The following is a 144,179-nucleotide window of genomic DNA, read 5'->3' on the forward strand; positions in this document are numbered from 1 at the left end:
CATGATAGATACAATCAACACCCATCTCTATTTCAGAAAAGTAAGAAAAAAAAGAAAAAAAAATCACCAACGACTGGGTGGAGCCGTTCGCCGCCGTGGAGACCCTCGCCGGCTGGGAGTTGCTCGCCTGCCACGGAGCGCCCGCCGACTTGATCGAGGCAGCGCTCCAGGGACCTAGAGACATGGAGGGAGCTTGCCAGCCAGAGCGCGCCGAGCAGGAACGCGGCGAGCACGGCCAGGGAGACGAGCCGGCCGCTTGGAGGCCGCGGTACTTAGGGAGCGCCGCCGGCGCCGTTGCATCCCCAACGATGGTCTCATGCAGCTGGAGGCGGACCTTGGCCGTGTCGAGGGGGATGGTGCATATCTGCGAGCCAGAAGAGTCATATCGAATCAAGTGCTGCCTGATTTCACCTCGCGGAGGAAGCAGATCGATGAGATTTGGGGTCGATCGATGGGCAGTTGGAGTTGAAGTCATGGGGAAGGAAGGGGAGAGATATGAATACGATACGGTACGGTACCTCGGCGAAGCATGCTGCGATGGCGCTGGCGGTGAAGCGGCCGGCGAAGGTGATTTCGCCCTTGGAGGCGTTCGCCAGCATGGCTGGTGCGCGAGGTCGAAGCAGCAAAGCAGAGAGGAGGGGGAGGGGGAGTGGGAGAGAGAGGAGAAAGCGGGGAGACCCCCTGATAAGAGGAGAAGCAAGGGAGATGCGGGCTCGGTCCCCGGGCCGCCGCTGCTCCCACGCCGACGCGCCGGGCCGCCGCTCCTCCCGCGCCTACGCGCCGGGCCGCCACTCCTCTCGTGCCGACATGCGGCCACGCCGGGCCGCCGCTCCTCTCGTGCCGACACGTGGCCACGCCGGGCCGTCGCTCCTCTCGCGCCGACACGCGGCCATGCCGGGCCACCGCTCCTCCAGAGGATGAGAGGAGAAATGAGAGGAGAAAAGAGAAATGAGAGGGGTAGAGATACGCGAGAGAGAGAGGACGGCCAGCACTTGGAAATATCCAGACGCGAGAGGACATCGGTACCTGGTGGTTTTTTCCACCAGTGCTCATTCTCAAACATTTGGTACCGGTTCGTTTTATCACCCTGTGTCATGCTGAGAGAAACAGCTCTGGCACCGGGTCATGGCATGACCCGGTGCTAATGTCTGCTCCATTAGCACCGGGTCGTGCCACTACTCGGTGCCATTGATGCATCGTCCATTTGGTACCGGGTCATGGCTTTAACCGGTGACTTTGTTAGTGCATTGGCACCAGTTTGTGCCATGGCGCGCCTTGCCAGCGCTCGGCGCAGGCCAAGAGTACCGGCTATTGTTGCAGCCGGTGCTGATGCCTCACATTAGTACCGGTTCAAACAACAAGTGGTACTTTTGGCCTGGATCTTTGTCCTATTTTCTAGTAGTGAAAGTAAATAGTATAAATTAAAATATAGGATGATACATCCTACTCAGGGGACCTATCAACCAATGTCTTCTTAACCGCCTCCTGAAGTCTCGACACATTACAGTCAAATTCTGCCAACCCCGACTCTTCACGTCTAGCATTATATCAACATGCAACTTAAAAATTCGCACAACAACACATAGGTTTTCAACCGTCCTTGCGTGGGAACACAGACTGCTCTGACGGATTTCTTGCTGGCGCAGAAGAAGATGACAAACCGTAACACCGCAACAAATCCTCAAGATCAAACGGAGATTCCTCGCCCATTGCCACACATTCTCTATATTCTTTTTCCAAATAACGGAGAGCTGCCCTATGAAAAGCACTAGGTTTCTTGGACCGATGACCTACTGGAGTTGTGCCCTTCTCTCCAGAAGGACAAGGATCACCCCCACCGGCACCACTCCCTCCAGGTGCTGAAGCCATATTTTCATGGAAAACACTTTTATTTTTCACAAAACTATAAATTCTTACAATTACAATGCAAATATTAATTACTATTACAATTACAATGATCAGATTAATTACTCTTACAAATAACAATGAAAACATATAAAAAAGACGAAATGTATCATTAAATGAAAGAAATCTCTAATTAATTGAAAGAAATCTCTATAACTCCTAACTATTTTGACACCCTTCAGTTCCAGGAGAACACTCTTTTCAATATCTAGAAACCATCTAGAAGAAAAACTTTATTTTGGAAAATGTATATGCCGGTAACCTTGACCCTGCGGTGATGACACTGCCTTTCGAGGGGACAGGGTGCGGTACAAGTATATTACCAATAGGCCAGTCGTAACACCAATATTTTCGGTTGATAGGAACACAACACTTGGCACAGGCAGCATGCTCGTTGATATGCTCTCAGTGCAACAACGGCCACGCTGACTGCGCCAAATGTTGTGTTCGCATTAACCGAAAATGCTGGTGTTGCGACCAACCTATTGGCGACGTCGTTATAGCGCATTGTGTATCCCCGAAATGTAGTGCCATCACTGTTGAATGGAGATTAACGACATATACTTGTTTCGAAATAAAGATTTTTTGAGCTTCTAGATGGTTTCAATGTGAGCCTGAATAAATACATCACTAGAGTGTCAAAATAATCTATTCATAATACAAAATATTCTAATATACTCATTTCATTCATTCATTCATTAATACAAAAATCAACTATCCACAATGTGGTCATATATACAAGTAAATCACATGAAGTATCTACACTCATTCTAAAAATTTCTACAATCCACATACTCATCTAAATCTAAAATAAAATCACACCTACATTTGCAATCAAAATGTCCAAGAAATGAGCTACACATTTTTTCTATTTCTAAAGCATGAAATGAGCTACACAATCAATGGAAGAAGAGAAAAACAAGCCCCAAACCTTTAGCGCCGATGGATGGACGGGGAAACAAAGATCTTCAGAAATGTGGTGAAGAAATGAGCAAGAACTCTCCTGTTCCGAGCCAAGAATAGCAAAAACAAGTGAGCTGAATGGCACATGCCGGGGGAGAGGGAAGGGGATATGGGGGGCCAAGGAGTTTTGTCCTGGGTGGAGCCACTAACCAGGACCAAAGGCCCCCCTTTTGTCCCGGTTGGTGGCTCCAACCGGGACAAAAGGCCCCTGTCCCCCTCCGCTGGCCCGGCTAGCCGTTGGACCCGGGACAAAAACCACCTATTATCCCGGGCCCAAAGGCAGCCGGGACAAATGGGCTGGAACAAAGACTTGTTCTGTATTAGTGCGGCGGGCAGCGTCATGGCATCCGAGGATCAGCGGTACACACACTGGAGGGTGCCCAAGGTGGCGTTCATGTTCCTAATGTGCTGCCTTCTCGGTTCGAGCCCACTTCTCGGCTGGAGGAAGAAGAAGATGAGGTGGAAGAAGAAACATGGGTCCAAATGGTCATAGAAATAGAAGGCGAGAGAGCACCGTATATTGAGTTCAAGCAGGGGCACCAGCATCTTTTCGCTTGTTCCCTCCACGCTGGCTAGATGACTTGGCGTGCCACGTCGGCGATTTTGGCAAAAAAAATAGCTTCACGTCCAGGACGGTGTCAAAAAATTAGCTTCATTTGGAATCATGGCAAACGAGCAGATGCAAACCGTAAGGATGGCAAATAGTTAAACACCCTCTCCCCCTCCCCGTTTTACTCCTTCCTTTTTCGATCCTCCCTCTCCCTCCCTTCCTCCCTCACCCAAACCCTAGCACCCGATCTGATCTCCCTGTACCATGCTTGAACCACATCTTCTTCTCCAAGAAGCGGGAGCCGGAGAGGAAGCGGCGGCGCAACAAAGAGATCAACACTTGCGAGGGGCCAAATCTGATCAGCCGCCTCCCGGATGACGTCCTCGGCGCCATAGTCACCCTCCTCATACCGGACGAAGGCGCCCGCACCACCATCCTCTCCCGCCGTTGGCGCTACGTGTGGCGCTTCGCGCCGCTCAATCTAGTCGACAGCCTCAAGTCTGTCGACTTCTCCCATCAACGCATCCAGGTCCTTTCCCAGATCCTTGCAACTCACCCAAGCCCCGCCCGCCGCCTCGCCACCAGATCCCTTGACCTCGGCCGCAACATCAGCCTCTATGACCATTGGTTCCGCCTACCGGCGTTCGACACACTCTAGGACCTGCTCCTCCATTTCCCCTTGACCCCCTGCCCCACCGAGCTGCCTGCCTTTGCGCTCTGTTTTGCCTCCCTCCGCACGCTTGACCTCAAACACTGCTCCTTCCCGGCAAGCAGCTGCTGTGGCTCGCTAGCCTTCCCCTGCTTGATCTACCTCTCAGCTACGTAGCGTCAGCATCACCGAGGAGCTCTTCCACCGCATCATCTCCAATAGCCCCGGCATCGAGGCTGTGGTGCTTGACACGAATTCCTGCCACCGTCGGCTGCGCCTCTCCCTACCGAGGCTCAGTTACCTGGCTGTCGTGGACAACTCCCTTCCATGCAGGAAGGAGCTGGAGGAATTAGTCGTCGAGGATGCTGCGAGCTTGGAGCGGCTGCTGCTGCATGAGCTGGACAATGGTATGTCCGTAAGGACAATCGGCGCAACAAAACTCAAGATGATAGGCTACCTTGCAACTGGTTTCCCCATTTTTGCGCTCAACAACTCAAATTTAAAGGTAAAACACTTCATTCCTGCAAGTTTATTCAAAACAAGGTAGAGACAAGGACCTAGAGCTACATCTTATTGACTCATTTGGGGTTAGTAATAGTATCGCTGCTACAACTAATCGTGAGGAAAAAAGAGTTAGATACAGCTGTTTTTGTTTCCTTGTCTGCCACTAGATGTCGTTTTAGCCGTACCAGTTCTTCATGTAGCCAAAGTACAAGGCTTCCTCTCGATTTGGTAGATCTTAATTTCATTGGAAGGAATTATATTTCCATGTTGTCAATCAATTTATTAGCTTTTCATTGGAATTAATTATATGCATAGAAAGAAATGTGAAAATACTATGCCCAACACATCGGCGCGTAATGGGTTAAGGAAAACATACATTTTTTTCCCCAAGTAAGACTCACCTTTTGGGGATAGCGTCTGCTGTTTGTTTCACTATTTATATGAATGCTTTGGATACAGAGCATGGTTCCTGTCAGCTTGGTGGAGCAGTTCTCCACTGTCGAGATCTTGGCATTACACATGCCTGATTTGCCAAAGTTGAAGGTTGTCATAGCATATTTAAGATGCTTTCCTTGCTTGGAGAAGCTCAAGATCAAGGTGCCTTCCTCTTGCAAGCCATTTTTTACTGTCAGATTTCATTCATGATTAAAATGCACTGGTAGTCCTTGATTGATGGAGGTAGATCTATGTACCTTCCTACCGAGTAGGGTTCCCGAATCCGGGTGACTACCCTGCTCGGTGACTCGGCTGCAACTACCCGGCATGCAGGGACTCGGCTGCATGAAGGGAGGATCTTCTATGGATAAGGATGAAGACTCCAGCTAGACGCCCGGATATCTAGGAATCTTACCCGACCTTTTTCCTTGTAACAACCCGAGCATATTTTACTGTACTTGTACCCCACGACTCCTGGTCTATGTAAAGGGGACGTGGGTAGACCCATAGGTAGTTCAACCCCACGTCATTCAACTCAACTCATCGCTACATCATCCGAAACCCTAATACAACACCGAACACAAGACGTAGGGTGTTACGCTCATTGCGGCCCGAACCTGTCTAAGCCCTTGCGTCTTCGTGTTACTATCGAGCTCTTGGTCCTGAGATCGCCGTCCTAAAACTCTAATGCCGGGTACCCCCTGGTGGACTAGCCTGAATAGCAATCCGACATTGATCTTTTTCAAATGTAGGATCATGAACTTCTATTTTGCAATTTCATCTCCTTAAACTTGCTAAGTGGTTCACTGGAGGTCCAAATTTTCTTAACTCACATAGATTTACCTATATGGTCAATATGCATGCCATTTAGCACGTTTCAAGGGGTGTTTGGACCTCAAGTGAGCCATTTAGCAAGTTTAGGGATATGCATTGATAGATCTGTGGCCTAAGTGACACCTTAGAACAAGTTTGAGGACAACTGATGTGCTTTACTCTTAACTCACCACCCACTGCTGGCTTGTATGATATTGTGTTATTTTAGTTTGTCAGGAACAGATGGACGACACCACGAGAAAACATGTATTTGCCGTGTGTCCGATAGTTTGCCGTGTGCTTTCTATCGGGCACACGGCAAAGAAACACTTGGCTGTTTGCACACACAGCAAAAATATAACACACGACAACATCATGCTTTGCCGTGTGTTTTATTTAGGCGCACGACAAAGTAAAAAAAAATTTATCTTCTCTCCTCGATACTTTTTCTACTCTTCACATACAACATATGGTACTCCATGTTAAAATTTGGTATGTTTTTTTGTTTGTTTGCTATATTTAACTAAATAATTGCATTTCAAGCAATTTTTTGAATTAAATCAAATTTGAACAGCAAGTGATTCAAATAATAGAATAAAATAAGTAAAAAATGATATTCATGTTATTTAACCTAGTTTGTGGCCTTACCTATCAAATGAAAAGAAATTTTGAACATCTTGTCCAGGAAACACATCCATGTGTGTGGTTGGCCGGTGGGGTCCTCCCCGGATTAAATCTTTTTTGTTTCCTATTTTTAAAATCAGTTTTCTGAAAAATTCTTTGCCGAGTGCCCGATAAATGGCACACGGCAAAGAACCTCTTTGCCGACAATTATTTACCATGTGCCGTTTGCTGTGTGCAACACATGGAAAGGCTTTGCCGTGTGCAAAAGAGGCTTTGCCGCGTGCCTCTAGCACACGGCAAACAGGCCGACTCCGATAGTGCAACGAGTCTGAAAGATGCTGCGCTCTGTGCCCCATCTGATCCTGTCGAGTGTCTTGACCACAGCCTTAAGATCATTGTGCAATCTTATTCAGGACTGAAGCCACATGCTGATTTTGCTAAGTTCTTTGTTAAGAGGGCCAGGATCCTCAAGGTCATGAAGTTCTATGTCGCTGCGTGGAGCACCACGCCAGTATGGCTTGAAGACCAGTGCAGGCGGCTTGATATTGAGAACAGGGCCTCAAGTTGTGCTCCGTTTCCTTTTGTGCTCGTGGGCGACTTGCCGATTCGGTTTTGGATGGAAGGTTCCTTCTCTAGAAACGACCCCTTCATAGAATGTTTGGGCTGATGATGGCTTCTCCAATTCCATACTCCACCATAGAAGGAATGAACAGCCAGCTCCACACGACCATGGCATTGTTTTCTTTAATATAAGTTTTGCTACCATGCCCACCGCCTCTGTTAATACTGGGCATTAACAGAGGTGGTTATTTTTCTGTAGCCGGCTCAGAGCTCCTAATAAAAGATCGTTGTTAATCAGTTTTTGTAGTAGTGGTATATACTATTTTTACTACTATGTATGTGGCTACAGCTATAAATTTGTTAAATCTTCTATCTCAGTGTGGGCTTGTGAGTTGCGACTATATGCTGCACTATTATTTGTGTTGCTGTGAACTTGTGAATTATTATCATGGTATACAATTACTAGTGTTATTATCATTTGTCTATTGTTTTTATGTACTCATGTCGGGTTTGTTTGATGACAGGGTATCGTACGCGCCGGGTTAGAGGATGGAAAATTCTCACGCACCGCAACATTAACATCCTGTTTTATTTAACTTTCATTGTGGAACATAAAGAGACAATAATTATAACATCGGTACTTATATATTGCAACATGTGTGATCGTATCCAACGTCCGAGCCGTAGCATTTACCGTACGAAATCACGTAAACCTTGCTAGCTCGGCTAGGAAGGCATCTACGTGCTCCTCCTTGACACACGCTGACAGCACAATATTTGGCGCGTCCTTCTCTTTGCACGGCAGGCACACCACGCAAGTCGGCCAGGTCCTAATCCACGGCCCCGGCAAGCGGCACATCACCCTCTCCAGCGTCCCGCCGCCGAAGTCCACCTTCTCGAAGCCAAGGTTCCGCCACGAGGTCAGGAAGAGCGCGCTGTACCGGAGCTTGTCGAGCTGGCTCTTATCCATGGCTTGCAGCAGGTCGTCGTCGTTTTTGGCGAACAGCTTGTCTTGCACCCCATCCTTGGCACGCTTGATCGTGTCGACCAGGTCCGTGACGTCCGCGTTCGCCACCGTGCCGGCCGTCGCCGTGACTGTCTGCGTGGCGAGGCAGTTGCCGTAGTAGCCGTCCTTGGCGTTAACATGGCTACGCACGTTAGCTGCGAAGGAGAGCAGGGCCAGGGAATCCGGACGGGAGGCGATCGCGCGAGTGCGGCACTGCCATAGCACGGCGGCGACCGCCTCGAACACGGTGCACGTCCGACGGCGGCCATTGTTGGAGCGCTCGTGGAACTCAGCTCTGATGCGGTCGATCGAGCTCGAGGTGACGGTGATGTCGAGGTAGACGAGGCCCATCGGCTCGGGGCTGACTAGTTGGACGTTGGGCGGAGGGAGGCTGAGCGAATCGTCCCATCTGACTGGAGCAAGGGACGGCGACGGCGACCCGCGCGCGAGTTCGCCGACGGCCTCAAAGAACTGGGCCATCCCAATGCCGTCGGCGACGCCATGGTTCCAGGTCACGGCCACGACGAACCCGCCACAGGAGAACTCCGTCACCTGCATGAGCAGCAGCGGGTCGGCGGGCGCGCAGCACTCGGCCGGGTAGTCTACGGCGAGCTCGTCCAGCAGCGGCGGCGGCGTCCTTGTGTCAGGCGATCGGGCGAAGAATTCGGCGTCCTTCAAGGCACAGTTCGCAGAGGCGGCGACGAATGCCACGCCCTCGCCGCTGCACCGGATGTGGACCTCCTCCTCGTCGTCACCGCCGCCGCCAGACCCTGCAACAATACGACCGGAGATAGGGTAGTAGGGGACCAACGCTCGCGAGAGTGCTCTCTTAATGGTCTCGGCGGCCTCGCGGATCGGATGCTCGAACGCGAGGAGCGCCGTGACTGGCAGCTTGGCACTAAGCCTGTCGAAAGGCGTGAGCTTTATTATGGCGCCGCCGCTCGTTGCGGCCGTCAGCTCCGACGGCCTCACCACCACTGACGGTGACCTTCGCACCGCAACCCCTACCATCGTCGTCGTCTATGTGCGTTTGCGACTTGTCTAGCGTTGGTGGCTTGATGCTCTGGTTAATGGTCTCCTTGGAGGTGCTGCATCTGTTTATATATACACACATCCATCAAGCTTTCATCTTGTACAGCCCTTGCTCCCCTTTTTCTAAGCCCACGAGCTGCGTGTGCCACAACCAACCTCCCATCCCCATGTTGCTTGTTGCTGGCATGCACATGCAAGATGCGATACAGTGGCGTTGCCCAGAGCCGCAAGTGTTTGACCTAGCTGTTTCATTAATTCATTTGCTGTCTGGCTCAGGCTTCATTTGGCAGCAAGTGGTTTAAACCAACCGTGGATCTCACCCACGCGTGGATTGGGAGCATCCCTGCCACCCATCCGATGGGAGTGGATGTTATGGGTGGTTTTGCAGGGATTTTATCTATTATGCCAAAATTAAGTTGAAACAATCTAAAAAAATTAGAAAACTAAACCAAATACAACGTGTAGTAACTGTATCTATACTATAAAAGTTGAAATATTTGAAACCAATTCTCACAAAGATAGACGCATCGTACCCCTGCCAGAGATCTCACTTGCTATGTCGAGAGTTTTGACCAGAGGTATGGAGACCTATGGTTTTGATATTTCTAAAATATTTCTGCTAAAGTTCTAATACTTTTGTTACACGCCTCCCCGGCTTACCCTCCCCATGAGTCCCCCATGTTGAGTTTACATTCGCCCGTGACTTTTGCAAGTCACGGTCGATACGATAGTTCCACCCGCTCCTTCTCTTTCTCCACTTCTTCCTTCTCTTTTCCCCTTCCTCAACCTTCTTTCTTTCCCCTTGCTCAGGCGACGGGGGAGAGGCGGCAGGGCAGCTCAGATCCACCGCGCCGTACCTCTGCGGCCTCCCTCCCCATTCGCCGCTGCACTTCCGCGGCCTCCCTCCCCTCCGCCGCCGCACCTCCGGCAGCCCGAGGGCCGGCTCCCCAGCGGCACCGAATTCACGGTGGAGCGGCTCGTCCGGGTGGGGCCGCGGCGACGGAGCGGGGAGCAGCGCGCGGCGGGGAGACGGTGCGGCGGCTCACCGGTAAGTGATTTTTTTTTATTTTTTTGTTGCAAATTTTTCTAGAAAAATGTTTCATCTGAATTTTTTTGGATGCAAAAATTTTGACCCGAGCCTTTTCTTTTTGTTTTAGATGCAAGAAAAAATTTATCTAAGTTTTTTTGTTTTGAATGTAAAAATTTTCTCATACCTTTTTTAAAAGTTTCTTTCTTAAAGTTTTTCTTCCAAATTTTTCTCCCTCAAATTTTTCTCGCCTCTTGATTTTTTTCCTTGAAAACTTTTATCACAAAACGACAAAAGAGTTACTAAAAAGAAAAAAAAAGTCAAAAAATCGACCATACGCACCAAAACTCACGGTCGCCCGTAAACTAGCGAGCCCCACATGGGTGGGCACTTTCTTCCTTTGATAGTCACAATATCATTCCATAACATCCAACACCGAATATGACTCCACATGATTATTGGGACATTCCATATTTTGAACGCACGTTTGGTGATCAAATCTTTTCAAAATGTTCTCATGTTTCTCCTCATCTGATTTGTGATCCAAATTTTCAAAAAAAATGTTGTTACATTTTATTTGCACCGTCCTCTGACATTGCTGCTGACAGCCTCCTCAACGATCGCCGAACGACCATCTCACGTTCCAAAGCTTGGCTCCGAACGTTCTCCTAGCCGGACGCCCACCATGCCGCGCACGATGCCCACTTCCACGCGCTGGACGGCCGCCACACTGCACCCGACGAAGGCTGCGACGGACGGCCACCATCCCTAACCAATCGTCCTCGCTTGGCTCTGGAAGGCCATAAATCTGTGTTGAAATACGTGTATGAATGCATTCAAATCCTCGAACAATCATCCCTGTGTCCCTCCCCTCCCTTCCCTTCTTCTTTCCCGCTGTGGTGGGGATTTTCAACCGATGGTGATGATCCGTGCTGTGCTAGTGCAAGAAGTCAAAATCATGCGGCATGACTTTAGAAGTCAAAACTCATGCGGCATGACTTTGCCATATTAGTACACATGCATGTTGAGCGTGCTTCCTTTAAAAAGCGAATTTTATTTTTTAATTACAACTAACGAATCCTGGTATATGCATGTTTAATTTTTTTTAAAAAACATGCATGAACTAGGCATCTGTGTTTGCACATCGAGGCGTAGTGCATGCGTGTTTCCTTTAAAAACAAATTTTAATTAATTGGTAGTAACATGTAGGGTATGACTTACAATACTATCAGCAACCCAAGATATATTGCTCCTGAGAAAACTACCAATTGATTAATTTAAATTAATTAGGTTCGTGCTCTTACGTTGCTACCGGTAAAATAAAAATATAAAAGTCCAGCATACCATTGAATTACAATTATGTTCGACAAACACACGGAACATTGAGCTTTAACCCTATCTCATGCTGCTGAGCTTTAACCCTTGTTCAACTTTTACGAAAATAAAACACGCATCACAAACAACATCCTTTTCATCATAGGTCATCATCGCAGCCCTCATCCGATGCAGATCTATGACGAAAGTAAAATGCGTGTCACAAAACATCATCTAATAGCGTCGCAAAACGGTGCGCCCTCAAAACCCAACTCGTCATAGAACCGGACTAGCTACCACGTGCAGCGATGTGGACGCGCCAGTCCTCGTGCCATGCTTGTTGGTCAAGTATGTCAACGCTGGTCCACTCGAGAGGTGTGACTCGGGCGTCCACATGTACGATTGTGGGCCCAGGAGGCTAACGTCGCTGGCACTTGTAATTGTAGGTCCCATTTGACTGGTCCAATATGTCTACCTAGCAGCTGACATGTGCTGACTGCGACCCCAAGGTCGACGTGTTTGGGTTGTGGGTCAAATATGTCAATGAGGGGTCCACTGGATAGGTGGAACCCGACCGTCCAAGTGTAGCACTGCGGGCCCATCAGGCCAACATGGCTAACACGCGTAACTTTAGGTCCCAACAGGCCAACATTTTGTGCCACTACAACTCCTTAGCTGTTCGGCTTGAAGTAAACATCCTCTTCAACCTTGGGATTAGTGGGAAATGCCTCAAAACCTTCAGAGGTACACATTTTCCTTCCTTATATTGCCATCTAGATTCTTTGCATTTTGGGTAGACATCCATGTTGGCAAAACTGTTCCAAAACACACACAGTTATTATGGCACACATGAATGGTGTCGTATGCAAGGCCCAGTTTATGGAGATACTTATTTTCTTCTTCGCATATTGAACGTAATTTGGCCTGAGGGAATGCCGCGGACATCAGCTTCAATAGTGCATTGAATGCTGTATTGCTAATTCGATAGCGCGACTTGATACGTAGCAGCCTCACAACATAGAAGAATCTTGAGTGGCCAGATCCTGGGCAAAGAGTACGCTTCAAATCCCGAAGCACTCTAGTAAAACTTGGCACCTGCCCATCCTCCTCTGTGGCGATGTACAATTCTGCTATCATCTCCACATCCGGCATATCTTCTTTACCATTATTGGCTTGCTCATCCACATCAATCCCATCATAATGGTTAGATTCGTCCTCTTGAAATCCAAATCCAGAATCATACTCATGGGCATGCACCTGCTATGAAAACTCAATGTTCCCAGCATTTGCACATTTCCCGTATTGAGTCCACCTTGTATATGCAGCTGACTTTCCAAACAGAAGAAGGTGGTCAAGGACAACAACCTGACCCAATTGACATTGATTAAGACATCGAAAGCATGTGCAAAGTATATGGCTGCGTTTAGGAAATCGTTGCTTGAAAAAATCCATGAATTCCTCTACACCATTGGTGTAGGAAGGTGTGAATTTTCTCCCATTAGTTGTCCAACTTCTGTCCATCGATATTCAATGTTCCTAAACAAATCAGGAATCTGGTAAACACAACATCGATATGTACTAGGTCAAATTTGAAACTAACCAACAATACTGTAGTTATGTTCCCCAAAGATCCAAATGAGGGAATGGCCGGATTGCCTCCGCCTGCACACCTCTGCCAGATCTGTTGCCTACGCCGCCGCCGCTGCCGAGTAAGATAGGGGATTTGGACGACGAACAAGTGAAGTGACTGGATAGAGGGGACGACCAGCTACTGATCGGTTGCTGGGGACGAAGAACGTCCGCAGGAATGGGATCTCAACCGCCGATTGCCAGATTAACGGCTAGTAGGAATCGGGCTTGAATAGAAAAAGGCCCACGGTCGATTTTCCGGCCCATCTAACACTGACATTCAAAATACTTAACGTTACAGGTAATTTAAAAATATGTTCAAATTGAACTACATGTGCCACCTTGGTACAGCAAGAACATAAATCGGAGGCGGCGTAACTGTCGCTAAGATGCAGCCCCTTGTGGTGTTGTAGTCGGGCAGTACAACGTTGATCCTCCTTCAACTCGAGTTATCCCCTGCTCTCATCTAAAGGTCAAGAACAAACCCCAGCGGGTTCCATCATAAGCTATGCACTAATAAAGGTGATATGATGAATAATTGAATTAATCAATTTTTTTGCTCTCGGAATGGATATTTTGGGTTCAAGACATCAAACCTGAAGTTGGGTATTCCCACTAAAGTGGAGAAGTGGATGAATAGAGAAATGCAATAGAATACTTTGTTTGCCAATTATCAATTTGTTAAATGCTTACTTTCCCGTTGTGCAAACAGCTATAGTGATTTTTGTGAGATGCAATATGTATTATTAGCACATATTATTCACTCTGAGTGAAGTCTAATATTAATAAAAGTTTCATTTTTAAGATCTTTAAATTTGATTGTTACGGTTGTGAGCGCAAAACAATTACTCTGTTATGCTTCAATCAACATCATACTACCTCGTTGATTTTTACGGTTATGGCACCAATCCATATGACAATCTTATTTGATTTTTACGGCCACAGGCCCTCGCCGGAGTTATGAATATCAATCCAATCCATTTTTACGCACCAAACAATGGCCCATGCACGTAACGTAAATCCAATCACCTCGAGTACACCAAGAATATCACATGGTGCCGGCAAATTAGCACTAAAATAGATGCGCAATATAGTGCAGGGGTATAATTGCAGCATATTGGCCTCGTTTGGTTCACGCTGCGCTATTCCATTCTACAAGAAAATCTTCTATGCATGAAATAGTAAATGAAGTCAATTTGTAAAACCTTTTTAGGGATGGGTGTAACTTTTCGCGACGAATCTAATGACGGTAATTAATCGATGATTTGCTACAATGATGCTATAATAACCATTCTCTAATCGCGCGGTCAAAGGCCTCATTAGATTCTTCGGGGTCACTAGCGCGGGGGTTCTGAAGTTAGTTTTGTAAACTGGCTTTGTTTGACACCGTAATTAGCGGTCAAAATGTCACTATTCACTAGCACGTTACAAACCAAATGGGGTTAGAAGTGCGATGAGGGCGCTACTGTGCGCGTCGAATTCTTATTCATCTCGCGGCGAGCTGAGTAGACCAGCCTTGTGTGTATGTGTGTGTATATATATATGTGTGTGTGTTCTCCAATAATATACATATATAGATATTAGTTTACGTAATATTTGTTTTAAATATTTTTATATATAGGAATCACTACCGGAATTGGCTATTTCGCCGTGTGCACCAAGCACACGGCGAAGTTTTCGCCGTCGGTGGCCGACGGCAGCGCTAGGCACGTCAAAGGACTAGTTTGCCGTGTGCCATTTATCGGGCACACGGCAAATACATTCGCCGTGTGTATCCAAGGGTACACGGCAAAAAAAAAAGGCATTGACGTCGTGAAAGTGGCCTAACGACGTGACAGAAGACTTCGCCGTGTGCCAAGAAGTAGGCACACGGCGAAATTTCCCACTTCGCCGTGTGCCACCTGGATAACATGAAGTCATTTTTGTTCTCTATTGACTATATAAAAAGTGTATAAACCAAATTCAAATTTGAACGTGTTTGCCCCTACAAACTTAACCGCGTCTTTCTCCGTTACCCAGATCTTCTTCGAGAAAGTTTGAGTTTATAAGCAGCGTACGTGACAAACACGTGCGGAACTCCCTCAATTTTTTACCATAGATTCTATGTATGATAGCATAAGAAATCGACAAATCTCATAATTTTCAGACTTCGTTTGAATTTTTTAAAATTTTACAACTATTTGATTCTACATTTTTTAAAATTTTACAACTATTTGATTCTACATTCAGGAGAACTTTTTGTGAACACCATTTTCGAAATGACAATGTCAATTACGTGAGGTCTTACTGTGCACTCAGAAACACGAATATCATTTTTCCAAAAATTTTCTTCTATTATTTCATGTACTTGCAGGTCAAAATTTGACTCATCCGAAAAATTCGTTTAACAGATACACAATTTTTATATATAGTGAACATTACGACAAAAATACCAAACTTTAATACAGAATACCAAGCAATGTCTCTGCAGTGTAGAAAAAATTTCGAGTTTGAAAATTCAAAATTTTCAAACTGTTTGCCGTGTGCAAAAAAAAAACATACGGCGAAGTGTCTTGTTTGCTGTGTGCCAAGCTGTAGCACACGGCGAAGTGGCCTGTTTGCCGTGTGCCCCATGCGGCACACGGCAAAGTTGAGCGCCGTCAACCTCCGTCGCCCGTCCGTCCACCTCGGTTTGCCACCTCCGCACGTGAGTGGCACGTGCACGAGGTTTGCCGTGTGTTTTGAGGGCGGCACACGGCAAAGATAGTAATATGCTGTGTGTTTGGTTTTTGTCGTGTGTTCCTGGGGCTGGCACACGGCAAAGAGGTAATTTTGCCGTGTGCGTGGTGTTTGCCGTGTGTTTTATTTTGGGCACACGGCAAAGTGGCTGTTTGCCGTGTACCCGTCTTTTAGCACACGACAAACTATTTAGCACACGGCATATTAGCCGTTTCCGGTAGTGAATTCACATATAGATGTGTATACATATATACATGTCTGGCGTGCAAAGAGAAGGACGCGCCCAATAGTTAAATGCACGCGCGTCCCTCATGCAGATCCGCTTAACTAAAGTGTATCTTTTTTTTAGTTGGTCAACGTATCTAGGTGACGTGGCACGCTGACGACCAACCAGAATTCGTTAGGTGTAATTAAAAAGTAAAATTAGCTTTTTAAAGGAAGCATGCTCAACACGCATGGCAAAGTCATGCCGCATGATGTTTGAAAGTCATGCGGCGTGATTTTTGACTTAGCTTCTTGTTGCTTGCTCCCACTATCCACACTATACATTCGGCTGGCATCATGCCGGAACACACACACGCAGGTAAGTCTAGCAGCCAACGCAGCCAGCCAAAGCATATAGCTCGCCTCGATGGAAGGCAAGGTGCTCCTCGTCCTGTCCGTGTCCGTGCTTGTCGTCGTCTTCTCCAAGCTCAAGTCTCTTGTCGTCGCGAAACCAAGGCACAACCTGCCCCCGGGGCCGTGGACTCTGCCGGTGATCGGAAGCCTCCACCACCTCGTCACCAGCCCCAACATCTACCGCGCAGTGCGCATGCTGGCGCAGAAGCACGGCGATCTCATGACCCTCCGGCTCGGCATGGCGCCGGCGATGGTGGTCTCATCGCCGGCGGGCGCGCAGGAGGTCATGAAGACGCACGATGTCACGTTCGCCGACCCGTACGTGACCACCACCACGAGCACGCTCACCTTCGACGGCAACGACATCGCGTTCTCGCCCTACGGCGAGCGGTGGCGCCAGCTCCGCAGGATCTGCGTGCTGGAGCTGTTCAGCCCAGCACGGGTGCGGTCGTTCCGGCGCATCCGGCGAGGAGGAGGCGGCGCGGCTCGCGGAGAGCCTGGCCGCGTGCGCCGCCGGCGGCGCCGCCGTGGACCTGACCGGGATGATCTCCAGGTTCGTCAACGACACCGTCGTGAGGGAGTTGGTCGGCAGCCGGTCCAAGCACCGAGATGAGTTCCTCGACACCCTGGATAAGGCCATGCGGCAGACGGGCCTCGGCGTCGCCGACCTGTTCCCTGTTAGCAATAATCTTGACGGTGTGTGTGAGTTGAGTTAGTTGTTGCATGCATTAGTGGAGTTAGTCTCCAGGAGCTAGTGCGTGCGTTGGTCTGCAGCTTGCCGCGTGCGTCGTGGAGGAGCTGCATGCGCGGGCCGTTGCGATCTGGTGGAGGCAGCCGTGTCGTGCGGCCGTAGTGTGCAGATCATGGCGAGCTGATCGCGCATGGAGTTCGTGGCTCCGAGGTGTGCGTCCCCTGGCTGTTAAATAGCCCGTGTACTCCACCGTTTCCTTTGCTGAGTCCAGTGAAATAAAGTGCAACGTACAGGCCGTGTGGCGGCCGGGGCGTTCCTCGCCATCTTTCTTGTGTGCACTGTTTATCTTCCACCTCCGTCCGTCTGAGAGCGTGAGTGAGCAAGCGATCCTAGGCCGGTTCTATCATTCCCGTCCTTGAGGAAGCTCATGCAGGTTCTTGGCACGTCACGCAAGGTGCTCGCATGCCGGGACAGTTTCCAGCGCATCGTCGTGCAGATCATACAGGAGACGATGGAAGCCATGGACGGCGGCGGCAACGAGGCAGCGGCTGGGACCGGGAGCGAGGGCTTGCTCGGCGTGCTGCTAAGGCTCCAGAAGGAAAGCAGCACGCCGATCCCTCTCGACGACGACACCATCGTTGCCGTGATGCTTGTAAGTAGCTAGCTCTCAAAGCTTATCACTGAGGCTGGTCCGGCAAGTAAGCTGATCGAAAAGGTTACTTCAATTAATTCTTCCAGGAAATGTTTGCTGCGGGCAGCGACACCTCGTCCACCCTTCTCAACTGGTGCATGACGGATCTAGTCCGGACCCCGGAGGCCATGGCGAAGGCGCAGACCGAGGTGCAGGCAGCCTTCAAAGGGAAGACGACGATCAACGAGGACGACCTCAAGGGGCTCAGCTAACTCAAACTGGTGATCAAGGAGGCCCTCAGGCTGCACACACCGGCACCGGTCCTGGTCCCTCGGGTGTGCCGCGAGACGTGCCAGATCATGGGCTACGATGTGCCCAAGGGCACGGTCGTCTTCGTCAACATGTGGGCGATCTGCAGGGACCCCAGGTATTGGGACGATCCGGAGGAGTTCAAGCCAGAACGGTTCGAAAACAGCGACCTCGACTTCAAGGGAACAAACTACGAGTTCCTCCCTTTTGGGGCTGGCCGTCGCATCTGCCCGGGAATTAACCTAGGCGTGTTAAACATTGAGCTTGCACTGGCGAGCCTTCTCTACCACTTTGACTGGAAGCTACCTCATGGAATGGGACCAAAGGATGTCGATGTATGTGAGGCTGCAGGATTACTTGCGAGCAAGAAAACAAGCCTCATCTTGCATCCTGTTACTCGCATTCCTCCTGCTAGTGTGGAAAAATAAGAGTCAGGCTTGGATTAATTATGTCCAGAACGATGTGTCCTTATGGTGTTAAATCTATTAATTTGTGCATTCAATATGTTTCAAGCATGCATGCACATGGATCTCACATCAGAAAAATTATATTTTTTTCATACATATTCGGATGAAGATGGATCTTCTTTCTGTAAAAGAATAGTAGCTCGATCTCCGAAAGACATACAACTTAATTATTAACTTTGTAGTTTTGAGTGTTTTCATTCAAAGACATAAGATATATAGTAGCGTATCAGGTGAAAAACAGACAAGTTGTGCAGCCTTGGAAAACTCTTAATCAAGACCATACCATAGGATCTTCATTCGATGGCTAGAGGCCGAGGTGGGGTACTTTTGCACTTAACCGCCTGAAAATCCCGGCGCTCTTGCTTAGTTTTTTTTTGCAAATCCCCCTTCCCCTAATCCCCCAGTGCACGCCGCCCACGTGTTTTGTTTTCTCGCTGCCTGTCCACTGAAGATCACTGCGGGCGAGGTCGGCCAGCCGCGCCCTTGCCGAACTTGTCCAGCCCCATCAAGAATAACCTACGCCACGCACCATATTATTACGAGTCTAGATTAGCAGCTATGAAAGAAAAAAAGTCACCAGCAGCAGCATGTGCTAGTTACAATTGGAATCATTCTGTGCAAATCTTTACCTCATATGAGATTTTGAATCAACCGCCGGCTCAGTTCTTTGGATTTACGAAAAGGTTGTTTGAATTTACGAAAAGTTTGCTTTGATTTATGAAAAGTTTGTTTGGATTTATGAAAGGGTTGCTTAAATTTATGAAAAGGTTGTTTAGATATATACATGATTTATTCCTTATTTAAAATTTTGAAAAAAAGTCTGCTCCATGTTCTTCCATATCCAGAGATGACATAAAAGATCCAAGCTTTGAATTCAAGAACTACAAGGGTTTCTCTATGAACCTGTGCTCTTCCTCCGTCCACCGGATGCCCTTGCGCCGCTCCTGCTACGCTTTGGAGCAGCTCTTCCCCACGTTGACGCCGCTCTTCCGCTCCTCTCATAGGTGGCCCGCTCCCTGTTGATATTTCTTAACTCTCAAGCACACGGAAATACCATTGTAGCATTTCACCCGGAAGTATTCAGGGTATCGTATTTTCCACGAGGAATGGAGGTGTAACGGTCTTCTAACTAGTTTACTCGGAGGAAGAGAGAAGGGTGGCCTTTGGGTAGTGTGGTTATCTAAGAGAGGAGATACTTAAGAGAGATAAACCATGTCTCGCTTACTTTGGGCACCGGCTTACTCCTAGTCTGCCAAGAGTATCCGGCTATTAGCTCTACACCCAACCCTCACGTGGAGGACTACAAAGGATGGACAGGGCTGTCACCACCTGCCGCCTACCCCAACAGACCGTGGAGAAGGTATGCAAACAACGGTAACCTCTAGCCTAGACACCATGTCTATGCTATGGATTATTACTCTAGCCCCGACTCCGTCCAAGATTCGAGCCATTAGACTAGAGCACCCGTCACAAGGAAGGACAATGATCCCGCAAGCAAAAGATAACAAAGGCTTAACTCTGATAAGAGCTCATCAAATAGATGAAGACTCGGATACTTACTTGAAAGAGGCTCATATCCGCCGAGGTACAAGTAGAGGGAAGCCGACAACTCCGGCCCTCTTCCGAACTTCACCTTGCACACTCCCAAGCCTAATCTTAAAATTGGAGGCCCTCTACATCTCTCCTCTAGTGGTGTGTGGGAGTGGAATGGATGAGAGAATCGTTGGGTGTGGAATGACTTTGGAGGGGTGAGGGGGGCTCCTTTTATAGCCCAAGGAGGTCGGTTCCCACCAGAATTAAATATGGAAACATAGATAACCGCCTTCAGGAGGATAAGAGCAAATCACCCACCGAAATGCACCTGGACGGGTGCACGTACAGGTTCGGCCATGGCAAAGTTGTTGCCTTCTTTTCTCCTATCATTTAATCAGTCTTATGTGGAGCTCACGGCAGGAGTAAAGAGGCATGCTTGCTTTGCTTATATTGCTAAGTCAAAGACTATATATATATATATATATATATATATATCACACATGGGTGCATTCTATGAAGAGAATGGACCCAGGCCAACTGGCACACCTGGTCCGAGCCGGAACTACCCCCACGCGCGCCACCTGGTCTGATTCAGCGCCGTTGCCTTTCAACCGCACCACCCGCGCCCCCAATTAACCACACCCCAATTAACCGTTCCCTTTTTGCTTCCTCCGCTCCGCCGCACCACCGCATCCTCCCTCATTGATTCCGCTGCGCCTCCGCATCGCCGTGCCACCTTGTCCGCCGGCATCGAAGCACTGCCGGGGAGGGGGGGGGGGGGGGGCGCCGCCAAGTGATTTTTCCCGCGCGCTGCTGATTCTCAGGGCGGAGCAAGCAGGAGCAGAGCAAGTATGGGGTGGAGGAAGCGCTGCCGCGAGGGGAGATTCCACGCATTGCCCCTCCACTGCATCCGCCCTTCCACTGCATTTTCTTATAGTGGGGGTGTCCCACTACGGTGATTTTTTAGTGGGGGTTGGTGAAACGCGCCCCAGTGATGTAATCTCTCTGTTCTAGGTAGATTATTTTTAGGGTGGGGGGTTCACCATGGTGATGCAATTAGCTTACATGTGTGGTTGCAAATGGCTTATGCGTGTTTCTACAAATGGTTTATGGTCTGCCTTTTTGGAAAAATGAGCCCCAGTGCTGCAATTGACTTATGTGTGTGGTTGCAAACGTATTATGCGCGTGGTTGCAAATTACTTTATGGTTAGTTTTTTGGGACAAAATGAGACCCAGTGATGCAATTGTCTTATTTGTGTGGTTGCAAATGGCTGATGGTCTGCCTTTTGGAAAAAATGAGACCCAGTTATGCAATTGGCTTATGTGTGTGGTTTGCAAATGGCTTATGCGCTTGGTTGCAAATGGCTTATGTTTTTTCTTTTTTCTGTATATTTTTGCATAATTTTGTCTATGAAATAACACTTTTTAATTATCATGCTATGTTGGACTTATCACCATTTTGGAGGTGTTTATGTGTTGATGTTTTCACTGTGTTAGATGTTTATATATGAGTCATGTCACTACCAAAATCATCATTGGAATTTTATATATTTGTGTGATGGTTTTTACTGTGGAAATAGTTTTTATGTGTTTAATTGTTGTAGTTATATTTATTTTTCAGCCACAATAATTTTGTGCTTTTCATTGTATGAGGCATCGGGAAACAAATCTAATGTTAGGATTAAATTCATCTTCTAGCTATTTTGTGCTTGCAAACATATTTTTTTGCAATTTACTTCCATGCTATGTTTGTAATTACATTGGTCCATAATTTGCAATGTGCTTCATGTTATGTTTGCAATTGGTTTTGATGAGTTGTGTTTTTTCTCTCAATGGCAGTTTTTCTACAAAATGGATAGTGAGGCGAATGCTTCAAGTGCTCAGGGCTGTGACAATACAGGTCCGGCCTGGAGAATTGTCCGTAGTTCGCCCCGTCTTCGTGCTGCTAATATGGAGAAGATGAAGTTTAAGAACAGGAGAAAAGTATTAAGGATCAGCACTTCTGCTGCACCCAACACATACAGCCAGGATAATGATGAAGATGATTCGGATTATGCTCCACCACCCCCTGATCAGGGTGATAATGCAGCAGAGGGTAGGAATAGGAAGAGGTGCTGCAATCAGGCTCGTGGTCATGCACCAAACCCCGCTACAGCCCCACCTGGCGGTGCTGTTGGATCTGGTGAAGAAGAGGAGGCGAGGAAGAGGTCTGTCTCCATCCGCTGCTCGCCTGTGAAATTCAAAGAACTTGTTGCAGCTCTTAATAAGAGTCTAAAAGCTCAAGTCCGTGCAAAGAATTTTGGGGGACTCCTCCTTTTCTAGCCAAATTCACTTAATAGACAATTGCTTAGCGCTTATGCAAAAGCTCAATCCAGAAACAATGAAATTAGAGATTGGTGGTGGCAAAGAAATAGCAATTACTGAGCATAGTGTATGGTGTGTGTTCCAGATTCCAAAAGATGGAGGCGACCCACCTTTCATGAGTGATGATGAAGCTCGTTTCAAGCAGAGGCAGCTCGGAGAGCAAATTTGTGGTAGTGAATATAGGCCCAAGCATGGGATCAGTGTTTCAGATGTTCTAGATGGTTTAGTGACGAAGACACTTACTGGAAATTTGGCACTTAGAGCTTTCTTTATGTGCACTTTCCAGTCGTTGTTATTGTCAAACACCGACTCATATATCAGGCTTGAGGATGTAAAGAATACTGAAGACTTGGAAAACATTAGCAATATTAACTAGTGCAAAGCAGTAGTTGACAACCTCAGAAAAGCTGCTCGTCTGTATAAAAAGGATTTTGTGGAGAAAGGCATCATGGCACCGATCACTGGATGTGGAATATTTCTACTCATTAGTATTTTTGCTTTCTCCTTTTTTTCAGCTGCTCCTTTTTTTTGTGGAACACTGAAGATTTGCGGTTTTTTCTCTTATAGTATTAATATTGCAACTGTGTGTAGTTCTCACATTGTAACTGGTTTAGTTTTGTTGTTGCAATTTGTCTATACAATAATTTGTTTGGAACACATCCTCTATACATGATAGTAGCTTTTTTTTCTGCTGCAACTGTGTTGGCTTTTTATTTTGCAACTAGCTCAATTTCTGTTTTGCAATTGTTCCATGGCTGGACTATATTTATAATATTTCTCTATTATAGTACTAATATTGCAACTGGGTTAGTTCTCACATTGCAATTGTGTGTGGTCTATTGTTGCAACTTGCTCAGGTTTTGTTTTTTTGCAATTTGTTCCCATGTGTGGCCTATGTTTATAATACCATTTGTTTTTAGAAAGTAATTGGCAACTGTAAGTGTTTGTATAACTGATGTAGTGTAACTTTTTTAATACATACAGATGCTATATGTTGATAACCTGAAGCATGGTTTAAATACCAACCCATTCTCTCTACCCCTTTGTGCTTTTTTGGACTCAAATATGATTGATTTGATAACAAGCATGGATCGTAGGCGAGATATCCGTAGTGAGACTGCTGAGTTTGGTAATCTCATGGTAAGCCAACTGTACTTGAAACTATTGTTGTTATCGTGAAGAAGAGGCCAAGGAAGTACATATCACCTTTCAAACTCCCAGGGTGCCGCCCGCAAGTCCCATTGGCAAAGGCACTTGCCCTGAGGAATAAGATTGCCTCCGACGAGAAGCTGGAACAGTAAGTATAAGCACATACCAATTAGTTTTTTTTGTCATACACTTGTGTATACAGCTAGTAACATATTTTCCTCTTTTTTGTACCCCCACCCACAGGACGGTCTTGATTGATTTTAGTATATTCTGCTCATTTGATGGTGGTGATCTGATCACTTCTTTTGCTGATGATAAAGATGGAGATTCTGCTGTTCTTGATTTCACTGTGCACTGTCTTCGTTAGGATGATACTGTCCAAAAGGAAGATTCATTAGGATATAGGGTGTTTCTCACGACCAGGTTCTTTGTGAGTTTCTATGTGACTCCCTCTACACTCCCCCCCCCCTCGCAACTTTACATGCTAGTTTTCCTTTTTTTAATTTATGGTAAGTTGTTGTGTTATAACTGATATATACAGACCCAAACAATGTCTGTTCGTAATGTGTACATGGATGATGGTGAAACTGATACTGAAGAGTTCACTATCCTCAAAAAGTGCTTGGAATGTGAAATTGAGCACTACCATGATATAACAAAGGCAAAGTTGGTTAGTACTTTTTTTCAGGCTATTTGCAACATATAAACCTTTTTTTTATAATACTGCAACTGTTCTGCTAAGTTGTTTGCAATTGGTGTTCATACCCTATTTTTTCATGCAGATATTCATGCCTCCATACTCTGGAAGCATTATTTTGTCAACTACATCAAACTCATCCACAATCGCATTGATATCTTATACTCGATTGACTACATTTGGGGGAACATCGATCCTGAAGTTCGTCACCGGCCCATCGCTGAGAAGATGCCCATCATAAGCGCTGCATTCCAGAAGGTTACCAATAACATGTTTCCTCGTTTTGGTAACTGGGACAGTGCGTTCATTGACTTGCCAAAGCAAGCTGGACCCAATGATTGCATGTTTTTCTTGTGGAAATACAGGGAATTTTGGGATGGTGATCGCCTAAACATCCACATCGATCCGGTGAGTTATTATTTCACCATTTTATTTTTAGTATATGTGCATGTGATTTTTCCAATCCATACTTACCTTTTTTTCCCCATGTACTTTGCTGTTTGTACCTTTTTTATTACAGTTCAAGGGGATGATATACAGGATCGAGCTCATGCACTACTGCATCTTCCATTCTCAGAACCAAGCCGAGCTACCCGGTGAATTGGACATCTACAGGCTTGGTGGGAGGAAGATCGTTTTGGAATGAATGACAATGATCGTTTGTAATGTGATGTTGGAACAGTCTGTAGTAGCTATCATTTGTCACTGATGTAGTGTGTGGTGTTGAACAACTTTATGGTTCATTTTCTGTCATTTTTATTTGTGGTAGCAACCTATGTACTTTGACATTTGCAACTCAGCATACTGGTTTTGTAATAGTGTGATGATAATTCATCCCTTTTATTCTAAGTTGCATTTGGTCTGTCGTTGTACTTGCAACTACCCAACCATTGTGTTTGCAATTTGGTGTTTAATATATTTTTTGGACCAACTTAATTATTCTGAGAGATCAAAATATATTTTTAAGCTATTAACAAACTTATTTTGCAATTGTTATCCTGTATTAGTTGCAACTATCAGCGTGTTATGTTGTAATTAGTTCCAAAACACAATTTTTGATACTTTTCACCATCGTTCTATTATTTTTGCTGCTCCGACGTTTTTTTTATTTTTTTTTGCCATGTCATGTGTACCTACACTTTGCTTCTACGTCAGCACTAGCTATACATACAGATTTTTTTTTGTAAATCGTGTGATGATAACAATACACTCTCGTTCGAGGTTGTAATCTGTATGCTACTTTAGTTACAACTACCCACGCAACGTGTTTGCAATTGGTATATAAAACATATTTTTAAGCTGTTAACAAACCTGTTTTGCAATTATTATCCTGTGTTAGTTGCAACTACCAATGTGTCAAGTTGCAATTAGTTTCCAAGCACAACTCTTGATCCCAGTTTTTTTTAAAGAGATAATTTAGCACAACAGAAATAGTATTCGATTTTTTTCAGCACAGATTTGTATACAGCAAGTTCAAGACACAGATTTGCATATAGCAAGTTCAAGGCACATGTATATAATTTTGTATATAACAAAGACACAGATTAGTCTGCAACTAATTACATATACAACTCAAGTTCAAGACACAGATTTATTTATAGCAGATTTGTTGACACATTTAGCTCTCCAACCTACGTCATTTCTGGTAGTTTACACGTTTAGCTCTTTGGCGACGTTCACTGTTTTCTGCACCCACTCCATTAGTTGTAGCGCTGCCATGTTGTGTCACAGGTCATTCATCTTTATCCAGATCATCTCCCTCACGCAAATCCTTCACGATCCTTGGCCGTCCTCTCTTCCTCGGGGGGCCATCATTTATTTTGGTACTTTTCTTGGTTGCACGCATTTCTGCTGATTTGCTTCGATCAGGGTTTATTGGGCATGTTGTGCTGTAAAGCGTACCTCGGACCCCACAGCTGTTGCATTCCCTATCACCATAGTTCGCCCTTGTGTATGTGCTTAGTGGCGTGCCATTAAGTGGAGCCTCAACATCTTTTTTCTTTTGTTTTCCAGGCCCCCGGCCTTTTGTGCGAGACACTGGTGGCTCAATTAGCAACACCCCAGCATGTAACAGGGCTGATGACGGCGGTGAATCAGTGTCAACACCTCCAGATGTTACAGCTGACCCATTTGTTGATGGGGCAGGGTCTGATGATTCATCATCTACACTTCTCGGAAATAATTCAATGCCCGAAGTAATCTTGTCCAGCAGCCTGTTGGTTTCTTCATAAGCATGGTCTGACTTACTCCCCGCTCTTCCAAGCCTCATCAGTTTAGGTAGCAGCTTCGACATCCTGCACTGCTCTTTGCTTGTTTGTGTACCGATCCGCACACCATCGTGCCTATCCCACATAACTTCTTCTCTTGCATCACGAGTGTACCTCTTTAGTATGTATTTCTCTGGTATCTTCCTAACCTGAAGGTGTATGAAGGATCTAATGATGTGCATGCAGAACAGCCTTATATTTTTTTTTGCAAAAAAACAGATGAGCTGTTAGAAAGGTGCATTTTTTGTGTGTTCAATAAAATTTGCAACTGCACAGACACCAAGTTTGCAATTGACAAAGGTGTGGGGGCACAACATCAGAAGCATCATACCTGTATGTTTCCACTGTTTGTATTAACAGCTGTATTCACCAGCTCCCTTATCTGCAACCACCTTGAACTCATGTTGGGCCCAGCAAAAAATCCCCTCCCCATTTTCATGCTTCAGTGGCCATCCATTCTTCACTCTTGGATCTGGATTAGGCTCAATCACAAATGTTGTGATGTTATTGTACTGCTTCTTGTACTCTTGGTATACAGCCCTTGTGTACACCCTGCTTAGCTGATTATCAAACTTTGCTTTGCATGCTCGCACTAGCACAGCCTGAATCACCAATTACCCGTTTTTTTGCACTCAGCATATGGACAGCGTAGCAACTATGAAGCAGTAATTTTGCAATTATCATACTTCTAATATATTTTTACCAACATACCTGGGCGTAGTGTGTCTCGCCGGCATCCATGTGGTCTGCATGTTGAAGTGAGTACAACATCCTTTTAGCAAACACGTGCTGGCTTGTACTCTCATTAACATAGCCATCTTTAAGGACCATGTTCTGGCTTTCAGATCTTTGTGTCGATGTCATTCTCCCACAGTACATCCCCTTGAAATAAGCTGCTATCCACCTCTCCCTCTTATCCCACATGGCTTTTATTGCGGGGTTTTCAGCAATGCCACATTCATCAACTAGCCTTATCCATTCGATCTCGAATTGCGTTGGCCCAAGTGGATAATTTATCAGAGATTCCAATCTTTCTTTCAAATTCTTATTCTTGTGTTGGATGTACAGCTGGTCCAGCTCATACTCCCACGGCCTCAGGATGTGCCAGCGACAGTTTCTATGTTGTGTTCTATCAAACACCATCCCTATTGCTTGCCTCATAGCTGGATCCTCACCTGGCAGTAGACAGTAAACCAGTGTCAGTCACACAGTTTGCAATCCAGTATGAACTAATATTTGCAACCAGAGACTATGAAGTTTGCAATCAGCATATTACATGTTTTTTTGCAACCGGATACTACGAAGTTTGCAATCAGGATATTACATAAGAATTAGGGGAGGGGACACACCTGTTAGGATCACATGAGGCTGCCGACCACCCATGCAGCTCTTGAAGGTCTCAAACAACCACTTGAATGATCCAGTTGATTCATCACCAATCAACACTTGCCCGAATGTTACATTCTTCAAGTTATTGTTTGCCCCAACAAACATGGCTAGTGGCATGTGCTGGCTGTTTGTTTTGTATGTCGTGTCAAATGTAATGACATCTCCAAAGTCTCTGTACTCAGCCATCTGTCTTGCATGGCTCCGGAATATGTTTTTCAGCACCCTAGTTTTTGGATCTGCATCCACATCCCAGTAGAAGTACTCATCGTTATTCTTACACTCCCTGAAGAATTGCAGAAGCTTGTTAAGATCATCGTCTCTTTCCTCCCAAACTTTCTCCACCTTCCTGTAAGATTTTTTTTAAAAAATAAGCTCAGGAACGTAAAACAAATGCAATGGGGGGATGTTGCAATTGAGATACAGTTTGAAAAAAAACCCATCGGCACCTACATGTTTTTTATGTCCTTCACCGTAAAACCCCACATATGCCGACCATCATACAAATCTGCCATCACATTCAATGCTGCTTGATGTGGAACCCCATTTCTTGTCATTATATTGAATATGTCACACATGCATTCCTCCATGTTCTTGTGTGCATGCATGTATCTTGTCATTCTAGGAGATGGTTCCAGTTTGTGATTGTGTGCTTCATGCACATGATCAAAGTATCACTGCCCCCACTTCTTGTCATGCTTTACTTTGACATATGCAGGGCAGCCGCACCTTTTTTTATCCCTTTTCAGTCTTGTTGGGCTCTTCCCCCTTTTTACCTTCATGCCACCCCTCTCTGGAGCACACCCAATGATTGGTTTCTTTGCTAGTTCTGGCTGTCCTTATACTGAACCCAGCTAGCATCGCATAGTCCCTATAAAACATGTATGCATCGTTCTTTCTAGGGAACACCTGCTTCACTCTTGGCACAAACACATGGGCTACATTCGGATCCTGCAGGAAAAAAACCATCAATACCTTTACAATCAGACAACATTAAGTTTTGCAATCCAAAGTCTTGGTAATTTGCAAACCAATTTTTATTATGCCAGGGTGCAAGTGCAGGCAGACCATAGAGTTTTGCAACCTTTTTTTGTACATCCTAAGTTGCAACTACTAGTAGCTTTAATTTGCAATTCGGCTAACATAAATCAATTTGCTCAATTGATTAGTAGGATTTTATTTGTACATCCTAAGTTGCAACTACTAATAGCTTCAATTTGCAATTCGGCCAAACAAATCCTCTGCTTTGTGCTTTTTTGCCATATAGTACCTTTAACATGCAATTCAGCACAATCCATCCCAGAATTGCAATTACTAATAGCTTTAATTTGCAAGCCGATAGACCCTTCCAGAATTTGAGCAATCCCTGCTATCCTCAGCACAATTCCCGCCCTCCAACCCAGGTCTTTGTAGAGTGCTTACCGTGTAGATAATCTGTGCAGTGTCTAGAGTCTGCAGGGCTCCTAGAGGCAGTGCCGCGGGTGGCGTTAGCGTCGACATGTGATGGAGGGGATCAGCAAAATTGGCTCCAGGGTGTTGCGCATGAGCTACTACAATAGCAGGGGTTGTTGTTGGGGCGGCGACGGGGGGCAGCGACACCCTAGACAACGGCGTACTTGCTCCTTCGGCCGTGGAGCACCGAGCTCTGTAAACTTCCATATAATCACCAATTGCAACTGCGCGAACTTGCACCTACGAATCGTGGTTGGGTGCTGGGGCGGGGGATGCAGGTGGGATCAGCGGCGGCGGCACCATGTCTCGCAGGTGGATCTCCAACTAGATTGGGGTGCTTTTTGGCAGCGGCGGCGGCGAATTGGTGATTCGGATGTTCCTTGATGCATTCAAAACACGGCACCCCATTTATTTTGTTCGGACGCCCCCTCCTTGAGGACATCGCACATGGTTGCAACTGAACAACATTAATGTTTGCAACTGCTATGTAATCGTTGTTGCAATTTGGCTCTCTACCACTGTGGGCCATGCCAGGCAGACCCTGTGAGATGTCGTGGGGCTTGGGTTGGCCGATGTGCGGGGGGACGACGTGTCCCATGAGCCACCAGCAGGCCATGAACTCCTTTTCAAGAACCATCCCTCTCCTTTATTTTTTTTGGATGTGGGCTATCTCTTTCATTCTCTTTTTTTTTTTGTGACATGCCTTGTGGGCATGTGGCATACCTTCTTTGGGTATGCATCTCTTTTTTTACATGCTCTTGTGAGCATGTGGCATACCTTCTTTGGATAAGCATCTTTTATTTCTTCTTTTTTGTATAGCCCACATCCCTAATGGTAACTTTGGAGAGAGAGAGGGTCATGGTATGACTTGGAGTTTTATTTTGTGGTGGATGGAAATGGTTGCTATCTTCCAATGTAGAAGTATAGCATGTGAGTGGACGCGTACGTGATCTTGATCATGGGAGTATGAAAAGTTTCTAACACGGGTCACAGAATTTGACAAATCTCAAAGCAATAGGCAAGCTGCATAAGCATAAGGTTTTGCATGATGCTCAATCTTTAGCTCTGGTAGGAATTTATATTAATTTGAGGAGACAAGCTATTGCTTTTTTTTTATTTTTTTGAAAAGAAATCCCAAGTTCTATGCATATATAGAAGATCATGGTTCCATTCATCTAATCATATCACATTAGTCAATTACTTAGAGAGCATGGGGTCCCTATGAAAATAATTGTTCACAATAACTAGATAGAGAGCAAGGAATAAAGAGTACGCATGTTTATTCGAGGAAGCGCATGGAGTGCATAGGGTGATTGGCAAAGTTCATTGAGTTTATTTTTAGTGATTAGCATGAATTCATTTAAACTCAAGAACTTAGGGAGTATGAGGAGTATATTTGCACAAACCATCGTTTGAAGAGGAAGAAGAGGAAACTAAGGAAAATCAGAGTTGGTTTGGTCGAACCAGAGGTTCGACCATCCTTCCCTGGTTCCCATCTGTCTTGTTCTTCAGCGTGTTGTGCTGTCAATGTTGTGCAACATGTTGGGTGAGAGATCTTGAGTGAGTTTGCAATTGGTGTCTTCGAAAGATCTCCCCCACACTTATTCTTGTGCCTGCTTTTATTCAAAACAAGAAAAATAAAGGTGGAAACAAAAAAGGACTCTGCCAATTTTGAACACCGGGGAGTCTAAATTTTACTGAATCAAAACATTGTTTTATTTGGATCATTAATTTTTTTATTTCTTTTTATTCTTTTCTATTTGTTTTTTCTTTTATTCATGGCAAGATGAATACGATGGGTAACTTAGCAGGATGGATTCATAAGGCAAGGATGCACGAGGTGTGTGGGATACTTACCTAGGAGAACTCGCCAAGCAAGGAACAGAGATGCAAGAGTTAGGCTTCAGCAAAGCTTTGCATTTGTTTTGCTGGGTCCTCGTGCATTTGCCTTACCTTTGGACCATGGAGCGTTGTGTTGGAGTTATGTATGCTGTTCCTTGTGTGTTTTTTTGTTTCGTTCCTGCAAAAGGTTAGTGGACAACAAATACTCGAGAGAGGCATAAAGGACTTTCTTTTTTTTGTTTTTTTTGGAATGTTTTGTTCACATCCATGCTTTAAGGAAAATTCAAACTCAAAAGATTCATTTAGCATGGATCCCAAAACTCTTGCCAACACTTTACTTCATTATTATTTTTTTTTCAAGAGAGAGATTTTGGAAAAGAGATTTTTTTACTGTTCACCACTTTTTTTATTTTTTAGAGTGACACAAAGCAAGGCTGAGATAAAAATTGCACAATCTTATCAAAGAAGTATTTTGGCAATATACTCACTATGATCCTTGAAAGGTGATTTGTACCTCCTTCTGATGTTGTGCAATTTTTGTTGAAGTTCGTCCCGGGCCTTGTTTTATCTCTAGTATGAATTTAGCTTGAGGACTTGCCCATCGGTTTTGAAAGTTTTCCTGCAGGGGTTAGTCTGCAAAAGATATACTTCCAAAGTCTATGATCGTATTAACTCTGACAGTTCATTAACCAAACATAACACCATGTCTTATCTGATTAAAGAAGACTTTTTAACCTCAGCACCATGCTTAATTTAAAAAGCCTATGGATGTGCCTCCATGGAAGGACATCCAAACCAGAGCATATGAACTTAGATAAAGGAAGCATGCATTTGTATGATCAAGCTAAGCTCATAAAGCGATAAACATGAACAAATGATAGGTGAACATTATCTTACCTTTGCACATACCTGAGTGTCCTTACTAGCAGCATATGTGATAGAAGTTTTGAAGTTGATGTGGCTGTGGCATGGTCGCAAATGGATGTCGATGTTTCCTCCATGTTGATGTAGGCTGGAGCGGAGGAAGGCTCTTATACCATGCCAACTCAAGTGGGCAACAAGGCTAGGTAATACACACAGCTAATGCATAGGGACCATGGGCCTCGGTGACATGCTCTGGCGGCACATGGCATTTTTTTTTTTGATTGAAGACGCAGAGTACGTCCCCTTTCTTATATGCCAGCGAGTGCCAATTTGAAAGTAGAGCAGTGAAAGCCTGAAGTGGAAGAGGAGCAATTCCTCTTGCTTGAATGCGCAGGAGCTGCTAGAGTGAAGCTATGCAAAGCGTGCAATGCAGGCCTATAGGCGCACATGTAAAGCGGCCTCTGTCCATGTGGAGCCCTCTAGCTCACTCTTTTTTTTTCTATATATTATTTTTTCTTTCTTTCTTTTTTCAGCAAGGCGGAATTAGCACCATCCTTGGTACTGATGGCTCCGGTTGCGAGATGCTCGCCGATCTCCCCCACACTTGGACTTTTGTGTCTCATGACATAAAGAGCCAAGAGTGTGGTGTCGGTATCTCCAAGTGTGTCCCGTCAACTAGGAGTACCAAGTGTACAGTCGGTGTAGTTCTCATATTCTCAAGCACCGTATATCCCTCATTCTTTCAATCCCAACCTGAAAATGGTTAGCGAAAAAATACCCGAAGATGCATACTGGCTATAGAACATGTTCTTGCTTTTTATTGGTTTAGTGAAAAGATTTTTTTTTTGAATCCGGGCTATCTCCCGGCAGTGCTTGTTTATGGTCACAATCTTGACCATGGGGCTTTCCTATTGCAGCCGTGATATAAACCCCAACTACATCACCAATTGTTGTTCCAAAGTCGTGCTGCAAGGTTAGTGCCCCAGTGCAACAAGATGTGCAAAATTTGTGATATGCGAAAGCATTTACATCCTTTCATAAGGAGCATTATGAACTAGATTTCAGGAAGGATGTAAAACTTGTTGCATATTCCTAGCACAAGGGGTTGATGAATCTGGAGATTCATAAGAGTTATGATGGAATTTTCCTAGGATGACTCTCTCATGAGAAGAAAAGGATCTTGTCCTTAGGAGACTCCAGATTAGGTAGTTCCGGTTATTTATGGCCTTTATGTTCTTTAAAGAACATCAAGATAGGAGTTTGAGGGCCAGAGGAACAAGTGTTAGGCTTTGACGAGGGAGGTGATGGTCCTTTCGAAGGAGAAAGGTTAACAGTGATGGGAGTAAGGACATCAACTCCTCGAGGTGTCACCATTAGAAATTGTGGTGGGGACTGGGTAACACCTTTTCGCAAGATCTTGATTCCTTCTCGGATTGCCCATGAAGGTGAAGCTGGTGCTAAGGGCTCGTCACCTAAGAAGGTGAACGCAAAAGATTTGGGAAGGAAACTAGCACCAGCAAGTGGCTTGTATGCACCAGCAGGATGCTAAGAGATCGCGCAGAGCATCCACTTCAGTTCCTTGTATGCAGCATCAAGTGGTTTGAGAATGGGTAATTTCTTCAGAAGAAAAACTCCACATCTTTTGACCGCTTTTTGCACAAAATAGTTGCTAAACCCCTCAAGGTTTTCTTCCCGGAAAGTGCTCTTTTATCGAATCAAGATGGGTTTTCAGGAACTGGTGGTCCCCTTTTGGTAAAGACAAATCGAGGTATTTTTTTTTGAATTTTCAAAAAGCTTTACCTCAAATTCAGATGGGGCTCTAAATAGAACAACTCAAGAATGTTCATGGCTCAAAAAAAAAAACAAAAAAAAAACATGAAAAAGCCCATTAGGCCCACCGAGCCCATCAAGCGCCGCCCGCGGCCGCCGACGCCGACACCCGCCCGCGTCCGCGCCGACGCCCGCCGCGCTGCCCGGCACACAAAGAGAGGGGGAGACACCCCGCCCGCGCGTTGCCTTCTGCGCGCCGCCACCTACCATCGCCGGCGCAGGGGAGGAGAGGAGAGGGAAGGATGGAGAGGAGAGGGAGGGGCGGTGCAGAGAGAGTGTGTGTATGGAGGGAGGGGGCGGCGCAGGATGGGGAGTGACGGAGGAAGAGAGTTGTGGGTTAGGGTTAGCATCAAATATATATACTTTGAGCCATCTAACGGGCCGAGTTGGGTTTTTCTAGGCTGGGCTTTTTAACTAAGACGGGCTCCTTACATATAACCGCCTCATAAAATAGGACTATTAACCGAGACGATCGTCTTAATTCTGACCGTCTCCGCTAATATGGATTGACCACCTCTGTTAATACTGGGCATTAACAGATGCGGTTATTTTTTGTGCCTGCCTCAGAGGAGTTTTCAAAAGGTCTCTGTCAATGCTTTTTTGTAGTAGTGGTTGGAGCCATATGATATGTTTTTAGGTTTGCCTAATTCACCCCCTCCCCCTCTTAGGCTACAAGCACCTGATTCCTTTCAATGAGCATTGACCTAGTATTCTAATAACTTTAAACATCAACCTGAAGCGGGGTCTAATCTTGTTGTTGTTGGCAAGGAAGTTGAATTCTCGCATCCTAATCAATCGCAGCAGGTATCCACAGGGTTAGATTAGGCGCGGGTATCCAATCCTCTAAAGCTAAATGCATTTACTAAATGAGGAGCTAGGATGACACAAAAATTTGAATGGATATCTCTTCTACGTATCTAATAATAAATTAATTGAAACACCAACATTTGAAATCTATTATTCATTAATGACAGCCTATCCTACGCCATATGCAGGAGTATCCATTGTCCTAGCATTTTGCACATCCCTAGCATCTATTTTTCACATATCTACCTACTGGTCGTTCCTATGCTATATATAGGGAAGCATGTGTATCGGAGTTGTGGACAGATCAGGCAGTTTGAGTCTTTGTTCCTTAACCGAGTTTTATCCGTGCCGGTAGATCGATTTGCAACGAGATGTTTTCTTGGAAATTGACCATTTTGATCTTGATTTTATGTTCAACAACCTCTCCCCACCTTGTGACAGGTAATACAAAGTCGAAATGTACCTTGAAACAGAAGGAAACGGTTCTTTTACATTGCATAGCTTTTACCGAGCGTGGAACTCCCCCTATTTCTGTACACCGAGATAGTGTCTGTTGTGAGGCGGTAAGAGCGGTTCCGAATAGGGAAATGCGCTGCATCGTGGAGCTGCTTACAGATGAAGAGAAGAAGAAGAAATACGATGTGCATAGGATCTTGGCCCTTAAACTGATCTGCGAACAACGTTCTCCTCTCGCCCCTAAGCAGAATAAGGTAAAAACCATTGAATTCGATCTGTATTTCTATTTCAACTATGTACATAAGTATACATATATGTTGATAAGCTAAAAAAGATTAATCTGATTTCCTTCCAGATCATGATGTGAAGAGACGGATTTCATTTTAATGGAGCGTATTGTCGTTAGAAAAAAGGAGTCCGGATGAAGATACATATGCTAGTTAATAAAACCGATTGAAGTGTCAACTTTTTGTTGTATGTATCTATCATGTTAAAGAATAAAAGTGTTTTGTTTGCAGGTAAAAGAATAAAAGTGTTTGGTCAAGGTCTCAAGCACAATTCATCTTTAGTATATGCATCATTATTTCGAAGCTGCAACAATAAAGTCTATAATAAATTACACTTTCATAGAATATAAAAACATATACATTTCAAATTTGAATCTATCGATCAGTTGTTCACATAATATTAGACTATTGCTCATATAACCCTGCTAGCCCATGCAGTCGCATGGATCGATGGACTAGTTTTAATTTGATTAATCTATATATTCTATATGGACTGAACCCACTAAGCGTCATTTACTCTTATTTCTCTGCGACCACGTTAAGCCACATCATTTCTATTTTCATTACAGTCAGATTATAAGTGTCCGCTAAAATCCATCCGTCCATGTATCATCTCCTCATCCTCCACTAGCATTAACCATAATGATCATAATCCTCCACTAGCATCACCCATAATGATCATAACTCAAATACCACTACTGATGGCTTTTTAGCTCATCGTCTGACTTCTCTACTCCCTTCCCGCAACTATAAAAGATGCACATCCTCTCATAGATTTATCAAAAAATTCTCTCAAATCCCGTAGCAACACGCGGGGAATCACCTAGTTTATACATACATACTAGCCAGATTGGCGTGCCATGCTTGCCAGTACCAAAGATGTTAACCTGAAGTAATAGTGAAAACGTGCGGGCTTCTTCTACTATGCTTAAAACATATGACATGAATCGAATAGAACGGAAGACAAAATGAACCTAAATTCAGATTATCACAATTAATCTTAATTTCAAGCAAAATTTTCTTCATCGTATTGATCTTTCAAGCGTTGTGCAATATTTTTTTGCTTTTGGAATTCACCAATTTAAAAAACAAAATGCAACCTAATAAAGTCAAATTGATCACAATCAAACTTAAATTCAAAAAAATTTCTTTATTGTATTGATCATTCAAGTGTTTTGCAATATTTTTGTTTTAGGAATTCACTAACTTTTACACATTAGTGTATTTAATTAATCGATGTAACTAACAGATTCATGCGCTACCCTACAATGGTTCATGGTTTCAAAAAAAGAGAGACTAAATTAGCAATAAAAAAATATTTTACAATTTTATAATTATTTAATTGAACAAATTCAAAAAGTTGTAAGGATGACTTTATCTATTGTATTTATTTATATGCAGCGAATATTCAGATACATTACCTGGGTCATGCCACAACACCACATGGGACACCTGAACTGTAACCTGGGCCCACAATAATAGTTCCGTGAGCCACATGAACAGTACCATCTTTAGACCTGGGTCTAATTTGAGGACTAATGTTTAGCCTTCAACCTAGCTCCAAATAGATTAGCCTCTAGATCTGTTTGGATCCATTGGCTAATTTGCATTTAATGTATATTTCCTAATCATTACCACTTTTCTTCACGTGCATTTCGTCGAGCACGTCCCTGGCAGGTGGCGAGATGGTGGCCTCCCACTCGGCGAGGTCCGCCTCCATCTCTGTGAGGTCTGCCTCCACATCTGCAGCCTCCTCGTCAAACCCCAGCCTCTACCTCCGCAGCCTCCTCGTCGAGCCCCAGCCGCATCATCCCCCTCGCCATCACCCTAATTTTTTTTGATGGGGCTAATTCACTTTAGCTCCAATTAGACCCACCTTTTTGGATACCTTGAGTCTAAAAGAGGCTAAAATGGCTAATTTTTAGCCCCTAGATCCAAATAGGGCCAGGATCCTTGAGACACCTCCAATTCTTTATGAGCCTTAGGATGTGTAGAATATTATCGGGGTACTACAACAATAATTATGTTCACTAGGTATATTGTGAAGAAGTACAGGTTATTCTTTCGCCGTAATTACAAGGATCACTTGACATGAATTAACATTTCGGTGAAGTTGCAGGTTGCTGAGGAGAAAAATTTAGAAGACAAGCAGCACCGACATCAGTAGTTGTGAAGATATGACCATATAAACACTAAATATTGTAAACACTAATGGACGTAATTTTCATTATGGAAGATTGGCACCACCTCACTACAATCATGCTATATTTCATTCATTTCCATATGCTTCCTGGACGACGAGACATTGATACTGCAAAAAGCGATATATTCAGACTCATTACTTATTATGCATGTGTTTGATACATCAGCCCATGAAATTTTTTACACCTCTTTCATTTGTAGTCACAGACCATACAGTTGCAGTAACTATCAAACCACTTGCCGCTGCACCAGGCATCAGTGATATGCTTGTTTGAATACTGAAGATGGCAGCTCTCGTTACAAGTCGAGCGTTTGCAGTCAGGCATCTTAATGTGGTAATATTCTTAGTGCTCTGTAAAAGACCATATAACTTTATCAGGAAAATAAAAAACAGTGTTAGAAATTATTTTTTATGATTTAAACCCACTGACGTGAAAAATGTAATACAGACTACCACTACCGGAAACCGCGAGTTCGCCGTGTGCCTCAATGTTTGCCGTGTGCTTTTCCTCGGGCACACGGTGAACAGAACTTTTGCCGTGAGCCGAGAACTAAACACACGGCGAACAGAAAGCACACGGCGAATTGAGACTTCGCCGTGTGCACCAGGCCCGACACACGGCGAATCAAGACTTCGCCGTGTGCCCATCAGACAGCCCACGGCGAAATGGGCTCCACGTTAACGGCCGTTCGCTGCAGCTCAACACCGTCAGCTTTCACCGTGTGCCCACAGCCCAGCACATGGCGAACCTTCATCTTTACCGGGTGCCTTGGGGCAGCACACGGCGAAGTCATGGCCCCGTTAACCGATATCAAACGGCCGTGGACTTCGTCACCTTTGCCGTGTGCTGGAGTTAGGCACACGGCAAACGTAAGGGTTTGCCGTGTGCTGCTTCTAGGCACACGGCAAAGAAGAATGTTCGCCGTGTGCTGAGCCTTTTGCACACGGCAAAATAAAAGGAACCGGTCGAATCCTCTAAGCAAGGCCATGAATACAAATATTATGGATAATCGTTTACAAATTATATGAAATCGAAACGTGAACTAAAAATTATGAAAATTGTCATGAACTCATGTCATCATATATCGAGTCTCTAGTAAAAATTTGGTTGGATTACTCACTTGTTTCACAAACGCTGCTTATAAACTGCTGTTTCTCCGCAAAAGATCCATATACCTTGAAAGGTTTTAGTTACATGTGTATGTGTAACGATTTGTAAGTAATAATTTGGATTCTAAACTATTTCTATGAGTAACACACCACATAATAGTAGTTCATGTGCAATCATGATATTTTTCTGAATTTGTTTGCCCTTTTTTGATTTTTTAGTACTATTAGAATTAAAGTGGAAATATTCAAATTTAGATATACATGCATAAAAAATACAAAATTTTGAAATAAGCACTTCATATGATATGTTTATTTAATTTAATAATACTTTGCAATGTATATTTTGTTAAATTTAGTGAAACATGTTTGGAAAACAAAATGTGGACAAAATAAATTAGGTTTGCCGTGTGCCATAACCTAGGCACACGGCAAATCGCTGATATTGCGTATAATTTCTATTTTTGTAAAAGAATCATTTGAAATTGAAAATTAAAAAAATGTTCGCCGTGTGCCCTGTATATGGCACACGGCGAAATAGTGTCTTCGCCGTGTGTCTAGGTCCAGGGCACACGGCGACCTCCTAAGTTCGCCGTGTGTCCTAGATCTGGCACACGGCGAACTTTGCAACACTTAGCCGTTAGCTCTGGTCCATCACTCTCTCTCTCTCACTCTCTCTCTCACTCTCTCACGCCGGCCCGCCCCGTCCCGACGCCGCGCCGCCCCGGCTCCTGCCCCGCCCCGACGCCGGCCCGCCCCGTCCCGATGCCGCGCCGGACGCCCCGCGCCCCGCCGTCGCCCCTGCGCGCCGGCCCCGCCCCGCCCCGCCGCTGCTGCCCCTGCGCGCCGGCCCGGCCGCGCCCCGCTGCCGCTGCGTGGCGCGCCCGCCGCCGCCGTCCCGCCCCGCCCCGGTGCTGCCCCACCACCGCGGTCCTGCTCCGGCCCCGCCTCGCCGGCGCGGCCCCGGCCTGCCCCGGCTCTCCCTCCCCGGCACCACCCCTCCGCCACGGCCCTGCCTAGGTGCCGCCCAGGCCCGGCGCCCCCTGCGCCGCCCCGCCCTGCCGGCGCCCCGGCTCCGTCGCGGCCCTGCCCCACGGCGTCTTGCAGGAGAAGAAGAAGGTCGCTCGCCGTTAAGCTTCTAGGTGAGGACTTGAACAAAAATTTCACATCCTGTATTTTGGTAGTGCTTTTAATTAGTTTGTTGGTAGGTAGTTGTATGTCACTAGTTTAGATAGAAAACTCGATTGCCTGGTAGGTAGTTGTATCTCACTTTGCCGCTCTCACCACCGCTGGAGAGTATTTTGGATAGAAAATTGTATTGCCTGTGATTATATATGCTATATATATATTGACCTTGAGCTTGAGCATGAGTGTTAGTCGAAGTGTGTTATTTCTGTTCTATGGATATGCTTATCATGAAACCATGTGACACATCCATGCCCAAGCAACAACTCGGGTGCGATGAAGTTAAGATTGGGCTGGATGTGTCTCATGGTTTAATGGCGGTCATGAATTTATTATAGGTTTCTTATGCTTCAAGTTCAAGGTCAAATGAAAGGGAACATATCTGAGACATGTTTGTTGGTTGTCGACCACTGTGCTGTTTTATCTTTGCAGAATTTCAAACTGAAATGTTCAATTATTGATACTATGTAGTTGTTTTTTATTTGTAGGAGAGGTTGTGGCACCGTTCTTGACTCGTCACTTTGCAGGACAGTTAGGTGAGTCGTCACAGACTTTCATTTACTTATCTTATTTGTGCTTCACGTAACCTAGGCGTCTCCCGTTCGAAAGAGATACGGTTCGAAATATGCAGCTCTTTGCATATATGGAACCGTATGTGTTTCGAATTGTCCCTGTTTTTGGGACAGTCCGAGGATGTGTTGATGTGGTTAGTTTTCATGCTCTACTACGATTCGAGATAGAGTATCGGTATCATCTCTCTGTTGTTCTCTGGATACACAATCTCCCTGTTGGGACGTGTATTTGGAGAACAGCGGGGAGGTGATGCCGAAATTCTGTCTCGGATAGTAGTAGAGTATGAAAACTAACCACAGCTACACATCTTCGGATGGGATTAGGACCTATCTTCACCTATTAGAGCATGCTAGACATCGTGTAGTTGGTATTGATTTTTAAATCACTTCCTCACATGGTAAATGGTGGATGACCGTGAGTGGATGTACAAGGGCTGGCAGAGAGAGCAAGAGTATGTTGAGTTTGCTCTAAAGGTCAATGACTTCTTGAAAAAGGCATTTGATAGAGGACAGAGTAGAATGCCGTGTCCATGTAGCAAGTGTGAAAATAGAATACATCAATCACAACTCAGTATGGGTAAACACATTATCAGAAATGGGTTTGTGGAAAACTATACCCAGTGGATCTGCCATGGTGAAGCCCATCGTGCGAGAGAAGAGGTCGTCAGACAACGCATCGATGATTATGATGCTAAAGCCGGTTGCGCAGACATGTTAGCAGACTTTCATGAAGCACACTTCCAAGAAGTACCTAGAGAGGAACCGCCAGAGCCTACCGCAAAGCAGTATTACGACATGTTGTCTGCGGCACAGAAACCACTTCACGGGCATACCAATGTTTCTTAATTCGATGCTATTGCACGCGTACTGGCCCTAAAGTCTGAGTGTGGCATTAGTCGGGATGGCTTTGACAAAATGTTGACGGTTTTTGGTAGTCTGCTTCCGGAAGGACACATTCTTCCAAAGAGCATGTACGAGCCCCACCGTTCGACGACCCACCATAGCCATAAATTTGTTTATTTCAATATTTATGGACTTGTGAACTTCTGGATATGTATTTGTGAACTTCTGGATATTTTGTGAACTTGCAGGACTTTGCATTGGACTTCTGTATGTGTTTGATATTATTTGTGGCTAGTTGTGATATATAATGTCTGTAACGTTTGTTATGATATGTAATGCTTGTGATATATATGTTGTGATATGGGGTCCTTTTTACGTGAAAAACAAAAAAAATAGGATTTGTTTGGTCACTTTGCCGTGTGCCTGGCACACGGCAAAGTGACCATTTGGCCAGCCCTGAACACCAAGTTCGCCGTGTGCCTAGACTGGGCACACGGCGAATTGACCATAGTTCGCCGTGTGCCAAAGCCAGGGGCACACGGCGAACCTGAATACTTTGCCGCACACGACAAAGTGGGAAATTTCGCCGTGTGCCTGATTCTATGCACACGGCAAAGTCCTCCGTCACGCCGTTAGGCCGGCGGAGTCACGACGTCTGGCCTTTTTTTTTGCCGTGTGCCCTTGGATACACACGGCGAATATGTTTGCCGTGTGTGCGACGGATGGCACACGGCAAACTAGGCCTCTGCCGTGCCTAGCGCTGCCGTTGGGGGTTCGCCGTCGGCCACTGACGGCGAAGTCTTCGACGTGTGCCTACTAGGCTTCGCCGTGTGCTTGGGGCACACGGCGAATTAGAGAATTCCGGTAGTGTACCAGAGTATATCAAATTGCAGACTAGATAGAGTAATCAAATCGGAGTTCACAAATGTTGCTAGATTTTGTATTCTTCGCAAAAGAAAAGAAAATGAAAGGCTTGAAGTAGAAGTAAAACAAGCACGCCTTTAAATCCAACATGTAGGAGATTCTCCCTTTTCTGTTTTAGAAAGAGGAGAGGGAGAGAGAGAACGTACCTGCATGAGTACAACTTCCAAGCAGTGCAAGCACTGCGAGAAAACAGAGTGTAGCGCTCCCGTCCATCTCTTTTCCTTGTGTTCCTGTTAGTTTAGCCTCATGTGTTGATAGAGGCCTCAGATTTATCATGCAGGATACTGGATGCAGACATGGCCTAAGGTTATTAGCTCAGTCGGTCTGGGCACAACCGGCGACACCCGCAGGTGGGGGGTTCGAACCCCCACCGGGGCGGATTTCCCCCGCCTGCGGAAAAAACCCCCTCGCTGTGCTCTTGATAGCTTGGGCTGTGTAGTCAGCCTGGACCCGGCCCGGTGGGTAACGGTCCCAAGAACGTGGCGCCAGACCCAGTGGGCTGAGTGGTCAGCTTGGTCCCGGCCCGTTGGGTAACGGTCCCAGGAACGTGGCACCAGACCCAAGATCAAGAGCCGGGGTTCGGGGGGTTTTCTCGGCCGGGGTCAACTTGGCCTCTTCTTAATATAATGCTGCGGGGGCGGTCTTTCCCCCACCCGGTCGAGTCTTTTCTGGATGCAGACATGCAGTGTCTATCTATCTATCTATCTATCTATCTATCTATCTATCTATCTATCTATCTATCTATCTATCTATCTATCTATCTATCTATCTATCTATCTATCTATCAATCAATCCAAAGGTGATCCACTCTTTGTATCTATCTTGCTTGAGTTTATTGGCATTAGTAGTGATGTATCTACCTCTATCTTTAAACCAAGTTTAGGTTGCATACCAAAAATTTAGGTTTTACCCGGAGTCTAAAATCTTAAAAAATTATGAAATGTTTAAAGACACGTTACTTGGGACGTGGGAGCTCGGGGTGCAATCTGAAGATTTTCTAGCATCATGCCATTTCCAGGTATGCTTCTCCAGTTTATGGTATGCAATTTCGCTCACTTATCCAGTGCTTTTGCTGCTCCAACTATGCAAGAGTTCAAGTCGTCTCCAGCAGTCCACAGGGCATCAACTCCGATCCAGAAACGTGTCGTATTACATTATTTGTTCAAGGCATCGTCACATCTTGTCTGCTCTCTCTCTCTCTCTCTCTCTCTCTCTCTCTCCCTGCGCGGATAGTACATGAAAGATCACAATGGAAGATTACATCTTTAGAGGAGAAACTACACGGAAGCTGCGATTGTTTTTCTAATTTTCTTGCGGGATGGTGTGTATGCAGTGATGATGTTTCCTTTACTTTTATGATCCACGAAAATCTATGATGATAAGGGTCCACCACCACGGGCTAGAAAATGATTTGATTATATTGTCCTTTGAGAGTGTACATTTTTAATTATTTTCCTTACACTGTCTGCAACTTGTGGATATTGGATTTGTGAATTTCAGTAGAACTATAGATGAATTGCTCTATTACATCATTTTTCATTATTTCCATATCGACATATGAAGCGCCTTGGGACCTGTTTCATTCTCAGTAAAAAGGTCGATGTTAAAGCGTTTTGTTCTTGTGTTCAGAGTGGCTAGATGACTGTGAAGCTAAACATGCACTCCGTCCCAAATATTAGTCATTTTGGCTTTTCTGTATATATTGATTTTAGTATGCAATATATCATATCTAGATGCATAGTAAAGAGAGGAAGAGAAAGATTTTTGCAAGTTATTTTCAGAGGAACCTACCGAATCAGGTTCTGGTCGGTATTGTCTAAAGAGGAAGAGAAAGATCTTTTGATAAACAGTTGTCGGCTGATAGAAGGAAGGGTGTTGGAGCTGTTTGCTAGAAGGGGGTGGAATTTCAGAAATCGGCAACTTTCTAGGTGTTACATATAACTATAGATGAATTCTTCTATTACATCATTTTTGATTATTTCCATATTGGGGCCGTTTCATTCTCAGTAAAAAGGTCGATGTTAAAGCGCTCTGTCCTTGTGTTCAGAGCGGCCAGATGACTGTGAAGCTAAACATGTACACCCTTCGTCCTAAATATTAGTCGTTTTGGTTTTTTTAGATATATTGATTTTAGTCTGCACCTAAACATGATATATATCTAGATGCATAGTAAAGAGAAAGAGAAAGTTTTTTGTAGGTTATTTTCAAAGGGACTTACCGGATCATGTTCTGGTCGCTGTTGTCTAAAGAGGAAGAGAAAGACTTATTTTTTAAAACAGTTGTCGACATAGAAGGAAGGGTGCTGGAGCTGTTTGCCAGAAGGGGGTGGAACTTCAGAAATCGGCTGGCTTTCTAGGTGTTACAGTCTGGTTTCGTTAGAAATAAAAATCGACATTAGTTGTGATGTTTTAGCTTGGGTTTGTTGCTGATTGTCAGGGTTGTTGGTGCAGCCTGCGTGCTGTTCTCATTAAATTTATGGGTTTTTTGATAGGAAAACTCTAAGGGAAACCCTCAGAGCAGGATTTGAACTCTGGGTGGGAGCACTCCAACCAATGGTCTTTGCCACTGCGCTGTGAACCTCTTCGCCATTAAATTTATGGGTTGTGGAGTTATAGCTGGGGTCGGTTGCTGAATGTCAGCGTTGTTTTGTTGGTGCAGCCTGCGTGCTGTCCTCTTTAACATTCTGATGGCGTAGGCCTGGACAGCCTGTGTGGTGCTTCGTTGTTGTCTCAGCACATCGTCTGGGATGTGTCTAGGCCGGATTTGCTTGTTCTAACAAAGATGTATAGTAAAAATTATGCATATAGAAAAACTAAAATGATTAATAATTTGGGATGGAGGAAGTACACAAGTGCCAATTTTTTTTAGATTAAGGACTAAATCATGTCTTCTATATCCAACTTGTGGGTATATACAGTCAATGGTTACAAGAGTTCTTAGATTCTAATCCTCAACAATGTGGAGCACAAGAACACAAGAAGGAAAACTCTAAGATAAAGGAAAAAAGAAGACTAAGCTTCGTTCTTCTTCTTCATCCATGCGTCGATCTTGTGTTCTCTTGATTCATCTTCAGTCCATTTCATTTTCCGTCTGCTTAGAAACTTGATGTCGAACTTAGAATACTTTTATTCTATCTCTCACACAACAGACTCCGCCTTGGGAAACAACTGTCGAGCCAAAGGACTTCCAAAGCCTTCAAGACGGATACGACGTCAAAGATGCCATCATCGCCCATCTGACAAGCCGGAATAGAGTTTTCGCCCAGAAGATTCTTGACCTTGCCGAAAGTAACACAACCAACGCCTCAAGGAAGGGAAAAGACACCTAACGGTGCCTTCGCCGCTGACACCGGCATAGATAACCGGGTAAAGTTTTTGCCTGTTGCTCCTAGACGACCACATTATCTCTGCTGCAAGAAATATGTCAGCCTCCTGCCGCATAATGAGAGGGGAATCAAGGCGTCAGCCTCTCGACCCCTCCCACCGGCACCAAGTCCGTGCCACAGCGGCAGCAAGCACAACATTGATGAACATCGTTCCTGTCGCTGAATCGCCACCGGCGGTGCATTAGACTGCGCAGGAGAGCTGGGAGTGGGAAGATGAAAGGAGTCGGGTGCTCGTAGTCTAAGAGGGGAGTGGGTGAATTAGGAAAACCAAAAACCTTAACCTATGGCTCCAACTAGTTTGCATAATATTTAAACTAAAACATACTATCTAAATATGCAACTATAGTTCAACTAGTGCGAAACCCTCATCCCAAAACAAGTTTTGTAACCTATAGTCAATCCTAGCTTGATCTACACTAAGAATTTAAAGGTACAAAAGTTGCAAGATGAAATGCAGAAAGATAAAGAGGGGATGAGAGGAAGCAAACTTTCGACACGAAGATTTATCCCGTGGTTCGGTTAGGCACAAAGCCTATCCTACTCCATGTTGTTGAAGCACTCTATCGAGAGTATCGCTTCTGAGCCACCAAATCTCTTTCGGGACTCTTCTTGCCTCGCCACCAAGGCTTGCAAGTCACCAAAGTCACTTTAACCCCTGGTTCCATTAAGGAGCTTCTCCATGAAGGATTGGGGTTTCCACGTCCCCCGCACAAATATATTGACGCCGATCCACACCAAGCCGGAGGGTCGTTGACGTTGCCGGCGAGCCACCAAGACTCCCAGGGCCGGCACACCAAGTACAAGTGTTGGTTCACTCTAGAACCACAATAGAAGGCACCAAACCTTGCTCTCTTACTCGCTCAAAAGCTAACTTAGCAATAACACTCTCAAAGGTGTGCTAACGACTAAGGATTTGATCACTAAGTACTTGGGTTGGCTTGGAGGTGTTCTTCAATGTATATAGGGTCTCCTTGAACTCCAGTAACTTGAAAATGGCCGGGGTGAGGTGCTTATATAGCCCACCAAGTTGAACTAGCTATTTGTAGCCGTTGTCTTTTTCTGCGCGGGCATCAAAACTTCCGAAGGAGGGGGGGGGGGCGTTGGATCTTCTGGTCACACTGCGCCTAAATAGTAGTCGTTGGCAGTCTGACAGCTGACGTGGTAGCCATCAGAAGATCCAATACTTTGGGAGATTGATGACAACACAATCAAAGCAAGCATAAAAAGACATTTGGAAGATACTTGCTTTGATCCACAGCATATCCGAGATTGTAACCAAGACATTCCTCCCCCTTTGGGAGATACTTGCTTTGATCCGCATTTCTCCCCATATGGAATCAAATCACCTAAAAAGGCCTTGCAAAATAATATAGCTCAAAGGGAAAAGTTAGTAGTCCAGGGAGTTAGTTCCATGAGTCATGATCCAATTATGATATCAATGAAGATACCAATTGAAAAATCACTAAGGTGGATCACAAAAACATGAAACTTGCATGACATGAGCTAAATTTTCCACAAAGTGTGTGCAAAAAATGATAATGTGAAAATCAAGTGCACAACTATGTATTAGACCAAGAAAGCTTTGATCATATACACAGAGATAACTCTAAGAAGAATCAAAGAATTGATAATGATTCCAATTGAAAGTTAGAATCTTGCATATCTCCAAGGGTAGATTAGTTACCTTGATTGTTCCAATTTGAAAGTGATTTGTGTAAAGCCAAATGAAAGATCTTGCATGAAGAACACTTGGTACATCAAGGTGAGCAAATGTATGAGCACATCGCCTATGAAGTTAGATATGAAATTTAAGTCCAATAGGGCATAGCTCAATATGCATGAAAGCACACTAGTTTATCAATCACACTGATAAAGTTGTTAATTCACATTGGAAGTGAACAATGTTCTCTTAGAGTGATATCTCCGTTGAGAGACTATAAAAGATAACCTTGCAATTATGTTAGTCTCCAAAATCACAAACTATAGGATGAACTCCCTCTAAATGTGTGCATTTAGTATTTGAATCACCAAACAAATGTATGCACAATGTTTATGACAACAATGAGAAGTTTACCCTATAGCTCGTGTTCATGGTACAAAAATAAAATACATACCTCACGAAGTCCATATATCATGACGGGTAACTTTGTGTAGCTTTTTACATACTTATCAAACCATGTAGGTTGTTTATGGGTTAGAGCAAGATACAAGCAGCCCACTATATATAGCACTAGGACGACACCTCCAAGGTGGTAAACAACACCCGTAGGCGTCGCGGTCGTCTCGCCGGCAGATCCGACATGGCTTTCGCCAGTGCTTGCCCACCTCCTCAACGAGCGAAGCAGAGAGCCCGCCCGCTGCTTGATCTTGCTCGGCGCGCAGGAATTGGCCGCCACCGCCACACGAAGGCTGGCACCCGAACGCCGAACGCTGCCGCGCGATCCACGAACCCGAGCCACCATGTTCGCCACACCAGCCCCGAAAGCGTGACTCAACAGGTGCGCCGCGCACCCCCGGACCGGTGGGATGCCATCCCTTACGCAGCCACATCCACAGGCCGCCGCGCGTGGGGTTGCCATGTACGCCGCTGTGCATCGTACCCGCCTAGATCTAGAGTACGGAGTGGCCCTTGGGCAAAGAGATCCCACCCCCGCCATCCTAGAGGCTGTGCGGGCTTCCGGCGAGCCTCTCCAGTGATGGAGAGGGTGGGAGGAGGAGAGAAGGGAGTAGTGTCGTTCACGCACTCTTGTAGTCTTGTCATAAACTGCCTTTGTTCTAAAGATGTTTAATACAAGCTAATCAGCTTTAAAATAAACTAACTAGCTTGTTCGAAACATGACGTACTATTTGAGAATGGAGGTAGTAAGCACGCGCTTACACAGAAGACTTCTGTGGAAAATAATTTACATGCAGTAGGCCCGCCACGTCAGCTCCATCTTGGTGTCATTAGTACGATGTTCCTCCTAACTAGCTAGAGGTCCAAATGCAACGGGCCAACGTCATTGTCCTTCTACTAGAGCCCTCGTGACACACCCAAACAAAAAAGAAATGAAATGATTGCTGGTAGTTTTAGCGACAACAGAGGACAGCACTCACCCACTCCGTCCATGACAAGGCTGCAGGGGCATCAACTCTTGGTACCACCACCACATGGAGTGGACCCTCGCTCGACCATAGTATTCCCATCCAGTCAATGCGTAGTCAACTACATATGCAAATTACAATGCAGTCAATGCGTAGTCAACTACGTAGTCATGGAGTAATTCTGGCCTTATACTCTCTTGATTCCGTTGTGCATTGGATATAAGAATTTCGTACCATTTTTATAAATCTAAAGGCTTTATTATATTTTTGTTTTTTCCTGAAGTGCAGATGAGTTGCTCATCATTCTTCCATTACTACATCTCGACATACACTCTGATTCCATTATCCTTTCTTCATTATTAAAACGAATGAGTTTTAAAGGAAGAAGAGCCCGGGAGAAATGGGGATAATGCGCTGCACTATTCAATCAAAAACAGAATAAATGAGGTTTGAGCCTATCCTACTAGAATTTGACGTCCTTGAGAAATTTCAGTGAAATTCTTGCACAACATCTCACCTCTGAGGCCTTTACTTACTTGTGTGGCAGCACTGTAAATTCCTGTTTTGCAACGAAGTCTCGCCGTGGCTTCGTTTTCCTTTGTGGACCGTTCTTTGACAGAAAAAAGGGGAGACAAGCAACGTGCTCTGTCCTTGCCTTCAGAGGTGACGACCCGGGCACGACCAGAAGCAATAATGCTCTCCCTGCCATCTAGCTAAGAACGCCATACATCCAACTCAGACCCCCAAGATCTGCATTCGGAACTCAAAATCTCTCAACCTCAACCAGTGCCGCTGCCGCTGCCACTGCCGCCGCCTCCAGCATTTGGGGATCAGATCAATGCACTGGCATTGAGTTGATCAATTTTTGCCACGTAACGGCGCTCGTCAAGGGGAACGCCTGAGGGGTCGCGAAAGAAAGGAGCCGAGGGGTGACGCCGCCGCCGCCGCCGTTTGCGGCCCCCGTTCCCTCGCCTCCGGCCTCGCTGCCGGTGGTGACGAGGAGCGGGGGTCCGTCTCTTCAACAGATCGCCTGTCTTCGTAGAGTCTTAGTCGAGTCCACCTAGGTCTAGGATTTGCTCGCCGTCGATGTTCGGCGGTGGAGTTAGTTTTGCCGGAGGAGTGTGGCTCCTCTGCGGCTTGCTTTTCCTTGCGACGCCGGCGATGCGGAAGCAATGGCGGTGCAGCGGAATAATTTCTCCCAGCCTCTTCCGTTCTCCGATGGCGATCTACTCCGACGTCAACGGAGAGGCTGGGGAGACCTGTCTAGGAGTCGAGGGCCGGCACATCGTCGTCTTCTTCACGTGATGATGTTGTTGACCCTGTTAATCTCGAGAAAGATGATCTTTGGTGAAAATCTGAGCTTTGATCGGGTTGCCGGTGGTGGAATCGAAGGATGCGTTGTGGGTACGGGAGTTGGCCGATGCGCTTGGGAGGCAGTGTACTCGGCTGATTCGGCCCAGAAGTAAGCCCTCCTCTGCGGCCTCCACCTTGTGGAGATTGGCTCTGGTGCCCGACGACGATTGGGACGCGGCATCGGTGGCGGTGACGAACTTATCTCTGAAGGCTTCGAGGAAGATGAACAGGAGCTTTGGACTCCTTTGTAATTTTCCTTTTCTTTGGGGTCCTATTTGCGAAAGGGCCGGTGTAATGCGCTAAGATCAATATATTTTCCTTCTAAAAAAAATGCACTGGCATTGAGTTGGAACTAATCAAGGTACTTGGTCTTGATCCAGTAATACATAAATCTTCGAAAACAACTGTGGAGTTAGGTTAGTGATACAAATATGCGAGTAAGAGGTATGTTTTTTCTTCTTTTATGAGTATAGTTGGCGGTCATATTTCGCACTTAACGACCGTCAACACCCTCTAAGCCATGTACTCCTACATATTCTCCCTAGAGGTTCAATGCAATACATCACCACATTATACGCATCCTACTTTCCTACATGGCATCAGACACCTAGGTTACGAGATCCTAACCTTAGCCGCGCCGCCGCTTCCGCTGCACCCGCGCGCTCCCGGGGAGATCGAGATTGATCTCCGCCGGGGGCACCGCCCTCCTAGGAAGCGCTGCGGATCCCTCTGATCTTTGCCGCCATCGTCGTCAACAAGCAGCAGGAGGGCTGACCTCTACCGTTGCCATAGCCGCGTCGCTCGTCGGCATCGCCATGGCCCCGCCTTGGGCCGCCGCCGCCTCTGCGTCGTCGTCCCCGGCCCCGCTCAGAGCTTCCCTGCCCCTTCCGCGCCTCAGGTGTAACATCCCAGTTTTCATCACGATTAAGGGGGAGTGTTGAAATATATAATGCAAACTTCTAGAGGGTTTTATAAAAATAAGGATAAACCATGGCATAATTTTGTTCACCATGACAAGGTTCTAGAATGTTCCACAAGAATCATAAGAAGACATGAAGCTTGGATATTTTCTTGTCATGGTAAAATTTCGAATTTTCAAGAAATAGATATTTGTAGGGAACTTAGATATTTGTAGGGAACTTCCTAGAGTGTGACATGTGTCACTCATCCAAGAGGGTATGGGTGCCTATATAAGGAGGGTGCCACCCCTTGCTATGCCATACTACTCCACTCCATCCCACACACATCCAAGGGCATGGTAGAAGTGAGCATAGGTAGAGTGCGCTAGGTGTGTGTTCCTTTGTTGCTCCAATAAGGTAAGCGTCTTTATAAGTGTTAGTCTCCCGATTATGCTTAACACTTAGTGTATAAGTTGTGATCCATCGAAGGTTGGCTTTGCCACCCGGGATAACAAAAGGGTTTGGGCTTCATCGAAGGTTGGCTCTGCCACCCGGAAGCCAGCTTCATCTGTTGGTAGGCTCTGCCTCCCGGAAGCAAAAGGCGGCTCTGCCGTCAAAAGGACCCGGTACACTAAGTAACTAGAAGCTGACCGACTCTAAAGTGAGTTGGTGTAGATCCTCAACTTAGTAGGACCACCTCAATTTCCAACAATCACTAAAATAAAACTTATGTTGCAATTAAACTAGTAACGTAAAATAATACTAACGTTATACGAGGTATTACATAACTACTAGGTAAACTATTTTATACTTTTGCCTTGCATTCGTTCCCTCCAGTAACCAGTATACGCATGCTTGCACCTACGATAAAAATCATCTCGTCTCTCTCCATAAACGCTTCTCGAGTCACCGTACCATGCCATAATTCCCAGACAATCATGACAGCGCCTACCTCCTTTGCCATACCACGCCGTGCCGCCCACCCCCGCGTACCCACCTCGTACACGCCGCTGCAGCGTCCTCGCCGGCTTTGCCGGCTCGGCGCTCGCGCCTTCAGCGCTGCCACTGTTTGCGTTGACGACGAGCTACCGCAGCCCACGCCGTCGCCCGTCCTTGCACAACGCCGCTGCTGCTCTCCTCGCCTATAAAAGGAGCAAGGCCGTGACGAGCCCCGTCACCAGCCCAAGCACACCGAGCCGCTTCGCTCCGCTAGCTGAACCACTCCTTCCGAGCCCAGCTCACTCACGAGACGAAGCTCCAACAGTTGGCCCTCTTCCTCGAGCTGTTCCGCACCAAGGTGAGATGGCAAGCAGCTCCCCCGACCATTAACACCACAACACTAATAAAGGCCCAAAACACCCACCAGGCCGTGAGCACTTAATCCAAATCATTCTACCAATCAATACTGTAAACTCAATATCTCCTTCATATCAACTCCTTTTCACGTAACTCTTTTTCTTTAACTCTCCTCAAATCATATACTATCTATTCCTCCTATTTTCATCTCCATTTGAGCTTATTTTATTGCTTGCTTGTGTTTGTTTGCCGGTTGTGCCATTTTCGCCCATAGATCACGGAGTGACCGAGGAGGAGCCTGCCAAGGAGCCAGAAGACCCATACCGCGAGCAAGAAGCCGCCGCCGCCGACGCGTACGAAAGTGAAGGCAAGTTTCATCGACCCCTACATGAGCGGTTGCATCCATGTGAGGACGTCTAGTTGTAGCCCTGGTTTAAGATCGATTACATATACCGGTACTTGAGTGATTGAGTGTGCTCATGCATGCATCTGAGTAGTCATGCATATCCAGAGCTGAGAATAGGATACGAAGGGATCTGGCTGAGACTAGGGCAGCTGGGTATGCTGGAGCCGGCGCTACCGTGGTGGTAGACTGGCAGGTGAGTGCTACCGTGGTGGTAGGCTCGAGTTGACATGTTGAAGGAAGGTTGCTGCCCTGGTGAACCATAAGGACCGAGTTGTTTTGACATCTCACCTAGCTTACTTTAGTACGACCACAGGTTCCGGTATGGGCCGGACTTAGCCTAATCCCACTGGTTAGCCTGACGGTCGCAGGGATGGTTTACGGGTATAGACCATTGGGTCAGGGCCCGAGGGTTTGTGCGGCCGGGCTGGGGCGTGACCACGGCTGGGTGTCGTCTATGTCGGTTGTCCGTTCGGGCAGCCGAGCGTGTGGGTACAGTGTACGATCTCTGCAGAGTGTATAATCCATTCGAATGGTCCGTGTCCACGGTATGGACATGCTACGGTGTGGTCCTGACAACTAGTGAGCTACCTATTATGGGTTGTGTCGGGAAGAGTTACATACCATTAGTTGCATTGCTAATGCATTGTGCTTAATGTGCATCGTGCATGTCATTCCCCTCCCGTAGGGTGAGGTGGAGCTTGCTGAGTACTTTTGTACTCACCCCTGTTGATTTTTCTCCAGAGGATCCTGACTTTGTGCCAGAAGACTACGAGTAGATCGTGTCCGCACCCAAGTTGATCGAGTGGAGCCGTGATGGATGAAGAGCTAGTCCTCCATGCCGTCATGCCAGTCGTTATACTATGGTTGTTCTGTGTAGTGTTGTGTTGTCACTTCACCCCTCGTGTACGTGTTGAATAAAGCTCTGTATGACTCTGGACTCCACTTGATGTAACATGTATTATGCCGGAGACCTTATTCGGTAATTAATACATGGTTTAGCCTTGATCTTCGGATCGGGGCGCTTCATCAGGCTAGCCCCCTCCTCCAAGTGTCGCCGCCGTTACACGGACTGCGTACCGTGCGCGTGCGCGAGGGGAGGAGCCAAGACCGCGCCATCGGGCGGATGGGCCGCAGCATCGCCGGTCGACGTCGCTGTCGAGCCGCCGTGTCATGGGCTCTGCCCCACCTCCCTTCCCTCGCCAGCTCCCTCCTCTGCACCGTCGGCCGCCGCCACCCTTCCTCCCTAGCGCCGCCTCTGCTTCTCGAGAAGACGCGGGTGTCGGGGCAGATTTTGGCCTGTCGTGCTGCTGAACGGAGGAGAGCCGTTCGGGTTTCCGGTCTCCTCTGTTTTCTCTGTACCGTGTTCACCACGCGGGGAAGCGATAAGGAGGAGAGAGGAATTCGCTACGTGTACCCGAGATTGTACCCGGAGATCTCCCTGCTGTTGCTGTGCAAGTTTTTAGGTTTTTCCCGATTCATTATCGAGTTTGCGTCGCCCTGCCGTTCATCGCCGCTTCATCGTCGACACCCCCGAAGGACGAAGGTGTTGTTGTGCCATTCTAGGCTGCAGCGACGACGTTCGTGATCAAGCCACCCTACCGGTGTCATCGCCTTTTCAGACGGTGGCACCACTCACCGCCAGTCTTCGTCATGCAGGCACTCGATCCGCCTTCGCGCCTCGAGCCGTTCTCGCGCGGACAACGCCGTCGATGTTCCTGAAGGAAGACGTCATCGCCACACCTGATCTGAGCGCGACACTTGCTGCAACCTACGCCGTCACCACCCTTGTCCTGAGCGTGACCTAAGTCGCAAACCGCGTCGTCTACCATCGTCATCTGCCGCACCGTCCGGCTGCTGTCTTCGGCAAGAAGCTGCTGAGTTTGTGTACTCGAGCACCTCGACGACGCTTCGACCCGCGCCCCCTCCACGGCTTCGACCATGTCCACCTCGACTTCGGCTACTATGGCACTAAAGGGCTATCATCTGCATGAGTCTGCAGTCAAAGCTTTCGCACCGGTATTCCGACTACAGGGGGAATACGTCTCTATTGTTCTCCAGTCTGACCGTTCGTGTTGCTACCGCTACGACTATCGGAGAGGGGGTTAGAGTATATTAGGCAACTCCGAATATGGTTAGTTTAGAATTGATTGTAATCCCGGGATAACCTTCCTTATCTCTAGGAGAGGCAACTTGCCCTCCAAGCCATGTACTCCTACATATTCGTTCTAGAGACTCAATGCAATACATCGACCACATTATACGCATCCTACTTTTCTACAGTGTCGTTCACGCGCTCTTGTAGTCTTGTCATAAACTGCCTTTGTTCTAAAGATGTTTAATACAAGCTAATCAGCTTTAAAATTAACTAACTAGCTTGTCCGAAACATGACGTACTATTTGAGAACGGAGGTAGTAATTAGGACCTGTTTAGATCACAACCCGTAAACCCTGTAAACGCAAAAAAAACATCACATTGAATGTTTGGACACATGCATGGAATATTAAATGAAGTCTATTTACAAATTTTTTTACATGGATGGGCTGTAAATCACGAGACGAATCTAATGAGCCTACTTAATCCATGATTTACAACAGTGATGCTACAGTAACCATCCGCTAATTATGAATTAATCATGGATTAATTAGCATCATTAGATTCGTCTCGCGATTTACAATTCAATTGTGCAAAAAGTTTTATAAATTAACTTCATTTAGTACTTCAAATTAACAAGATTACATCGCAAAATTTTTTTGCATTTCATCTAAACAGGCCCTTACATGCAGTAGGCCCGCCACGTCGGCTCCCATCTTGGTGTCATTAGTACGATGTTCCTTCGAACTAGCTAGAGGTCCAAATGCAACGAGCCAACGTCATTGTCCTTCTACTAGAGCCCTCGTGACTCACCCAAACAAAAAAGAAATGAAATGATTGCTGGGAGTTTTAGCGACAACAGAGGACAGCACTCACCCACTCCGTCCATGACAAAGGCTGCAGGGGCATCAACTCTTGGTACCACCACCACATGGAGTGGACCCTCGCTCGACCATAGTATTCCCATCCAGTCAATGCGTAGTCAACTACGTGTGCAAATTACAATGCAGTCAATGTGTAGTCAACTACGTAGTCATGGAGTAATTCTGGCCTTGTACTCTCTAGATTCTGTTGTGCATTGGATCTGAGAATTTCGTACCATTTTTTTAAATCCAAAGGCTTTATTATTTTTTGTTTTTTGTTTTTTTTCCCTGAAGTGCAGATGAGTTGCTCATCATTCTTCCATTACTACATATCGACATACACTCTGATTCCATTATCCTTTCTTCATTATTAAAACGAATGAGTTTTAAAGGAAGAAGAGCCCGGGAGAAATGGGGATAATGCGCTGCACTATTCTACTGGAATAAATGAGGTTTCAGCCTATCCTACTGGAATTTGACGTCCTTGAGAAATTTCAGTGAAATTCTTGCACAACGTCTCACCTCTGAGGTCTTTACTTACTTGTGTGGCAGCACTATAAATTCCTGTTTTGCAACGAAGTCTCGCCGTGGCTTCCTTTTCCTTTGTGGACCGTTCTTTGAAAGAAAAAAGGGGAGACAAGCAACGGGCTCTGTCTTTGCATTCAGAGGTGACGACACGGGCACAACCAGAAGCAATAATGCTCTCCCTGTCATCTAGCTAAGAACGCCATACATCCACCTCAGACCCCCAAGATCTGCATTCGGAACTCAAAATCTCTCAACCTCAACCAGTACTGCTGCCGCCTCCTCCAGCATTTGGGGATCGGATCAATGCACTGGCATTGAGTTGGAACTAATCAAGGTACTTGGTCTGATCCAGTAATACAGTGTGTAGTTTTTTTATTACATCTCTCTCGTGCATTCTCTTTTGGTTTCTTCTTCAGCAGCTATAACTGAGTTTTGATATCAATCTTCTCAGCCATCAACACATGTGTCACACTCACTACTACTACAGAACAGGCCTTTGTTCCAGACCATTTGTCCCGGCAGCCTTTGGGCCCGGGACAATAAGTGACTTTGTCCCGGGTCCAACGGTTAGCCGGGCCAGCGGGGAGACAGAACAACCGGGACAAAAGGGTGGCCTTTTATCCCGGTTGGTGGCTCCAACCGGGACAAAACTCCTTGGCCCCCTTATCCCCTTCCCTTTCCCCCCGCCCAAGCCATTCAGCTCACTTGTTCTTACTGTTCTTCGCTCGGGAGAGGGGAGTTCTTGCTCATTTCTTCACAACATTTGTGAAGATATTTGATTCCCCGTCCATCCATCGGCGCTAAAGGTTTGGGGCTTGTTTTTCTCTTCTTCCTTGGCTTGTATAGCTCATTTCATGCTTTAGAAATAGAAAAAATATGTAGCTAGCTCATTTCTTGGACATTTAGACTGCATATGTAGGTGTGATTTTCTTTTAGATTTAGATGAGTATGTGGATAATAGAAATTTTTAGAATGAGTGTAGACACTTCATGTGATGTACTTGTATATATGACCATATTGTGGATAGTTGATTTTTGTATTCATGAATGAATTAATGAAATGAGTATATTAGAATTTTTTGTATTATGAATGGATTATTTTGATACTCTAGTGATGTATTTATTCATGCTCATATTGAAACCATCTAGAAGCTAAAAAAAATCTTTATTTCGAAACAAGTATACGTTGTTAATCTCCATCCAACGGTGATGGCACTACCTTTCGGGGATACACGATGCGCTATAAGGACGTCGCGAATCGGCTGGTTGCATCACCAGCACTTCCGATTGATACGAATACAACATTTGACGCAGTCAGCAGGGCCGTTGTTGTACTGAGAGCATATCAATGAGCATGCTGCCTGCCCGGCGAGCCCCGCTGTGACCCAAGGTGGGTTACGCGTGCTGCACTGAGCCTCCCTGGCCCTTTTCCCGCTCGAATCCCAGCCCAGAGGACCGAGTTTGGCCAACTCCGGCAGCACCCCGCCACGGGAGCTCTGTCTCCGGCGAGCCTCGCCGCCGACCTGCGCTCCGATGAGCCCTGGCCGCCCGATCCGCATCCAACGCTCACGATTAGATCCTGAACCGTTATGATCCGAGCCGTTCGATCGGGATCCGACGATCCGAACCCCTTGGTACCGGTTCGGCCTGGAAACTTTGCTAAAGAGTCCCTGGCTTTTTCTTGAATTAACCCGCAGTCCACGTTAGTTCAAAAATAATTCCAGATCAGCCCAGAATCTTTCACAGAACCCCCCCGAGCTTTCCAGTTTTTGGGTCCGCAGTCCAGCCCCTGTCTTTTTGTATGTTATACCCTAGATCTAACCTTTAATTACATTTAGGTCTCTAGTTTTTGCGCAGAACCCCCTGTAGTTCCAGTTTTCTCGCAGTTTATTCCCTGGACCTTGTTTTAGCCCTATATTTCGCGTTCTAGCTCCGTTTTAGGCGTTCTTTATGTCCACGCGATCGTTGTAATGCGTAGAATAGTTCTCGCTCAGTTTTGTTTGCTGTTTTTATGTATTGTTGTACTATTTCTTAGTTTTTGCCTTGTTTGCATGTATGTGTATGTGCTGGACTTTGTTTTGGCGTTGCGATCGTGAGTAGACGTTGAGCAGTCGGAGGAGTACCAGGAGCCACCTTCCGCGGGACACTTCGAGCAGCAGGAGCAGTTTGAGGAAGGCAAATTTATTTCTTTAATTACTTAGAGAATATTACTCAACCTCGTCCATCGATCGGTACTTAGTCAAATGCTCGCAAATATGTGGATTATTTAGAGAATTTTTAAGGGTTTTATTTGTATTCATATTTTAGTTACGATGGACCCGCGACACACAGACGTGAAAGACGAACAGTTCCTGTTGAATATGATTGCCGAAGGTCAAGGAGATGTCCCTGAACAAGCTGATGATGGCAGCAATACCGACATATATTTGAATATGTCCGGTGATGGAATTGAGCCACCATCTATTCAGGATGACGCTGCTGGAGAACAAAGTGGTAATGTACATATCACAACTATACTTATTTGTAACCCTAAAAAAACTATACTTATTTGTAGTGAAAATCAAATTTTCATCTGAATCTATATGAATACTATGAATATTTTTTTATAGCCATCTGGATCATCATCGCAATAGAAAAAGACGAAGCGAGGCCCGACAAAAAAACTGGAAAGGCGGTTCATTATAACGGAAGTTGGTCCAGATGGCGAACCGATCGCTCCAGAAGCCGCCGCCAAAAAATTCATAAGACAATCCGGATGTATTGTCAGGGACCACATCCCAATCAGCTTCAGGCTCTGGAAAGCTTCTAATCCAAGCAAGGAACGGGATGCGGTACCCGAAAGAGAAAAAGAATGGTGCTGGCAGGAGCTTAAGAAAAACTTCACGGTTCCAGCTGAATCCGAAGAGATATGCAAGCGCTGGACCCTGAGTAAGATGGCCAAACAGCTGCAATCATTCAAGAAAATTTTGTCGAAGAAATATATCAAGACCGGGACGACACCCGTATTTACCGGCGAGCTCAGGGGTCACTGGGATGCATTTGTGGAATACAAGTCTTCAGAGCTTGGGCTTCAGAAGGCGCAGAAGGCCAAAGACAACGTCTCGAAGAAAGTGTACCATCACACTCTAGGCCAAGGAGGCTACAAGCTTGCAATACCCAAATGGGAGAAGATGGAGCAGGATCTGCTTGACAGAGGCATGCAACCTGCGACCATGAACTGGCCTGAAAGGTCAAGGACCTGGTTTTATGGTCACGGAGGAATCTTGGACCCATTGACTGGGGACTGCATCTATGGGCCAAAGATCCAGCTAGCAGCCCAGAGACTATAGGAGGCCATACAAGCAGCGGCCGAGGAAACATTCCAGCTGGATAGAGAGAGGGACGAGCTGACTTACGCCCTTGGGAATCCAGAACATCCGTGCCGCACAAGAGGCAAAGGCGTGGTTCCATGGAAGTATGGGTTCAGGGATTACATTGAATCATATAGAAGCCGGCAAAGAAGAAAGAATGATGAGCGGGAGCACTTGCGAAGGCTAGAGGAACGGCTCATGTCACACGATCAAAGACTAGAGGAAGAGGTTCAACGCCAAGTGGCCATAGCAATGAGTCAGCAACAGCAAGTGCAAACGGTGCCTCCAGAGCCTAATGTCGCAGCTGATCATATGTCTCAGCGGAAAAGTAGCTGCGCTTCCACAGACGTCGCCGTCGAGCCAACGGGGATCCAGGCCGCAGTTGAAGCGACGGCCCCGTAGCGATTTCCAGTGGATGAGATCACCCAGCGGATACCTTGTGACCTGCAGACTGCCATTAAGAACTTAATGTTCACTGTTGCGTATGGTACCGCCATGCCAACCCAACCAGGCGACGTGTACCACGGGCAATAAATTCCGGCAGGACATACAAGAGTTGGCGTGGAGCAGGTGTGCCAGAGTTGGGAGACGCTCGAGCTTGATATTCCTGGAGGCGATGGGGAGAGGACACTAGCAGAAGCCATTCATGGCTACATCCTATGGGATAAGCGCTACATTGTCCTAAAGTCGGATGATCGAACACCAAGACTGGCATCTCAGCATGCCTCTCCAAGGCCATCATCTCCGCAAAACCCCCCAAGGGCAGCACTGTCTCAGCAAGGTTCAACGCAAAACCCCCCAAGGGCACCATCATCTCATGCGTCGATGAACACTCAAGCGTCACCGTCGCCTCCATGGTCACCCCCTCCGCCACCGGCAAAGAACCAGAAACAGCCGCCGGCAAAGAAGGTAGCTGCACCGGCTAAGGAGCCTCCAAAGAAGAAGGAAAAGAAGAAGAAAACCAAGTAGGCTCCTATTAAACCCTGGGACATGAGCCTTGAAGAATATGATCTGATAACTCAAGAAAGAGTTAAAGAGCACTTCAAGCCGAAGCCGAAGCCGGAGCCCGAGAAAGTGTTAAATCCAGTAGATTTTAAATTTTTTAAGGGAATGTGCGAAGCAAATAAGAGAAATTCATTTCGAGAGATCCCCCTTCACACTACAAACGCACAATTATCAAAACTACTGAGAAAAAGAAGAGACAATCAAAGTCGTCGTCGTCCGACGTTCCACAGCTCGGAGCCCAAAAGAAACAATCAATAGAGCCTCTCGTAGTGGGACAGACGACGCAACAACAAGACTTTGTTACATTTTTGAAAGAATCAAACCTGACGACGGCTCAGATTGCAGGGGGAGAAGATATTCCAAAGGCCGATGTGGTCGTCAAATGGACGTATGAGCCGGGCAAATCTCTTGTACCCCCCGAAGTAGTGTCCGTGCTTCCAACGCAAATGTATAAGCTGCACCAGCACTACATGCGTGCGATGGCCGATTGCATCTTCATGCAGGGCGCAAAGATTAAAGATGACGATTTCTTATGGGGGGAGGCCATTATATGGATAAACTGGAAAGAAATTTACCAACTATTCCATCAGGAGGACCTCACATCTCTATGGTCGGCTTGTGGGTTCTGTAAGTATTTTACTCTCCTTACGTATTGTTTTGCATGATCTCAACATACTAATCCCTTGATTTATTCGGTATCATGTAGAATGGAGATACAAACTTGCAGGAGAAAGGGATACTCTCACCTCGGCTTCATCGACCCAATTACTTGTAATTGGAGGATTCTACGCGACACTTCCGATGAGCTATTCCAAAACTTGTTCAAGTACATAAGCGTTCATCACAACAAGCAAATGATATTGTTTCCTTACAACTTTGCGTGAGTGATTCCTTCCGCCTAACTCTTTCTATTCTGTAATCGAATTGTTTAAATCTTAACTACCAAGAACTGCCTCCGTATAATCTTGCAGTGAACATTGGGTCCTAATTGTCATAATTCCCGAGAAGAGCCTACTCGTGGTTATTGACTCATTGAGGAGAAATCCAAAACAATACGAAAATCTTCTTAACATGATGAAAAAGTAATTCTACCACTACTCCGTCGATGACCGATAATTTGAATCACTTTGTTACTTGACTATAGTTGTTCTAATCATGCACAGGATTTGGAAACAATTCGCTAAAAATCATCCAGGCAAATTTGACAAGGAATTGAAGATCAAGACAGATTTTGTGGTACGCACTTGGATGATTCGTTACACGATTCATTAGTTTTATTATATATTCATGTAAATACCTGATAATTTCTTCTCTCTTAAAGTGTATGAGGCAGAAACAAGGCACTAATTTATGCACATACTATGTATGCGAAAACATCCATGGTCTGGTAGGTCCTCCAAGGGCCTGGACAGATTGGGAGGAGGAAGTAAGTAAAAAACTTGTTAATATTTGTTAGCCTGCATTTGACATCTCTGGATTTTCACTATGATCTGGATATCTTGACAGCGAATTGGATACATCGAATTACATCCATGGAACCTTGAGATTCTACAAAGATGATCTCACAAACTTGTTAGCCTATTGATTGCGTTGTCATTCGATCACCAAAATCACAAGAAATAATAGCACTACTACAGAAATGGCCTTTGATCCTGCACATTTATCCCGACAATCTTTGGACCCAGGACCAATGAAGCCTTTAGTCCCGGGTCCAACGGTTAGGGGGCATCCAGGAGCTTTAGTCCCGGTTGGAGCCACCAACCGGGACAAAAAGTCACCCTTTAGCCTCGGTTGGTGGCTCCAACTGGGACTAAAGGTCATGAAAATTTAGTCCCGGGTGGTAACACCAACTGGGACTACAGGATGACCCTTTTGTCCCGGTTGGTGGCTCCAACCTGGACCAAAAGGGCCTTTAGTCCCGGTTGGTCGCTTCAACCTGGACAAAAGGGAGCTTCACGGGTTAGTTTAAAAGAAAGACATCTCATTCAAAGCCACATGCGCAGTGTAGGTGGGGTGGTAAGGAAGTCACGCGCGAGTGTAGGTGGGGTGGTAAGGAAGTCACGCGTGAGGTGAGACATCTCGGGTTCGAGTCCTGAGTTGCACATAATATTTTTTACCTTGCACATGGTCTTTAGTCCCAGTTATTGGACTCGGGACTAAAAGTCTGGGACCTTTTGTCTCGGACCCCCGATCCCGGTTCAAAAATCGGGACTAAATGGGGTTGAGAACCGGGAAAAAAAGGTATGTTCTCCACTAGTGTAGCCTAATGGGGCCATGTTCGTTACATAGTGTGGTCCGGTGGTCTTCGTTCCCAATAGTTTTATTTTAGTTTTCATAGAATGTACAATTAAATCGATTTCACAGGTCTTTGTTGGCATATGTTTATCTGATTATGTAGTCCTTTGTAACAAACATGGCACCATTTATGCCATTTCGAGTGATTTTGTTAATCGAATGACAACACAATCAATGGGACTAATGGTTTTGTTAAGTGAACATTTTTAGATCTCAGGGATGAAATAAAAAGGCCATACAAAGCAAAACACAAAGAAAGAACTCAAAGAAATGCTGAATTGGACGAGTACTACTGAAATCAGTAGCACCGGAAGAACCGATGCCCACAGCATCGGTGCATCCGATGGTTGTCGGAAGGTCCGACGCTCTGGCATCAGTGCAAGTCTGAGCACCAAATGGAAGATCAAGCGAAGACCAAGTCAAGATAGCCAGGTCACCGGTTGAACCGACGGCGTCAAGCTAGGCATCAGTGCATTGGATGTATTATGTTCCAGAGACGATGTCAAGCGAGCAGGAGAGAAGTCTTCAGCACCGGATGAACCGATGCCCCATCGGAGCAAGCGTCGGTGTAATGACGTCAGCAAGGAGCAATGGCTATCTGCGGATCAAGTGTCACCGGAAGAACTGACGCCTAATCATCAGTTCAACCGATGGTCCCTGAAGAAGCTGCGGCTGTGTCAGAGAAGCCAACGGCTAGTTCAGAGCGCAGAGTGACCGGAAGAACCGATGCTCTAGCACCGGAAGTTCCGATGCTTATGCAGAAATATGCCCAACGGCTCTAAACGGCTAGTTCGACTTGGAGGCCTATAAATATGAGCTCTCCCGGCCATTTGAAGATTGCTGGAGTCCCAAGACATCATACACACATCCAAGAATACCTCCAAGCCATACAAGAGCATAGATATCAAATCCTTAGTCCTTAGCACAAGCTTTGTGAGTGTTAGTGCAAGGTTAGCTCTTGAGTGAGTGATCAGGCAAGGTTTAGATCCTTGTGCTGTGGTTCTAAAGTGAACCAACATTGTATCTTGGTGCGCCGGCCTCCTTGGAGCCTTGGTGGCTCGCCGGCAAGTCTACGACCCTCCCGCTTGGTGTGGAGCGGCGTCGACGATATTGTGCGGGGGACGGAGACCCCTCCTTCGTGGACAATCTCCCTTAGTGAAGATCAGGATCAAGGTGACCGTGATTGTGTTCACGGAAGAGACTTGATTGCCGAGAAGCGATACTCTTCGTGAGTGCTTCAACAACGTGGACGTAGGGGCGCCTTTGTGGCAATCCGAACCACGGGATAAATCCTCGTGTCGAGAGTTTGCTTCCTCTCATCCCTCCCTTTAAGCTTCCGCATTTCATATTGCAACTTGTGTGCCTTTAGTTTCTTAGTGTAGTATCTTGCTAGGATTGGCTATAGGTGGCAAAACTCTTTTGGGATGAGAGTTTCACACTAAGGTGAACCGTAGTTGCACATCTAAATAGCTAGATCTAGTTTAAGTTTTGTGCAAACTAGTTGGAGCCATAGGTTAAGGTTTTTAATAGTGCCTAATTCACCCCCTCCCCTCTTAGGCTAGAGCACCCGATCGCTTTCAATTGGTATCAGAGCCGGGACTCACTTCTCTCACAAAGAAAGCCAATTCCATTGGCAAATTTGTGTTTACCGGCTCATTAGATCGGTAGGCTTCACCGCCTAGTGAGTTAGCTCTTAGGGGGAAAGGATGGATCCTTTTAGACCCACTCCACGGTTCGACAGCACGGGCTTCCAACGATGGAAGGTCTTAATGCAAGCCCATCTCCAAGCAACCGGGCTAAATGTTTGGAGAGTAGTGAGTGAAGGGGTAAAAAATAATGGTCAACAAGAGAAGCAATATGATGTCACCGCTAAATGCATAATCTTGTCTTCTCTTAGTGACAATGTGTTCAATCGTGTTTATTCTTGTGAAAATGCTAAAATGCTATGGAAGACTATCATTGAGAACCATAAGGGCACGGAGGATGTTGCCAACGAAAATTATCATGTTCTCATTGATAAGCTCAATAGTTTTAAGAAACTTGATGATGAGAATGCCGAATCAATGTACTCATGCTTGAACACTCTTGTGAATGAGATTAATTCCTTAGGTGTGAAGCAAATTGAAGACTTGGAACTCATTCGCAAGATCCTTCACTCACTCTGAAGGCCGGACTATGATTTGGTGACCACAATTCTATATGAGAAAGAGCTCGACACAATGACACCAAATCAAGTCCTCAACAAGGTGATCGCCCATGAGCTATGCAATGACATCAAGACAAAAGCGCCATCTTCTTCATCAACACATAGTGCACTTGCATGCAAGCAACCCAAGAAGTTGAAAAAGATGACAATCAAAGGTAGCTCAAGTGATGAGGAAGAAGAGGATGCAAGAAGCTCCTCAAGTGATGACAAAGAGCCAATGCACCCCAACCTCTACAAGCAAGTAAAGAAGATGAACAAATGCTTGAAGGAAATCAACTCAATGGGGGTATATGGTCTTCCTCAAAGATGGGCCTCACCATCAACTTATGAAGATTGAGAAGAAGTTTAAGAAGAACAAGCAAAAGAAGGAGAAGCAGCCCAAGCATGAATCATATGCCATATTTGGTGAATGGCATAGCGGTGGTGAAGAATCAACTGTAAGTTCAAGTGATGAATCAAACAAGAAATTCACCACCCGTATGGGATCATCATCCAATACTTGCTTTATGGCAAAAGGTATGGATAGTGATGTAAGTGATGATGACTCCGACTCTTCTTCAGTTGATGAACTTCTTGACCTTGTTCATGAGCACCAAAAAGTCATTAAGAAGCAATCAAAAGAAATTAAAAACCTTAATGCTCTCAATAATCTAAATGCTTCTCTTGCTACAAATTTTGAAGATTTGATGTGCAAATTCAAATTACTTAGCAAGGAGCATGAAGAGCTCAAATTAAAATTTGATAGCATTAATGATACTAATGACTCTTTGGAAATGAAACAAACTATCCATTGTGCAATTCCTATCTCTAGGGTAGATGCTTCAACTTCTTGTATTGATTTAATTGATGATTCTTGCTCTAACCCTTACAATGAGAAATGCTATGAGAATGTTATTGTAGAATCATGTGATGATCTCATTGCCAAGGAAAATGATGAGCTCAAGTAAAAAGTGGAAAGGCTCATGAAGGACTTGTATAGATTGAAGGGCAAAGACATAGAGAGCAATATCCAACCTTCTCAAGATAACCGTGAAGACATGGTGAAAAAGCTTGAGAAGGGGTCCACCGTGACTTGCTCAAAGTGTCACAAAGAAGGCCACAAGTCCAACAAGTGTCCTCAACCAAGGAAGAAGCTTCCGGATGAGAAGAACAAGAAGAGGTTCACAATCAAGAGTTCTTTCATCTACACCAAGCCCAACCGGAGGAACAAAAGCAATAGCACCTCCTTTGTGATCAAAAAGAAGACCAATGGCAAGGTGGTTGCTCACAAGGTTGGGAAGAAGGAAAGGAGTTGGAACTACTCCATTTGGGTGCCCAAGGACATCATCACCAACATGAAGAGGATTCAAACGGTGTGGGTTCCAAAGGAGACTTAAATCCAAAAATGGCTTCGGGGGATTTGGGGGCTTAGCTTACAAGTTGAAGTGAAGGTTTAAACCAAAACAAGCTAAGCTCAATACTTGGACATTTGTTTACCAAGTCCCCCATAAGGTAATGGTAGCTAGATTTCAATTCAAGCATCATATAGCTCCATTGCTTTTGCTAGGATGTTTGTATGCATTGCATCTCCTAGTGTTATATATGGTGGGTTGCTTGTGTCATGATTCTAACCTATGAGCAAGCTACATGGTTTGATAAGTGTGTAAAAAGCTACACAAGTTTACCCTTCATGGTACATGGACCTCATGAGGTATGTATTTCATATGTGTACCATGAACACAAGCTATAGGATAAACTTCCCAATTGTGTCAAAATCAATGTGCATACATTTGCTTAGTGATTCAAACACTAAATGTACACATTTAGGGGGAGTTCATCCTATAGGTTGTGATTTTGAGACTAACATGTTTGCAAGTTTATCTTTTGTAGTCTCACGATGGAGTTAACACTCTAAGAGAATGTTATTCACGCTCAATGTGAACAAACAACTCTATAAGAGTGATTAGATAAATTGTGCTTTCATTCATATTGAGCCATGCTTTATTGAACTTAAATGCTCATATCTAAGTTCGAATGCTATGTGCTCATACATTTGCTTAACCTTGGTGTACCAAGTACTCCTTGTTTAAAGACTTTCAATTGGTTGCAAGTCACTTTCAATTGGTACATGCAAGATAAACAAAGTTATCCCCCGGAGGTATGCAAGGTTCTAAATTCATCCAATTGGTATCTTTGTCAAAAATTTTATTATTTTAGAGCTACCTCCAAGCATGATATGATCTAAGCTTTCCTGTTGGGACATCTAGTTGTACACTTGATTTTCACATTATAATGTTGTGTACACACTTGTGGAAAGCTTAGCTCATGTCATGCTAATTTCGTGATTTTGTGATCCACCATAGTAAATTTTCAATTAGTATCTTCATTGATATCATACAATTGGATCATAAGTGATGAGACTAACTCCCTAGGCTACTAATCTTCTCTTGAGCTATATTGTTTTGCAAGACCTTTTAGGTGATTTGATTCCAAAAGGGGAGAAATGTGAATCAAAGCAAGGCATATTCCCAACAAAGGGGGAGAGATGTTCCCAAGAAGGAAAAGTATATTCCAAAAAGGGGAAAATGCCGATTGGATCAAGTGAACATATGAGAGAAGAGTAGCCAATAGGGGGAGGAACAAAGGGGGATCATGGTTTTAGGGGGAGGCCAAGCATCATGGGATGGTGGTAAACATCCAAGCGAGTGTAACTGGTCAAATTTGTCAATTCTTGTAAATTTTATGCTTGCTTTGATTGTGTTGTCATCAATCACCAAAAAGGGAGAGATTGTAACGAACATGGCACCATTTATGCCATTTCGAGTGATTTTGGTGATCGAATGACAACACAATCAATGGGACTAATGGTTTTGTTAAGTGAATATTTCTAGATCCTAAGGATGAAGTAAAAAGGACATACAAAGAAAAACACGAAGAAAGAACTCAAAAAAATGCTGAATTGGATGAGTTCTACTGAAATCAGTAGCACCGGAAGAACCGATACCCACAGCATCGGTGTATCCGATGGTTGTCGGGAGCACCAAATGGAAGATCAAGCGAAGACCAAGTCAAGATAGCTAGGTCACCGATTGAACCGACGGCGTCAAGCTAGGCATCGGTGCATTGGATGTATTATGTTCCAGAGACGATGTCAAGCGAGCAGGAGTGAAGTCTTCAGCACCGGATGAACCGATGCCCCATCGGAGCAAGTGTCGATGTAATGACGTCAGCAAGGAGCAACGGCTATCTGCGGATCAAGTGTCACCGGAAGAACCGACGCCTAATCATTTGTTCAACCGATGGTCCCTGAAGGAGCTGCGGCCGTGTCAGAGAAGCCAACGGCTAGTTCAGAGCGCAGAGTGACCGGAAGAACCGATGCTCTAGCACCGGAAGTTCCGATGCCTATGCAGAAATATGCCCAACGGCTCTAAACGGCTAGTTCGACTTGGAGGCCTATAAATATGAGCTCCCCCGGCCATTTGAAGATTGCTGGAGTGCCAAGACATCATACACACATCCAAGAATACCTCCAAGCCATACAAGAGCATAGAGATCAAATCCTTAGTCCTTAGCACAAGCTTTGTGAGTGTTAGTGCAAGGTTAGCTCTTGAGTGAGTGATCAAGCAAGGTTTAGATCCTTGTGCTGTGGTTCTAAAGTGAACCAACATTGTATCCTGGTGCGCCGGCCTCCTTGGAGCCTTGGTGGCTCGCCGGCAAGTCTACGACCCTTCCGCTTGGTGTGGAGCGGCGTCGACGACATTGTGCGGGTAACGGAGACCCCTTCTTCGTGGGCAATCTCACTTAGTGAAGATCGGGATCAAGGTGACCGTGATTGTGTTCACGGAAGAAACTTGATTGCCGGGAAGCGATACTCTTCGGAGTGCTTCAACAACGTGGACGTAGGGGCGCCTTTATGGCAATCCGAACCACGGGATAAATCCTCGTGTCGAGAGTTCGCTTCCTCTCATCCCTCCCTTTAAGCTTCCGCATTTCGTATTGCAATTTGTGTGCCTTTACTTTCTTAGTGTAGTATGTTGCTAGGATTGGCTATATGTTGCAAAACTCTTTTGGGATGAGAGTTTCACACTAAGGTGAACCGTAGTTGCACATCTAAATAGCTAGATCTAGTTTAAGTTTTGTGCAAACTAGTTGGAGGCATAGGTTAAGGTTTTTAATAGTGCCTAATTCACCCCCTCACCCTTTTTGGCTAGAGCATCCGATCGCTTTCATCCTTCATCCTTTCTTGTCTGGTATATTTATCCCAATGTTAATTTTCACACGTTCAACCTGCATTGGGTCATTTTGCGAAATCAATCCTCTCTCTCTATCGTTGGCATCCAAATTGCACTTCGGCAACCGTGTTTAGGCAAGTTGTCAACTTGTGGGACCCAGTTTTGGGTCCTTCTCGTGACAAATTCTTGGGTTTTTGCGTTGTCAGGGAAGTTTCAAGGCATCTTCTCTTTCAGTTATTTTGTCCGCGTCCTCCAGGAGTCGATGTTGCCTCTCCATCTTTTGTTAACACATTGAAGAATTAAAATATTGTTTTTTTTGAAGAGAAGAATTAAAATATTGTGATTATTGCATTTTTTGTGTAATCCAAGTTAGTCTGGACGATGAGGAAGCGTGAGTACTGAGTAGGCAGGTTATGGTAAGCTTTCCGACGGGCAATATTTGCAACTCTTTTAGGCCTCCTTTGGAACACAGGAAAGAAAAAACACAGGAATAGGAAAAACATAGGAATGCCATAGGAATACAGGTGCAAAACAGAGGATTTAGAAACATAGGAATTTTGTAGGAATGATTGTTTGGTTGGGCTATAGGAAAAACACAGGAATCTTAGTTGAGTGTTAGCCATAATGCCTTGTGTTACTTTATTAGTTTATCTAATCAGTAGTAACTATTTCATTTAATGCTCACTGGAAAATGGGCCCATGAGCAAGAGGCATGATTAACAGCAGCAGTAGCAAGTAAGTTTCTCGTTCCTTGTGCACAGGAATTTTACAAAGAGGTTTGAGTGGATGCTAAAATTCCTATGGAATTGGTGTGCAAAGGAAAAGATTCCTATGGAATGCTAAGCACCGTTCCTGCAATCCAAAGGATAGGAAAGGAAAAAATCCTATGTGAACAGCATTCCTCCAAAAATCCTACAAAATCCTATAATCCAAAGGAGATGTTATTCATTTTTTCCTCTCCGTGATAGATGCGCGTGTTAAATCGCGTTTCCCTTGCCTTTTTGTTTAGTTTTTACTCGATCATGGTTGTTAATTTATTCGACCGGATAGTGAAATACTAAAATCTAAACTTGCTCCATCGCCGTCTGGTTTTGCAAATTGTTCTGCTTTCAAACATGTGGGGCCAAGAATTGATTGCTGGATGGCGAGGGCTGTTGTATTATTTGGAGCTGGCCCTGCCTTTTCATGGAATTTGACGTCCTTGAGAAATTTCATGGAAATTATTGCAAAATATCTCGCCCCTGAGGTCTTTTATTTACTTGTGTGGCAGCAGTGTGAAATGTGAATTCCTGTTTTGCAACGAAGTTTCGCCGTGGCTTCGTTTTCCTTTGTGGACCGTTCTTTGGCAGTGAAAGGGACCCAAGCAACGTGCTCTGTCCTTGCCTTCAGAGCTAGATGACAGTGAAGACCAAGACCCGGGAGCCCGTCGCCCAGAACTCCAGAAGCAAAAATAGTCTCCCTGCCATCTAGCTAAGCAACTCCATCCACCTCAGATCCACAAGCTCTGCTTTCGGAACCCAAAATCTCTGAACCTCAACCAGTTCCTCCTCTTCCAGCGCGTGTTTGGGGATCGGATCATTGCCCTGGCACTGAGTTGGAACTAATCAAGGTACTTGATCTGATCTAATTATGTAGTATGTGGTTCTCCATTACATCTCTTTCGTGCGTTCTCTCCTGGTTTATTCAGCAATATTAACTGAATGTTGATCTCACTTCTCACAGCCATCAGCAGCACAAGTGTCACACTGCAGTTGCTGGTGCTCTTGTCTTCTTTCTTTTCAGAGATTCGCACTTGGCATGCTAAGCATAATCTTCCATTCGACTTTTTACCTCTTGTATACATGATCCTTACGGATCGTAATAACCAAGCCATGCACACATGTAACTTGCTAGTATAAGAGTTAAGCATTATCTCGAGCTACTGAAAGTACCAACGGCCACTATGTCATCTAGCTAAGCTGCAGCTCCTAACTTATGTGTGCAGATCTGCTGGATCTTGAGCCCCAAAAAACCATTTTGTGATTGCAACATTGCTGCGTTTCAATATTTGGAGATGGAGTAGGCGAAAACAGCTGATCATCCAGGTACGTGTACACTTGCTCTGATCTAAAACACAGTTGACCCCTGTTCCAGCACAAGTGTTTTACCTTGGCCCCTACTTTGTTTCTTCATTAACCAACTCGAGTGTTGCTCTCAGACTCCCCAGTGAGCGCCTGCGCCGCGCACGCTCAAGGACTTCACCAGGTAGTAAGCAAAAGTGGCATTGCTGCTCCTCTTTAGGGAAGGTAATTGCTATGGCAATCAACTTTTTTACATCACAGTTATTTGATTCGCCAGTATATGCTACATTAGCACTGACGACAATAAATTAGTATAGGCTTGTAAGACTCGATGTACTAATTTGCTCCTTTCCTAATTTCTTTCCCACAGAGGCTCAAAACGAGAATCTCTGCAGTATGAGTGGAGTGGAGGCTGCTTTAGTGGCTGGAGTGTTGAAGACTGCTGGTGGCAAGCTAGTTTCACTGATATCCAGTGAGTTTACTTCCATAACAGGTGTCAAGAAAGACCTCTGTGAGCTCCAGGGAAAACATCAGGAGATAAGTAGCTGGCTGGCTGTAGTTCGTGACAGAGCATTAGGGAGTGGCACACAGCTTCCATGGGTGAACGAATTGAGAAATGTTGCCTATGATATTGAAGATTTACTCTATGGAGTCCACCTTGAAGCTGAGAAAGACAAGATACAAAGCGACGGTGACAAGCAACCAATAGCAGACTACTTCTGTGCAAAACCAAAATCATTACTGTTCAGATGCAAGGTGGCTAGTAAGATCAAGGCAATCAAGGTGAAATATGAGAAGATTGTGAAGCATGCAAGGGATGCCAACATTATAAGGAACAATTTACAAATGGATCATCCTGCTCGGAGCAGCAACACCAGGACTGCTGGAGAGCCCTCCATGCTATCTAATGTTGAAGACTCCAAAATACCAAGAAGAGATCAGGAGAAGGATGAAATTGTAAGTAAGATTTTAGAACCTAATGAAGGGGAGGATGGCAGAACGGTAGTATCTATTGTTGGATTAGGTGGGTCTGGCAAAACTACTTTGGCCAAACACATCTGCCATGACAAGAAGATAAAGGAGAACTTCAAAGATATGATATTCTGGGTCTATGTGTCTCAAGAATTTGATGGAAACAAGCTTATTGTCAAGCTATTTGAAGCTATCATTGAGGAAAAATCTGATCTTCATGTTCAACAGAAAATGCTCCGTGAAATTTCAAACAAGTTAAGTGGTAAGAAGTTTCTTCTTGTCCATAGTTGCTTTGCCCTAGAGCGCCTGCCTCAGTCCATCCAACACTTAACTGCTCTCCAGATTTTGTATATTTTCAACTGCCCTGCTTTGTCGAGTCGTTACAAGCAAGGAGTGGGGCCGGACTGGCACCTTGTCTCACACATCCCTCGCGTGTGGATATCCTCAGTGGTGGATTAGGAGGCTGGCGGCCTAGCGTCTTGCCTCCCAAGACATGCATGCGCGCGAACGCGGCAGCACCAAACCCCGTGGTACGTTGTAACAGCAATATTTTTGAGCTTTGTGTCATTACCGTGGAGATAATGATGGTTCTACAATGTGCTCTGCAGGGTTTGGCGGGGCGTTACAAGCAAGGAGTGGGGCCAGACCGGCACCTTTGTCTCCCTCATCCCTCGTGACTCACGCGACGACATAAACATTAACTGGACTATAGGACTCCCAATGGCCCAGCGCCTTGTGCCTTCCATATAACACGTGAACGCGGCAGCATCAAACACCTTGGTGGTACGTTTTGCAATATTTTTAGAGCGTCCTATGATTTGCCTTTCGACACACTTTGTGCCACCGTCCGTTCCAAATTTATAGAGCGTGCTAGTTACTACTTGTTCCTCCCTGATGGCATGGCAATGAGCAAACTGCAAACTGGCACATGTTCGGCCTCTCTCTGCAGCATGGTGCCTGCATTTATGTAGAATAACAATTTGACCAAAATTCGGCCAAGCTGTTCTACCGCTAAACGATCCCATTAATATATGTGACTCCTGGCTAATTACGCTTTCTTGTGCTTCTGCAGGATCGGATTGAATTTCAACAACTATAGAAGGATTCGACTGCTGGTTGGTCCCTTTTCCCCTTTCCGTCTGGCCGGTGCGAAAAGCGACGACGACGAGCGAGTAGCTGCCAAGAGCGAGGGTCATTTATGCGCGCCCATGTATGATGCTTGTGCCCCCGGAAGTTCACGCCCGTCCGATCCCGTCGCCTTCCACTTTGCAAATTGGCACGAGATTGCCTCGGTTTCAAACGTTTGGGGCCATGTTTTGGGTCCTTTGTGTGATGTCAATGGATTGAATTATTTTTTGAATGGTCACGGGGGAGTATCCCCACCTTAATTGTATTCAAATAGTGCGGAAAACTGATCAAATACCTCATTCTTTTGGGGAAAATGAGACAACAAAACCTTGCTCAGTTAAATCTGGGAAACAGGGCTAAAACCTCATAAGGTGGAAACAAGGCTAAACCAACACCAAGCCAAGCTCAAGAGCAATTTATGGGCACAACCACGAATAGAAAAACACTACACCCGCGCATAAGGTGGAAATATGGCACAACCATTGAAAGCACCAACACAAGTGTCAGGAAGCTAGGGTAGTCGCTTGCACTGTCTTCCGATGATGAATTGCACTGGAAGAGCACAGCAAAACTGGGCCACCCGCCTCAGTCCGCTGCAAGACCCTAGTTGTCCAGCGATGCCGGTGCTGCAAGCGTCGTCCTTCGATGCAGCCTTACGTTGCACTGACAGTATCTAAGCAACACCAGCCGCCGTGGTTCACTGCAAGTAGTCAGCCCGACAACGATGAGACAACCATTGGCCGCCACCCAACCGCAACCGGAGGCTGAGTTGGGTATCAAGAGATGATGCGGGCCGGAATGATGCCAGTGGCGCGGCCGTCGCTCGTCCAGGCATGATAAGGTTTTCAACCAGAGAACTCGTGAGGTAGGGATTGGACTCTAAATGATGCCCCCAACGGTGGGAACGACGCCCTAAGACGCTGCTGTCATCGGCACTAGCAAGAATGTTGGTAAAGGCTTTCTCCTAGAGCATCCCACTACACGTACTCAGCCCTGACACACTACCAGCCTCCAGCGGACCACCAGGTCGGCCTTCCTTGCCGCAAATGATGTCCTTCGCACGGGCGCAGGTAGGCACGGTCATGGATGGTTAGGATAAAAAAGAATGGACGGTTGTGATGATGAGTATCAGGGAGAAGTGAGGCAGGGTGGGTCAGATACCAGCGAAGAGTAGGACTAATAGGTCCTTAAGTACAATTGAAAAACTGGGTCCCTTTCACACTAACTTCCTGCCGGCGGAACATGGAAGTATAGTCAAACACGTTATATTTCCCATTTCACCCATACAAAATGCATATTAGGAGCTGTATTTAAAATGGCTTGGTTCGAAAGGAATGTTCTAGCATTCGCAAAACGGAAGTTAGTAACTCAGGTCCTTCTTACTGTTCAGTATCTAGGGTTTAAGATTTAGAGTTTAGGGTTCGGAGTTTCGAGTTCGGGTTTAATGTTTCGGATTTATGATTCCATTTTATGTTTTGCGGTTTATGGTTTCGAGTTTAGTGTTCAGTGTTTAGGGTTTATGGTTTATGGATTTAGGGTTTGAAATTTAGGGAACGAGGTTTAGAGTTCTAGTTTATTATTTAGGGTTTATGAGTTTATGGATTTAGCGTTTGATAGGGAACGAGGTTTAGAGTTCTAGTTTATTATTTAGGGTTTATGAGTTTATGGATTTAGCGTTTGATAGGGAACGAGGTTTAGAGTTCTAGTTTATTATTTAGAGTTTATGAGTTTAGTATTTAGGGTTTAGGGTCCGGGGTTTAGATTCTGGTTTATGTTTTACAGTTTAGGGCTTAGAGTTTATGATTCATGGGTTTTAGAGTTTAGGTTTCACGTTTAGTGTTTAGGGTTTACCGGTTTATGATTTAAGGTCTGAGATTTAGGGTTCCATTTTATATTTTACAGTTTATGGTTTTAGAGTTTAGGCTCGGATTTATAGTTTATGGTCCGTACTTATTAGACTCTGTTTTCTTTGTAGGCGCTGGCCCTGCTATTAGTAACCAATACCAATTTGTTGACTCATGGGCCCCTCTGTCGAACGGACCTGTAATGGCCCCGGAACCAGTTAACCTATCGCCCGTGGGGTTCAGGCTTACATTGTTAATGCTTACGACCAACCAACAACCAAGGTCATTAGGTGGGTGAGCACTTAAGCTGCACGAATCTTAAAGCAAATACGGACGGCAAATAAAGGGTGCGTACCTGCGCACCTGCGTAGGAAATCCGTGTCGCCTTCCTTGCCCCACAACCATCTCCTCATTCGCCATCACTGGCGACCCAAGCGTGGTGGCTAATCCTCCAGCTGCTACATGGCAAACTCGGAGTAGCCAAGCGGCACCCGGAGGCTGGCGGGGAGCTGGACCTTCCAAAAGTCAAGCTCGGCAAGGGGCGGTTGCATTGGCACCGCTGCAGCGGCGTTGCTATCAGCGGTGGCGACCAGGCCAGCCGAGCAGGAGAATGAGGGCTGCCACCCAGACTGCACCCCACGCTGCCCCCACATAGTGGGCTGCAGTAGCACCCGCGCCACACACTAGGCTCCAATATATAATGTTTTTCAGACATCAACGCATTCTTTAAAAACATAATATTTCAAAAAAAATAATTAGGCTTTCTGGAGCTCATTCTCTCTCATTTTCATTTATCTTTTCAGGCTCAGTAGTGCTGTCTCTTACATTATTTCTGTATTGGTAGTTGCTTCTTTTTTCTGTCCTGTAGTTCCTATCCTGGGTTAAGCTGATGTCCCTAGCGGTCATGTATGAACAATATACTTTCCATAATAGCAGGAGTTTTTTTTTTAAAAAAAGAGTTCTCAAATAGTGTGGGCAGCTTAAAACCGAAGCTGCCCGCCAGCATGGAAAGATTTATGCTGGCAGGCATTTATGTTGGTAATAGAATGCTACCTGTTCTGACGTTCAACATTGGTCACTGGACTAGTGTAAATCGCAACGGTGGCAAGATCCGACCAAAACTTCTACATGTACTATCACTACAACCGTGTGTTTTAGTATTGTTAGTTCACTCAATATTAACCCTTATACTAAATAGCATACAATGGACCGAACAGTCGGAACAGAACGTGGCATAGCAATGTCCACGGATAATCTTACTATTACTAATGGAATGCTCCTTTTAAACCTTAACGAAGACATCTAAGATTCTAGGTGGACACTCTAAAAAAAGAAAAATTTTAAAAATTGTCACAAATATCAAAAACATCCGGCCATCCTAAGAAATTAGCCACATCTGCCAGTTTGAAAATAGACTAAAGTAACCCTAAACATATATGTAAATTACCTACCTACTTCTACCATTATAAAATAGACTAAAGTAACCCTACATATGTATGTAAATTACCTACTTCTGCCATTATTATTATCATCGTGTAAATTGCTCACATATGCTATTATAAAAATGATGCAAATAGCCCCCCTAATTTTGCATATAAATCATCCAATTATATCATTATTAAAAGTTAAAGTAGCCCATAAACCTAAATCTAAATTATATAATTATAACAAAGTATTAAAGTGCACCAATATAAATTTCAAAATTACTATTTATATCATTACTAATATATTATATATATTGTTATTAATTTAAAAATAGGTAAAATCTTTGGCTTCGTCTGCTGACATAAAAACAACCATTTCCATGTCTTCGGATTCAACCCAAAAAGGTTTTCCTGCTCTTAGATGCATAAACCCTTGTGACCATTTCGCAAACTTTGTGTAACTCTTCCACTTCTAGTAAAAATTCTGATGTCCTTGCTTGATAATAAGCACTAGCAGGTTGGTGAAGCATAATCCTAGCATGAGGAAATGCTATATGTTTGGTGGGTTCTCCTTCAAGCAGAATGAAGGAGATATGGACCCACAATATGTGTCACCATATATTAATGTATGATGGAAGAGATAATAATGCCAATTCACGAACAAATGGTTCTGTTAAGTATATATATTAAATACACCTAGAGGTGTGATGCAAAATAAAATATACTACAATTAGATAATGATAAATATATACTTTATAGTATGTGTTAAAATATTTAATAAATAAAAGAGGACATGAGATAGATAATTATAATTATTAGCTATAAGTCTATTTTTATATTAATTCTAATTAGCTTGTACGAGAGCATAGGTTGATAGACTAGTTAATAGCGAATGGGAGATTTGAATATATAAGCTCTAGTGATTTTATTGTAAATGTGTTATTAGCATATAGCTGGCTGATACTTATTGAACATTAGTGGTACGTAACCACGTCGTCATCACATCTATAGTGACACCTCATTAGAGCATACCAAAAATTTAGGTTTTACCCGGAGTCTAAAATCTTAAAAAATTATGAAATGTTTAAAGACACGTTACTTGGGACGTGGGAGCTCGGGGTGCAATCTGAAGGTTTTCTAGCATCATGCCATTTCCAGGTATGCTTCTCCAGTTTATGGTATGCAATTTCGCTCACTTATCCAGTGCTTTTGCTGCTCCAACTATACAAGAGTTCAAGGCATCGTCACATCTTGTCTGCTCTCTCTCTCTCTCTCTCTCTCTCTCTCTCTCTCTCTCCCTGCGCGGATAGTACATGAAAGATCACAATGGAAGATTACATCTTTAGAGGAGAAACTACACGGAAGCTGCGATTGTTTTTCTAATTTTCTTGCGGGATGGTGTGTATGCAGTGATGATGTTTCCTTTACTTTTATGATCCATGAAAATCTATGATGATAGGGTCCACCACCACGGGCTAGAAAATGATTTGATTATATTGTCCTTTGAGAGTGTACATTTTTAATTATTTTCCTTACACTATCTGCAACTTGTGGAAATTGGACTTGTGAATTTCAGTAGAACTATAGATGAATTGCTCTATTACATCATTTTTCATTATTTCCATATCGACATATGAAGCGCCTTGGTACCTGTTTCATTCTCAGTAAAAAGGTCGATGTTAAAGCGTTTTGTTCTTGTGTTCAGAGTGGCCAGATGACTGTGAAGCTAAACATGCACTCCGTCCCAAATATTAGTCATTTTGGCTTTTCTGTATATATTGATTTTAGTATGCAATATATCATATCTAGATGCATAGTAAAGAGAGGAAGAGAAAGATTTTTGCAAGTTATTTTCAGAGGAACCTACCGAATCAGGTTCTGGTCGGTATTGTCTAAAGAGGAAGAGAAAGATCTTTTGATAAGCAGTTGTCGACTGATAGAAGGAAGGGTGCTGGAGCTGTTTGCTAGAAGGGGTTGGAATTTCAGAAATCGGCAACTTTCTAGGTGTTACATATAACTATAGATGAATTCTTCTATTACATCATTTTTTATTATTTCCATATTATAGCACCGCGGCTCAGCTCCTTACTCCCAAACTGGAAACGGAGAGGAAATCGAACCAGCTTAAATAGCCGGTCCCTGGGAAGCTAGTAACTTCGGTTCGAACCTTTTGCGTGAAGCGAGGACGAAAGCGCAAGAGAGTTATTTAGCAGGTGTGATTTACTCAACGTGTAGAGTAGATCTTAGCCGTTATCCTGGGCCGGGTCGTTACAATATTGATTTTAATCTGCACCTAAACATGATATATATCTAGATGCATAGTAAAGAGAAAGAGACATTTTTTTAGGTTATTTTCAAAGGGACCTACCGGATCATGTTCTGGTCGCTGTTGTCTAAAGAGGAAGAGAAAGAGTTTTTTTTTTAAAAAAAACAGTTGTCGACATAGAAGGAAGGGTGCTGGAGCTGTTTGCCAGAAGGGGGTGGAACTTCAGAAATCGGCTGGCTTTCTAGGTGTTACAGTCTGGTTTCGTTCGAAATAAAAATCGACATTAGTTGTGATGTTTTAGCTTGGGTTTGTTGCTGATTGTCAGGGTTGTTGGTGCAGCCTGCGTGTTGTTCTCATTAAATTTATGGGTTTTTTTGATAGGAAAGCTCTAAGGGAAACCCTCAGAGCATAAAGGTGTGGCATCCAGGATTTGAACCCTGGGTGGGAGCACTCCAACCAATTTGGTTGGCCTTTGCCACTGTGCCGTGAACCTCTTCGCCATTAAATTTATGGGTTGTGGAGTTATAGCTGGGGTCGGTTGCTGAATGTCAGCGTTGTTTTGTTGGTGCAGCCTGCGCGCTGTCCTCTTTAACATTCTGTTGGCGTAGGCCTGGACAGCCTGTGTGGTGCTTCGTTGTTGTCTCAGCACATCGTCTGGGATGTGTCGAGGCCGGATTTGCTTGTTCTAACAAAGATGCATAGTAAAAATTATGCATATAGAAAAACTAAAATGATTAATAATTTGGGATGGAGGAAGTACACAAGTGCCAATTTTTTTAGATTAAGGACTAAATCATGTCTTTTATATCCAACTTGTGGGTATATACAATCAATGGTTACAAGAGTTCTTAGATTCTAATCCTCAACAATGTGGAGCACAAGAAGACAATAAGGAAAACTCTAAGATAAAGGAAAAAAGAAGACTAAGCTTCGTTCTTCTTCTTCATCCATACGTCGATCTTGTGTTCTCTTGATTCATCTTCAGTCCATTTCATTTTCTGTCTGCTTAGAAACTTGATGTCGAACTTAGAATACTTTTATTCTATCTCTCACACAACAGACTCCGCCTTGGGAAACAACTGTCGAGGCAAAGGACTTCCAAAGCCTTCAAGACGGATACGACGTCAAAGACGCCATCATCGCCCATCCAACAAGCCAGAATAGAGTTTTCACCCGAAGATTCTTGACCTTGCTGAAAGTAACACAACCAATGCCTCAAGGAAGGGAAAAAACACCTAACGGTGCCTTCGCCACTGACACCGGCATAGATAACCGGGTAAAGTTTTTGCCTGTTGCTCCTAGACGACCACATTATCTCTGCTGCAAGAAATATGTCAGCCTCCTGCCGCATAATGAGAGGGGAATCAAGGCGTCAGCCTCTCGACCCCTCCCACCGGCACCAAGTCCGTGCCACAGCGGCAGCAAGCACAACATTGATGAACATCGTTCCTGTCGCTGAATCGCCACCGGCGGTGCATTAGACTGCGCAGGAGAGCTGGGAGTGGGAAGATGAAAGGAATCGGGTGCTCGTAGCCTAAGAGGGGAGGGGGTGAATTAGGAAAACCAAAAACCTTAACCTATGGCTCCAACTAGTTTGCATAATATTTAAACTAAAACATACTATCTAAATGTGCAACTATAGTTCAACTAGTGCGAAACCCTCATCCCAAAACAAATTTTGTAACCTATAGTCAATCCTAGCTTGATCTACACTAAGAATGTAAAGGTACACAAGTTGCAAGATGAAATGCGGAAAGATAAAGAGGGGATGAGAGGAAGCAAACTCTCGACACGAAGATTTATCCCGTGGTTCGGTTAGGCACAAAGCCTCTCCTACTCCATGTTGTTGAAGCACTCTATCGAGAGTATCGCTTCTAAGCCACCAAATCTCTTTCGGGACTCTTCTTGCCTCACCACCAAGGCTTGCAAGTCACCACAGTCACCTTAACCCTTGGTTCCATTAAGGAGCTTCTCCATGAAGGATTGGGGTCTCCACGTCCCCCGCGCAAATATGTTGACACTGCTCCACACCAAGCCGGAGGGTCGTTGACGTTGCCGGCGAGCCACCAAGACTCCCAGGGCCGGCACACCAAGTACAAGTGTTGGTTCACTCTAGAACCACAAATAGAAGGCACCAAACCTTGCCCTCTTACTCGCTCAAAAGCTAACCTAGAACTAACACTCTGAAAGGTGTGCTAAGGACTAAGGATTTGATCACTAAGCACTTGGGTTGGCTTGGAGGTGTTCTTCAATGTATATAGGGTCTCCTTGAACTCCAGCAACTTGAAAATGGCCGGGGTGAGGTGCTTATATAACCCACCAAGTTGAACTAGCTATTTGTAGCCGTTATGTCTTTTTCTGCGCGGGCATCAAAACTTCCGATGGAGGGGGGGCGTCGGATCTTCTGGCCACACTATGCCTAAATAGTAGTCGTTGGCAGTCTGACAGCTGACGTGGTAGCCATCAGAAGATCCAATGCTTTGGGAGATTAATGACAACACAATCAAAGCAAGCATAAAAAGGCCTTTGGAAGATACTTGCTTTGATCCACACCATATCCGAGATTGTAACGAAGACATTCCTCCCCCTTTGGGAGATACTTGCTTTGATCCGCATTTCTCCCCATATGGAATCAAATCACCTAAAAAGGCCTTGCAAAATAATATAGCTCAAAGGGAAAAGTTAGTAGTCCAGGAAGTTAGTTCCATGAGTCATGATCCAATTATGATATCATTGAAGATACCAATTGAAAAATCACTAAGGTGGATCACAAAAACATGAAACTTGCATGACATGAGCTAAGTTTTCCACAAAGTTTGTACAAAAAATGATATTGTGAAAATCAAGTGCACAACTATGTATTAGACCAAGAAAGCTTTGATCATATACACAGAGATAGCTCTAAGAAGAATCAAAGAATTGATAATGATTCCAATTGAAAGTTAGAATCTTGCATATCTCCAAGGGTAGATTAGTTACCTTGATTGTTCCAATTTGAAAGTGATTTGTGTAAAGCCAAATGAAAGATCTTGCATGAAGAACACTTGGTACATCAAGGTGAGCAAATGTATGAGCACATCGCCTATGAAGTTAGATATAAAATTTAAGTCCAATAAGGCATAGCTCAATATGCATGAAAGCACACTAGTTTATCAATCACACTGATAAAGTTGTTAATTCACATTGGAAGTGAACAATATTCTCTTAGAGTGATATCTCCGTTGAGAGACTATAAAATATAACCTTGCAAATATGTTAGTCTCCAAAATCACAAACCATAGGATGAACTCCCCCTAAATGTGTGCATTTAGTATTTGAATCACCAAACAAATGTATGGATAATGTTTATGACAACAATGAGAAGTTTACCCTATAGCTCGTGTTCATGGTACAAAAATGAAATACATACCTCACGAAGTCCATGTACCATGACGGTTAATATTGTGTAGCTTTCTACACACTTATCAAACCATGTAGGTTGCTTATGGGTTAGAGCAAGATACAAGCAGCCCACCACATATAGCACTAGGAAATGCAATGCATGCAAACATCCAAGCAAAAGCAATGGAGATATGTGATACTTGAATTGAAATCTAGCTACCATTGCCTTATGGGGGACATGAGCAATAAATGTCAAAGATGTGAGCTTGGCTTCTTTAGCTTGAATCTTCTTATCTTCTTATTAGCCAAGCCTCCAAATCCCCTGAAGTCGGTCTTGGGCTTCAAGTTTTCTTTGGAACCCACACAATTTGAGGCCCCTTCATGTTGGTGATGATTTCCTTGGGCACCCAAATGGAGAGGTTCCAACTCCAATCCTTCTTCCTAAACTTGTGAGCAACCACCTTGCCATTGCTCTTCTTCTTGATCTGGAGCTTTTGCTTTTGTTCTTCCGGTTGGGCTTGGTGTAGATGAGAGAACTCTTGATTGTAATCTTCTTCTTGTTCTTCTCATCTGAAAGCTTCTCCTTTGGTTGAGGGCACTTGTTGGACTTGTGGCCTTATTGAATGCACTTGAAGCATGTCACGGTGGACTCCTTCTCAACTTTCTTCACCATGTTTTCACAGTTATCTTGAGAAGGTTGGATAATGCTTTGTCCTTTCAATTTTGCCAAGTCCTTCATGAGCCTTTTTACTTCTTGGTTGAGCTCATCATTCTCCTTGGCAATAAGGTCGTTGCATGATTCTACAACAACATCCTCAACCTCAAAGCATTTCTCATTTTTCACTGCGACTGAATTGTCTCGACGATGGATTGAATGCCTCGACGGTGAATTGGACGGCTCGACGATGAATTGGATGTCTCAGATATGGTTTGAACATTATCCATGAAACCTAAAAATTTCTACAAATATGATCTTACAAACTTTTTAGTCCCATTGATTGCGTTGTTACTCGATCACCAAAATCACTAGAAATGGCCTAAATGGGGCCATGTTCATTACAGAAGACACCATGATGACACCTCCAAGGAGGTAAACAACACCCGTAGGCATCGCGGTCGTCTCGCCGACAGATCCAACATGGCTTTCGCCAGTTCTTGCCCACCTCCTCAACGAGCGAAGTAGAGAGCCCGCCCGCTACTTGATCTTGCTCGGCGCGCAGGAATTGGCCGCCACCGCCACACGAAGGCTGGCACCCGAACGCCGAACGCTGCCGCGCGATCCACGAACCCGAGCCACCATGTTCGCCACACCAGACCCGGAAGCGTGACTCAACAGGTGCGCCGCGCACCCCCGGACCGGCGGGATGCCATCCCTTACGCAGCCACATCCACAGGCCGCCGCGCGTGGGGTTGCCATGGACGCCGCTGTGCACCGTACCCGCCTAGATCTAGAGCACGGAGTGGCCCTTGGGCAAAGAGATCCCACCCCCGCCATCCTAGAGGTTGTGCAGGCTTCTGGCGAGCCTCTCCAGTGATGGAGAGGGTGGGAGGAGGAGGGAGGGGAGTGGTGTCGTTCACGCACACTTGTAGTCTTGTCATAAACTGCCTTTGTTCTAAAGATGTTTAATACAAGCTAATCAGCTTTAAAATAAACTAACTAGCTTGTTCGAAACATGCACTACTACAAAACAGGCCTTTGTTCCTGGCCATTTGTCCCGGCAGCCTTTGGGCCCGGGACAATAGGTGGCTTTTGTCCCGGGTCCAACGGCTAGCCGGGCCAGCGGGGGGGACGGGGGCCTTTTGTCCCGGTTCGAGACACCAACCGGGACAAAATGGGAGCCTTTTGTCCCGGTTGGTGGTTCCAACCGGGACAAAAGGCCCGCGTAGCCTTTTGTCCCGGTTGGAACCACCAACCGGGACAAAAGTCCCCCCTTTTGTCCCGGTTCGTGCCTCCAACCGGGACAAAAGGCCTTGCGCCCCTTATCCCCTTCCCTCTCCCCCCGCCCGAGCCATTCAGCTCACTTGTTTTCTCTGTTCTTGGCTCGGGATAGAGGAGTTCTTGCTCATTTCTTCACCACATTTGTGAAGATCTTTGATTCCCCGTCCATCCATCTGCTCTAAAGGTTTGGGGCTTGTTTTTCTCTTCTTCCTTGGCTTGTATAGCTCATTTCATACTTTAGAAATAGAGAAAATGTGTAGCTAGCTCATTTCTTGGACATTTAGCTAGCTAGATTGCATATGTAGGTGTAATTTTCTTTTAGATTTAGATGAGTATATGGATAGTAGAAATTTTTAGAATGAGTGTAGATACTTCATGTGATGTACTTGTATATATGACCATATTGTGGATAGTTGATTTTTTTATTCGTGAATGAATTAATGAAATGAGTATATTATAGAATTTTTTGTATTATGAATGGATTATTTTGACACTCTAGTGATGTATTTAATCAGGCTCACATTGAAACCATCTAGAAGCTAAAAAAATCTTTATTTCGAAACAAGTATACGTCGTTAATCTCCATCCAACGGTGAATTCATTGATGGCCTGCATTATTTGATATATTTTATTTATTCGATACGTGTAAAGAATTCAAATCGATTTATTTAAAATGCAGATGGACCGGCAATGGATGTACAATGCTGACCGACGTTCGAAAGAATTCATTGATGGCCTGCATTATTTTTTGTCTGTGGCTGAGGCAAACAAGCAGAATGGTTTTATGTGCTGCCCGTGTGTTCATTGCAACAATAACAAGGATTACTCATCTTCAAGAATCCTACACAGCCACATTTTCGCAAATGGTTTCATGAAAAAGTATGTTTGTTGGACGAAGCACGGAGAACAGGGGGTTACCATGGAAGACAATGAAGAAGAAGATTTTGACGACCACTTTCCCGGAAATGCTGGAATCGGTGCATTCAATGACGATATTGTGGTCTTGTCATAAACTGCCTTTGTTCTAAAGATGTTTAATACAAGCTAATCAGCTTTAAAATAAACTAACTAGCTTGTTCGAAACATGACGTACTATTTGAGAACGGAGGTAGTAAGCACGTGCTTACACAGAAGACTTCTGTGGAAAATAATTTACATGCAGTAGGCCCGCCACGTCAGCTCCATCTTGGTGTCATTAGTACGATGTTCCTCCTAACTAGCTAGAGGTCCAAATGCAACGGGCCAACGTCATTGTCCTTCTACTAGAGCCCTCGTGACGCACCCAAACAAAAAAGAAATGAAATGATTGCTGGTAGTTTTAGCAACAACAGAGGACAGCACTCACCCACTCCGTCCATGACAAAGCTGCAGGGGCATCAACTCTTGGTACCACCACCACATGGAGTGGACCCTCGCTCGACCATAGTATTCCCATGCAGTCAATGCGTAGTCAACTACTTATGCAAATTACAATGCAGTCAATGCGTAGTCAACTACGTAGTCATGGAGTAATTCTGGCCTTATACTCTCTTGATTCTGATGTGCATTGGATATAAGAATTTCGTACCATTTTTTAAATCTAAAGGCTTTATTATTTTTTTTTGTTTTTTTCCTGAAGTGCAGATGAGTTGCTCATCATTCTTCCATTACTACATCTCGACATACTCTCTGATACCATTATCCTTTCTTCATTATTAAAATGAATGAGTTTTAAAGGAAGAAGAGCCCGGGAGAAATGGGGATAATGCGCTGCACTATTCAATCAAAAACAGAATAAATGAGGTTTGAGCCTATCCTACTGGAACTTGACGTCCTTGAGAAATTTCAGTGAAATTCTTGCACAACATCTCACCTCTGAGGCCTTTACTTACTTGTGTGGCAGCACTGTAAATTCCTGTTTTGCAACGAAGTCTCGCTGTGGCTTCGTTTTCCTTTGTGGACCGTTCTTTGACAGAAAAAAGGGGAGACAAGCAACGTGCTCTGTCCTAGCCTTCAGAGGTGACGACCCGGGCACGACCAGAAGCAATAATGCACTCCCTGCCATCTAGCTAAGAACGCCATACATCCAACTCAGAGCCCCAAGATCTGCATTCGGAACTCAAAATCTCTCAACCTCAACCAGTGCCGCTGCCGCCGCCTCCAGCATTTGGGGATCAGATCAATGCACTGGCATTGAGTTGATCAATTTTCGCCGCATAATGGCGCTCGTCAAGGGGAACGCCTGAGGGGTCGCGAAAGAAAGGAGCCGAGGGGTGACGCCGCCGCCGCCACCATTTGCGGCCCCCGTTCCCTCGCCTCCGGCCTCGCTGCCGGTGGTGACGAGGAGCGGGGGTCCGTCTCTTCAACAGATCGCCTGTCTTCGTAGAGTCTTAGTTGAGTCCACCTAGGTCTAGGATTTGCTCGCCGTCGATGTTCGGCGGTGGAGTTAGTTTTGCCGGAGGAGTGTGGCTCCTCTGCGGCTTGCTTTTCCTTGCGACGCCGGCGATGCGGAAGCAATGGCGGTGCAGCGGAATAATTTCTCCCAGCCTCTTCCGTTCTCCGATGGCGATCTACTCCGACGTCAACGGAGAGGCTGGGGAGACCTGTCTAGGAGTCGAGGGCCGGCACATCGTCGTCTTCTTCACGTGATGATGTTGTTGACCCTGTTAATCTCGAGAAAGATGATCTTTGGTGAAAATCTGAGCTTTGATCGGGTTGCCGGTGGTGGAATCGAAGGATGCGTTGTGGGTACGGGAGTTGGCCGATGCGCTTGGGAGGCAGTGTACTCGGCTGATTCGGCCCAGAAGTAAGCCCTCCTCTGCGGCCTCCACCTTGTGGAGATTGGCTCTGGTGCCCGACGACGATTGGGACGCGGCATCGGTGGCGGTGACGAACGGATCTCTGAAGGCTTCGAGGAAGATGAACAGGAGCTTTGGACTCCTTTGTAATTTTCTTTCTCTTTGGGGTCCTGTTTGTGAAAGGGCCAGTGTAATGCGCTAAGATCAATATATTTTCCTTCTCAAAAAAATGCAATGGCATTGAGTTGGAACTAATCAAGGTCCTTGGTCTGATCCAGTAATACATAAATCTTCGAAAATAACTGTGGAGTTAGGTTAGTGATACAAATATACGAGTAAGAGGTATGTTTTTTCTTCTTTTATGAGTATAGTTGGCGGTCATATTTCGCACTTAACGACCGTCAACACCCTCTAAGCCATGTACTCCTACATATTCTCCCTAGAGGCTCAATGCAATACATCACCACATTATACGCATCCTACTTTCCTACATGGCATTAGACACTTAGGTTACGAGATCCTAACCCTAGCCACACCGCCGCTTCTGCTGCACCCGCGCACCCCCGGGGAGATCGAGATTGATCTCCGCCGGGGGCACCGCCCTCCTAGGAAGCGCAGCGGATCCCTCTGATCTGCGCCGCCATCGTCGTCAACAAGCAGCAGGAGGGCTGACCTCTACCGTTGCCATGGCCGCGTCGCTCGTCAGCATTGCCATGGCCCCGCCTTGGGCCGCCGTCGCCTGTGCGTCGTCATCCCCAGCACCGCTCAGAGCTTCCCCGCCCCTTCTGCGCCTCAGGCTAGCCCCCTCCTCCAAGTGTCGCCGCCGTTACACGGACTGCGTACCGCGCGCGTGCGCGAGGGGAGGAGCCAAGACCGCGCCATCGGGCGGATGGGCCGCAGCATCGCCGGTCAACGTCGTTGTCGAGCCGCCGCGTCGTGGGCTCCGCCCCACCTCCCTTCCCTCGCCGGCTCCCTCCTCTGCGCCGTCGGCCGCCGCCACCCTTCCTCCCGAGTGCCGCCTCTGCTTCTCGAGAAGACGCGGGTGTGGGGGCAGATACTGGCTTGTCCTGCTGCTGAACGGAGGAGAGCCGCTCGGGTTTCCGATCTCCTCTGTTTTCTCTGTCCCGTGTTCACTACGCGGGGAAGCGATAAGGAGGAGAGAGGAATTCACTATGTGCATTTGAGATTGTACCCGGAGGTCTCCCTACTGCTGCTATGCGATTTTTTAGGTTTTTCCCGATTCATTATCGGGTTTGCGTCGCCCTGCCGTTCGTTGCCGCTTCATCGTCGACACCCCCGAAGGACGAAGGTGTTGCTGCGCCCTTCCAGGCTGCAGCGACGACGTTCGTGATCAAGCCACCCTACCGGTGTCATCGCCTTTTCAGACGGTGGCACCACTCGCCGCCAGTCTTCGTCAAGCAGGCGCTCGATCCGCCTTTGCGCCTCGAGCGTTCTCGCGCGGACAACACCGCCGATGTTCCTGAAGGAAGACGTCGTCGCCACCCCTGATCTGAGCGCGACACTTGCTGCAACCTGCGCCGTCACCACCCCTGTCCTGAGCGTGACCTAAGTCGCAAACCGCACCGTCTACCATCGTCATCCACCACACCGTCCGGCTGCTATCTTCGGCAAGAAGCTGCTGAGTTTGTGTACTCGAGCACCTCGACGACGCTTCGACCCGCGCCCCCTCCACGGCTTCGACCACGTCCACCTCGACTTCGGCTACTATGGCACTAAAGAGCTATCATCTGCATGAGTCTCCAGTCAAAGCTTTCGCACCGGCGTTCCGACTACAGGGAGGATACGTCTCTGTTCTCCAGTCTGACCGTTCGTGTTGCTACCGCTATGACTGTCGGGGGGGGGGGGGGGGTTAGAGTATATTAGGCAACTCCGAATATGGTTAGTTTAGAATTGATTGTAATTCCGGGATAACCTTCCTTATCTCTAAGAGAGGCAACTTGCCCTCCAAGCCATGTACTCCTACATATTCGTCCTAGAGACTCAATGTAATACATCGACCACATTATACGTATCCTACTTTTCTACAGTGTCGTTCACGCGCTCTAGTAGTCTTGTCATAAACTGCCTTTGTTCTAAAGATATTTAATACGAGCTAATCAGCTTTAAAATTAACTAACTAGCTTGTCCGAAACATGACGTACTATTTGAGAACGGAGGTAGTAATTAGGCCCTGTTTAGATCACAACACGTAAACTCTGTAAACGCAAAAAAAAACGTCACATCGAATGTTTGGACACATGCATGGAGTACTAAATGAAGTCTATTTATAAATTTTTTTGCATGGATGGGCTGTAAATCGCGAGACGAGTCTAATAAGCCTACTCAACCCATGATTTGCAACAGTGATGCTACAGTAACCATCCGCTAATTATGAATTGATTAGCATCATTAGATTCGTCTCGCGATTTACAATCCAACTATACAAAAAGTTTTGTAAATAGACTTCATTTAGTACTTCAAATTAGCAAGATTCCATCGCAAAAATTTTTTGCGTTTCATCAAAACAGGCCCTTACATGCAGTAGGCCCGCCACGTCGGCTCCCATCTTGTGTCATTAGTACGATGTTCCTTCGAACTAGCTAGAGGTCCAAATGCAACGAGCCAACGTCATTGTCCTTCTACTAGAGCCCTCGTGACGCACCCAAACAAAAAAGAAATGAAATGATTGCTTGGAGTTTTAGCGACAATAGAGGACAGCACTCACCCACTCCGTCCATGACAAAGGCTGCAGGGGCATCAACTCTTGGTACCACCACCACATGGAGTGGACCCTCGCTCGACCATAGTGTTCCCATCCAGTCAATGCGTAGTCAACTACGTGTGCAAATTACAATGCAGTCAATGTGTAGTCAACTACGTAGTCATGGGGTAATTCTGGCCTTATACTCTCTTGATTCTGTTGTGCATTGGATCTGAGAATTTCGTACCATTTTTTTTAAATCCAAAGGCTTTATTATTTTTTTGTTTTTTCCCTGAAGTGCAGATGAGTTGCTCATCATTCTTCCATTACTACATATCGACATACACTCTGATTCCATTATCCTTTCTTCATTATTAAAACGAATGAGTTTTAAAGGAAGAAGAGCCCGGGAGAAATGGGGATAATGCGCTGCACTATTCAATCAAACACAGAATAAATGAGGTTTCAGCCTATCCTACTGGAATTTGACGTCCTTGAGAAATTTCAGTGAAATTCTTGCACAACGTCTCACATCTGAGGTCTTTACTTACTTGTGTGGCAGCATTGTAAATTCCTGTTTTGCAACGAAGTCTCGCCATGGCTTCCTTTTCCTTTGTGGACCGTTCTCTGACAGAAAAAAGGGGAGACAAGCAACGTGCTCTGTCCTTGCCTTCAGAGTTGACGACCCGGGCACGACCAGAAGCAATAATGCTCTCCCGGCCATCTAGCTAGGAACGCTATACATCCACCTCAGGCCCCCAAGATCTGCATTCGGAACTCAAAATGAGAGGCAGCGGAGGCCTGCTCCTTGGTGTGATGAGTGATTGCCAACACGTGGAGTGGACTAACTGTGTGTAGTCGCGACTCTGTGGAGATTGCGCCAGTTCTTGGTCTGTGGTGTGCAGGTACACGGATGGCGCGGTGGCAGCGAGATGGTTTGGACAAGAGCGAGGCATGTGCCGATGCACCATGCAGTGGCGTTGCGGTGGCAGGGAGCTCGACGACCATGCAGAGGCGAGAGACCTTGCGGTGGCATTGGAGGCCCGACCGGATGACCGTGCGGTGGAGAAGGGCGGCCCAGATGCTTGGGCCACTGCTGGGCCGCGTTGCGATCCATTCCTGGCACCAAGGCGAGACGGCGTGGAGTTTGTTGGTAGCTCGGGAAAAACCAACGGCTGGGATGCGTCGACGTCGGCCAAGTCGGAGAGGGTCCGGCGGGAGTTCGGACACGTGGTGACATCGGGCTTGGTGGGTGTGCCGGAAACATCGCGCGGGAAGGGTTCGCGGTTCCTCCAAAACCGCCCCCGAACTCGGTTTCGGCAGTTTTCCCAAAATTGCCCCCGTGAAGATTCCAGAAGGACGCGTGGCGACATCAGAGGGTTTGCGTCGGGTCGAAGCAATCTACTCCAAGTCGTCGCAGCCATCGGATGGTCTTCAATGTATCTTTTCCGGTTTTGCCCCTAAGGGCTTTCTAGTTTAATTCTAGCACTTAGGGGTAATTTAGTCTTTAGAGAAAGGCTTGGAGGAGAAGCAAAGGCGGAGAGGGAGTGGGTGCGCTGCGCGGCTGGCAAAAAGGAGGCGCCCTCCTCCCTGGAGTGGTGGCCCTGGCATTTGGCGCTGATAACAGAAGAAAAGAAGCGAGGCGCCCTCCCTCTCTTCTCCCTCCATGTTCTTCCTCCCTCCTCTCTTCTAGGTAGGTTTTTAGCCATGGATTTGTGAAACTCATGTACTGAATTCACGTGGGAAAGGAGGCCCTTCCCTTCTTGTGCCCTCTGGGAATTTGAGTAAGTTTTCAATCTCATACGCCTCATGCTTTGGTTGTGACGTTTTTTTTATTTCGTTTGTTTGATCATGAAGTGTGAGATTGGTGTAGTTCCTTGAGCTCTTTGACGTGATTCTAACCCTTCTTGCCTAGTGCAAATCCTCTGGAAATCACGAGCTCGTTAGGATCGTAGTTCTTGAGTTTTTCACGTTTTTGAGACAACCCCGTTCTTGCTCACTAAACCTTCGATTCCTCCCAAACCATGGAGTGATTCATCAATTCCTTATGTGGACGTGTTCACAAGCCCTTTGTGATCATGCCTACAGAATTTGGTAAGGTTTGGACTTGATTTGATCCCTTGAACCTTGTGTTTTGGATCGAGCCAAGAGGAAAACAGAGTTTCTGCGCTCGGGCTGAAATTCTACCTAACACCGGTTAAATCGACGCTCGAGTTCGAGGTCGTCGGTTCAACCGGTGAGTAGGTTTCTCGCTCATTGGGGTTTTCTGCGTGTTGTTGGATTGCACCGGTGCTTTTCTCTCTCAAGTGCATCGGTTCATCCGGTGTTACTTTTGTGTGTGCCTCTTTGGCTTGTTTAACCGGCGTATCGAATTTTCTTTGCACCGGTTGAACCGGTGTTCTGCACTCGGCTTTGACAGTTGTTGCACGTCGGTTTAACTGGTGCTCACAGCACGGTTTTGGTGCGTTTTGTTACCCCTCTGGACAACTGCACCGACGTCTGGGTGTGATTTTGTCGGTTCATCCGGCGTCTGTTCGTCGGTTCAACCGACGCCCTTTGAATTGCGTCGTCGGTTCAACCAGCGTTTGCTTCTTACTGCTGCAGGCTCTGTACACCGGTTAGACCGACGCATTGCCCCTGTGCACGTCGGTTCAACTGGTGTATATACTGTGCGTTGCTTCGTGCGCCGTTCTCGTGTGTATGCTTCCGCGCTTGTTCACGTTTGTTCCTAGGCTTGTTTTGTGTTAGTGTAGCTCCATCGTAGCTGCTCTGCACTTCACCTAGGACTTTAGGGTTGGGGTGTGCTTTTGGATCTTGAGCTAAAGCTTTCGATCGCTATAATTTTAATAGGCTCCCATTCACCCCCCCCCTCTGGTCGCATTTCTCGGTCCTACAATTGGTATCAAAGCCGGGACGGTTTCTCTATAGCCTTCTCCGGTTCAAAACCATTGTGCGACCATGGGTTCACCAGGCAAACCCCCGATCTTCGATGGATCCGATTACGACTATTGGAAGGTGCGCATGCGTGCCTATCTTTTGAGTCTAGGTTCCGAGGTCTGGGAGATTTGCGTGGACCCTGATTATGTGAACCTTGTGGTCTGCACGACCGAGCTTCAGGTTAGGAGACATGAGGTCATTAGCAAGGCGTACAACGCTCTCATAGCCTGTCTCTCTCATCCTGAGTTCGATCGTGTCAGCGACCTTCTCACAGCCCGGGAGATCTGGACACGGTTGGCCAATTTCCATGAAGGAACCAACCATGTCAAGTCGAGGCTGTATGAGACTCACCGGCGGGAGTACGAGAACTTTTCTCAGTTGCCGGGTGAGAGCATCGACACCATGTTCAGTCGTTTTCAGTCGATTGTGAACAAGGTGCGTACGAACCAGCCACAGGGCACCCAGGCCTACTCCGATCATGAGAAGGCTATGAAGCTTCTCTATGCTCTTGATCGCAAGGTCTGGGAGGTGAAGGTCCAGACTATCATAGAGTCTGCTAGCTATGAGACCCTCACCGTGGATGAGCTGTTCAGTAAGCTCAAGGCTTCGGAGGTGCAGAAGCTCTCTCGAGCTAAGATGGAAGGCAATCTTGGTGATGCCTCCGCCTCCAAGTCTATGGCCTTGGTAGGCAACTCTGGAGCTAACTCTGACCCCTCTCTTGGAGGTTTTTGCTTGTCTTCACTTGTGTCTGTGACAGATGAGCAGTTGGAGGTGCTTGGGAACGAGGAGCTTGCATTGATCATCCACAAGTTCCAGCGTGCCTTCAACAACAGACAGGCACGAGCGAAGACCTGCTTCAACTGTGGCAAGACCGGCCACTTCGCCGCCGAGTGCCCCAGGAAGAAGAGTTCCAGGGATGATGATGACCGCTCCAGGCACGAGGAGTACCGCGAGCACCGCCACAAGCACAAGAGTGGGGACTCCCACAAGAAGAAGGGCAGACGCTCCAAGCGGCACCACGAGCGGAAGAAGAAGAACGTCGGCAAGTACAAGAGCAAGCAGGCGTTCGTCGCCCAGAGTGAGGATCACTCCTCCACCAGTCAGAGCTCGACGTCTTCATCTTCATCCAGCTCCAGCGACTCCGACTCACACCACCGTGGCGAGAAGAAACAGAGCTCCAAGAAGAAGGCCACGGAGGGCTTCACTGGCCTTTGCCTCCATGCTGGGAAGGCGGCCGGTTTCTGCACCATGGCCATCGACTCTGACGCCGATGGAACTCCTTCCACCACTGCAGAGCCTGCACCTCAGCCAGAGCCAAGCTCTGAGGACACTCGAGGCCTGGAGGACATATGGCTCATGGACTCCAGTTGTTCGCGCCACATGACCGGAAGTCATAGATGGTTCTCCAGCCTCACCCCGATGAAGGACAAAGAGTACATCACCTTCGGGGATAACAGCAGAGGAAAGGTACGTGGAGTTGGCGCTATTCGGATTTCAGACGATTTCACCTTGAGAGAAGTTGCTCTTGTTGATAAGCTGGGTTTTAATCTGCTCTCTGTTTCGCAACTTCTTGATGATGGGTTTGAAGTGAGTTTCAAGAGAGGCTGCTCGCGTGTTCTTAATTCCAGAGGAGAATTTGTTTGCGGCATTGTTCCTTTTGGTCGTGTTTTTCGCATTGACTTTTCTGGATCTTCTTCTAGCACCTCTCACTGTCTGGTGACTGGTCAGTCCTCTGAACTCTGGAAGTGAAACAGGAGACTTGGTCATTTGAGCTTTGATCTACTAGTTAGACTCAGCTCACTTGATTTGATTCGAGGATTGCCCAAGCTCAAGTTGGATAAGGACCTTGTCTGTCACCCATGTCGTCACGGGAAGATGGTTTCCCTTCCACACCCACCTGTGAATCAGGTGATGACATCGCACCCTGGCGAGCTTCTTCACATGGACACCGTTGGTCCTGCTCGTGTGCGCTCTGTCGGTGGGAAGTGGTACATTCTTGTGATCGTTGACGATTTTTCTCGGTACTCTTGGGTTTTCTTCTTGGAGACTAAGGATGAGGCTTTTCAGTACTTTTGAGACCTTGCTTTGAGGTTACAGAACGAGCTTCCACAGGCCATGAGGGCTATTCGCAGTGATAATGGTACTGAATTTAAGAATGCTCGTTTTGATGACTTCTGTCGTAGCTTTGGTGTCGATCACCAGTACTCTCTCCTTATGTTCCTCCACAGAATGGCGTGGTTGAACGTAAGAACCGGACCCTAGTGGAGATGGCCAGGACGATGCTCGATGAGCATAGGACTCCTAGGCGTTTTTGGGCCGAGGCGATCAACACTGCATGCTATGTTGCCAACCGCATCTTTCTTCGCTCTTTCATGAAAAAGACTTCTTATGAGTTGCGGTTTGGTCGACAGCCCAGAGTGTCCCACCTGTGTGCTTTCGGTTGCAGATGCTTTGTTCTGAAGGAGGGAAATCTTGATAAGTTCGAGTCTAGGAGCTCTGATGGCATTCTTCTTGGCTATGCTCTTCAATCTAGAGGCTATCGTGTTCTTATTCTTGAGACTAACCGGATCGTCGAAACTTGTAATGTAACCTTCGACGAGTCTACTCCTTCTTTGTCTGCTTCTTTGGAATGTGCAGGTGATGATGAGTTTGGCCAGGACATCTTCGAGGATGAGGATGAGCCTGAGGTCTTTGAGGGTGATGGTGGTGTCCCTGCGCCGGCTGCAGGCCCACTTCCTGGAGATTCAAGTTCTGACGACGATGGCGGCCCGCTCCCCACAGCTTCGACTACGGCCGATCCACGTCCAGCTCAAGGTTCTTCCTCCGGGACCCATGTTGAGGGCGGTGGCGAGGCGACTTCATCAAGAGAAGCACCACGACACATTCAGCGTCGTCATCCACCTCAACAAATGTTAGGTGACCTCAACGAGCGAACCACGAGGTCCAAGGTAACAAGTATCGCTGGCTTTGCTCATTCAGCGTTTGTTGCCTCCTTTGAGCCCAAAGATATTGGACATGCTTTATCTGATTCTAACTGGGTCAATGCCATGCATGAGGAGCTAGAAAACTTTGAGCGAAACCAAGTCTGGGTCCTTGTAGTGCCTCCACCAAATTGCCACCCTATAGGTACCAAATGGGTTTTCAAGAACAAATAGGGTGAGGATGGGATGGTTGTGAGGAACAAGGCTAGGTTAGTAGCTCAGGGTTACAGTCAGCAGGAGGGGATAGATTACGAGGAGACCTTTGCACCTGTAGCTCGTTTAGAGGCCATCAGGATCTTTTTAACCTTTGCAGCTTCGAAGGGGTTCAAGCTGTATCAGATGGATGTTAAGAGTGCTTTTTTGAACGGGTTTATAGAGGAGGAGGTCTATGTGAAGCAGCCTCCTGGCTTTGAGAGTCCCAAGTTTCCAGACCGAGTCTTCAAGCTTCAGAAGGCTTTGTATGGTCTGAAGCAAGCCCCTAGAGCCTGGTATGCGAGGTTGAGAGCCTTTTTGCTTAAACAGAGGTTTGTCATGGGATCGGTAGATAAGACACTGTTTCTCCTCAGGCGTGGTACTGATTTTCTATTGGTTCAGATTTACGTGGATGATATTATCTTTGGTGGCTCCCCTCACTCTCTTGTTTCTAGCTTTTCTGATGACATGAGCAGGGAGTTTGAGATGTCTATGATGGGTGAGCTTCAGTTCTTCCTTGGGTTGCACTTCAAGCAAACCCGAGATGGCACCTTCGTCCACCAGGCCAAGTACACCAGGGACATGCTCAAGAGGTTCGACTTCGGGGACCTCAGTCCCATGCCGACTCCCATGAGCACTTCTACGGCGCTGGATGAGGACATTGAAGGTGTTGCTGTGGACCAGAAGGAGTACAGGAGCATGATCGGCTCGCTCCTGTACCTGACGGCCACCAGACCCGACATCCAGTTCGCGGTCTATCTCTGCGCGAGGTTCCAGGCTTCTCCGCGCACTTCTCACAGGAACGCTGTGAAGAGGATTTTTAGGTACCTTCGATACACTCCTGAGTTTGGCTTATGGTACTCTGCTTCCTCTTCTCTTGCGTTGGTTGGCTTTTCTGATGCTGATCATGGTGGGTGTCGGATTGATCGCAAGTCGACTTCAGGCACTTGCCAGTTTCTTGGAACTTCTCTTGTGTCTTGGTCTGCCCGCAAGCAAACTAGTGTAGCCCTTTCCACCACAGAAGCCGAATACATAGCTGCTGCTAGTTGCTGCTCCCAGATCCTTTGGATGAGACACACTCTCAGCGATTATGGCCTAACCTATGGCAGAGTTCCCATTTTCATTGACAGCACCTCAGCCATAAGCTTAGCCAAGAACCCCTTCCTACACTCTCGCTCCAAGCATATAGACGTGAGGTTCCACTTCCTGAGAGATCATTATGAGAAGGGTGATGTCGAGCTGACCCATGTATCCACTGATAATCAAGTAGCCGACATCCTGACCAAGCCCCTAGAACAAGCCACCTATGCTCGCTTGCGGGGAGAGCTTGGTGTGTGCTACCCATTTTGAGTTGGGTAGTTGTTTCTGTAGTTTAGGATTGGTTTTTCCTTTCTTTTTGTTTTTCTTGCATTTTTGTGTACATACCATTTTGCATAACATTTGCTCATATGCATTACACTTGCACTAAGCTTCTCATGTATGATATCTGCATTTGCTTGTGCCTTGTGCTATGCTATGAGTTGTATATATGCTTTGACCATGAGTAGCTAGCTCCTTTGAATATGTTGTATATTGGCTCTGAGCTTAGCTATTTTATTCTTTGAAAATCATAAAACATGGTCACCTTTTGGATCTGCTACTAGCTTGTGTAGGCTCGTATGCTTTTGCTATCTTGTTTCATGTTTAGTGGCTAGGTCCTTTGCTATCACATGCAACAAGATGCCCTCTTTTGCTTCATGTTGGAATGTATTAATTGGACTCTAATTTCAAAAATCCAACTCTTGCTTTGCTCTGAGTGAAAAGATCCAGGTGGGATTGCTTGCACCACTGTTCTTGATCCGAGACTGCTCCTCTGGAGAACTTGGACAAGGCTGTGGATGACTGAGAGTGGTGTCTTAAGCTTCTGATGGTCCTTGACCTAGGCTTGGCACATTCGCTAAGTTAAGCACTTGCAAGTTTTCAACCCCTAGCACCAATTCTTTGTGTTTGAGAATTTTTCAATAGGCATCAATGTTGGTTGAGTGGCGGTTGCTATGACATGCTTTGGATAGCTCACCGGTATGTTCTTAATAGCACTAGCATGCTTGTTTACCTTCTAGTATGCTAGGTCCTTTATGGTGATGCTTTTCTTTTACAAATGACAAATGCTTGCTCATGATCTGTATAGATATATTCTTATGAGCTTCTCCATGCATTGTCTTTGTATATGCACCCTCATATGTTGTGCTGTTTCGACCCTTGCAAATGCTTCTGTTCTGTACCTGGAAGCTTTTAGGCACACATGCACTGCACTTCATGGCATTTTTCCAGGGGGAGCATCTAGGCAGGGGGAGTTTCCTTGACGTGTGCCTTGTCAACAAGGGGGAGAGATTGTTGTTTGGTGTCTCACCTTAGGTTGTTGGTTGGTGTCTCACCTTAGGGGTTAGGGGGAGAATTTCTTGATCCTTGTCCTAAGGGGAGAGATTGTTTGTTTGGTCTCAGGGAGAGATTCAGACTTTGAGTGTGCACACATCGGGGGAGAGTTGCATAGTGAGGGGGAGCTGCATTTCAGGGGGAGTTTTGAGCTTTCTCATGCTCTTTGCTGGTTGCGTTGAGCCTTGCCTCTTTCTGGAGGGACCAGTTTTTGTACATGCTTGGCTGTGTTAAGCTTTTATGCTTGGCTGTGTTAAGCCTTGCCTCCTTCTTGAGGGGTCAAGTATGTTTTGGAGTCAGTGCGTCGAGCCGTTGCCCTTGTCTTAGGGGCTGACTCTTTTGGCTTTGCTATCTCCAAGTGATCTTTTCTGGCTTTCATTCGCCTTTAATCACTTGAGTTAGCTCTCTTTGTTTTCTATTTCTTTTTGGTTATCCTTTTCTTTCACCCGTGCCCGTGTGGGGTGTGGTGTTGACAATGCACTCATCAAGGGGGAGATTGAGAGGCAGCGGAGGCCTGCTCCTTGGTGTGATGAGTGATTGCCAACACGTGGAGTGGACTAACTGTGTGTAGTCACGACTCTGTGGAGATTGCGCCAGTTCTTGGTCTGTGGTGTGCAGGTACACGGATGGCGCGGTGGCAGCGAAATGGTTTGGACAAGAGCGAGGCACGTGCCGATGCACCATGCGGCGGCGTTGTGGTGGCAGGGAGCTCGACGACCATGCGGAGGCGGGAGACCTTGCGGTGGCATTGGAGGCCCGACCGGATGACCGCGCGGTGGAGAAGGGCGGCCCAGATGCTTGGGCCACTGCTGGGCCGCGTTGCGATCCATTCCTGGTGCCAAGGCGAGACGGCGTGGAGTTTGTTGGTAGCTCGGGAAAAACCAACTGCTGGGATGCGTCGACGCCGGCCAAGTCGGATAGGGTCCGGCAGGAGGTCGGACACGTGGCGACATCGGGCTTGGCGGGTGTGCCGGAAACATAGCGCGGGAAGGTTTCGCGGTTCCTCCAAAACCGCACCCGAACTCGGTTTCGGCAGTTTTCCCAAAATTGCCCCTGTGAAGATTCCAGAAGGACGTGTGGCGACATCAGAGGGTTTGCGTCGGGTCGAAGCAATCTACTCCAAGTCGTCGCAGCCATCAGATGGTCTTCAATGTATCTTTTCCGGTTTTGCCCCTAAGGGCTTTCTAGTTTAATTCTAGCACTTAGGGGTAATTTAGTCTTTAGAGAAAGGCTTGGAGGAGAAGCAAAGGCGGAGAGGGAGTGGGTGCGCTGCGCGGCTGGCAAAAAGGAGGTGCCCTCCTCCCTGGAGTGGTGGCCCTGGCATTTGGCGCTGATAACAGAAGAAAAGAAGCGAGGCGCCCTCCCTCTCTTCTCCCTCCATGTTCTTCCTCCCTCCTCTCTTCTAGGTAGGTTTTTAGCCATGGATTTGTGAAACTCATGTACTGAATTCACGTGGGAAAGGAGGCCCTTCCCTTCTTGTGCCCTCTGGGAATTTGAGTAAGTTTTCAATCTCATACGCCTCATGCTTTGGTTGTGACGTTTTTTTTTATTTCGTTTGTTTGATCATGAAGTGTGAGATTGGTGTAGTTCCTTGAGCTCTTTGACGTGATTCTAACCCTTCTTGCCTAGTGCAAATCCTCTGGAAATCACGAGCTCGTTAGGATCGTAGTTCTTGAGTTTTTCACGTTTTTGAGACAACCCCGTTCTTGCTCACTAAACCTTCGATTCCTCCCAAACCATGGAGTGATTCGTCAATTCCTTATGTGGACGTGTTCACAAGCCCTTTGTGGTCATGCCTACAGAATTTGGTAAGGTTTGGACTTGATTTGATCCCTTGAACCTTGTGTTTTGGATCGAGCCAAGAGGAAAACAGAGTTTCTGCGCTCGGGCTGAAATTCTACCTAACACCGGTTAAACCAACGCTCGAGTTCGAGGTCGTCGGTTCAACCGGTGAGTAGGTTTCTCGTTCATTGGGGTTTTCTGCGTGTTTTTGGATTGCACCGGTGCTTTCTCTCTCAAGTGCATCGGTTCATCCGGTGTTACTTCTGTGTGTGCCTCTTTGGCTTGTTTAACCGGCGTATCGAATTTTCTTTGCACCGGTTGAACCGGTGTTCTGCACTCGGCTTTGACAGTTGTTGCACGTCGGTTTAACTGGTGCTCACAGCACGGTTTTGGTGCGTTTTGTTACCCCTCTGGACAACTGCACCGACGTCTGGGTGTGATTTTGTCGGTTCATCCGGCGTCTGTTCGTCGGTTCAACCGACGCCCTTTGAATTGCGTCGTCGGTTCAACCAGCGTTTGCTTCTTACTGCTGCAGGCTCTGTACACCGGTTAGACCGACGCATTGCCCCTGTGCACGTCGGTTCAACTGGTGTATATACCGTGCGTTGCTTCGTGCGCCGTTCTCGTGTGTATGCTTCCGCGCTTGTTCACGTTTGTTCCTAGGCTTGTTTTGTGTTAGTGTAGCTCCTTCGTAGCTGCTCTGCACTTCACCTAGGACTTTAGGGTTGGGGTGTGCTTTTGGATCTTGAGCCAAAGCTTTCGATCGCTATAATTTTAATAGGCTCCCATTCACCCCCCCTCTGGTCGCATTTCTCGGTCCTACACAAAATCTCTCAACCTCAACCAATGCCGCTGCCGCCGCCTCCAGCATTTGGGGATCAGATCAATGCACTGGCTTTGAGTTGGAACTAATCAAGGTACTTGGTCTGATCTAGTAATACAGTGTGTAGTTTTTTTTTTACATCTCTCTCTTGCATTCTCTTCTGGTTTCTTCAGCAGCTATAACTGAGTTTTGATATCAATCTTCTCAGCCATCAACACATGTGTCACACTGCAATTGCTTGCTGCTTCTCTGGTCTTCTTTCTGTTGAGAGGTTGGTATGCTAAGCAATCTTTCATTCGTTCTTCTCCATCATTCCAGGTAGATTCATTTCACTGCATCTTCACATATACATGATCCTTATATATGTAACTTGCTAAAGTAACAAATCATCACTCCTTTAGTATAGCAGTTAAGCATCTCGGAGCTGAGAGCACCGACGGTCACTCTGTCATCTAGCTAATCTGCAGCTCCTACCTTATATGTGCAGGTTTTCTGGATATTGAGCCCCAAAAAAGCTTTTGCGGATTTCAGCCCTTGCTGCGTTCCAACATTTGGAGATGGAGTAGGCGAAAGCAGCTGATCAACCAGATACATATGCACTATTGCTCTGATCTAAAACACAGTTGACACGATCCGTTCCAGCTCGTCTTTTTACCTTGGCCCCTGGTTTGTTTCTTCGGTAACCAACTCGAATCTTGTTCTCGGTCTCCTTGCAGTGAGTGCTCAGTCACGTTCACGAAAAAACGAGTGCCAGCGCCGCACACGCTCAAGGACTTCACTGGGAACAAGTTAGTAACCACAAGTGACGTTGCTGCCCCTCTGTAGAGAAGGTAATTGCTACGCCAATTAACTTTTTCCATCAGTTATTTAGTTCGCCAGTAGATGCTACATTAGCACTGACGACAACGAATTACTATAGGCTTGTAAAACTGAATGTATTAATTTACTCCTTTCCTAATTTCTTTCTTACAGAGGCTCAAAACGAGAACCTCTGCAGTATGAGTGGAGTGGAGGCTGCTTTAGCGGCTGGAGTGTTGAAGACTGCTGGTGGCAAGCTAGTTTCACTGATATCCAGTGAGTTTACTTCCATAACAGGTGTCAAGAAAGACCTCTGTGAGCTCCAGGGAAAACATCAGGAGATAAGTAGCTGGCTGGCTGTAGTTCGTGACAGAGCATTAGGGAGTGGCACACAGCTTCCATGGGTGAACGAATTGAGAAATGTTGCCTATGATATTGAAGATTTACTCTATGGAGTCCACCTTGAAGCTGAGAAAGACAATATACAAAGCGACGGTGACAAGCAACCAATAGCAGACTACTTCTGTGCAAAACCAAAATCATTACTGTTCAGATGCAAGGTGGCTAGTAAGATCAAGGCAATCAAGGTGAAATATGAGAAGATTGTGAAGCATGCAAGGGATGCCAACATTATAAGGAACAATTTACAAATGGATCATCCTGCTCGGAGCAGCTACACCAGGACTGCTGGAGAGCCCTCCATGCTATCAAATGTTGAAGACTCCAAAATACCAAGAAGAGATCAGGAGAAGGATGAAATTGTAAGTAAGATTTTAGAACCTAATGAAGGGGAGGATGGCAGAACGGTAGTATCTATTGTTGGATTAGGTGGGTCTGGCAAAACTACTTTGGCCAAACAAATCTGCCATGACAAGAAGATAATGGAGAACTTCAAAGATATGATATTCTGGGTCTATGTGTCTCAAGAATTTGATGGAAACAAGCTTATTGGCAAGCTATTTGAAGCTATCATTGAGGAAAAATCTGATCTTCATGTTCAACAGAAAATGCTCCGTGAAATTTCAAACAAGTTAAGTGGTAAGAAGTTTCTTCTTGTCCTGGATGATGCATGGCATCAGAACAAGCATGACTGGGAACACCTCATGGTGCACCTAAAGAGTGGTGCAGTTGGAAGCAAGATTTTGCTCACTACTCGTGATAGGAAGGTTGCAGAAATTGTGAAATCAAGGCATATATTCAAGCTAGGGATGTTATCAGAGGCTGAGAGTTGGAGCTTGTTCCTAAAGAGCTCTGGGTGGGTAGAGGAGGATTTAGGCTCTGAGTATATAGAAGTTGGAAAAGTGATCCTGAACAGATGTAGTGGGGTGCCTCTAGCAATCAGAACACTTGGAGGTATCCTCTATGAAAACAAGGAAATAAGTATATGGAAAGCCATAGGACAGAGTGATTTATGGACGGATGAGAGTATAGAAGACAGAGTGTTCGCTTCTTTGAAATTGAGCTTCATTCACCTGCCAGATGAACTAAAGCAGTGCTTCACACTTTGCTCTATATTCCCAAAGGGCACAAAAATCTACAAAGATCGCTTGATTTCCCAATGGGTAGCCCATGGATTCATCAATTCAATGAATGGAAAGCAGCCAGAAGATATGGGAAGTGGCTACGTTGATTCTCTTGTAAAAGTTGGCTTTCTTCAGGATCCTTCTGAGGATCAGAGTACTAAACAACTAGTATGCAAGATGCATGATTTGATTCATGATCTCACTCGACACATACTGCAGGACGAAGTGGTGACTTGTATACCGAATAATATGATAGCAAACCGCAATCAGAGGTGCAGATACTTATCATTAACTTCATGTCCAGAGAAGGTTCATAAGAATTCATTTCACAAGGCCCATGCTCTCTTTATCTCCAGAGGTAATCCAATATTTGATAAACCAGTTATGAAGAGCTCCAGTGTCCGCAGTGTTGTTCTGGACTACACAGAAAACACTCCATTTCCTCAATTCACACTGAAGTTTGAATATATCGGATATCTTGAAATCCATAATCTTGGTTGCACGAAATTTCTAGAAGCCATCTCAAGTTGTTTGAATTTGCAGTCACTTCATTTAATCAAGTGCAAAGGTCTTGTTGCATTACCAGAATCTATTGGCAAGCTTAAGAAGCTCCGAATTCTAGAGTTGAATTTTGCTTATGATCTTGACAGTTTACCTCAGTCAATTGGTGATTGCCGACACCTTCAATCCTTGATTCTGTATCGTTGTGGAAAATTCAGAGAGATGCCAGGCACCATATGTAAAATTAAAAACCTGAGGGGCCTTCATATATCTTCGTGTTCATTTCTGAAACTGAAACAATTTCCATCAGAATTCGCCGGGGTGTTCAGCAACTTGCAGACAATCAACTTAGCTAATTCTATAGAGTTTCAGGGGCTGCCAAGCACATTGTCATGTCCACTATTGTGTACACTTGATCTTTCTAAAACCAAAGTTACCATGCTACCTCCATGGATTACTACAATTGATACTCTAGAGTGTATAAACCTTGAACAGTGCTCTGAGCTAGTGGAGCTGCCTAAAGGTATAGGTAACTTGAAAAGACTTGCAGTTTTGAACATAAAGGGTTGCACCAAACTGCGTTGCATGCCGTCAGGTATTGGACAGCTGACCCGTTTAACACAGCTGGCCTTGTTTGTTGTCGGGTGTGATAGAGATGATGCGAGAATCTCGGAGCTTGAAAATCTTGATATAAGTGGTGAATTGGAAATTAGAAACCTTAAGTACGTGAAGGATCCTTGTGATACTGAGAAGGCTTGCTTGAAACAAAAGAATGGCATAAAGAATCTGGTTTTGGACTGGTCTTTGAGTGAAGGAGAAGAAGAGTTAGCTTCAGATGTGGAACAAGAGCAGGGTGTGCTGAGTGGTCTTGAACCACCATCGCAAATTGAGAGCTTGGTAATTTGTCGTTACCAAGGTCCTTGTTTGCCACGGTGGTTGATGGAGCAGAATGGTTCTTCTTACTCTGAAGGCACTACGTTAAAGCAAACTGGTCCTTGTCAGTACCCGTCTTTAACCTATCTGACACTATCTCGTTCTCCCAACTTGAAGCATATGCGAGGACTTATGAGATTTCCTTCGCTGAAGTCCCTCGAACTATGGGAAATGGCTAGTTTAGAGGACCTGTGGACTACGGCAAGCGGTACAGAAATTCAGGAGGAGGAATTAAGTGCAGAATATTGCTTTCCAATCCTATCCAACCTAGACATACGGGACTGCCCGAAATTGAGTACTGTGAAGCCATACTTGCCACCATGGCTGGAGTGGCTGTGTTTGCGTGAAAGCAACTTGCAGCTGTTATCCCCAAATAACTTCTCTCGTCTGCTTCCAATGAATCCTCATCGTCCAGCAGCCTGCAATCATCATCTGAGTGGCTGGGAGAACTGTGCTCCTTACGATATTTGAAAATCTGGTGTGACAATCTGAAGATGCTGCCTGACGCAATTCAGCACCTCACCTCCCTTGAATCTCTCAAATTGATATGTTGCCGTGCGCTGGTCGAGCTGCCAGAGGGCATCGGGCAACTATATGCGCTTCGGCAGCTTGGCATCGATCGTTGCTCTGCCCTAGAGCGCCTGCCCCAGTCCATACAACACTTACCTGATCTCCAGAGTTTGGTTATTGACGACTGCCCTGCTTTGGCGAGTCGTTACAAGGAAGGAGTGGGGCCGGACTGGCACCTTGTCTCACACATCCCTCACGTGTGGATAGATCCAGAGGAGGATTAGGAGGCTGGCGGCCTAGCGTCTTGCCTCCCAAGACATGCATGCGCGCGAACGCGGCAGCACCAAACTCCGTGGTACGTTGTAACAGCAATATTTTCGAGCTTTGTGTCATTACCGTGGAGATAATGATGGTTCTACAATGTGCTCTGCAGGGTTTGGCGGGGCGTTACAAGCAAGGAGTGGGGCACCTTTGTCTCCCTCATCCCTCGTGACTCATGCGACGATATAAACATTAACTGGACTATAGGATTCCCAATGGCCCAGCGCCTTGCCTTCCATATAACACGTGAACGCGGCAGCATCAAACACCTTGGTTGGTCCCTTTTCCCCTTTCCGTCTGGCCGGTGCGAAAAGCGACGACGACGAGCGAGTAGCTGCCAAGAGCGAGGGTCATTTATGCGCGCCCATGTATGATGCTTGTGCCCCCGGAAGTTCACGCCCGTCCGATCCCGTCGCCTTCCACTTTGCAAATTGGCACGCGATTGCCTCGGTTTCAAATGTTTGGGGCCATGTTTTGGGTCCTTTGTGTGATGTCAATGGATTGAATTATTTTTTGAATGGTCACGGGGGAGTATCCCCACCTTAATTGTATTCAAATAGTGTGGCAAACTGATCAAATACCTCATTCTTTGGGGGAAAATGAGAAAAAAAACCCTTGCTCGGTTAATTCTGGGAAATAGGGCTAAAACCTCATAAGGTGGAAACAAGGCTAAACCAACACCAAGCCAAGCGCAAGAGCAATTTATGGGCATAACCACGAATAGAAAAACACTACACCCGCGCATAAGGTGGAAATATGGCACAATCATTGAAAGCACCAACACAAGTGTCAGGAAGCTAGGGTAGTCGCTTGCACTGTCTTCCGATGATGAATTGCACTGGAAGAGCACAGCAAAACTGGGCCACCCGCCTCAGTCCGCTGCAAGACCCTAGTTGTCCAGCGATGCCGGTGCTGCAAGCGTCGTCCTTCGATGCAGCCTTACGTTGCACTGACAGTATCTAAGCAACACCAGCCGCCGTGGTTCACTGCAAGTAGTCAGCCCGACAATGATGAGACAACCATTGGCCGCCACCCAACCGCAACCGGAGGCTGAGTTGGGTATCAAGAGATGATGCGGGCCGGAATGATGCTAGTGGCGCGGCCGTCGCTCGTCCAGGCATGGTAAGGTTTTCAACCAGAGAACTCGTGCGGTAGGGATTGGACTCTAAATGACGCCCCCAACGGGAGGAACGACGCCCTAGGATGCTGATGCCATCGGCACTAGCAAGAATGTTGGTAAAGGCTTTCTCCTAGAGCATCCCACTACACGTACTCAGCCCTGACACACTACCAGCCTCCAGCGGACCACCAGGTCGGCCTTCCTTGCCGCAAATGATGTCCTCCGCGCAGGTATGCACGGTCATGGATGGTTAGGATAAAAAAGAATGGACGGTTGTGATGATGACTATCAGGCAGAAGTGAGTCAGGGTGGGTCAGATACCAGCGAAGAGTAGGACTAATAGGTCCTTAAGTACAATTGAAAAACTGGGTCCCTTTCACACTAACTTCCTGCCGGTGGAGCATGGAAGTATAGTCAAACACGTTATATCTCCCGTTTCACCCATACAAAATGCATATTAGGAGCTGTATTTAAAATGGCTTGATTCGAAAGGAATGTTCTAGCATTCGCAAAACGGAAGTTAGTAACTCAGGTCCTTCTTACTGTTCAGTATCTAGGGTTTTACTGTTCAGTATCTAGGGTTTAAGATTTAGAGTTTAGGGTTCGGAGTTTCGAGTTCGGGTTTAATGTTTCAGATTTATGATTCCATTTTATGTTTTGCGGTTTATGGTTTCGAGTTTAGTGTTCAGTGTTTAGGGTTTATGGTTTATGGATTTAGGGTTTGAAATTTAGGGAACGAGGTTTAGAGTTCTAGTTTATTATTTAGGGTTTATGAGTTTAGTGTTTAGAGTTTAGGATCCCGGGTTTAGAGTTTAGGGTTTAGGGTTTAAGGTATTAGGGTTTAGGGTTTATGGATTTAGCGTTTGAGGGAATGAGGTTTAGAGTTCTAGTTTATTATTTAGAGTTTATGAGTTTAGTATTTAGGGTTTAGGATCTGGGGTTTAGATTCTGGTTTATGTTTTACAGTTTAGGGCTTAGAGTTTATGATTCATGGGTTTTAGAGTTTAGGTTTCGCGTTTAGTGTTTAGGGTTTACCGGTTTATGATTTAAGGTCTGAGATTTAGGGTTCCAATTTATATTTTACAATTTATGGTTTTAGAGTTTAGTCTCGGATTTATAGTTTATGGTTCGTACTTATTAGACTCTGTTTTCTTTGTAGGCGCTAGCCCTGCTATTAGTATCCAATACCAATTTGTTGACTCATGGGCCCCTCTGTCGAACGGACCTGTAATGGCCCCGGAACCAGTTAACCTATCGCTCGTGGGGTTCAGGCTTACATTGTTAATGCTTACGACCAACCAACAACCAAGGTCATTAGGTGGGTGAGCACTTAAGCTGCACGAATCTTAAAGCAAATATGGACGGCAAATAAAGGGTGCGTACCTGCGCAGCTGCGTAGGAAATCCGTGTCGCCTTCCTTGCCCCACAACCATCTCCTCATTCGCCATCACTCGCGACCCAAGCGTGGTGGCTAATCCTCCAGCTGCTACATGGCAAACTCAGAGTAGCCAAGCGGCACCCGGAGGCTGGCGGGGAGCTGGACCTTCCAAATGTCAATCTCGGCAAGGGGCGGTTGCATTGGCACCGCTGTAGCGGCGTTGCTATCAGCAGTGGCGACCAGGCCAGCCGAGCAGGAGGATGAGGGCTGCCACCCAGACTGCACCCCACGCTGCCCAGGGGCAGAGTCAGAAATGTGTTTTTTCATTATTAGCGGGGGCCAACCATATTAATTTATATAAAAATTTAATTAAATTTCAAATTTATAATGCAAAATTAGGAACCATAGGGGGGCCAGGACCCTGCCCCCCCCTAGCTACGCCCCTGACGCTGCCCCCACATAGTGGGCTGTAGCAGCACCCGCGCCACACACCACGCTCCAATATATAATGTTTTTTCAGACATCAACACATTCTTCAAAATCATAATATTTCAAAAAAAAATAATTAGGCTTTCTGGAGCTCATTCTCTCTCATTTTCATTTATCTTTTCAGGCTCAGTAGTGCTGTCTCCTACATTGTTTCTGTATTGGTAGTTGCTTCTTTTTTCTGTCCTGTAGTTCCTATCCTGGGTTAAGCTGATGTCCCTAGCAGTCATGTATGAACAATATACTTTCCATAATAGCAGGAGTTTTTTTTTTTAAAAAAAGAGTTCTCAAATAGTGTGGGCAGCTTAAAACCGAAGCTGCCTGCCCGCAGGGAAAGATTTATGCTGGCAGGCATTTATGTTGGTAATAGAATGCTACCTGTTCTGACGTTCAACATTGGTCACTGGACTAGTGTAAATCGCAACGGTGGCAAGATCCGACCAAAAATTCTACATGAACTATCACTACAACCGTGTGTTTTAGTATTGTAAGTACACTCAATATTAACCCTTATACTAAATAGCATACAATGGACCGAACAGTCGGAACAGAACGTGGCAGAATAGCAATGTCCACGGATAATCTTACTATTACTAATGGAATGCTCCTTTTAAACCTTCATGAAGACATCTAAGATTCTAGGTGGACACTCTAAAAAAAGAAATTTTTTAAAAATTATCACAAATATCAATAACATCCGGCCATCCTAATAAATTAGCCACATCTGCCAGTTTGAAAATAGACTAAAGTAACCCTAAACATATATGTAAATTACCTACCTACTTCTACCATTATAAAATAGACTAAAGTAACCATACATATGTATGTAAATTACCTACTTCTGCCATTATTATTATCATCGTGTAAATTGCTCACCTATGCTATTATAAAAATGATGCAAATAGCCCCCCCCCCCCTAATTTTGCATATGAATCATCCAATTATATCATTATTAAAAGTTAAAGTAGCCCATAAACCTAAATCTAATTATATAATTATAACAAAGTATTAAAGTGCACCAATATAAATTTCAAAATTACTATTTATATCATTACTAATATATTATATATATTATTATTAATTTAAAAATAGGTAAAATCTTTGGCTTCGTCTGCTGACATAAAAACAACCATTTCCATGTCTTCGGATTCAACCCAAAAAGGTTTGCCTGCTCTTAGATGCATAAACCCTTGTGACCATTTCGCAAACTTTGTGGAACTCTTCCACTTCTAGTAAAAATTCTGATGTCCTTGCTTGATAATAAGCACTAGCAGGTTGGTGAAGCATAATCCTAGCATGAGGAAATGCTATATGTTTGGTGGGTTCTCCTTCAAGCAGAATGAAGGAGATATGGACCCACAATATGTGACACCATGTATTAATGTATGATGGAAGAGATAATAATGCCAATTCACGAACAAATGGTTTAGTTAAGTATATATATTAAATACACCTAGAGGTGCGATGCAAAATAAAATATACTACAATTAGATAATGATAAATATATACTTTATAGTATGTGTTAAAATATTTAATAAATGAAAGAGGACATGAGATAGATAATTATAATTATTAGCTATAAGTCTATTTTTATATTAATTCTAATTATCGCGTACGAGAGCATAGATTGATAGACTAGTTAATAGCGAATGGGAGATTTGAATATATAAGCTCTAGTGATTTTATTGTAAATGTGTTATTAGCATATAGCTGGCTGATACTTATTGAACATTAGTGGTACGTAACCACGTCGTCATCACATCTATAGTGACACCTCATTAGAGCATTATCGATCATGCGATTTGGTTCAGCTGCGGCTGGGATGACAAGGTCTCTATCGCATCGCCCAGGGGCCACGCTGCGTCAACATAGTACTCTCCGTGTTTCACCTTGGTCACGAGTGTGAACTCTTTGGTCGGCTCCAAACCTGTGCGAAAAAGTTGCCATGTCAGCACAGGTATAGAAGTACATCCGATCCACATGGGAAATAAATAAAGCAGAATTATTTGCATAGTCATACTTATATTTTATTAGCTCATAATATTTGATAAGCTGCATAATCATCAAAAAGTATCATTTCATAGGTTGGAAAGCGTAGCGTATTGCACGTTTTATGGATGCTGCAACTCACCAAAGCCATCCACAAGCAATGTGTACTCGTAGACGAGATCCATGCAGAGGTACTCCACGTCCCAAGCCGTGGGATACGCAGCTTTGGCATCCTCCATGCTCAATGAGCAGACCTTCAGCGCCGCATCTGCAAATGCGGCTGGAGTACTCTTCCCATTGGGCGCGTCGTCATTGATGATCCCGACCTGTGAGGCCCTGTCGTAGATGTAAGAAGCGACGTAAAGGTCGGCCTGGCCGGCGCCACCGCCACCGTTCCACACGCCGTTGAAGGTGCAGTTCTTTGTCTCACAGTAGGCGCCCAGGTTTAGGGCTGCAGTTGCAACATCTCTGCACTTGTCGTAGGACGCACCTTCCGGTGGAGCTGTTGCATCATACTCTTCGCCATTGTAGGTGTATATACCTTTCATGATGTCGTAAGAGAGTCCCATCAGCAAGTAATAAATCAAAACAGTGGAACGCTAATATATTTTTTTCAAGTCCATGTACATATATTATGATGTGAAAGCAGGGAGGGGCAATTTTTGTGCCACGTACCTCTGAAACCACCGAGAATACAGTAGCTAGCTAAATGGTCCGTTTTTCTCTTTCAGTATCTCTGCCCGAGCAGCTAAAAGTCCATAGTGCAAGTAACTGCAAAGGCATTGTTGGATATTGAGGTGGCCCTAATACCCACTAAGTTGAGGATCTACCCCTATGACACACCAACTCACTCCAGAGTCGGTCAGCTTCTAGTTACTTAGTGTACCGGGTCCTTTTGACGGCAGAGCCGCCTTTTGCTTCCGGGAGGCAAAGCCTACCAGCAGATGAAGCTGTCTTCCGGGTGACAGAGCCAACCTTCGATGAAGCTCAGACCCTTTTATGATCCCGGGTGACTGAGCCAACCTTCGATGGATCACAACTTATACACTAATTACTTAGGCTTAACCGGGAGACTAACACTTATAAAGACACTTACTTTATTGGAGCAACAAAGTTACAAAGGAACACACACCTTTAAGTGGCTAGCCTAGCACTCACCCTTCTAGCCCTACCACAACTCATCTACCTTGCTCATGGATGGATGCCATGGCAAGGAGGAGGGCTCTATTTATAGGTCAAGGGGAACCATGGTATTAGTACAAGTGTCCCCCTTCTAGAGAATTCCAAAAATATTCTAACATTTTCAAAATTTTACTTATTACTAATTCTAGAGTACTCCATGGAAAATATCTCATTCTTGCTTAGTGGAGAATGTTCTAGAGGGTTGCCTTGCATTCCTTTCAATACTCCCCCTCAAGGCAAGCTTCTATCTAGAGATGTCTTGCAGACCACGCCAAGTGCCTCTCGAAACTTCTCGAACTTTGCTTTGTGAAGGCCCTTGGTGAGGATATCCGCAATCTGTTATTCTGTCTTAGTATGCGCCATCTCAGTTTTCCCTTCAAGTACCTTTTCTCTTATGTAGTGATAATGAACTTCTATGTGCTTGGTCCTTGCATGGAATACCGGATTTTCCGCCAATCGAATAGAAGATAGATTATCATAGAAAATCCTTACTTGGTATTCTGCCGGCTGGTGAAGATCCTCCATTAACTGCTTGAGCCAGGTGCTTTCTTGTGCTACCATTGCCGCCGATCGATACTCTGCTTCAGTACTAGACAATGCCACAGTTGGTTGTCTCTTACTGCACCATGATATAGCTCCAGATCCAAGACTAAAGAAGTATCTCGTAGTTGATCGCCGTGTGCAACTATCCCCAGCATAGTCGGCATCGCAATATCTCATATCCTGGTAGTCTATTGTCTTCTTATACATAATACCAAAGTTGATGGTGCCCTTAACATACCTGAGGATATGCTTGACTGCATCAAGATGAGGCTTCTTTGGTTTGCTCATGTATCGACTAACTACTCCAACTGGATAGGAAATATCTGGCCGGGTTAGCGTAAGGTAGATTAGACTCCCGACCAGCTGTCGATACATAGTCGTGTCCTCCAAGTCATTTCCTTCATCTTCCTGCAGCCTCACATTGGGATCCATAGGAGTAGATATAGGCTTGCAGTCAAGCATTCCATACCTTTGTAGGAGATCCTTGGCATATTTCTGTTGTCCCAGAAATAGCCCTTCCTTTGTGCACTCCACCTCAAGTCCGAGGAAATATTTCAACTCTCCAAGCTCCTTCATTTGAAAGAGGACTGAGAGATTTTCTCTTGTCCTTTGTATTTCCTCGGAGTAATCTCCCGTGATAATCAAATCATCAACATAGACTAGGACTATTGCTAGTCTTCCTTCCTTCGCCTTCACAAATAAGTTAGAGTCTGATGGAGCGACTTTGAAACCACTCTGTACGAGAAACTCACCGATCTTCCCGTACCATGCTCGTGGAGCTTGCTTTAAGCCATAAAGTGCCTTCTTTAGTTTGCATACATAGTCGGGGTGGATCTTGCTCTCGAAGCCTCTAGGTTGCTCTATATAGATATCCTTATCAAGCTCACCATGTAGGAATGCATTCTTGACATCCATCTGCCACAAGCTCCAAGACTTGCAAGCAGCCAATGCTAGCAAGACTCGAATAGATGTGATTTTTGCCACCGGGCTAAATGTTTCTTCATAGTCTAGCCCATACTGTTGAGAGAAACCCCGAGCAACAAGTCGAGCCTTATACCTTTCAATTGATCCATCCGAACGGGTCTTTACCTTGTAGACCCATTTGCAAGATATAGGCTTTACTTTATTTGGCCTTGGCACTAAATCCCATGTTTGATTATCATTTAGTGCCTTAATTTCTTCATCCATCGCCTTACGCCACTGAGGACCTTTTGATACTTCTTCATATGAAGATGGCTCAACAAGTATAGGTTCATCAACAAAGGCAGCATTTGCATACCTTGGATTAGGTTTGACCTTCCTTGTTGTCCTCCGTAGTTTTTGAATATGCTCTTCAAGCTCCATTTGTGGCAATTTAGGGTCTTCTGGTGTTATATGATGTACATCGGTCTTCCATGGGCTCTTGGCTTTCACTGATGAACCCTCTTTATTTTCACTTGGAGTTTGTGCCTCCTCCTCGTCTTCTATGATTTATTCTGGAACCTCCTCCAATCCTTTAGAATCAGGTAACTCAACCTTTTCAGATGACCACCAAGCAGAAGTTTCATCAAACACCACAATTCTTGAAGTGTGGCACTTTCCTGTGGTTGGATCGCAGCATCTCCAACCTTTTCGTGCATCATCATATCCGACAAAGATGCACCGAATTGCCTTCTTCTCAAACTTGTTCCTTAGATGATCAGTCACAAACATGTAGCAGACACAACCAAACACTTTGAGATGGCTTACCACTGGCTTCAGCTTCCAGAGCAACTCATGGGGAGATTTGAAACCCAGCTTTGGTTGAGGTAACCTATTAATGATATAGGCTGCCGTCCTCATACACTCAGCCCAAAATCTTCCATGCACATTCTTGGCATGGAGCATACTTCGGCAAGTTTCAGCAAGGTGACGATTCTTGCGCTCTGCTACTCCATTCTGTTGTGGAGTATTTGGGCATGTCAATTGTCTTCTTATCTTGTGCTCCTTGAGATAGATAGTGAACTCATTTGAACGATACTCCCTTCCATTATCAGTGCGGAGGCATAGAATTTTCGTGTTGAGTTCACCTTCTACCTTCTCCTTGAACTCCTTAAACTTTGTAAAAGTTTCAGACGTCTCTTTCATAAAGTAAACCCAGACGTACCTTGAGAAGTCATCAATAAACGTCACCATGTATCTCATTCCTCCAATAGATATTTGCTTGACTGGGCCAAAGACATCTGAGTGTATGAGCTCCAAAGGTGCCTTCGATCGATGCTCTGACTCCTTGTATGGCAATTGATGAGCCTTGCCATACTGACAACCGGCACACACTATGTCTGTCCGGATGTCAATTTGAGGAAGCCCTTTCACCACTTGTTTCTGCATCATCTCCTTCAATTTATTATAGTTAACATGTCCAAGACGCGCATGCCACAGATCACCGGTCCTGCATGTGTGCTTTTCAAATGCATGTCCTGTGTCATTTGTAATCATTTTGAATTTGGAATCGTTTAATTTAGAGGTCTTCACAGAGGAGCAAGGGGACCAACATCCAAACCAAATTCTTTGTGTTTCCCATATAAGCGAGACAAATGATTATGCAAAAACAGGACCTCAGGATAAGTTTTTACGGCGCACAATACTAGTTATACTAGCGTTTGGCAAGAACTAGTATATAAACATTGGAAGGTTGAGATTAATTGTATAATACTAAAAACTTCATGTGTAGCATACTAAGATTCTCTTGAACCATGGTGGAAAACATGGACATCCTACCATTATCTCTCACAATTATTTGGAGCGTGGTGTGGTGGGTTTTTTTTGTGTGTGTGGGTGGGTGGGGGGGGGGGGCTGTCTCCATGAACTTTTCTGGACTAGGAGGGTAAGTCTCTACCTCCGACAGTTCCAATAATTAGGCTCATGTCCAGACGGTTTCAACTTCCTGTTAGAAATAACACAAGATTAGACGGTTCAAAGAATCTCTGAGACGACGACGAGACGTCTAATATGAGCACCCTTTTTTATCGTCTGAGCTGTATTATTTCTTTGAAAATGAGCCAGCATGCCCTTTTCCCTTTACTCTTTTTTTTTTTTAAGAAGAAAACTGCATCAGTTCCTACCGGCTTTTGGAAGCAAACCTAGCTACATGACGCCGAAAGATCGATAGCCACCACCACGAATTGAACCCACCTTTATCTGCATTCGTCGCTTCATGGTTTGCCTTTCTCGCATACTTAGGCATAGTAGGCTCCTTGCACTCTCTCTTTTTTAAGGTATAAAGGAAAAGGCAAAGAATTCTCAAAGCCTGGCCGTACCATGCTTTTATTTTCTACTCAGCACTATACTAGCTTCTGGTCATGGCCGTACCACACCCTCCTATATAGTATTTGCTCGTCGACCTGGTGGGGTTGTTGTTGGAAGAAAGTGTGATGATAAAGATAGGTTTACGGCGGAACGGTGTCATGAGATGCTGACATCAGAAATAAGTGTATCCTACGGCTAATAAACCCATGATTTTCACCATCTCCTATAAATAAATTTGTAGCAAACAAATTTGGAATTTCGATATTTCATCTATTGTCTTATTATTTGGGCAACAAATGGAGCATCCACGTTCTCTCTCAAGGTCTATAAATTCCCACGTTAATAAAAAAATAAAATTACCTACCATTGCCATTACAAAAAAGTTAGCATAAATATCCATATACATGTTTATAAATTACCCATCAGTGCCATTAAAATATATTTCTATTTATAAATATAAATCTATCCATCGTTTTGCATATCAAGCTACATATCGTACATACCTATAGGATACTAGCTACACAAACAATTAACATGTTTTACCACACATATATCTTATTATATTACCAAAATTCCAAATGCACCTTCATGATTATATTATTGTTAGTCAAAATAAACAAGATAATTCTAGTCTTTGCACTATATTGGACTACCACCTGCCCTGCAGTGATCATGATGAGAGGGTGCCCAAAGTTGGGCTAACGCTGAAGATCACAGAGTTGGAGGCTAAGAGTAAGGGTAAGCACCACAAGCTTCTTCATCCTTCATGGAGTTTGGAGACTATCCATCACCTACTGCCTACTGTTGATGTCTGAATGTGCATGTCCGCAGGCCCAATACAAACACAAGACCACTGCACGTCCAACCTAACCCTTTTCTGCAATCCTCCTGCATCCCTGTCCTTGCCAAGGGAGGGTCCTTTGACATTACTTGAAAGGTTTGTTGCCAACATTGTTACAAGACACTACTGCACATCACAATTAACACCAGAAGCTCAAAAACAATTAACACCACAAGCAGATTAGAACCAGGACAATATCAATCAGGCCATGATTGGTATAGTAAACTCATTAGGCTTATACATGAACATAGATTGCTGAGATTCTGAACAGAATCTTGTGCTCTGCACTATGGAGATTTGTTGGCTTCCAAAAAGCAAGAAACTTGGATCGATTGTTCCCCAAAAGAAACTAGGACATGGAGGCATGGCGCCATGCAACAGACGATAGAATTAAACATAGTAGAAACAAATGATCAAGAGGATCATAGAGTAGGGAAGCTAGCAAAAGAATAACTGAGTTAGTTGAACTGAGCAATAGGCAATATTAGTGCAAGGGCTGGCAGATAAGAAGCATGTTACTTCTACTACTAGCGAATGGTAGTTGCTAAGATCGAGGAGATAGGCAGTTGTGACAGGATTAGGGTTATGTGCTTGTCATGCGGCCACATCACTGATAAAGAAAGATGTAGGCAAAAGAAGCCACTACTGCACTAGCAGCAGAGAATCACTTTTGATTAGTGAAGGAAGTAGCATGTGATGACAAGGACTTAAGTTTATGAATAATAATTAGATAAAAATGCAAGATATATTTAGAATATCAATACTAGGCGTGCAAATGTGTGGGTCACCTCACTAGTTCTCTTAAAGAGACAGATATCCGAGAGGTGCATGGTACCAGTATTATTGCCTCTTTCTTTTGGCGGGAAGGCAAAAACATGATGCTACATGCATGGTTGCCTCTTTCTTTCAAATGAAATGATGCCATGGGGAACTCTAAATTCTGTATTTTATACGTAGCTGCCCATTACAAATTAACTTAACACGCACAAGTGCCTTTGCAGAAATAGTTGATGTTTGATATAGTAGTAGTTGAGACACTTTTATAACACCCTTGTTGTATGCATACATAGTATTCTCTCTAGAAAAATACAAGGATCCTCGCATCAAAATTTATCCACAAATGTAAAGGACTGGGTTAGTTACATTAGGAATACAACCGGCCACATGTTGACTCATTGTCAAAGAAAACACATCCTACCTTAAAAAATTCCTCCTTCCTTATCCGTTCAGGCCTTTGGTTTCCTGCCAACTATTGGTTGGTTTATCCCATGGTTTCTGCCAGTTTGTTGGTTTATTTGTTGGTTTATACCGCACATGTGTCCTCTCCTATCCACCTTAGTCTATGATCCATTTCACTGCCAGAAAATGGTATATTCGTCCGCGCAAATTAGTACTGGTCGCACTTTGGTCCAGTACTAACGTCTCAATTTAGTACCGGGTGGTGCGCACAGTGCGTCAGTGCCCACGGCGGCTAGCAACAGCTAGCGCCAACTTAGTATCGGATGGAGCCTACAATCGGTACTAAATGGCTTGGAGGATATGTAGTATCGGCTAGTGGCTCCAGCTGGTACTAAATGGGGAGCTCTAGTACCGGCTCGAGCTACCAGCCGGTACTAATGGGTCTTCTATAAATAAGCACCTTCTCTTCTTCCTCCCGATGCCTGAGCCAAGCATTTGACCGAGCTTGGGTTTTCTTCTCCTCATGGCGTTATAAAGAGGAGGTGCCGCCATTTTTCCAAGTTTTGTGGGGATTTCACTCATCCAAGTGCGCCAAACGTTTGCAACTTCATCCTCTCTTCTTTGATGATGTTAATGCTTTGTATCATGCCCTATAGTTAGAGAAATTTGTGATTTTTTGGAAATATGAGAATGAGCACGATTTCTTTGATTTAAACATTGATTTGAGATGTATAGATCTGATGACTTGAATTTGAGAGAAGGTTTAATGGATAGGTTGAATGTGGGTAATTTGAGAGAAGGTTTAATGGATAGGTTGAATGTGGGTAATTTATAGAGATTTGGTTTTAGTTGACGCGAGATGATCACACACCAAGCTCGGGAGCCTCGTACGCCAAACTCGGACTGCACTTGATTTGAACCAAGGCGTGCCAGTCAATTTGACCTGTAAATTGACAAGAAAATAGCAAACCGTCAAATTCAAGAGTGTATCGGCTGGATTTCCGAATCACTCTTACGCAGGGTATCCGCAAGACCCTGCCGATACAGAAGACGACAATAGATTGGGTATGATGAGCGTGCAATAAAAGCGATCTACAAGGGATCAGCAATGAGCTGCCGATGCCGATAAGCAACTAGACGGCTAGATCTAAAGCCGGCACGTGCCAGGTAACAATGTACAAACCCACAAATGTATGGATCGAGACGAAGCTAAGCTTATGATCAAATCTAATCGGCTTTTCAAGATTTACGTGATAAACAAGGATCTTACAGCCGATTAAACATATCACTAAGCGGGGTAGTTTGTGAATGAATCTAAACGAGAAAATAGCGATGCGCCCGAGATCAAAGCTTAGATAAATTCGGTAAATTTTGAATAGATCTGAATGAAGTCACAGCGATGCGCCCGGAAGCTAAAGCTCAGATTTACTCGGTAAACGAAGACTTACCAGCAAGCCAAGTCGCTCGAATGTGAGGCGTCCTTGATCAGCATGAAAGAACTCGCGGAAAAGAAAAAAAGATGGGGAAGTCGCCGACGAGAAAGTAAATTGCAAGTAGTAAAGTTTGTTTGTTTGGATGTGTATCAATCTTTACAATAGCCGGGGGGCTCATATTTATACCCCACACTAACGCAATCCTAGCCGATTACTGCAAAGCACAATTCTATCTTAAGAAACCTACTTTAATAAATAAAAATACTGCCTTCCAAACCGAGACCGTCCCGTATCAAGACTTGCCCATAAACGCTGAGACGCCTAATCGGTACCAAACCGTGACCGATCCCCCTTCCCCGTGCACCATCACCATCTTCAATCTGGCATTCCTTCCCTTCACCAATCCTTTGACACGTGCCAAAAAACAGTGTCAACACATGCCCCCCAGTTTCGGAGTGAAATATCCTTTTGCTCCGAAATTATTTTCCAATCATAATTATTTCCCTCAAACGGTTGCCTCAAAAGCGCTCCATGCCGTTGCAATGTAAACGGCTCATCAATCCGGAATCCCGACTCCTGAGGTAGGGTCATCCTATAAATATGCCAGTGTACTTTTTTCCCCTTTTCTTCTCCACAACTCCTCGCATCCAGGCCATTCTTCTCTCTGCTCAAGAACTCATCTGTTCCGCCGCCGCCGGATTTCAGCGCATCCCTTTCAACCGTCAAAGATTTCTCCCAGGTTTTGCCAATGGCCTCCATCTCTGAGATCCCCCAGGTATGTCGATCTTACATCTCTTTTCTGCGCCGCTATTTTAATCATCAATTTTGTGACTGTCCTTGATTTCCCCCCTTTTTTGTCATTATTTCTAGGCCCTTAGGAACTCAATCTTTATCCCTCTATCCGAGCAACCCAGCATGGTTGTCTAGGCCCCATGGGTAATCCAGATCCAACCGATATAATCAATCTGGAAACTGGCAGAATCCCTCTCAAAGCTTCAAATATGACCTCAAATTGGTCCCTTGCTTTTAGATCTTGGCCGAGTGTCACCCCAGGGTAGAGGAATTGGTTCCGTAGAGTAGCGAGAGTTTATCGGGCTGACTGGGAGCAATATGACATTAGTCAATGCCTGAACCTTTCTTTATCTGAGATGGTCAAGAATGAGCCGATGCTCGCATTGGCTTCCTACTTCTGGTCTGATGCCATCAATGCCTTCTTGTTTGGCCATGGCCCAATGACTCCAACCCTGCTAGATGTCATGATGTTGACTGGCCTGAATATCACTGCTCCTGACCGATCCTTTAATTTCTTGGACCAAGCTTCTTTTAAGATAAAGACCAGAACCATCATTGGTTGGAGCGGATATGTCACCGAGAACATGAAAACTGGTTCTATGTCAATCAAGAAACATACTGCTTTCCTCAACATGTGGTTGGAAAAATTCATCTTCTGCGGCAAAACAGTAGGCCCAACCAACAACACTCTAAAGATGGCCGAAACCTTGGCTAGTGGAAACCCAGTACCCCTTGGCAAACATCTTCTTGGATCAACTTACCACCTACTCCATCAAATATCAGCCAAACTAAGGGCCGATCAACCAATCTCCAACTTAGGAGGCCTCTGGTGGTTCATTCAGTTATGGTTGAACATGTATATGCATAAAACCATGGGCATTAAGCTGCTAGAAATGTCTTTCCCATTAGAAGAATTTGATGAAGAAGAAGACCCAATCACTCGCCATTGCACTTCCTTCGGCGAAGCAGCTATTATGATTGCCAACGACTCCAATATTTTTGGCAAATCTAATTTTTTCAAATGTTTCTATAATGGTTTTACTAAGAATTCCACCATCTAGTTTGCGTACCACGATGACAACAATGTAAGGATCACCGGGGTGTCCGACCCTAGAGGGGGAGGGGTGAATAGGGTCGCTAATTCGCTTTCTAACCTAGGGCTCAAACTACTTGCATAAGATAAACCTAACACGTCCTACACATGCTAGTTATGACTAAGGTTTATCTACACTACTCTATACTTACCCCAAAAAGACTTGCAACCTATAGCCAATCCTAATCAAACTTACTAGGAAAGTGAAGGCACGCAAGATAGAGTAAATGCGGAAACGTAATACAGTAAGTAAAGAGGTAAGGGCAAGAGGGATGCAAACTCCCGAGTAGACACGGTCATGTAACGTGGTTCGGCTCAAACGCCTACGTCCACGGGACACCGAGGCTCTTCCGATCACCGTCTTGCACTAGGCCACCAAGGCGCACCGGCAAGCAAAGGCAAGTGCCCACAAGACACCGAGTCTCGTGCACCACCACCGTCTCTCTCGGTCACCCGGCCGAAATCCACTACGGAGCTTCTCCACCAAGGAGGGGGTCTCCTCTTCCCCCGTACAAAGTGTCGGTACCGTTCCACACCAAGTCGGATGGTCGTCGACTGGAATGCTTTGCTTGCCTCGGCAAGACTTCTCTTAAGCTAGCTCTCTCAAGAACTAAGCCTATACAAGTGCACAAAGCACTCTCTCAAAGCATCTCACAAGCTAGATATGACACTAAGCTTTGCTAGGATGGATGGAGATGATGATTTGCTTGGGCAACACTTCCTTCAACCTTTTTGGCGTCCAACCATATGCAGCAACCGGCCTTGGGGGGTATATATAGCCCACACACCCCAAAAGAGCCGTTGGGAAAGGCTGACAGAATTCCTGAACACCGGTTGATCCGACGCTCCAGTTTTGTCATCACCGGTTCAACCGGTGAATGCTTTTTCCCAGCTATTAACCGTTACTGCTCCAACGGCTACTTGATCAATTGTATCGACGCTCTTGAAATCATCGTCGGTTTAACCGGTGAGTGTAAGCTCAGAAACCCCCAAAAAATGGAGTCTCTGGACAACTGCACCGACGCTCAATTTGAGCATCGCCGGTCTAACCGGTGCTGAACCCTAGCCTTAGCTTCTGGATCCGTTGCACCGATGATACATCTTTTCCCATCATCGGTTCATCCGGTGCACTCTGTTGACTTGGTCTCTACTGAGCCCATTGCACCGGTGAGTGTAATTTGCCTCACGTCGGTTTAACCGGTGAGTGCAAATTACCTCTGTCTTGGTCCTTTCGACCTGATTTCTTCGGGGTTTTGTATCTTTTTATCCCTTGGACCTATAAGCCTGATAATGATCATCTTAACACATATATTAGTCCAAGTGTTGTGTGTGTCATCAATCGCCAAAACATTATATTGAAATATGGCATGAGAGACCATTTTTGCTACAAACAAGGAATATGAAAACCCCTTCAAATTCAGTCTTGACTCCTGGAGAGACGACGAAGGAGCCACAAACATCATGAGAGAGGCCATATCTCCAAGAATTTTGCCTGCCAACTTCACCTCTGGAAAAAGTGCCATCGGCTATGAATTCTGTTATCCATCAGTGGTAGCCAGACAATCGGGATTTGTTCAAGTGCAGCCTCTTCTTTACTTTGCCGACAAGGTGCATGCGAGGAACCCAATCGGCAATGCTCTTACATACAATCGGTTGAAGAGTTTAGAGCCTGTCATTGACATAACACGACTAGCCGATTGGCAAATAGCACCACTTACCACCATACCCTTTGTGCAATGGTGGTCGGAATGGCAAGAACATCTCTTCTGTGGATTACTGAAGATCTATTGCATTGCCCTGGATGAAAATTACCAAAGTGCCGATGATGAGGTAAACACACAAACTTCTCTTGCTGTATTTTTATCTTACACTGCTTTTCTGCATCCTAACAAACCCTCTTAACAGGTTGATGGCACTTCACCCCCAACGATCAGCAGAAGCGAGCAGCCAATTAGATACTCTCCACGAACTGACTATCCTCTCATTGGCTACAATGCACCAACCCTTGCTGACATCGCTGCTGGCAAAAAACGCAAGATGACCAGCACTAAGAGAACAGTTCAGAAGACCCCAGGCTCTTCTAGTCAGATTCTGACCATTGCATCGGTACCAGACACCGATGCTCCAACAGATGCTACTCCTCCTCGCTCAGAAGGTAATAAACAACTTTTATTTCCTCCACTGACTATAATGCACCCCTTATTGATCACATTGTTCGGCATTTTAAGATATAGCTGCCGAAGACACAGACGAGGAAGATATCCAAGAAACTGCTTCTCAAACATCTCCAATAGTTCAGATATTTTACTCGTCCATCCACCATTCTCCAGTATTCATCTGACATTTATATTTTCAAACCAGATTCAACGCCTGCCCTCCAAAAGAGCCAGAACAACCGCCTCACCAGTTCAGGTAACATAACCAATTTTCTTCTTCTGATTCAATCTTATATCTGACATTGGTTTCTCTATTCAGCAAATATCAACTGTCGTGCAAGAACCATCAGTCATCCCACAAGATGCTCTCCCTGATTCTGGTGTCTCGGCATTGCTACTTGCATCCTCTTCTGTACTGATTACTGATGAAGTTCCTCGAATACAAGTAAGATATTTCATTTTTTAGAAATTCAAAAAGGGAACATCCAATTAACATTCCTTCCTCCAGGCACAAGACAGTCCAGACAACAGTATGTTTTCTTTTCAACTTGGGACCATTAGTGCAGAAGATGAGGCCACATCATCAGCAGAATCGGCTCCATTATCTGAAGAAACCAAAGCCAAACTCCAGGAAATTCTACAGTTGCTGAACCAAGATATTGGCCAACTGGTTCAAGATGCTGAGCCGATTCGCATTAGCCTGAAGTCTCTGAAGGGCACTCTCTCTGAATCTCTTGAGGAAGCGCTACATCCCACTGCTTATATCGAAAGCCATCAGATCTCTGTTCTCAAAGCCCAGAAGCATCTCTCTGATCGGCTTCACCAAGAGCAAACAATAAAAAAAGAGATGACTTAAAGAATCTTTTGGAAACAACCCGCAGGAAGATTGTTTCTCTGATTCAGTCCAAGGCAGATATGGAACAGTCCAAAAGAGATTTGGAAGCCAAACAGGAGCACCTCACCAAAGAACTGGAACAAGTATATCAAGAAATTGCCGATGTGGATAACAAATTATCCCAGCTTCCAACGGCTCTTCAGCAACTTGAGGCAGAGAAATAAAAACAAGCTCGCCCATTTATCAACTCCACAAAAGCATCAAAACAGTACCAGGTTCTGCCGAGGCTGACACCAAAGAGATCCAGGATGCTGATGATATTCGCCTGCATGCGATTTCTGTGATTCAGAATGCCCTTGGATCCTTGTAAACTACTGCTTATTCTTGTTGTGGAGAAAAAACTTCAATCTGATGTATTGTAAACAATGTTTTAACTTACAATCCTTGCCTCTAGCCAATACATCCTTTTCCTTTTGGATTTTATTGCCCTAAGATCGATACAAAATTATATCGGCCATCCATAGCCAATGTTATCACAACATCACTGGCTTTCCTTTATATTTTTTTGCTCTAAAGGCGACACTTAGTTTGTCGGCTATACTAAAACCTAGCCGATGTTTACATCATCAGCTTTTACAATGCCATTCAAGGTTCATCTGTAGATCCAGTTGCTAAATTCGATGACATCTCATAATCGGCGACCTTTAGAAATTCTACCTCCCATGCTTGACCAGAAAAACATTTTACTCTTTCATAGCTTTCCTCACAGGCTTGTGCCGATGCAATACTGAACGATGAATCGGCAGCAACAACCTCAACAACATCGCCGATCCATTGTATAAGGCATTGATGCATAGTAGATGGTATGCAGCAATTGGCATGAATCCAATCTCTCCCCAACAGCAAACAGTATGACCCCTTCCCATTAATGACAAAGAAAGTAATAGGTAGTCTTACTGCCGATGGTCAAATCAACACACAATGCTCCAACTGCTGGAGATACGACTTCTTCAAAATCCTTGAGCATCATATCCGTCTTGGTCAGGTCTTCACTACCCTTTCCAAGCTTGCGTAGCATGGCATATGGCATTATGTTTACTGCTGCTCCTCCATCTACTAGTATCTTTGTAACAGGCTTACAATCAACAAATCCTTTTAAGAATAGAGCTTTGAGATGTTTACATTTTTCATCCTCTGGTTTCTCAAAAGTAGCTGGTACAGGTTCCAAATTTAGCTGAGCCATGGCCTCTTCCAAATCTTGCTCATCATCATCATCATCATCATCATCATCATCTAGAGCCATGAACTCACTAGGCAGCATGAAAACCATGTTGATAGGTGAAGCCGATGATCCTGATTGTTGCCCTTCATCGGCCTTTGGCTTGACACGCCAAATTTCATATCTAACTCCTCTTCTGGGAGCCTCCTTTCTTTCCTCTTCCAGCACTTCTGTCTGACACAGCCTCTGAACTCGTCTCTTCTGCGATCTAGTCAAACCTCTCGGGCACCATCAAGGCTGATCAATGCTATCATGAACAGGCTCTCTCTCTGGATCTCTGCGGTGTGGGTATTCATCTGGAACTTGAGCAGCAGTGGCCCACTCAACTCGCTCATCAGCAAAAATCCTTCCTCCTGTAGGATCACATAGCATGGTCCAGCCCCCCAGCCGATCATGCACTGAAACCCTGCCCCCCAGCCGATCATGCACAGAGATGCGTATGTCATCACCCCTTTCTCTAATGATTGGCCCTCGAGGCCTCTGTTCGAAACGTGGCTTCTTATGCGATCGGTCTTCACGATAGAAACCGTTGCACTCTAGACAGTTATCCACTGTCGGCAGAGTCAAGCCTTCCTCCCAACAGTACACAAAGAAAGGACATCTCCAGTGCCCTTCAGGGCGTCATGTAGACTCTTCTCTGTACTGTCTCCTTTCTTGGTCACATTGGAATTTATTCAGCAACATCTGAAATGTGACCTTCTTCTTTGGCTCCGCTAATTCTTCTTTCTGTTGCGGCTCCTTGCCTTTGGCTTCATCGGCCGTTATTTGGGATCAACAGCTCCAGAGTCTTTGGCCGATTGCGATGTGAACATCTTCGTTTGTAATGCATTCTCTTTCTTTCCAACATCTACCATGTTTGCTGGAAACAGATGCCCATCAATCTTCATTGGCTTTTTGGGTGTCTCAAACTTGAGCCTACCCTGTTCTATAGCTGATTGTATCTACTGACGAAACACTTTACACTCATTGGTGTCATGAGATGTTGCATTGTGCCACTTGCAGTACTTGATGTTCTTCAACTCTTGATCTGTCGGGATCTTGTGATATGGCTTTAGCTTAATCTGCCCCTCTGACAGCAATAGGTTGAAGATCTTGTCAGCCTTGGTGATATCAAACCCATACTTATCGGGTTCTTTGTTACCGAAAGGACATGAGATCGGCTTCTTGTTCTGAACCCATTCAGCCGATCCCACCATCTGGTCATCATCTGAATCAGAAGTATCTGAGCAGTCAACAAAATTGACTTTCTTATGAAAGTTGCCTCTCTTTTGATCATACGGTCTGGCCTCCCCTTTCATCTTGTTGGCCATCTGACTGATGCTATAGAACTCCTGGGAAGCATACTTCTCCTTGATGTGTGGCAGGAGTCCTTGGAAGGCAACCTTTGCAAGCTGCTGATCAGATAGAACCAGACTAAAGCCCCGGTTCTTGACATCTCTGAACCTCTGAATGAAGGCAGCGACCGATTCATTATTCCTTTGCCTTAAGTTGGTCAAATCGATCAGTTTCATCTCTTCTATACCAGAGTAGAAGGACTGGTAGAACTGTTTCTCCAGATCGGCCCAATATATAATGGAGTTGGCTGGTAACATCGTGAACCACGTGAAGGCCGATACAGACAAAGACATAGAAAACAAATGCACTTTTAATGTGTCTTGCTGAGCCGCTTCTCCACACTGTATTATGAATCTGTTGATGTGTTCCACTGTGGAGACCTCCTCCTGTCCAGAAAACTTGGTGAAATCTGGAAATTTGTACTTGTGGGGCAATGGTAGTTGATCATAAGCAGCCGGATATGGAGTTCTGTACATCAGATTCTGCAGCTTTGGCTTCAAACCAAACTGGTCTCTCATCACCTCAGCAATCCTTGACGCCCAGTCAATATGTTGACCACCAGCTGATGCTGCCTGTGGTGATGGTGGAGTCATCGGCAAAGCTGCCGATGCTGGCTGGACACTTGGTGCAGTCATCGGCTGAGCAGCCGATGCGGTCTGTGTGACTTGCTGAGGGGATTGATTAGATGGTGATTGATAGAGCACCATCTCATTACCATGACTGCTCTGCGCTGTCCTTTGGCTAGGTTGCTGTTGTACCATAGGAGGCACGTTCACGTGACGCATAAAACCAGTCGCAAGATCATGGAAAACCCAGGTGACTCCATTGGCATGGGGAATCCAGTTCGCCAGGACTTCTGTAGGAGACTTGGGCTGCAGTATCATCGCCAGATTCTGTTGTTGAGGTGTCGGCCATGGGGCCGACACATTGCTTGGGCTTGCTGGTGAAGGTACTGACGTAGGTGTAACCGCTGGTTGTGAAGCTGGTGCAGTATCTTGAGTCTGGGTCGGCTGTGGAGCCGACGCATTGACTTGCTGATTCATCGGCTGAGAAGCCGATGTACTTGGTTGCCCCATTGGAGATGGAATCATGTATTCTGGAGGCATACCAAGTCTAGTAGTAGGGTCCCATCCAGCTGGGTATCCTTGTTGACACCGGATTTTGGCACGTGTCAAGGAGGCGTGTTATGAAGGAGAAAAGGTTCTGCGTTGTACGATCGGTGGATTTTGGAAGATGATCATATGCCACGATCAAAAGATCTTGCTGATCGAAGGGGAGGAAGTTGACCAGATATTTTGGCTTCGGTTTGGCAAGGGTTATCTTATATTTAGAAGTAGTTTTTATTCCCTAGAATAGAATCGTGCTTTGCTGTGATCGGCTAGGATTGTGTTAGCATGGGGTATAAATATCAGCCCCCAGACTATTGTAAAGATTGATACACATCAAAACAAATGAACTTTACTCTACTTGCAATTTACTTTCTCGTCGGCGGCTTCGCCATCTTTTTCTTTCTGCGAGTTCTTTCGAGCTGATCAAGGATGCCTCACATTCGAGCGACTTGGTTTGCTGGTAAGTTTTCGTTTACCGAGTAAATCTGAGCTTTAGCTTCCGGACGCATCGCTGTGGCTTCGTTCAAATCTATTCAAAATTTACTGAATTTAACTAAGCTTTGATCTCGGGCGCATCGCTGTTTTCTCGTTTAGATTCATTCACAAACTACCCGGCTTAGTGATCTATTTAATCGGCTGTAAGCTCCTTGTTTATCACGATAAACCCTGTAAAGCCGATTAGATCGAATCATAAGCTTAGCTTTGTCCAGATCCATACATTCGTGGGTTTGTACATCATTACTCGGCACGGGTCGGCTTTAGATCCGGCCGTCTAGTTGCTTATCGGCATCGGCAGCTCCTTGCCAATCCGTCGCAGATCGCTTTTATTGCACACTCATCATACCCGATCTTTTGTCATTTTCTGTATCGGTAGGGCTTTGCCGATACCCCGCGTAAGAGTGATTTAGAAATCCAGTCAATACACTCTTGAATTTGACGGTTAGCTGTTTCCTTGTCAGTTTACAGGTCAAATTGACTAGCACGCCTTGGTTCAAATCAAGTGCGGTCCGGGCTTGGCGTACGGGGCTCCTGGGCTTGGTGTGTGATCATCTCGCGTCAACACATCTTGTGGCACGCCCAGTGGGACAAGAAACATCAAGATGTCAACTAACGGGAATGCAGAGGTTTTTGGGCAAAACCAGATCTCGATCGATAAGGAGAAGTTAAAGGAGGAACATAAGGCAGAACTTAAAGCGATCACAGACGCTTTTGAGAAGCGGTGCCTTTTATCCTTCAGTACCTACAGGAGTGGGGAGTAATCAAAAAGTTCAATTTTCCCACTTTTGTACCATATGAAGAGTCACAGAAGGAGGACAGGATGATACATCAGATGAATCAGGCGATCGGACATGCTTTTGTGAATCATGCTCCGATCATGGCCAACTACATCCATAATGTTGTGCTCAAGACGCTACAAGATAGGGGAAGACTGGCTTTGTGGGACCAGCTTATCATCAGCCTAGTCAAATGGTCTTCTCTCCTATTGGATTGGCTACTAGGACGTCATAGATCCATCCTCAAGCTCAAGCTGATGAGGGTGTCATAGATGCACAGTCGATCAGTACTGTAGCATCAACTTAGATTCGTCCTGTGTACAACAACTCTACGCTGATGGCTACATATGCACAGGGGAGCTTTATGTCAGGATACCCGGCTGGTTGGGATCCAACTACTGGGCTTGGTATGCTTCCAGAATTCATGGTCCCATCTCCAACAGAGCAACCAAGCACATCGGCTTCTCAGTCGATGAATCAGCAAGTCAATGCGTCGGCTACACAGCAGACCCAACCTCAAGACACCGCACCAGCTTCACAACCAGCGGTTACACCTATGTCAGTACCTTCGCTAGCGAGCCCAAGCAACGTATCGGACCCATGGCCGACACCTCAACAACAGAATCTGGTGATGATGCTGCAGCCCAAGTCTCCTACAGAAGTCCTGGCAAACAAAGTCCCTCATGCCAATGGAGTCACCTGGGTTTTTTAGGATCTCGCGACTGGTTTTGTGCGTCACGTGAACGTGCCTCTCGTAGCACAGCAACAGCCTAATCAGAGGACAGTGCAGAACAGTCATAGTAATGAGATGGTGCTCTAACAATTACCATCTAATCAACCCCCTCAGCAAGTCACACCAACTGCATCGGCTGCTCAGCCGATGACCACACCAAAAGTCCAGCCAGCATCGGCAGCCTTGCCATTGATTCCACCAGCACCACAGGTGGCACCAGCTGGTAGTCAACAGATCAACTGGGCATCCAAGATTGCTGAGGTGATGAGAGATCAGTTTGGTTTGAAGCCAAAGCAGCAGAATCTGATGCACAGAACTCCGTATCCAGCTACTTATGATCAACTGCCGTTGCCCCACAAGTATAGGCTTCTAGATTTCACCAAGTTTTATGGACAGGGGGAAGTCTCCACAGTTGAACATATCAACAGATTCATCATACAATGTGGAGAAGCAGCTCAACACGATGCATTAAAAGTGCGTTTGTTTTCTATGTCCTTGTCTGGATCGGCCTTCACATGGTTCACTACGTTACCAGCCAACTCCATTATATACTGGGCCGATCTATAGAAACAGTTCCACCAGTTCTTCTACTCTGGTATAAAAGAGATGAAGCTGATCTATTTGACCAACCTGAGGCAAAGGAATGATGAATCGGTCACTGCTTTTATTCAGAGGTCCAGAGATGTCAAGAACCGGTGCTTTAGTTTGGTTCTGTCTGATCAGCAGCTCGCAGAGGTTGCCTTTCAAGGACTCCTGCTACACATCAAGGAGAAGTATGCTTCTCAGGAGTTCTATAGCATCAGTCAAATGGCCAACAGGATGATAGGAGAGGCAAGACCATATGAGCAGAAAAGAAACAACTTTCAGAAGAAAGTCAATTTCGTTGACTGCCAAGATACTTATAATTCAGATAATGATCGGATGGTTGGATCGGCTGAATGGGTTCAGAACAATAAGAAGCCGATCTCATGTCCTTTTTGTAATAAAGAACCCGAGAAGTATGGGTTTGATATTACCAAAGCTGACAAGATCTTTGACCTGTTACTGTCAGAGGGGCAAATCAAGTTAAAACCATATCATACAATCCCGACAGATCAAAAGTTGAAGAATATCATGTACTGCAAGTGGCACAACGCAACATCTCATGATACCAATGAGTGCAAAGTATTCTGTCAGTAGATACAATCAGCTATAGAGCAGGGTAGGCTCAAATTTGAAACACCCAAAAAGCCGATGAAGATTGATGGGCATCCTTTTCTAGCAAACATGGTAGATGTTAGAAAGAAGGAGAATGCGTTGCAAACGAAGATGCTCACATCGCAATCGGCCAAGGAATCTGTTGTTGTTGATCCCAAAGTGCAGATAACGGCCGATGAAGCAAAAGGTAAAGAGCCGCAACAGAAAGAAGAATCAGCGGCGCCAAAGAAGAAGGTCACGTCCCAGATGCTGTTGAACAAATTCCAGCGTAATCAAGAAAGAAGACAGTACAGGGAATAGTTTGCTCGACGACATGAGGGGCATTGGAGATGTCCTTTCTTTGTGTATTGTTGGGAAGAAGGGTTGACTCTACCGACAGTAGATAATTGTCCAGAGTGCAACGATTTCTATCGTGAATACCGATCGCACAAGAAGCCACGTTTCGACCAGAGGCCTCGAGGGCCAATCATTAGAGAGAGAGGTGATGATAGATGCATCTCTGTACATGATCGGCTGGGGGACAGGGTTTCTGTGCATGATCGGCTGGGGGCAGGACCATGCTATGTGATCCTACAGGAGGAAGGATTTCTGCCGATGAGCAAGTTGAACAAGCTGCTGCTGCTTAAGTTCTAGATGAATACCCACACCATAGAGATCCGGAGAGAGAGCCTGTTCATGACAACATTGATCGGCCTCGATGGTGTTCAAGAGGTTTGACCAGATCACAAAAAAGATGAGTTCAGAGGTTGCGTCAGACAGAAGCGCTGGAGGAAGAGGAAAGGAGAGAGGCTCCCAAGAGAGGAGTCAGATCTGAAGTTTGGCGTGTCAAGCCAACGGCTGATAAAGGACAACAATCAGAATCATCGGCTACGTCGGTTAATGTAACTTCCATGTTTCTACCGATCCAAGCAGTCGGTTCTCCCAATCGTTCCTAATGGATGAGTTCCTAGAAGATGAAGGGAAGTTGGGGCACGGGTTTGCGTCGGCCGATGCATTGGAAGAAGTGGACATTGGAGATGGAGATAGACCAAGGCCGACACTTATTAGTGCTAAGTTAGATCCCGAATATAAGCAGGAGTTAGTGATGCTGTTAAGCGAATACAAAGATTGTTTTGCTTGGGAATATTATGAGATGCCAGGTTTGGATCGATCTATTGTTGAACATCGCTTTCCCATCAAATCTGGGTATCAGCCACATCAGCAAGGTTCAAGGCGGTGCAATCCTACGATTCTACCAGATATAAAGGCTGAGATCACGAAGTTGATAGAAACAAAATTCATCAGGCAGTGCAGATATGCTGAGTGGATATCCAATGTGGTTCCTGTGTATAAGAAGAATGGGAAGCTACGTGTATGCATTGACTTCAGGAATCTCAACAAAACTACACTGATGGATGGTTACCCAATGCTAGTTGCCGATATGTTGGTGGATGCTACTGCATGACATAAAGTGATCAGTTTCATGGATGGTAATTCTGGATACAATCAAATATTCAAGGCTGAGGAAGACATTCATAAAACTGCATTCAGATGTCCAGGGCATGTCGGTTTGTTCGAATGGATTGTCATGACTTTTGGATTGAAGAACGCCGGAGCAACGTACCAGAGAGCCATGAACTATATTTTCCATGAGATCATTGGCAAGATTGTGGAGATTTACATTGATGATGTTGTGGTGAAATCCTAGGGGTACCAAGAACATTTAGCCGACCTACGCAAAGCTTTGGAATGTACCAGAAGACATAGATTGAAAATGAATCCTAACAAATGTGCATTTGTTGTGTCGGCGGGTCAGTTCCTTGGGTTTATGGTTCATGAAAGAGGAATCGAGATTAGTCAGAAAACCATTGCAGCCATTAACAAAGTAGTGGCTCCTAAAACAAAAGTTGAACTTCAATCGCTAATCAGCAAGATTAATTTTATTCGGAGATTTATCGCTAATCTGTCCAGTAAAATACAGCCGTTCAGTCCTCTATTGAAGTTAAAGGCTGATCAGAAATTTGTATGGGGAGAAGCACAACAAATGGCGTTGGAGGAAATAAAGCAGTATCTAACATCACCTCCTGTGTTGGTCCCACCACAAAAGCACAAGCCGTTTAAGTTATATTTATCGGCTGATGAGCGTACTATCGGAACGGCCCTTATTCAAGAGTTTGAAGGAAAAGAACGCGTAATATATTTCGTCAGTAGAAGACTCTTGGATGCTGAAACTAGGTATTCTCTAGTTGAAAGATTATGTCTCTGCTTATACTTTTCTTGTACCAAGCTTAGACATTATCTGTTATCGGCTGAGTGTGTTGTGGTAAGCAAAGATGATGTTATTAAATACATGCTCTCGTTACCGATTCTGAGTGGGAGAATTGGGAAATGGATTCTGGCATTGTCTGAGTTTGATCTGAAATATGAATTGGCCAAAGCGGTTAAGGGACAAGTTATGGCCGATTTTGTTGTCCAGCACTGTGGGCCAGAATTGGGGATTGTTGATCTAGTTCTATAGATATTGTTCTTTGATGGTTCGTCATGTGGAGTTGGATCTGGTGTTGGTATTGTCATGGTGTCGCCTCGGGGGGCAACATTTGAGTTGTCTTTTCCAATAGAAGCTACTGCTACAAACAATCAAGCTGAGTACCAGGCTTTGCTTAAGGGAATTCGGCTATTGCAAGAAATTAGAGCTGATGCAGTCGAGATATTTGGGGATTCCATGCTGGTGGTCAATCAGTTCATCGGCATATATGAATGTAGAGATGATATCCTATGAGTCTATCATGAAGAATGCTGCTGATTGCTAAGAGAATTCAAAAAGGTAACCATATAACATGTACCCAAGCTTTATAATGGATATGATAATCGGCTGGCGCAGCATGCTTCTGGTTATCGACCGATAGAAGGTGTGATGACTTTGGAATTACCTGCTGATGATTGGAGGAGAGAAATTGTGGAGTATCTGGAAAATCCCTCCAAGAAAGTAAGCCGAAGGATCAGATTTCAGGTGACTAAAAGTGTGTTGCTTGAAGGAGAGTTATTTTATCGGACGATTGATGGAGTTTTACTCAGATGTCTTGACAAAGAGGAAGCTAAAGTCTTGATGGGAGAGATACATGATAGTGTCTGTGGTTCGCATCAATCAGCATACAAAATGAAGTGGGTGATCAGGAGGAATGGATACTTTTGGCCAACCATGTTAGAGGATTGCTTCACTTATTATAAAGGTTGTCAAGGGTGTCAGAAATTTGGAAATGTGCAGAGAGCACTGGCATCGGCTATGAATCCTATTATTAAGCCATGGCCATTCATAGGGTGGGGAATTGATTTAATTGGACAGATTTATCCACCATCCAGCAAGAATCACAAGTTCATACTAGTGGCGACAGATTACTTCACCAAATGGGTTGAAGCAATTCCTCTGAAGACTGTGACATCCAAAGAGATGATTGAATTTGTGAAGGAACATATTGTTTATCGGTTTGGTACTCCGCAAACTATTACGACCGATCAAGGTAGTATGTTTATTTCAGAGGAATTTGGAGAGTTTGCTGCAAGTATGGGAATTAAATTATTGAATTCTTCTCCGTATTATGCTCAAGCCAATGGTCAGGCAGAAGCTTCCAATAAAGGGATCATTAAGTTGATTAAGAGGAAAATTGAAGAACAGCCAAAGAAATGGCATACGACTCTTAATGAAGGTTTGTGGGCCTACAGAATGTCTTGCCATGGGGCTACTAAAGTGTCTCCGTATCAGCTAGTTTATGGGCATGAAGCTATGCTTCCTTGGGAAACTAGACTCGGTTCCAGACGGGTTACATTTCAAGATCAGCTGACAGCTGAGGATTATGCTGTGTTGATGAAGGATGAGTTGGAACACTTGGCCGGGCATCGGCTGAACGCTCTCATCAGTATCGAGGCTAATAAAGCTAGAGTGGGCTGATGGTATGATAAGAAAGTCAAAGCCAAATCTATTGACCAAGGAGACTTGGTGTGGAAGCTGGTCTTGCCGATAGGAACAAAAGACCCCAAATTCGGCAAGTGGTCTCCAATATGGGAAGGCCCATACAAAATTAGCAGATGTGTTCCCGGGAACGCATACATTTTGGAAACATTGGAAGGAGAAGAATTTTTCAGTGCACTTAATGGCAAATATTTAAAGAAATATTACCCAAGTGTTTAGGTAGAGGCATAGCCGATTGCACGAGAAGATCGGTTGGTTCTTAAATAGCCGATACAGGAAGTGTATCACCTTTAGCAAAAAAATGAGAGAAGACTTGATCGTATCATAATGCGTTCAAGTATTTTCGTGGCCGATATGACATGTATCGCCCTTGGGTCAAAAATACAATCCGGACATGTGGTTTAAAGCTGATTCGGATTTTCTGTTCGATTTTGGGTCGTGATGTGTTGGTTTGTTTGGTGCAATAATTGCAAGACCAAAAATAGCACAAGGCACGACAGAAATAGAGAACAGAGGCAAACAGGGGGAAGCCAGTCCATTAATTATAATTACAAAAGAGCCAGATAGTTTGTTACATGCTACAACCTAATCTGACTCTCCTCCGAAGAGGTTGCGGACGACTCTCTCCAAGTTCACGTCGGCGACGATGGCGTCAGCAGGAACACTGGGATCGTCAACCAGCTCATCGAAGGCTTCCCTCGCCGCTCCCTACTCGGGGAAGACCGGTTCCCACTGCTGGTAGTCTGCCCCGGACATGGTGGAGACGACAGCGATGGCCCTGGCGGCGCCCGCATGGACTTCGTGCTCGGCGACCTCCGTGACGCGGGTCGGGATGTTCCGGAGATGTGCGGTGACAGTGCTCCCCCTTGCGTTCACCGAGTCAATGGCGACTCGGGCGGCATCCAGGAGGGTCTGGACCTGCGACTCCAAGTCTGGAAAAGAAAAGATTAGAACAAAAGCTTGGGAAGGATCACTGAAGAAGACATGGCCAGAAAACTTACTTGCGGCCTTGGTGTCGGCGTTGGTGAGTTGGCTGCGGATGATGACCTGATCCGTCTGAGCACAGTCAAGATCGCGATGGGCCTCGGCGAGTTGGCGGAGGAGGTCGCGGATGAACCCCTGGGTGCCTTCGTCCAGAGTCTAGAAGTTGGCAGGGAGCTCGATGGCGGCGTCTCTGCAGAGATGAAGAGATGGTCAGAAGCAGATTTGAGATGCAACATTGACAAGGAAGAACAACGTCTTACCCAAGGCAGGGACGGAGTGGCGGAGGAGCGCCAGAAGATCCCTCGCTGGCGCGCTTTTTACTGGCCATTTGTTCGGAGGAAGGAGAAGAGGCTAGGGTTTTTGGGGCTTGAGGAAGAAGAAGGCAAAGGAAGCTCTGGCCAATGAAGAGACTACAGTGCCGATGGGGTGATTTATAGCCCAAAATTGGGGATATGAATCGGTTGCGTGCACCGGTGCGGCTTTTACTCCTGGGTCTAATCGAGGGATATATGGGTAAAAAGACGGAAGGTGAATCGGCAGATTCCCGTTGTGCGGACGAGAAGGTGAAGAGTTGAGGGCAAAGAAGAGATTTTCACTCGCCACCCGCACGAGAAGCGAGACAGCAGTAAGTGAAGAGACCGTTCGGCCGCGTAATCATGGCATAGCTTAATTTCAAAGTAAAAAGGGTGTTTTTACTTCAAAATTGGGGGGCATGTGTTGACACCGGATTTTGGCACGTGTCAAGGAGGCGTGTTATGAAAGAGAAAAGGTTCTGCATTGTACGATCGGTGGATTTGGGAAGATGATCGTATGCCACGGTCAAAAGATCTTGCTGACCGAAGGGGAGGAAGTTGACCAGATATTTTGGCTTCGATTTGGCAAGGGTTATCTTATTTTTAGAAGTAGTTTTTGTTCCCTAGAATAGAATCGTGCTTTGCTATGACCGGCTAGGATTGTGTTAGCATGGGGTATAAATATGAGCCCCCGGATTATTGTAAAGATTAATACACATCCAAACAAACAAACTTTACTCTACTTGCAATTTACTTTCTCGTCGGCGGCTTCGCCATCCTTTTCTTTCTGCGAGTTCTTTTGAGCTGATCAAGGACGCCTCAAATTCGAGCGACTTGGTTTGCTGGTAAGTTTTCATTTAACATGTAAATCTGAGCTTTAGCTTCCGGGCGCATCGCTATGGCTTCGTTCAGATCTATTCAAAATTTACCGAATTTATCTAAGCTTAGATTTCGGGCGCATCGCTATTTTCTCATTTAGATTCATTCACAAACTATCCGGCTTAGTGATCTGTTTAATCGGCTGTACGCTCCATGTTTATCACGATAAATCCTATAAAGCCGATTATATCGAATCATAAGTTTAGCTTTGTCCAGATCCATACATTCGTGGATTTGTACATCGTTACTCGACACGGGTCGGCTTTAGATCCAGCCGTCTAGTTGCTTATCGGCATCGGCAGCACCTTGCCGATCCGTCGCAGATCGCTTTTATTGCACGCTCATCATACCCGATTTTTTGTCGTTTTCTGTAACGGCAGGGCTTTGCCGATACCCCACGTAAGAGTGATTCGGAAATCCAGCCGATACACTCTTGAATTTGACGGTTTGCTATTTCTTTGTCAATTTACATGTCAAATTGACTGGCACGCCTTGGTTCAAATCAAGTGCATTTCGGGCTTGGCGCACGGGGCTCCTGGGCTTGGTGTGTGATCATCTCGCATCTGAGTGGGAGACCATTCCGAATCAAGGCGTGCCAGTCAATTTGACCTGTAAATTGACAAGGAAACAGCAAACCGTCAAATTCAAGAGTGCATCGGCTGGATTTCCGAATCACTCTTACGCACGGTATCGGCAAGGCCCTGCCAGTACAGAAGACGACAATAGATCGGGTATGATGAATGTGTAATAAAAGCGATCTACAAGGGATCGGCAATGAGCTGCCGATGCCAATAAGCAACTAGACAGCTAGATCTAAAGCCAACACGTGCCAGGTAACAATGTACAAATCCATGAATGTATGGATCTGGATAAAGCTAAGATTTTGATCAAATCTAATCGGCTTTACAAAATTTATCGTGATAAAAAAGGAGTTTACAGCCGATTAAATAGATCACTAAGCCGGGTAGTTTGTGCATGAATCTAAACGAAAAAATAGCGATGCGCCTGAGATCAAAGCTTAGATAAATTCGGTAAATTTTGAATAGATCTGAACGAAGCCACAGCAATGCGCCCGGAAGCTAAAGCTCAGATTTACTCGATAAACGAAGACTTACCAGCAAGCTAAGTCGCTCGAATGTGAGGCGTCCTTGATCAGCTTGAAAGAACTCGTGGAAAAGAAAAAAGATGGCGAAGTCGCCGACGAGAAAGTAAATTGCAAGTAGTAAAGTTTGTTTGTTTGGATGTGTATCAATCTTTACAATAGCCGGGGGGCTCATATTTATACCCCACGCTAACACAATCCAAGCTGATTACGGCAAAGCACAATTCTATCTTAAGAAACCTACTTTAATAAATAAAAACACCGCCTTCCAAACCGAGACCGTCCCGTATCAAAACTTGCGCATAAACGCTGAGATGCCTGATCGGTACCAAACCGTAACCGATCCCCCTTCCCCGTGCGCCATCACCATCTTCAATCTAGCATTCCTTCCCTTCACCAATCCTTTGACACATGCCAAAAAACGTTGTCAACAGTTTTATACATGTATGCTATAGATAATTTGCAATTTGAATGTTTATGTGTTTGTGAAATGTCAAATTGAATAATTATTGAAAAGTGGAACTAAAATTTATACTTGGTAATTGAATAAATATTAATGGATTATTTTGACACTCTAATGTTGTATTTATTCAGACTCACATTCAAACCATCGAGAAGTTTAAAAAATCTTTGTTTCGGAACATGTATATGTCGTTAACCTTGAACCTGCGGTGATGACACTGCTATTTGGGGCTAGCATTGATATCCACAACGCGGTGCGGTATAAGGACGTGATGAAGGAGTAAAGCCTTGGTCCCAATGAAGAAATCCTCACCTTTGAGCGAGGTGAGGATGGCACCATTTGGACCAAGACCGTAATCCTTCATCACGTCCTTGTACCGCACCATGTCACGGGTATCGATGCTAACCCAAATGGTAGTGTCATCACCATAGGGTCGATTAATGACATAGACATGTTTCGAAACAAACATTTTTTTACTTCTTAATGGTTTTAGAGAAAGTGAAGTGACCGACAGGCTCAATGTGGCACTAAAGGCCGTGTCAGAAGGCAGTTTCAAGCCTATTAGAGAGAAAGAAGAGCTGACGTACCTCTTGGGACACTAAAACACACAGGACTTGTCCGAGGCATCGACGTAGTTTCATGGAAGCATAGCTTCAGTGCTGACATCGAGACTTATCAAAGCCGATCCAGAAGGAAGGCTGAACATGAAGAGAAGATGTGTGCCCTAGAATAACGGGTAGCTTCCATTGAAGGTGCAATGGTAGCTAGCCAATAGCAACAACAAAAAACCATACCAGCTGCTCATTTGGAGAGCAGCCTCGGCTCCCAATGCCGTAGTAGCATCACTTTCACGGAGCATGCAGCCGTAGATCGAACCGAAGTGGCTGCGGATGGGCCACAACATTACCCCATGGATGACATCATCGTGAGGTCCTCCTGCGAGCTTCTTTATCAGCAGAGGAAAAAGATCAAATTGGTCAAGCACGATATTGCTGAAGTGCCTGTTAAAGGTGGGACAATTCATGGCTTGCAGATTCCTAAAGGATATGCTACAGTCATGGGTGACCGAGTCAAGAAAGAATAGGAAGACCTCGACCTCGAGATCCCTTGAGGTGATGTAGAAGAGGGACTAGCCCTCCACACTAGGATATGTGTTGGAACGAGCGCTACATAAGATTTCCGCAAGGAAACACAGATTCCGCAGCATCTACTCCGAGGTCACCGGTAGCACAAACGGATCCAGCCCGCCTCCGAGGTCACCAGCCGCACAAAGGGATCCCAACCCACCGACTCCAAGGTCACCGGCCGCATCAAGGGATCCCAGTCCTGCTCTGAGGTCACTAGCCGCACCAAGAGGCCCCAGCATAGAACCACCATCACCTGATGCTACAAGGGACCCCAGTGTTAGTCCATTACCTTGGGTCCCGCCATCGCCGCCTCCTAAGCTGAAGAAGAAAACAAAGGTTGGGGCCCGCCGCCGCCGCCTCCTAGGTCAAAGAGGAACCCACCTAAGAAGAAAGAGAAGCCTCCGCCACTGAAGTTAGCATACCACATGACTTAGGAGGAATTGGAAAAAAGTGTGCGCAAGCATGTTACAAACCACTTCGCGCCAAAAAAGCCTGATTCGAAGCAACAAATGGCACCAGCCACGAAAAATTACTTCAAATCTCCAACCAAAGTACAAAGAACTCGTGTCAGACTATGACCGCTCGATCAAAGTACTATGAGAAGAAGGGTAACCGTCGGTACAACCAAGTTCCCCAGCTCGGAGACCAACCCAACAAATGATACCCCCTCTCAAAGTGCTTTCAAAAAAGGATGAAGCTACTGCTCAGTTTGTGATGGAAACCCACCTCACAAGAGGTCTGCTCCGAGGGGATGAAGAAGTCCCGATTCACCCAAGGTCAGGCAGAAAACCATTTGTGCTAGGGGAACCTCTTATGTGGTCAGAGTTGCTTCACATGCTACCAATGAGAATGCGTGAGTCACATCTATGGTACATGAAATCATCTACAGAGGGGAAGGTAATTTTCATAGCTCGAATTCAAGATAGGCATTTCCACTGGGGGATTAATGATGTATGGATCAAATTTTAAAATCTTTGGTTTCTATACCATCAAGACGCCCTAGACAAGTCCCTTATCAATGCATTTGCAATGTAAGTGTTTATTCTCAATTCTATACTCTAGCTCTACTAAGTCTATGCTTTCTCATCCCCTCCTTTCATTTTTAATCGTGTAGGATGAAGGTGAAAGAATGCCGAAAAAGTGGGATCTACAACATGGGATTTCTGGACCCATATGTTATACATGAGGAGAGTGTAAGGAAATGGCCAAATTGGACCGAGAATGATATATTCATGGCTTTGGGTAAGCAGCACACTTGTACATTCATTCTGCTCCCGTACAACTTCCAGTGAGTCCTTTGCCTTTTTTTACCACTTCAATTTCATAATAATTAGATATCCAACATTTCTTCTATATATATGTGTATCAACAGCTTCCACTAGATCTTGCTCTATATCGATATCGATCGGGCCCGAGTTACAGTGCTTGATTCTTTGAGGAAACCAAAAGAAGACTATCAAGACCTCATAGATATGATGCAAAAGGTATGAACTCGCTTCATCAAAAGCCACATAGGAGTCACGTCAACACCGTGTGATCTTCATTTCAAACTTGATTTTCCGGTTCGAATACATATCGCACATGTACTGTCATTTCTTTCAACACCATGAATATTTCATAACCCATCTATATATAGTGTTTGAGACAGAACCAAAGAAACAACCTATGTGGCTACTATGTATGTGAGCACAGGCATTTTTTTGAAGCGCAACAAAGAGGATCACACAACAAACATTCAATGTACATGTACGTATAACATTAATAACAATTTCTTGCATTTAATTCCATATAGGTATTAATTCCATATTGGTGTTTGCACTTGACAGATTGTGAAAATGGCAGAGGACCTCATCGAACCCGCAAGAATCAAGGCAATTCAAGAATCAATATGTGGATTCCTGCTGGATGAGGTTATAAATCCAAATAGATAATTTTATGCGGATCCTAGGATAAGCGTGGGTCAAGTTGATCCAAGCAGGAGCAACGAAGATGACAACTAGTATTGTTTCCAAATTTGTCAGAAAAAACTTATGGGCATGGCTAGTTGTAAATATTTTTTAATCCCAAGTGCATCACTGTTAGAAATAATCACTACTACAAAAATATTTTTCGAGGTGGGCAAAAAGCATTAACCGAGATGGTTTTTGCAACCGCCTCGGATCAAATGTCACAGTTAGTCATGGAATTAATCAAGGCAGTTTAATTTCCATGCCCGCCTCGGTTAATCAAATAAAAAATTAAAAAAAAGAAAAGCCCGCCAAGCCCATCATGGGCCCGACGAGTCCATCATGACCCATCAGCCGCCGCCGGATCCCGTCGCCACCGCCACATCCCACCACCGCCGCCGCATCCCGCCGTCGCCGCTAGATCCCGCAACTGTTGTGTCCCACCGCCACCGTGAGGCCCGTCGAGCGCGCAAGGCCCACCACCACGCAAGATCCACCACCACCGTAAAAGGTTCGTGTCGCGTGTAGGGCCCGCCGCTGTGCAAGATCCGCCGCCACGCGTGCGAGGTCTGTCAACGCGCCATCGAGGGAGGGGAGGGAGGTGCTGCCGCGTCCACCATTGGATCCAGCCAAGCGCAAGAGGGGAGGAAGGGAGGGAGGGAGAGAGAGGGGGAGAGATAGAGAGAGAGAGAGAGAGAGAGAGAGAGAGAGATAGAGAGGGAGGGAGGGAGGGATGGATGGAGGGAGCGAGAGGTGAGTCCAGAGGGAGGGAGCAAATTTGAAAGTGGCAGGCGTAGAGCGCTTAAGATTTATAGGCCTCGGTCAAAACATATATGGCGGACCATCCGCCCTATAGGGCCAGACCATCTGCCCCTTCGATCCAAGACTAGGGGTTAGCTGGTGGATGGTCCGCACAGCTTGGGTGGACTGTCCGCCTATAAAAGTCCAGACGTCCGAAGTCAAAAAAATGGGTTGTGTGGGCTAGCGTGCTGAGCCTGATTAATCGAGGCAGTTGATTTACAACGCTCGCCTCAGTTAATATATTTTCCGAGGTGATTGTCGTAACCGCCTCAGTTAAGATAAGAAGACCACCTCGGTTAATGCCGATTATTTTTTTATGCTTGCCTTCGAGGACATTTTTAAAGGTCATGGTTGATGCTTTTTTGTAGTAGTGAATTGTAATATTTCAACTATATATGAATACACAAATGGCTACGAATACAAATACGATTGCGAACACGAATACAAATTAATTGAAACTAAAAAAGGATAAAAAATAGAAACCTATTACCAACAGGTACTAAACTGCTGCACCGGGCACTGCTACGTGGCAAACAGTTTAGTACCAGGCGCCCTGACCGGTACTAAGTGAGACGGTACCGGGCGGGGAGCCGGTATTAACCGGGGGGTTTCCACCTGATACTAATGAGGAGTTTTCTAGCGGTGTTTATATTCCATTCCCATCTCTCTTAATGTGATATATATATAATACTCGTAACCCAGCAGTCCCAACCTATAACTTGGCTGGTAATATAGGACTTGTCACAATATATATTGTACCACATATATAGGACATACCCACAGGCCACATCTGAGTGCTAATAATGGGTTCGGAGCTCTGTGAAAATGTGTTTTAGGTACCGTGGTATTGGTATCAGGCATTTGAGGCCGGTTACAAAAAGAGTTAAAGGTAACGGTTATTTTTTAAGCCCGTTACTAATAAGTCCCACCCGACTTGGCAACACTAACGTCATGATCATTGGACTAACAAGTTTGGCGAGTGAATGGTATTAGGTCCCAAGGATGAAGTACGAAGTCCTAGCAAAACAAAAATGAAGAAAGAACTCAAAGAATTGTCAAATTGGATGAGTTCTGCAGAATTTAGGGTGACTGGATAAACCCCAAACGTCTGTTCATTGGTCTGTGCATTGCATGCTCATGTGCAGCAGAAAAGGAATGCAATGTCTGGTGCAACACTGGACAGCCACAAGATAAGATTGTATGACCGGTTTAATCGATGGGTCAAGATGGAGCGTCGGTGCATTCACCTAGGTATTGTCCAGAGTGCTTGTCAAGGGCGCGGAGGCAAATGCTTAATTAAAGACTGGTTGAACCGATGGCTAAGAAGAAACCGTCGGTGCAAGGCATCAGTGCAATGACGTGAGCAAAAGGTGGCGTGTCAGAAGGAGTCCAATGGCTATCTGGGGCATGCGCGGGGTGACCGTTGAACCGACGCCTACCACCCATGCATAGGTGTCGGTTCAACTGATACCTAGGGGATTTCTGCTAGCCGTTGGAGCAACGGCTCTACGGAGTGTTTGGCCTATATATATGCCTCATCCCAGGTCATTTGAGGTTACTGTAGTACAGGGAGACCACACACACATTGAAGAACATCTCCAAGCCATCCAAGAGCCATTGATCAAATCCTTAGGTTTAGGACATGCTTTGAGAGTGAGAGTGCTAGATAGCTCAAGTTTGAGTGAGTGAGCAATGTGTTGTGCCTTGTGTGCTGGTTCGAGAGTGAACCACAATTTGTATCTCGGTGTGCTGGCTCCTTGGAGTTTTGGTGGCGCGCCAGCAAGTCATCGACCCTCCGGCTTGGTGTGTAGTGGCGTTGATGGCTTTGCGAGGGACGTGGAGATCCCCTTCCTTCATGGAGAAGCTCCTTAGTGGAAGGGGGGTCAAGGTGACCGGAAACTTGGCGTGAGCCTTGGTAGCATAGCCTTTGTGGCAAGTCAAGATGTGCCTAGAAGAGACTTGATTGCCGAAGAACCAATACTATCGATTGATTGTTTCCACAACGTGGACTAGGGTGGTTTAGTTC

At 45.4% G+C, this 144,179-nt stretch overlaps 5 protein-coding genes and 1 pseudogene across 9 annotated transcripts; 3 read left to right on the forward strand and 3 right to left on the reverse strand.

The window, feature by feature from the left end:
• The first annotated feature begins 3,532 nt into the window (after nt 1–3,532).
• On the forward strand, nt 3,533–5,396 carry LOC120684735 (F-box protein At1g80960-like). The gene is made up of 5 exons (XM_039966621.1): nt 3,533–3,556; nt 3,711–4,045; nt 4,401–4,572; nt 5,031–5,168; nt 5,340–5,396. Exons 1-5 carry the CDS (start codon nt 3,533–3,535, stop codon nt 5,394–5,396), a joined length of 726 nt encoding a protein of 241 aa, XP_039822555.1.
• A 2,177-nt stretch (nt 5,397–7,573) lies between these two features.
• On the reverse strand, nt 7,574–9,049 carry LOC120684438 (acyl transferase 15-like). The gene has a single exon (XM_039966299.1). It carries the CDS (start codon nt 9,019–9,021, stop codon nt 7,708–7,710), a length of 1,314 nt encoding a protein of 437 aa, XP_039822233.1. The 5' UTR covers nt 9,022–9,049; the 3' UTR covers nt 7,574–7,707.
• A 7,276-nt stretch (nt 9,050–16,325) lies between these two features.
• Nucleotides 16,326–18,407, forward strand: LOC120684736 (annotated as a pseudogene).
• A 7,514-nt stretch (nt 18,408–25,921) lies between these two features.
• On the reverse strand, nt 25,922–37,100 carry LOC120684738 (protein FAR1-RELATED SEQUENCE 5-like). The gene is made up of 7 exons (XM_039966622.1): nt 37,016–37,100; nt 28,296–28,350; nt 27,806–28,191; nt 27,168–27,631; nt 26,921–27,058; nt 26,788–26,838; nt 25,922–26,605 (listed from the first exon to the last, which is right to left on the reverse strand). The coding sequence occupies exons 1-7, from the start codon at nt 37,098–37,100 to the stop codon at nt 25,922–25,924; spliced, it is 1,863 nt and encodes a 620-aa protein (XP_039822556.1).
• Nucleotides 37,101–56,200: 19,100 nt separating this feature from the next.
• On the forward strand, nt 56,201–105,626 carry LOC120686702 (disease resistance protein RGA2-like). 5 transcript variants are annotated; one of them, XR_005680327.1, is made up of 6 exons: nt 70,493–70,795; nt 70,909–71,270; nt 71,384–71,471; nt 101,778–104,667; nt 105,045–105,425; nt 105,504–105,575. XR_005680327.1 is itself a non-coding variant. In XM_039968913.1 (5 exons), the coding sequence occupies exons 4-5, from the start codon at nt 101,804–101,806 to the stop codon at nt 105,352–105,354; spliced, it is 3,174 nt and encodes a 1,057-aa protein (XP_039824847.1). In that variant the 5' UTR covers nt 70,493–70,795; nt 70,909–71,270; nt 71,384–71,471; nt 101,778–101,803; the 3' UTR covers nt 105,355–105,528. The 5 variants fall into 5 exon arrangements, 1 of the variants encoding a protein (XP_039824847.1); XR_005680326.1 differs by having other exon boundaries at nt 70,484–70,795; nt 71,171–71,270; nt 101,778–105,425; nt 105,504–105,626; XM_039968913.1 differs by having other exon boundaries at nt 105,045–105,528.
• A 4,832-nt stretch (nt 105,627–110,458) lies between these two features.
• On the reverse strand, nt 110,459–110,951 carry LOC120686603 (probable apyrase 3). Its single transcript, XM_039968811.1, has one exon. The coding sequence runs from the start codon at nt 110,931–110,933 to the stop codon at nt 110,487–110,489; it is 447 nt and encodes a 148-aa protein (XP_039824745.1). The 5' UTR covers nt 110,934–110,951; the 3' UTR covers nt 110,459–110,486.
• Between the last annotated feature and the right edge of the window lie 33,228 nt (nt 110,952–144,179).

This window comes from Panicum virgatum, chromosome 8N, assembly GCF_016808335.1.
Source record: "Panicum virgatum strain AP13 chromosome 8N, P.virgatum_v5, whole genome shotgun sequence".
Taxonomy (NCBI): Eukaryota; Viridiplantae; Streptophyta; class Magnoliopsida; order Poales; family Poaceae; genus Panicum; species Panicum virgatum.

Excerpts from the sequence above, each read along its gene's own strand:
- LOC120684735 (XM_039966621.1), top strand. The coding sequence starts at position 3,533 with ATGGCAAACGAGCAGATGCAAACC. Across the intron at positions 4,573-5,030 it reads TCAACAACTCAAATTTAAAG|AGCATGGTTCCTGTCAGCTT; the intron begins GTAAAACACTTC and ends CTTTGGATACAG. Across the intron at positions 5,169-5,339 it reads TGGAGAAGCTCAAGATCAAG|GGACTCGGCTGCATGAAGGG; the intron begins GTGCCTTCCTCT and ends CCCGGCATGCAG.
- LOC120684438 (XM_039966299.1), bottom strand. The coding sequence starts at position 9,021 with ATGGTAGGGGTTGCGGTGCGAAGGTCACCGTCAGTGGTGGTGAGGCCG.
- LOC120684738 (XM_039966622.1), bottom strand. The coding sequence starts at position 37,100 with ATGGAGGCGGACCTCGCCGAGTGGGAGGCCACCATCTCGCCACCTGCC. Across the intron at positions 28,351-37,015 it reads AATGCACGTGAAGAAAAGTG|ATTTGTATGATGGTCGGCAT; the intron begins GTAATGATTAGG and ends ATGTGATGGCAG. Across the intron at positions 27,059-27,167 it reads GCGAGACACACTACGCCCAG|GCTGTGCTAGTGCGAGCATG; the intron begins GTATGTTGGTAA and ends TTGGTGATTCAG.
- LOC120686702 (XM_039968913.1), top strand. The coding sequence starts at position 101,804 with ATGAGTGGAGTGGAGGCTGCTTTAGCGGCTGGAGTGTTGAAGACTGCT. Across the intron at positions 104,668-105,044 it reads CTGACACTATCTCGTTCTCC|CAATCTGAAGATGCTGCCTG; the intron begins CAACTTGAAGCA and ends AATCTGGTGTGA.
- LOC120686603 (XM_039968811.1), bottom strand. The coding sequence starts at position 110,933 with ATGGGACTCTCTTACGACATCATGAAAGGTATATACACCTACAATGGC.